This window comes from Patiria miniata, unplaced genomic scaffold (assembly GCF_015706575.1).
Source record: "Patiria miniata isolate m_02_andy unplaced genomic scaffold, ASM1570657v1 HiC_scaffold_28, whole genome shotgun sequence".
In the NCBI taxonomy this organism is placed as follows: Eukaryota; Metazoa; Echinodermata; class Asteroidea; order Valvatida; family Asterinidae; genus Patiria; species Patiria miniata.
Window position 1 is genome coordinate 7917850 of NW_024037067.1, and position 144179 is coordinate 8062028.

Sequence of the window (144179 nt, forward strand, 5' to 3'; positions counted from 1 at the left end):
AAATTGAATGATCACTTAAAACGAATGACATAACTTCAATTTAGGATGTGTTAAACATGAAAATGTCAGGTCTTAAAACGAATTTGAACGCCTGGAATCTAATACGAACCACGGGAATGACAGCAGTGCAGGGAAAACCTATATTAAATTAGTTTTCTAATTAAACTTCATCAAGATTGGTCTTTTCTACATAAGGGGAGAGCTCATCGAGACGTGTTGGCTCGTCTATTGATATATTTTTACAGTTTTTACTTTTTCTCCGTAGAGATGACGTCAAAAATGGCCGTTGGAGAACCTAAACAACAGCTGGCTTGCATTGAGAAAGATGCTCCGGAGTGCAGATATTTCTCTTTCAGTCCCCCGTGTCTTCAACGCTTCGCACGGCCGGGCTTCTTCGTTTTCATTGGCAGCATGTTTTTCTTCATGGATGGTTTTGTGGTCGGGATGTTCCAGGGGGTGTTGACAACCATTGAGCATCGCTACCAGTTAAACGTCACTCAGCTGAGCCTGTTACTTGGAGCCTACTGTATAGGCGGCGTCATTGGAATCACTTGTCTGATCTTATTCCTCAGTAGGCCAGATACCAATCGAGCACGTGTGATGGGAATCTGCTGCTTGTTGAACGGTCTTGCGATTTGTTCACAAACATTCCACAGTTTATCCAAAGTCCTTACGTTCCTGGAGGTTTTGAGACCAGCAACAACTCAGCAAACGCGTATCAGGAGGTAGAGATGGTGTGCAGAGGAGAGCAGATGGATGAGAAGCTCTGCACTGAGGATCAGGTGGCTGAGAACGTGTCTCCCAATCAAGTTGCTTTCTATATACTCCTTTTTGGCTCAATGCTTGAAGGTGTATTTTTTACGATCGTGTTTACCTTAGTGGAAACATACATCGCAGATTCTACAACTCCAGGAAAAACCGCATTTTATATGGGTATGTTTTGAATTTCATGAATATACATCTATCATTGAATTTTACGAAAAATAAGTTCTTATTTATCCCACGAGCTAGAGTGGAATCGACAGATAGTGACCGTGCTATTTGGTGTAATATCACACTGTTGTTGCCATGGATCGACCAATCAGGATTTAGGATTAAATTTGGCTTAAAGATAAAAATATAGCGTGAGATCTATGACGCTATGCAGCACGACATCTTGATAATGAATTGGATTAAAATCACTGGCTTTTTGTTTCACAAGATTATCTCGGTGATTTTGTTCTTTTCACCAGGTATCTTGGGTGCTGTTAGTGGCTTATCCCCTGTGGCAGGCATCTTTGTGACTGCAGCATTCCTTGGTCTGTGGGTAGACTTCTACAGAGTCCCCTCCTCAGCTGTCCCCGTGTCACCCAATGACCATGAGTGGGTGGGAGCTTGGTGGCTAGGGTTCGCCATGTCTGCGTTATTGAGTCTGTTACCAGTGGTGCCTTTCTTTGGATTTCCCAGCGTGATGAGAAACTCACAAGGCACAGAAGCTGTCAATGGAGATGGTTACCAGCAAATCCAGAAAGTGGTACAAGCTTCCAAACGGGAGACTTTCAAAGGTAATGATGATAATGTGATACATTGGTTTCTTTACCAAAACTAGATTGTGGAGAAACGCATTTCACCTACGGTGTTTCTATTCAGATTGTTGAGATAATTTTCCTTATTTACACGTTTCTTTTCAACTACTCCCTTTTTGAATTTTTGCACCGTTAGAAATAATAGAATTTGCCATGAAAGTGCTTCCTTTTGTTTGAATTCGTATGTCTTCATGTTTCATGCAATAGATAGTTTGGTGACGTTTTGGAGGGTGTTGAAAAACCGTGACTGTATGCTGACGTGCCTCTCTCAAGCGGGCGCTATCCTTATTCTGTATGGATATGGGATCTTCGTTCCTAAGTACCTGGAAGTTCAGTTTGAGATGACAACCCAACTAGCCGACATTCTAACGGGTAAATAGGCAATATTTCATCTTTTCTTTGAGACGCTTGCCTTTAGACGATTTATTTTCTTAAGGCTATGAACGATCCGAAAGCCATTATTTGATACGCGCATGGCATTTTGTTAAAAGCATTTTTATAAAGTAAAGAAAAGTACCATCTGAGTACCATTAAAGTATTAAAAATAAGGACTTATTACTGTTGGCATATTCTGATCCAACGGCGTTTTCTACTCAGGCTAACAGGAGTAGAGGAGAAAAGCTCACTCCTAGCATTGAATGGACTTTGGAGGGATAATCTTATACCGTGTAGCTTTCAACCAACAGGTTGTCTACTAGCCCCTGCATACGCCATCGGCTACATTCTGGCTGGATCCCTCGTCAAACGATTCAACATTCAATACCAAGGCCTAGTCTCCCTCTCGTGCGTCGCACTGGCCCTCGGCGTCATTGGCTTCACAGTGATTTTGTTCAGTGGTTGCCAAAATGAAAACCTTGCCGGTGTCTTCACGCCCTACGTAGGACAAAGGTACGTTAGAGGTTAAAGCGTAAAAAGAGTAGGCCTATAGTGGGAAAAAATATAAATAAAACTCAAAATCAGTCTCTTTGAGCGTAAAACTGCATGTCGAATGTGGTCAAGTTTTTGCAACGTAAACCAGTTTTAAAAGAAATGCAATTACAAATTACTGGTTATTAAATGGTTTCAATAATATCTAACTATAACGCTACTAATCAGCTTTACATTAAACCTCAATACTTACACCGTGGATGACTGAGCATGCATGACTGAACACAAAAATATCGAGTTGGTTTAATTTAGTGGTGAGTTCAGCGACTTCAGCGTTCCTAAAAATGCGCTTTAGTGTTGCTAGTGATTTTGCGCCAGGTTTTTAAACACCTCTTGGCATGTGGTATACCGTAGCTATACCGTGAGAGATGGATACGCATGCAAAAAAAACCCCACAAAAGTACCTGCTACCCCCTCCCCTTTTTTGGAAACTAAATTTCCCTCTTGGTCCAAACCAAAATAACCACTTTGGAGGTATGCTGGCATGCTGTCATTTTGAAGAAAACAATAACAGAAGGTAGTTTCCAAAGATTTGTCTAAATAAGCATTTTTTTTTTGAAATTTCCGTTTGTAATTCGTTTTTAATTCGGCAAAGCTGTGAATGGGTGCGCGCAAACGTTGACACGACGCACACGCGCGCGCGATTCCATAGATACCTGTGTATAATTCCTTGGTACCGAGCGTGACACCGCGTATTTACGTGTCCCAGACGCTGACTCGGGCGCAGTTCATAGGCAACGTAGGCAACTCATAAGAATTCGAGATCTATAGAACCTTGTTTTCTCGGAGTAGGCCTACAACATTCACTGAGCTAAAACTTCAACAGGTTAGTTGTTAAACACCATGGTTTGAGCACTTTCGTTGCTTCAAAAAATAAATAAAAAATGCACAATTCACGATGTATTATTCTACAGATAGAACCACTCGTTGGCAATGTTAAAGTTTATGAAGTTATCATACCTCATTCGTGTAATTGTATGAATGTGTGTGGTGCCAACAAATTATTGTTTGAATGTAAAATCTTATTCAACGAGTAACACAATCCTGTTTGTTGTCAGTCATCTTGATTTAAAGGCGTCCTGCAACTCAGACTGCGCATGCTCCTTGTCAGTGTACTCACCTGTATGTGACGGTCAAGGAATCACCTATTTCTCAGCGTGCCATGGAGGATGTCGAGTCGTCACAGAACAGGTATACATAAAACGAGTCTTAGAAAACATCTTTCAATACTGTTCTAAGTCTTAGAAAACATCTTTCAATACTGTTCTTATATGTAGATTATAAACAAGGGCGGATCCAGAACACAATTATTTTTTGGGGGGGCCAAAAAAATTTTTGGTCTCCCAAAAAAGTGGGTCCAAAAAAATACGGCGTGGGGTTCGGGGCCCGCTTAAGGGCCCCGAAAAATTTTTGGATTCTAGATGCTCTGTGGTGCGATCTGAGGCAATTTCTGACCACTTTAACCAATGTTTTTTTGAGGAAAAGATGTTGGTGTACTCATTGCCAGCCTTTATTGCGATGTCACATAAAAAAAAAAAAATTGGTTTCGTTTTCGGGGGGGCCATGGCCCCCTTTGGCCCCCCCCCCTGGATCCGCCCTTGATTATAAACATCAATTACCACATTTTTTGGGCACATTTTGTAAAAGTTTTATACACACGCCTGTAAAACTATTGACGATTAGAAGTAAAAATTTTCCCCATGCTGAATTTTGAGAAACAATATTTGTATATTATGAGGCCAGCCAAAAGTGGATAAGTTCTCTAGAAAATAACTTCACGGCCTTTTTGGTAATAGCTGGCATCCATCCTAGATCAATTCTTTGAACCATAACAGACAAGATGTTGGTGGATGGCATCGCTAATTTTGACCCTAAATATACCCAATTTGCATAAATCATTAATACCTGCCGTGTAATATATATATTTCCCCCATATTTGGGTGTATTATGTATTTTTTATCTTTTGAAAATTATATTTTGGTGATTCTACTTACACATCCTTACTTCAATAACATTTCCTAAAAGCAAATAAGTGACTGAATAATTATGAGGACATAGTAACGATCCAAAATGGCTACTATTATACCCAAATGTTGCGCGCATTTACCTTGTCTCCGGATATCTTCAAGTAGGCTTGCCAAATCTCAGTATTTTGATAAACTTCAATTCACCAAGTTGCAGCTTACCCCATTAGGATCTTATTATGAAGCCCGGGAAGGGACAGGGTGGAATTTTGTTTTTGGAATTTTCTAATTCGTTCGCACGAATTGCTAAGTCGTTCGCACGAATTGCTAATTCGTTCGCACGAATTGCTATTTCGTTCCCACGAATTGCTAATTCGTTCCCACGAATTGCTAATTCGTTCCCACGAATTGCTAATTCGTTCCCACGAATTGCTAATTCGGCCCACGAATTGCTAATTCGTTCCCACGAATTGCTATTTCGTTCGCACGAATTGCTAATTCGTTCCCACGAATTGCTAATCCGTTCCCACGAATTGCTAATTCGTTCCCACGAATTGCTAATTCGTTCGCACGAATTGCTAATTCGTTCGCACGAATTGCTAATTCGTTCCCACGAATTGCTAATTCGTTCCCACGAATTGCTAATTCGTTCCCACGAATTGCTAATTCTTTCCCACGAATTGCTAATTCGTTCCCACGAATAGCTATTTCGTTCGCACGAATTACTAATTGGTTCCCACGAATTACCAACTCGTTCCCACGAATTACTAACGCGTTCCCGGATCCACGAGTTCGATGTATGGGGGACCTCCGGCCCCGTGCACCCCCCAGAACTAACTTTCACCAATGTTTTTGGGTGCCTTTTAGGGTCTTAATTTTTTGGGGTGCCTTTTAGGTCATATTTGCGTCCGCCATCTTGAATTAATTAACAATCTTATTGATGCTTTTATCACACTATTTGGCTAATATAGGTTTTTCCGGCCAACTTCACCAATTTTTCATTCAATTTAACGCCTGGCTCATTCAATTTAGATTGAAATTGAAAAATCACGCAGATCGTCATTCGACAATCAAAAAGAATCATTCAATTTCACTATCCGAGCAATCCATCACATTTTAGCTTCACTTGTCCCTGTAAAAGGTGCATTCATATTAAAAGTATCGCGTTGTTCAATCAATTTCGTCTGAACCAGTATGGGGTTGGTTGGGCATTCCTTTTCATTAATGGGCAAACATAATTATTTCACATTTTGTAAAGCATGTTTTAAGACTTCCTGCATGTAAAATTCTGAATTATCTCGGCGTAATCATAATTTTATCTGATGTCTTCAATCCGTAAATGGACACCTCTCTTTCTTAATTAAAGGGTCCGTGCAATGATTTTTTTTCCCATGAATACATTTTGTGCAACTTTCTACTACTCCAAAATGTATGAAAGATATTTTGACATCCTTGTTTGGTTAGTCTTATTGTAACGTGCACGTCTTTAAACATTTAAAAGTTCCATGCTTTTCCGGACTAATGAGCGCGCTGTTGCTGTGATGTGATTTCAGGAAGACACTGTTCAGTGAGGGGGTTTCTTTCAAATTATTCACCCAAAATTTGCCAGAAAACACTTTTGAGAAGGATTGCTCATTGCCTTACTGCCAAGTACTGACACAACAAAGAATCACCAAAGAAAAGAAATGTATGACAGCAAAATATCCAAAATTCTAGCAGCCTTTTGTGCTGAAATAGCCCAGTAACGTTGATCTGCACGGAATGACATCAAAATCTTGTTCATGCGTGAATATGGAACCAAAAACACCCTTCAAAATGGAAAAAAAACCCTTGAAAATAAGGTTAAAATGTGACACAAAGATGTGTTTTCCAGGTTTGCATTGAACAATTACTTTGCATGGGCCCTTTAAATAAGTGTTCGGTCAGACATTCGCAAGAAAACATTGAAGAAAATTACCCAAGAGAAGGGTTCCCCATGGTACAACCATTGCCAAACATACACGACCTGATGTCTTGCACGTCAAGAAATCGTCAATGTAAAGAAGCCCCTTGCTCAAACGTTTAAACAAGTACAAAAGATCAACAGTGAAAAATATATTATCTTAGCCTTTTAGCATTTCAGTACATCTTGTATCCCTCTTATCAGTTAATTTGTTACAACATTTTACAGTCACCAAGATGTTTTGGGGAAACTCAATCGACCTCGTTGGAAAATAGGAAAGCATATCACTTAAAAAATCTTATTAATTTGAATGATCACATAATGAAAGTGATGCCCATAATTATACGAATAAGAAACGAAATACATGGTAATACGTTATAAGCGCACCGACGTTCGCTAATTTGAATGGGTCAACCGTCAAAAGGTTGACATTCAGTCAAAAATCTTGGCTGCCTAAAAATGAAATTGAATGCCCCCAAAATGAAAAAGAAACCCCAATTTGATCACATGTGCAAAACTCATGCGAAATTGAATGGCTGATAATGAAACTGATTAGAAAAATTCGGAAATTGGCCGGGAAAACCTACTTTATATATATGTTTTTTTCCATTTTGGCGGCCATATTGGCCGCGATCATGCATTTGAAGCATGATAGCAAAAACACGATACCAGAAATGAATTTTGGAGGGTACAAAACATATATTTCACTTGTGATTTTATCATATTATGAGGCTGATATGTGACTTTTTCCATTTTTACGGATATGGCAGCATTATTAGGTACAAAAAATGGGCCGCCATCTTTACCAGAAATGAATTTTTGAGGGTCTAACACATATAACTAACCATTTTATTTATGCTTTTATCACATTATTGGGCTGATATATGTCTTTTTTCCCCAGTTTTTACCAACATCTTGAATATCTCCTTCGCACGGATTTGTTTTACTGTTAACATCCAACGTGTGTTTAAGGACCCTAAAAGGCACCAAAAAAACTGGTGAAAGTTAGTTCTTGGGGGTGCACGGGGGTCCCCCATACATCGAACTTGTGGATCCGGGAACGCGTTAGTAATTCGTGGGAGCGAGTTGGTAATTCGTGGGAACGAATTAGTAATTCGTGGGAACGAAATAGCAATTCGTAGGAACGAATTAGCAATTCGTGCGAACGAAATAGCAATTCGTGCGAACGAATTAGTAATTCGTGCGAACGAATTAGTAATTCGTGCGAACGAAATAGCATTTCGTGCGAACGAATTAGCAATTCATGCGAACGAAATAGCAATTCGTGGGAACGAAATAGCAATTCGTGGGAACGAAATAGCAATTCGTGCGAACGAATTAGCAATTCGTGCGAACGAATTAGCAATTCGTGCGAACGAATTAGAAAATTCCAAAAAAACATTCCACCATGTCCCTTCCCGGGCTTCATACCTTATGGAAAATCATGTGAACAATGATAACGTTGATATTTAGCCCAGCATATTCGGGTCAAAATTAAGCGTGGCATCCACCTACATTTTTCTTCTCCATCTTTTGACTGATTGATCTGACATGGTTGCCTGCTTTTACACAAAAAAAATGCCATCCAAAGTGTAATTGGCTGGTCCACAATCAGGGTTTGTGTGAAATGTCATTTTCCTTCCAGGAATACGGCGACTGCTCATGCTTAACCACTGGGCCAACACATACAGCTATGGATCTCAACGCAAATGGGACAATTGTGACTGTTGAGGAGGCCTGTGACAATCACTGCACACTCGGTGCCCTGTTCCTTGTGGTGCTGACCGTTGTGTTGATGCTGGCCCAATTCGCACAGCTCATGCGTTTGAATGTCGTCATTCGGTAACTATCTTCAAGTTTTCACTCGCTGTTTCTTTTAACAAGCGTAGGCCTACCATTCGGCGGAGTTGATCAGACAAAGCTCTCTGATTCAGCCATCTTGTTTTCTCGTGCTTTATCTTGATTGCTGTCTCTTGATGGTTTTTGTTTTCTTCGCTGACGTTTCAGGTGTGTGGGGGTTAATGTAAAGCAACTTATAGTGCTTGTACTTTTCCAACTCTACCTGATTCGTTTTGTTCAGTAATAATAATAATACTAATTACATGGTGGGTAAAAAAAAGAAAGAAACGAAACCCAAATGGCAGGACCAATTTTTGAATGACGTTTTGCCTGTAGCACTTTCAAATCTAGGATATGAAAGCCCAGTCATTAAGTTTTCTTTAGCACAAGAATCATTCAAATCACTCATAATACTTTCAACTTACAGAATGTTGTCCATGGATCACAAAACAGTAAGTGTCCTTTCAGCAAAACGAAAACAATTCTCTTTTTTCCAACTTCACTTTTTTTTTTCTCTCGCACGGAGACAATAATGTAACAAGCGGTTTAATGATATAATTTCCTTTTTTTTTCTGTAGAGGGCGCGCCACATACACAGTGGTCACTACTGCCTACACAGCGTCAACATGGATGCCTCGCTAGTATTGAGTAAAATGAAGACACTTATGGTTCGGGAAATATCTCAAGAAATACTAAATGTATTAACCCAATATTTCCTCCGGGAATTGTAGATGATGTGTCACGATCGCCAGTACAATTTCACGAGAATTTGTCACTCAACAAAAATAATATGACAGAAACAACTTATTGCTTAACCGCGAACAACAATCCGAATGAGTCAACGATCATGGCAACAAATCACTCGACGTTAGAGCAATAACTTGTGAAATACCAAATGTATTATACAGAAACTTCGTCCATTAATATTGAATGATGTGGCATTCAGAAAGTTAAATTGATCAGATGAGAATGTACAAAGTAGTAGGCGTATCCTAGATCTTCATTCAAACATTGGTCCTGCCATTTGGGTTACTTTTTTTTAATCACCCTGTATAACATTAAAATAAAGAGAGCTACGAACGATAAATGGAACCTGCAATTATCTAGTCAGCTTTCCGTGATGTAGTTTTTTTTTTAGATTGATCTGGTAATTCACGGTAATTAATATTTCCGTTTGTATAACAAAGTCCATTACGTACGTAAACCATGCAATTTTATTACAGGTTTTCTTAATTTGTTAAAGGTGCGTTTCTCCAGAAGACAGGCCGGTTGCTCTGGGAGTCTACAATGCGACAGCCCTGTTGGGTAAGCTAGTCTTTATATTTTCATTTTGTGAAACAGTGCCTTTGTCAATTAGATTTGCTTGTACACGGTTTTTATTGTGATAAAGATTTAAGAAATTCAGACTATATGTCCCATGTGTTTGCTCAGAGGAGCGTTCGACCTCAATGCGACTTTTGGGCTAAAACACAAAACCGTGTTTCTGACATAGGGCTGAACATGTATGTGGATTGTTTTCGTTTTGCTGAAAGAACAATATTACATGTATTACTTTTTTGTGTGATCCGTGGGCTGAACTTTAAAACGCTGTTTGTGTTCAAAATTAAGTAAATTGAAAGGTACACGACTAATTGGGCTTTCACATCCTAGATTTTGAAAGTGTCACATGTAAAACTTCATTAACCAATATTCCTGCCATTTTATTTTCCTTTTTTTTGACTCACCCTGAATAATTTAATACAACTACATGTATATCTTTATATCTTAATTATCGCATGAAGGCTTCGGGGTACAGAAATGTTGTTCTCGAGAATCGAGCCGTTAGAGCGCTATTATATAGTTGTCAACAGTATTATGCTGCAGGTTTGGTTAAAAACTGGATAACTTCATTCGCTGCTTGAAATACGTTTGAACGAGGCGAAAAAAATCGAACAGTTTTATTTTACGTTTTAATATATATAAGACGCAATGTATAGGCAGATTTTCAGTTGCCCAGACCACGTACATGTGGCTTGTTAACAGTATGAAGCAAACATATTTCGTACAACATTTCACACTTAAAGGGCAAAGGGGATCATTTGCTTTTCATGCATTTTGTTCTTTTCCAATAACAACTCCATTCGAAATCCAAAAGAAGAGTGCTCAAAACCTAACCAGTTGAAGTTTCAGCTCCGACATTGAAAATGACACTTTTCGTGCATACAGTGAAAACACAACCTTTTGATCACGAAACACGATTTCGTCCATATAACACTCTGTATTTCTTTAAAACAAAGAATCAGGAGCGTCCCGCCCTTTAATTAAAGTTGAAATTAATTGATTACTTTTCATAGGCCGATTTTTCGTGCGATGTCTCATTGGAAAACTCACAACTATAAATGCAATGCTAGAAAATTATCAGTTCAATTTAAAATTCCAGTTTTGAAGGTGCCACACCCAAAAAGCACTTTAAGAAGATGTTAGGGTAATATAGTCAAACACAATATTATAGCCATAACTTTTGCAAAATATCGCGTATAATTTGCTTTTTCTGAGACTGGACAACGTAGAGCTTTTTATGAAACGGCCCATCAGCTGAATAATTTTCTCTGTTTTTCTGTTTAGCTAGTGCCCCGGCTAGTTATGTGTTTGGCGCCATCATCGACTCCGCCTGCATGGTATGGCAACAAACGTGTTATGGTCAAGGGGCATGCCTTCTGTACGACAAGGTCTGGTACCGCTTCTCCTATAATGGAGTTGCCTTGGGAGTTGGGATCCTGTGTCTCGGTTCCATGCTTATTGTGTGGAAGTTTCCTTCGTACACAGATAAAAAGGTCAATAATAATGTGAAGGATGAGGAATATGCATCGGAAGAAAAGTCTCTGACCGGTCCGATATAACACAATTAAGCATTTGGGCTATTTTGGAAAAAAAAAACCTTTTAAATTGCTCTCGTATCAGCTTGATCAAACGCGATATAAATATGATATTTTCAACTGACTGAGTATTCAAGTTATAAAGTCAAAAAGGATGTACAAATTGAGTGAAGAAAACACAGTGTATAGGGTATGAATACAACATACAACATGTAATCCTTTTTATTGTTTTTTTTTTCGGGGGGGGGTGGGGGGTGGGGTAAGTCTAATAGTGCTTCAGTTGAACAATGTCAATGTGATTACAAAGGGATTCGGTTTCCATTAATACCTTGTTTCTTTACCTGCAGTACGACTGTGACCGTTAAATTTGTAAACCTTTATTAATTTTTCTTCATGAATTGTTTTAATTAAGTCTTACATAATAAGTAACCTATGTTTTAAACAAACATTTGCAAATTTATTTCATGTTGGTTAAAGGTATATACATTTACAATATTAAATAATAATATTAATTAAGTTTTACATAATAAGTAACCTATGTTTTAAACAAACATTTGCAAATTTATTTCATGTTGGTAAAAGGTATATACATTTACAATTTTAAATAATAGTATTAATTAAGTTTTACATAATAAGTAACCTATGTTTTAAACAAACATTTGCAAATTTAATTCATGTTGGTAAAAGGTATATACATTTACAATATTAAATAATAATATTACTTAAGTCTTACATAATAAGTAACCTATGTTTTAAACAAACATTTGCAAATTTATTTCATGTTGGTAAAAGGTATAAAACATTTACAATATTAAATAATAATATTAGTATGTACATGTACATACATTACAATTTCTTTTTAACATAAGTAATCAAGTAATCGCATAATTATCAACATGTAGGAATAATTAAATCATATCCCTAAACATACTTACGTTTCGCACGTAAACGAATCGGGGTACCGTATACAGTGCACGACCAGTGGCTGCATGGAGGAGAATGTTGTTCGTATTTGGCTCCATGCAGTCCCTCATATAAATATTTCTGAGAAAATAATAGGTCCTGTGCGAAAGACACTTCACGGAAAAGGCCACGGATGAAAAAATAGTGATTGAGAATTAAAGTCTGACATTGACGAAGGTGTTGCAGCTTCCTAGTACTAATGACGGTGACGGTACGGAGATTCAGTTTGGTTACAATATTAGGGCTTTATGAAAAAGATCCTTCTTTAAAAAGCAATGAGACATGACCTGCCTTGAATACAGATTGGTGTTAGGGGTTTTGAACTATGCATCAATTGGTAAGATTGTCAATCTGCTATAACTTTGCGACAGTCACTCGTTCACCGTGGCACATTATTTTAGCCGCCATGCTTGCGTTGTTTGCGTCGCTTCGGATTTTCAAGATAGCGTACCCTAAGAAAGGCTTGTGATACTGTTGTAATACTTTCGGTTGATTCTGGAATTTTCGTGTGTTTTGATTTATTCTTACAATCATTTTGAATTTTTGACCCCTTTGGGTATTTCAATGTTTTTTTTGATACGATTTGTGCAGTTTTTTTGGTTTGTGACTTTTTCGTTCATTCGTTTGATTCAGTTCTGCAAATCCTGTTTGGCCTGTTTTACAATGTATTTGGTCACGTCGTTGTAGTTTTTGTTTGTATTGTTATTTGGTTGATGGTTCGTCTGATATTTTGTTGTAGATCAATTGAGGATTTTTTTTTCGGCTTTTATGTATGGTGTATATTAGGCTGTATGTTATTTTATTTTGATATTAACACCGCACAAATAGATAGTCCAAACTCATTGGAGGGGTCATAATTTTTGAATCTGATCGTCTTATTGTAACATAATTTAACATTTTAGGAAATGTTGTTGCTACATTTTGATACTCCGTTTGCTACCAAGGATTGTAAATCGTCCAACATTGAAAATGGTTAATGAAAAATTATGCGTTTGAAAAGTTGAAAATGTAGAGAGTAGGTCCTACGCGAGTAAAAATTGCGTACGGTGCTTGTATTCATGGAAGCATGAAATTGAATTACCCGCATTTTGTTCGGGCACTGTACCCCAGCATTACATTCACTGTGCAGACTTCCGAAGAAAAAAAAGAGGTCCACATGACCAGGTATAGCAGCGACGTTGTGTGGACTTGCCCACGTCCACACTGTGCTCCCCCCCCCCCTCTGGAAAACAGGTGTAGACTGCATTTTTGGGTGAGGTGTATCCGTGGCAAAAGTGAAGGAAGAAACACTATGCGTTCAAAGAGTTTTCACAGTGTGAGTAAAATGATTTTTCACAGGTTTTGTTTAACTACACGAAAACAAAGGAATGTCCACACTACGTATGCAACGTAAACATGGTTGCAGTCGTGTGTGTTTCCGCTTAGCAATGTCTCCTCACGTAATCTTTGATTTTCAACTTTTCAAACTGCATCATGTTTCATAAACCGTTGTCAATCTTGCACGATTTACAGTTTAGGTATATATAGGCAAACGGGGCATCTCCGGTTCACAATGGATCAGGAACAAGAAGACCGCATCTCATTCCTGGACGTTGAGGTCTCCAGATAACCAGAAGGCACCCTTAGTTGCTGTGCATACCGCAAACCCACACACACCGACTGCTTACCTCTACAAATTACGATTTCTGCCTTAAGGTCAAGTCGTCCGTCAACCGCACCATGTCAAGAAGGCACCGCATAATTATGCAACACAACTGACGGCCAACCGCATCCAGACCCAATATTCAAGACCATCTCCCTTCCAAAGGGTCTCCTATATATACCCAATTCCCCCCAGGTATACACACTCCCATACATAGATAGGTTACTAACATCTCATCCAGCGCATCATTGTACCTATATATAGGGCTGACCTTGGGTAAAGGTGACCCTTTGGTCGGGAGATGGTCTTGGATCTTGGGTTTGGATTCGGTCTGCCGTGTATCCGTTGTGTTGCATATATCGTCACCGTCACCACGAAGTGACCTTAACCCCCGCAAAATAGAAAATGTGTTTCGAGAGGCCTCATAATGCTCCGTATCATACAATCGTAATTAGCGGTAAATTAAGCCGTTCTTAAGTAGATTTTGCACGAGATTTTTTATTCTTAAGTTGAAATTCTGCAAACGCTGACTTATACTCTTTTGTTTGGCGTCGGAATGATCGTTGTGCTCAACATTATAATTATTAAACACATAAAAAAATAATTCCTTAGCGGGCGGCTAATTGCTGAACTTTAACTCGTTCAAGCACAAACTGCACGCGAATATCCATTCTTAAGTTGTGGATCTTGTGTTACAGTCATGTTAATTACCTAATAGTGATGGTTTCGCTCTTGTGCTCAAAATTCTTATTAACGGTCAATAATTAGCGCTAATTAGGCCATTCTTAAGCATGGAATGCACGGGATTTCTCATTCTGAAGTTATTGGTCATTGATAAGTTAATCAAATACTATCATTTCGCGTTGGAACCGTGCTTGTGCGCGATATTCTAAATAAAAGTCCATTTTTGGGGGTCTTTAGGCGGAGTCCCCTCCCAAACGCACGGGGTGTGACACTTAAGAATGACGGTCGGACATCCCCACCTAGCTACTCGCTGCCACCATCAAACCGTTTGTGCGCGATATTCTAATTAAACCTCTCTCGGCTCTCTTAAACCATTGCTATGACGTCACACTAAGTTGTTAAAAGTGTGGATTCGGATCTACAAATCTCTTACACTGGTCACAAAGTGTGGATTCGGAACGACGAATCTTTAGTAAAGTGTGGATTCGGAATTACGAATCCACACTTTGAACACGTCGGACTATTATTCTCCATCATAACGAGCATGAATAGGACCGTCTGCGTGAAAATTTGCTTTCCGAAAATTACCAATACATCTTCACTGTCAGATTCTCCGCCGTCACTGCAAAATCTACTTTAGTCAGAAAGAAATCGTCGTCTGAACTATCCATTTTGACGTAAGGAACCTATACACACAAAATGACTTGGTTGTACGGGTGTGGCGATACACTTGCAACCTGACGCCACTTCCGCGCTTGTGTACAAAGTCTATGGAGAGTCGTGTCAAGTATTTCCTAACGAAATTGGAAACACTTCTCAGTCCCAGATTAAGGCCTATGTCTTATCGTCATTTTTGCAACGAATGATATTCATTGAGATGATATATGAAGAAAAAAGTGGCGTCAGGTTGCAACATTCTTTCCAATACTTCTGTTGACGCAATCATGGTTTAGGCCTAAGTCAAGAATAGACGAGAAAGTGTGGATTCATTTACGAATTCACTCGGCGCTTCTTAAATTACGAATCCACACTTTCTCGTGTATTCTCCTTAACAGACTATTAATTGGGCTGCTGGTGATGGTTGTGGGTTGGTTTGTTGGTGGACACTTTAATCGGCCATAAATTGAATTCATACAACTCAAGTATTACAGCTTTGCATTGGTAGACCACTTTTGCAAAGAGTGCTGCGCATGCATCTAATTTGCACTTTTTGCATATTACATCACGCCCCATTACTTTTCGTTTTCTGTACTCTCGACACTATGAACATTTTCATCCCTTAAAAATTCGTTGAAGAGACATTTTTTCCTTGAAATTACAGTTAACTTAATTTTCACGGATTTTTCAACATATTAAGCCAGATCAGGAGTCCGTGAAAACACCCTTAAGACAGTCCTTAATTAATTGTTACCCATGGAGATAGACCCAGTGTACCGTTATGTATAACCAATGATAATCCTCATTGGCCAGGGTCATTAAAAAACCGTGAAAATACCCTTACAGGATTAGTCCTATATATAAGCCCCATGTAAATGTCCGTGAAACATCTCTTAAAGGTTCTTTTCACGGAGAAATGGACTTTTAATGAAATTTTTAAGGGATCACAGATGTTCATCGCGAGGTACCGGTGCGGCCCGGGTGCACGGACGGTGCCGTATAGTCGTCTTCACACGTTACCCAGCCTCTCTGCTACTCAGCCACCCTGGGTTGTACCACTTGGTACTTGTTTTTTAAAACCACATCAGAATGCAATGAAGGTGAAACAGACAACATGTTTTTAAAACTCATGTATTATGACCTGCCAATCAGAATCAAGATTTGAAGCTCATGCCTCCAACATTACAATCGTTCCTCTGGGCCTGATGACTGGTGTATCTTAAATTTCTGAAGTTTCAATCTGACTTTTATTTCGAAAGTATAATGGGTATCATTCTATGCATTAGCGAAGTGAGGACCAATTAAGCTTTGGAAAGGAATAATGTTCGTCTTTTTTGACTGGTTAACTGCCCTAGTGCATAAACTGCATTGCTTGTTTGTCGTCCGAACCCATGATGCAATGTGCACATCGAAAGGTTTATCCATTTATCATTACTGATCAATATTATATTTATATTAGTGATATTACACCAAATTTGTGAATATTCAAAAGTACCAAATCATGTCTGAATCATTTTCCATTAGCAATAATGTATTTTAGGTTTGTTTGATAAAATCAACTACATACAGTGGAACACCGCTATACCGAACACCGCTATACCGAACATTCGGCTATACCAAACATCATCCTTGGCTCCCGATTTTAATGTGCAAAATGTACCAAACATTGTTAAAAATCTACCTTTTGAATTAAACACTATTTGGACCACTTTTAATTCCGAACATCAAAACCACCCGTGACGACGACTCCTGCGGCCGAGGGATGTGAGAATGCCCTTCACTATTGGTCAAAAAAGGGTACCGGCGCTTCAAAACTGCTATAGGCCTACCGAACGATCGTTATTACGATCCCGCGATGTTCGTTGTTTAGGCGTTACATTGTATTGGTTTCAAAGTCACGGTGTTCTGGGGCTATGTTGTTCCAAAAATACCTTAGTTTACATTATACGGTCCAAGCCCAAATATTATGCTAATTGCCACTAACAAGCGTTTTTGCTAGTTAGGCTGTGTCCGAAAAGGGCTTCCAGAGCTACGGCTATTGTCAGCGCGTCCCCGCGCATTTTCAACGGGCACAGACCTAGACCTAGCTCTAGACAGCCAATTCGGATGCAGCCTTATCAGCCCGTTTATCAAGCCCTAACCTTGTTGCATTCATATTAACAATAGTTGATCTTGATGGCAACTTTGACGGAACCTTTTCCACAAATTCTAAACACTCCTGGATGACTAGCCCAATATGGTTATAGCCAACATGGTGCTCTAATAGTTTGTGCACAAGACATGTGAATTCTGTGGTAAAGTGGGCTCCGGTATAAGTGACGACAGTCTTGCTTTTTCGTCTTTTTATGTGGTCTTCAAGAGTCTTGATTGTGTCTGATGCCTCACGTTGTTCCTGTTTCATGTTTTTTATGGTGTCAAAAGCCATTTGTAATTCCGTATCATGAACGTCACAACTCGTGGCAGCAGCCTCCAGTTTTGTCTCCACTTTATCTACCTTCTGCTTGTAGTAATCTCTGTTACCTCTTGTTCGTTTCAGCTCTTTATTTTTCACAGTAATCAGAGACGTGAGATGAGCAATTTTCCTCTGGGCAACATCCAGTTCATAGTCCTTTTCTACCAATGACTTTTGTGCGGCCCCAAGTTCACGGTCTTTTTCTTCTAATGATGTATGGAGAACAGAGGCAACTGTTTCAGCAGCTTCAGCATGCAAGATATCATCAAACCGTTTACGCTTTTTTGATGGCATGCTTTTCCTAGGAAATCGATAGGGAGAAGATCTTAGGTTTTCAAGTTCATCAGGATTGCGACGCTTACTCATATTTGCCTTCTGATAGTCACTATGCACTTTCCTGACAGTTCCCTTGTATGCTTCCAGGCTTGCACACGATTCAGACCCATATTTGTCAATATAAGTTGATCGTAACCACAGTTCACATGCATGTTTGTCGTGTTCCTTTATGTAATCTAGCACTTGGCCTTTAGATATCTGTAGCTCAAGGGATTCAACTGCAGAAGAGCTTGTGTTTTGCGCAAGCAGTTGTGCAAGTGGTTGTGCAAGAGCTGATTGGGCAGGCAGTGGTTGAGCAAGGGGCAGTTGGGTAAGTGGCTGAGCAAGAGGTGCTTCAGCAGAAGATGAAGGCTCAATGTTGGCAGAACTAGCAGACTCCATATTTCTTTAAAGTTCCTAATAAAAAACAAAAAACAAAAACAATTGTAATGCTTGAATTTAAAAAACATCAAATATGTTTCAATTTTTCCTTTTCCCCCCCAGTCCCATGAATGTTCCGTCAATCCAGGCGTCAAGCCAAGGGAACGATAAAATGCTACTTTTCTAGAATAGTCCGAGTAACTTGGACCCTACTTATCGCTTATTTAACACTAGGACATGATCTGGTGATGTCCCAATACTGAAAAGGCAATTACCGGTAGTAGGGTCCAAGTTACTCGAACTACATGTACTTCCAGAACTAGTTTGTTTTGCAAATGCTTTACCATCATTTCCATTTATACCCAATTTCCATTTCGCCTGATGCCAGTACACCCCGAACCACTTCGCCCCATTACCACTTTGCTGAATTCCCATTTTGCTTTAATTTCTGCTCAAGAAAAACAATGTTGGACTGTTCAAATCTTGTTTAAAAACCAAATGCTTTCTGAAGGTGCTGTGCAATAACGTCTTAAATATTTGTTAATTATAAAGTTGGAAACCCCTGCTCTTGAAAAAATTGGAATTTTTATTTTGTTTTAACGAAACTTTGTTCCGATAATTGGCGTCTGCAATTGCAATCATTTGAAAAATGGCTTTAATTTTGCGAGAGCTGATTTTATATCTGGAAGCTAATAATTTGACTTTTGTGTAAATGAATTCAATCTGTCTATATTTCGTTCACAAGTGAACACGCAAATTACACTATGCCATTTTAATTTGCGTGCGCACGTTACAACTTGCGCAAAGGCGATCGCAATTTGAGAACCTTGCGGCCGGGATTTTCATTGATGAAGAAAAGCAATGTTCAAAACACAAGAACATGCAGAAATAAATTAACAATAATTGCATAAATCAATGAACAAAGAAATACATAAAAAGGGGAATTCAATTAGCGTCAATGAAAAGAAACATTGAGATTTAGCAGTGCTTATCAGAGAAGTTTTTAGGGGCGGGGGCGGGGAGGGGACCGGGCAAGCAATCAATAAGCACACTAGCGGCGATTGCTTAGAAAGTGTACTGAAGTTGTTCAATAATGGAGAGCAGCTTCAAGTTTTTTGCCTTGTTAAACTAATTAGCATTTTATTTATGTTCTTAAATATAAATAAATCATAATTTCCTGGGGGTATCCCGTTGTTAACGTCAAAAGAATGATTATGTCCCCTTCAATTGTTCAAGTTTTGACGTTATAGTAATCAGTTACATTATTTTTTAAATGCTTTAAATTTTATTACATGTACTGTACAATTAAAAAAGTACTTATTGTTAAAAAAATACTCATTTAATTAATCTAAAAATTAATTAATTGGAGACGGTACAATAATTCATTTTGTTTTTAAAAATACTGGTCGGCCGACCAGTGTTGGAAAAAACTGGCTTTTTTTCAAATACTGGCCCAAATTGACCATCGCACTTGTTTGCAATCGATTACACACCTATGAACGGGTACAAGCCAGCTAGACTGGTTCCCTGACCTTACAATTCCCCAATGTATGTAAACTGCTCTGTTTCCTCTTATATGGAATCAAGGAACCAGACTACAGGAAAATGATTGTTTTTCTTGGTTTTTATAGCATTTTCGAACCCAAAACCTCAAAAAAGTCAGTGCAACTATATGTGCTATATATTTCCAACCCCCCAATTCCATCCATTTCTGAAAATTACAGCAAAAGCAAATGATGTATATTCCCTTTAACTAATTTAATTTATTAATTTAATTAATTAATTCAACATGTTGTTTATTAGACAAAATCCTAATGAGCCATAAACAATAATACACATGATGATGCAAAGTGCATGAATTGTTCGCATTTACCACCCCTTATCTCTGAACCTCTACACAGTCTGGGTTCTTGGTTCTTGGTTGGTTCTTCTCCTGAATACTCCACGTGGGAGTTTATACAGGAGGCCAGAAACACCGGGGCAAACCCCTTCTCTTAGCGATAAGTGTTTACTGGGTTCTTTTACGTGCATTTATACAACACACGGGACCTACGGCTTAACGTCCCAAGTTTAAACTTGCGCGGTGCACTCAAATTGCGCTCGACAGGGCTAACAAGTACCTGCATCAGCTCAGAAAACTAGAGATAGGCTGCATCCGAATCAGCTGTCTAGAGCTAGGTCTAGGTCTGCGCCCATTGAAAATACGCGGGGACGCGCTGACAATAGACGTAGCCGTAGCTCTGGAAGCCCGTTTCGGACACGGCCATAGATCAAAAATCCTATAGCGCCCTCAGTCGACAGCCAACGATGAGACAGCCGGGCCGACGGAGTGGAGATTTCTTGGTAAGCAATATTCTCGTAAAATTCAACATTCGGTATGACTTTCCAGGGATTTGAACCCACCCTATAGGTACCTAGCCATGTCAAGATAATACATGTGAAATACTGGGGCAAAAAATTTCGTAACAGGAGAGTTAAAAGTTATAAAAAAATTGACAATTGCATAATTTGCAGGCAGTCATCTGGCCCTACTCTATTAATTGACAACCCAATGATAAAACTCGGGGCTGGGTAACACCCAATGATAAAACTCAGGGCTGGGTAACTCCAGCAGCATGATACGCTGTGTGTACGCGTTCCCAATTGGGTAATGGTGTCTGACCTCGACCTCATGCAAAGGTCGTGACGGCGCGCTTGCGCACAATGCACTGAATGCACGGCAGATTCCCCTGCGCCGCGCCGATGACTGTTTCCTGATGAAGAGTGCTGTGTAAGTTCGCGGTACGCCTAGGAGTCGCGCTAGGCGACCCATACATTATGTCTCAGCTCTTCACTTCTGGGATGCTTAGGTGTAATAATATCAAATTTTCCGAGAAATTTTTGAATCTTTCTGGAGCCCACATGCACACGAAATTCGTCTGTTGATGGCAGCCATTTTGAATGTACGAAGCGATGACCCCAAAGCTGTGACGTCGTGCTTATGCAAATCGATCTTGTCGCTCAACAGGGGCGCGAGTTGCGATGCGACGGCTGTTTCTTGTAGTTGTACAATCTCTCAACCGATAGTATTATAGCGCGCAGCCATACAGTATGGGCGAATCAATTGTACAAGAAACAGCCGTCGCATCGCAACTTGCGTGCCTGGCCTGAGCGACAAGATCAATTCGCATAAGCGCGACGTCACAGCTTTGGGGTCATTGCTTCATACATTCAAAATGGCTGCCATCAACAGATGATTTTCGCGTGCATATGGGCGATTTCGCGTGCATATAAGATTCAAAAATTTCTCGAAAAATTGGATATTATTACACCTAAGCATCCCAGAAGTGAAGAGCTGAGACATCATAGAATACAACCATGATATGTAACTTAAGAAAATTTGCGTAATTTTTTGAGAACCTCCTCAGTAGTGTGCGATAACCTGGTGTGTGGCCAGAGGTTCAGCGCAGCACACCGCGGCCACATTAGTGGGGCTACTCAGCCCTAAATTGGGTTGTCATTTAGGGCTGGAGGAAGTTATTAATTTGGACTAGCAGGCATTTGGCAGGTACAAAAATGAATTCGAAAATGTGACAAAATGCAATGCGCTGTCGATTACCATGCATACCCCTAGAAGTATCGGTATGCACACACAACGAACCACCAGTCACACTAGTCCGAGTAACTTGGACCCAACTTATTGCCTTTTTTAACATACCAGACCATGTTCGACTGTTAAAAAAGGCGATAAGTTGGGTCCAAGTTACTCGGACTACAGTCACACTTGCCAACTGCACGGCGTGGCACGGTATGGCATAGATTTCAACCCCCCCCCAAGATCTCGGCCATCGACTGACGAAATTTTTTGAAACTCAGTACATGCATTGAGCTACTCATCATGAACGTACCCAAGAAATTTCATGACTGTAGGTCAAAAAGGGTTTTGGAATTATGACTAATTAATTATTCATATGGTAATTGTGCTCTGTGTACACGACGTATATGGGAAAGTTCAGTTTTCACGGCGCGTAGCGCCGAAAAATTTTTAAAATTTAAAATTGTTTTGTTTAAGGCTATCGCGGAAAAAGTTGGGGGGGGGGGAGGGTTAATAACAAATTCAGAACTTGCTGCTGATGTCATACAGTTGTCCAGCTTTTGCGTAATTTCCAGCCAAATGTGGATGATTCTTGGCATCAGTTTGTGTGTAACTCAATTGCAAGCTCGGTCCAATTGAACAATGTAAAAATGACCTCGCGCTAATCCTTTCTGTATAGTGCGCCCTCATAATCATGTGTGTACCGTCAGCCAGCTAGCCGTACAATATACGTGCGCACATGATATACTGCAGCGGCGGCAAAACATTGCATAAGGGATCATATAAACAGCCAGCCAATCACAGGGCTGCGCGTCTTGATTCAGCATAAATAATCAAGATGCACGCACTGTGATTGGCTGGCTGTTCTGATCCCGCATGCGATGTTTTTTTTTCCGGATATGATACGGCCATAACCAGGCGCAGTGCCCTTTAGGTGTGTATCTAACCGTGCTGAATCCAACAGGATCCAACTATATCATATAGCATATACCCGATGGATCCAGTTGGATTGAGCAGTAAACCCCTTGTGTACATTCCTGATGCAAAATGTTGGATTCAGCAGGCAACTGAACCGCATTATAACCCCATGTTGGACTCCGTTGGATTCAGCAGACAACTCCAAATAAGGCACAGTGGATTGAGCAGGAAACTCCGGTTGGAGTTAAACTCTTTTAGATTTAGCAGGATAGTCCTGAGGAACTACATGTACTAGGGTGTTAGGGTAGAAAGGAAAATGTTGTGGTCGGAGCAGAACCAGACTACTTATACTCGGCTAGCTACCTGTCATGAACTTCCTCTTTGGTTGATAAAGTAATTTTTTATAAGAAACAAATTTCACCAAAAGGAAGCACGGGGAAGTCTTAATTTTGGGGGAATATTGAGGGGTATGGGTAAGTGAACCCACATTCTGAGTATAATTTTTTATATTTTTTTATGTTCAAATCCTCAACTTTGGGAAGCAATGTACGTACATGTATGGCCCTGCGTGCAGAGTCTATTCCAGTGCGGGCCATAGACTAGGGCTATATATCTAGTGAAGTCACTACTAGATATATATACATGTATATCTAGTGACATCCCTAGATTTAGTGCTGGTATATTGTATAGCCCCATACATGTGGCTGACATACTGGACTTCCTACGTACATGTATATCAGCCACTAATGGCCATATGCCCTGTGCGTGGAAGGTCCTGTCGCTAGGGGAGCAGAAAACCACATTAAGTTCAAATGGAATTACTTTGTCTCTTTATAATCACACAATCACGTCTACAAACAAGTACAACTGCTTAATAGCAAAAAAACCCGTGGAATTCATTATTTTCAGAGGTCTAGTTATCTTTTAATTTTGGGTTTATTTATCAGTAGCATTTTAAAAAGCGAAAGTGGTGAAATTATTTTACAAAATTTGAAGTTTCTTAGTCCCAAATGAAATGCAATAAAACCTGTTTTGTGAATAAATTCATTTGTAGAGATATTTTAGGATTATTGAATCATTGGCTTATGTCACTAATGCAAATGTAGGCAAATGTTTTTCGGACGTTTTCATCAACTCTTCTCGTTAGAAATGTTATTGATCAGTATAATATCAATTTCCAAATCTACAGGTTTTACAAATGAGGAGCAATATTGTCTTCAGTTCTGATGCATGAGAAACCAGCTGTTTACTGAGCTACGCCAAATTCCTCCACCAGAAGGCCTTGTAAAATGTCAGCTTCCAAGAGATTTTCTGTGGTGTGCGTCCTCCTTAGCCTGTGTTTTAGTTATCTGCTTGTGAACTGTGCTGCAGAGCAGGCAGACAATGTGACAGAAGGGGTGACAGAAGGAGTGGTAGAAGCAATGACGAAAGGGGTGACAGAAAGGGTGGGGGATAAGTTCCCAAACCCCTGGCAGTACCCAGAGCAATGCCGACGACCGGGCACAGAGAAATCTTGGTTTTGTGATGTGGATGGTGTGCTTCCAAAGGAACAGGGTAAGGGAAACCCCCCCCCCTCCCTCCCTACCAAAAAGAACAAAGTGTTGCACAGTAGTAATGTAGGTTTGGGTCATACACGGCAGGTCAGGGTAAGTCAGGCGTAGTCATGGAGAACTTAATTGGAAACAAGCTTGATTCGTGTGCCCTTCTGCATTTTCACAATCCATTTTATCTTGACTCCCAAGTTTAAAGAGCGGTGTACTTCGACGACCAGGACGTTTTCTGGCGAATTTTGTGATGAACTTTAAGTTACTGAAATTGTCCTTCATGTCCTTTGTTTCCTTATCATTTGCACAGCTGACAGCATTGATTCTCTCCTGGTTAGCATCAATGCCAATGCCTCATGTGTTTGCAACTGCAGCGGTAACACAACACTTGAGCTTGCTGATGATGAGGGATATGTAATGGGTGTGGCTGTGGTGACAAGTCTGGAAGAAGATTTATCTGTGTGAGTAGAATATTACAAACTGAAGTAGTTAGGCTTTGTAAAGTGGGTTTATTTGGGTTGGCAAGGATACATGTACATGTAGCTGGGATTTGGTTTGGGAAAGCTGAATGGGAATGGGTTGGGTTGAACTGGGGCGTGTTTTCGCAACCCTAACCAGAAACCTCTTTGGGCTTTGGTCGTTGGTTGAGCATTTTCAAGACTGGTTGAGTCTGAATGATGTTATTATTATTATTACTGTTATTTCTGGTAATGAAACCAAGGATTCCGCAAAAGCGCCCTAGGCACTGTAGCTCACAAGCCTGAAGAAACCTGTAGAGAGTAGACAATGAGAAGAAATTACAGTTTTAGAGGTTGAAGGAAAATCTAAGAAGAATATTGTGGGGAAAATTCATGGAATCAGGTAGGGACTGAATACCCAATCCACATGTTGGCCCTGGCGCGATTCGAACTCGGGTCACAGTGGTGGAAGGCGGGGAAAGAACCGCTACGCCAACTTGACTCCCCATTGTTCAAACCTAAAGAGAACCAAAGTTTGGGGCTGGTTTGTTATGAATTTAAGATGGCTGAATGGCTGAGGTAAAGCAGACAATATTTGTTGTCGTCTTGACAAATACTGAATGATATTTTTGTAAATTTTGTATACGGCAATAAAAGATAATTGGTTAGTGCCATGGTCTTTTTAAGAACATGAAAAGTGGGATGAGTAATGTGCTAGAATGTTCTTGTGTTGGCAGAAGGGGTTAGTGTTTGGTGAAAATCAGAGAAGAAGTCTAGTTCATCACAAGTCCTTCCGTGTCCATCACAATTCCTCCAGTCCCAATTCAACTCACAAGCTTTTCAAATGAGCTTTGACAAAGGCATTCCTTTCTTATTGTTTATCCACCGTATTTGTGACTGGACTTGTGACGGACTCGACTACATCCCTGGGGAAAACAAAGTTTGACAGGATGGAACAGAGTGTCATCTACATGTACACAAAGTACCTTAGAATTGACCCTAGTTTCTTACTATCGCAAAAAGTTTATCTCAAATGGACAGATTTTACTATCATACCGCACCATGGATGGTCAGTGAAACGGCAGTCTTCTTTCTGCTGCACATGCCTCATTTGAAACACAGCAGTGTGAGCATTTTCTCGCTTTCAAGTCATTACCTGTTCCTGGTTTATGGTTGGAAAACGAGCATGGGCTAAAATAATGGGCTGGGATGAGTTGGGATGCGTTGGGATGGACTGGGTTCGTTTAGGGTGGGCTTGGTTAATGGGTTGGGTAAGGCAGCATTATAATACATGTAGGATTAGGCATATGGTTGGTTGTTTGGGTTTAGATTGGTGTGCGGGTTGAGATGGGTTACATTGGTTCAATTGGGTGAGATACGATGGCTTAGATAGGGATGGATGGGTTGAAGTTGTCCAGGTTGCATGTGGTGACAACATGAGACAATGAGCTGATGATACATGTATGTCAGCCCATGTGTCGTGGCATGTAGTTTTAATTCCATCTGTATGTACACATATAAACCCGCCTGCTGTTTGAAGAGTCACAAACAGTAAAAAAATAATAAATCCTAGAGCCATGCCTTTTACACAGGCTAGACACCAACAGTCAGATCATATTTCATGCAAGCATTGTGGCAAGTCAAATTCAGTCAACAGACAAAAGCATGCAGGAAGTAGACACAGCTGGCTTCTCAATCACCTACAGTCAAAGCATAGCTGCATCAAGTTAAACAGTCACAGCCAGTTAATCCTGCTTTATGTAGGCTGGGAGCTCTTAACTGTTAAAAACAGTCACTTGTTTGCTTTTGACAGCAACTTGGACAACTTGGCGCAGAATGTACGGTATGTTTGCATAGGAGGGTCAAAGCAATTTATTCCTTAGGCCAAAAGTCGGTCTCTGGTCAGCGCGCGCGTCGATTTTAATCATGCGCGTCAATTTTTTTTTTTTCCAAAATGTTCCGCGATAGCTCCAACAGCGATGGGAAATTGCACCAAGGCAAATGATCGAGAGCACCAAGGCAAATTATGGAGGACACCAATGTTCATGAGGACACCAAAAAAGCAAAATAGTACCCCACCTTGTCTGTACAATCCAAGCTTGAAGAAAAAAAAAAAGAAGCCGCGTCCCCACGTCAATTCCGGAACTTTGGTCTGACCAGAGACCGAATATTTTTTTTTGGCCTTACTCAAAGATTTAACTTGTGTGGTCAGTGTGGGTTTAGATTTAGAATATGGAGTGTGTTTTGTTTGCTTGCCTTTCAGAGCTAATCGGACCTATCATCTGGAGCGATTTGGTGATGCAGTCAGGCAAGACTGGTTCAGCGACCGTACCTGTGACGACAGCGCCCTCATCTTCACGCATTACATGTACAACTGCTCAAAGGTAACATGCTGCAAAAAATGCAGTTTATAATATTGTAGGTGCACTGCATTTTAATGGGAAGGGTCAAACGGGGTACTGGGTGTGGATAGTTGAGATGACGAGACCATGTGTATCCATCACAACAAATGATGGCCTCTGACTAGCACCCTTGACCCTAAGAGGGTCGAGGTTTTTGGGACCACTTCACAGCTGGGGGGGGGGGGGGGGGGGGGGGGGGGGGGGGGAGAAACCCTCGTACCTCGGGCGTGAAGCGACAAAATGGAATGAAATTTGGCACATATGAGCAATTTAATCTGAACATTGATTTTCATAAGACAAAATGTTTAATTATGGAATTTGCAAGTTAGCACACTGTTACTACAGCAAGCTGTACTATTAATGCATTGTGCCTACTTTAAAATTGATGGCATGGGTAATTAATGGTGCACATTTATACATGCTATTCCCGTACAAAAACCAGTAATGTGTCCTATGCACTCATTAACATGCTGTTGGTGCATTGGTGCACGTGTGCACCTGCACAGATTAGTAGTATGCAAATGGTTCACTGGCTCTCCCTCACAGTGTGCTCTACAGGACATGCATGGGGTCCTATTAAACTGCTAGGTACGGTACACATACATGTACCACCACATGTGGTCATGTACATTATGGCCTAATTGTTTTTCCCTTCTTTCCATCGCTAAAATGGCTGGAGCCAAAGTGAGGGCTATTATCCGCAACCAGGCCCTAACCAGTTTTAAGAGTTGACAAACATCCAAAGATTTGTTTAACCATTTTTGCTATCCATGTTGGGCCATATCCATGGTAAGGAGGCATTCAGTTTACTCGAGCACTAGTTACTCTACCAGCATTTCTCAGTTGTAGTAGCATTTTCTCAGCCTGTGGCGTGGAGCGTGGGGTTGCGATACCAGCTTTAAACATTTGTTCAATTGTAATATGCACCCAAGTGACTGGATTTTTAGGAACGGATAAGCTGTTGCAGATATTCATTTTATGAATAATTCATTTTTTTTTCTGCAAATGTAGATCTACATCTCCCTTGGTGATGCTTTCGACAGCCTTCTCCCCAGTCAGTCCCTGTCATCTATCTATGCTGCTGCCCAGCCAAGCCTGGACACAGGAAACGTTGGCCAAGCGATCACCGTAACCATCCAGAAACTGAATGCTGCTATTAATCAGGCAATGAGACCCACCGAGCCCCCACCCCCGAATAACTTGGTGTGGGGGATACTGGGTGTGATTACCATTTCATCGATTCTGCTGTTCCATTACTGGATCAAGTATTAATAGTACTGGGATGAGATTCTTCTGATTTTTGGTAGAATTCCGACCTTATTTTGTGTGGCAAAACATGTATTCAGGTTTGAAACCAATGCCAATGTACCTCGAATGCTACATTAGCAGCTTGCTTTATTTTTGACCACGTATCACCACACCACACCACACCACATGCCCTTGCATCAACATTGACCAATTTCCGACCTTTTTGTTATCTCAGTCACAATATCATCCCCGGAGAGAATTAACTTGTGATGAAACTCCAAAGTGATGAATAAAATCATATTTTTTTTGGGACAACAAATTTTGGTTGGTGCTTGAGTTGTGGGTTATTGCCACAGAAGTGTCAGGCTAGGGGAATTCCCTGGAAAAGTCGAGACCATTAGCCTGTACAGGACTTAACCTTTTCATGCCCATTTCATCATTGCCAGTACTGTAAAACGGTCCAGGGAACCTAAATTTGAAGGGATTCACAATACACGAATCCGATTTTGAAGTCACAGTGACAGTTCTGGTAGCCATTACTGGGACGCCTCCATACCTGAGCACCCATCACACATGCGCTCTGTATCTCTGAACACGTCACTAAAGGGGAGTGCATTGGGAGAACTACAAAGCGGGCTTTAATTTGGAGCGTCCAGTAATTGTGGAAAGCCAGTCCAGTAATCACAAAAAGTGGGCAACTGGGATTGGTGTATGCAGTGCACCACTAAGCAAATTGCCTTGCCGAGACCCCTTTTTTATTTCGCAGTTGACTTCTGCATAATTGTTCAGCAGTTTTACCCACAGTATCACACAGACAGGAAGCATTGCAAATACTGACCCTGATTCATAGGTGAAATTCTTACCTAAATCACACTTGTCCAACAAAAGTTGAAAAGAAATGGAGCTTTGTTGAACGTAGTTTCACGAAGACTACAAATGGTCAAATACAATGGATATTGACTTTCTCCATGATGCACTAACCTCATAGTTGGGCACTAAAAAATCACAGATTTTTTCAAGTATAAAACTCCCTAACCAAACTGAAATTAGCCTTTTTGATATATTTGAATCTGTTCGACTATTTACTTTCAAAGAATTAGCAGTAGCAGCTCACTTATTTCTGGCTTTGGTCATTTATGCGATATTGATCTTTGAGGTGCATGTACAAACAATAATTTTCCCGGTTTTTAAATTATAATGAAAATAAAATTGTGTGCAATAGTTTGCAAACATAAACTTAAATTCTGTTAAATCAATTCTAAAGATATTTTTTTGTATAATGTGTAAATGCCAGATCATATTTGATGCGAATGTTAATACGACGCAAATTTGACCGCATACAACATTTACAGCAAAATTTGCCCGAGTTAAAATGCGTTCAACTCTTGAGAATTCACATCTCAAAATCTTGACATGACGTCACAAATTTGCCTTTCGCATTCACTCCAAGTATGAGGTGTGTAGTGATAAACCAATATTAACCTTGCTTTAAATTAACTTGTATGGTACATGTATTAGAAATAGCAACCATTTATTTCATACAAACTTTGTAGCAGCCTTCTACATTTTTTTCCAGTAAGTTCGAGGTTTGTAGGTTTACAATTTTTGTGATCTTTCTTTTTTGTGTGATTTGCCAGGAAAAGTTGTTCATTGGTGACAGTAATGAAATAGTGTGTTTAAACAGGCATGCAACTTTTCCTTGGATCCGCTAATTTGGCCTCGTTTTTTAGTTGTCATGAATGCCATTAGAAATTGAAAAATACTGTACAGTCTTTGAGTTTCCTCATTTTTCACCTCTTAATTCCCAGTTGCATGCCTGTTTAAAGTGCAAACCATTAGATTGCACGTATGTAAACATACAGTATATGTCATTACAACTCAGGGCTATTATTTAAATGCAAATGCATTATAATTAGTAGCTCAATCTGCTCAAAAACATACATGTACATCTAGCATTCATATGCAAAATAATAGTTTAGTGATCATTGGCACTTTGTACTAGTAGAATTCAGATTTGTTTTAAAACCCAGTGTGCCTAGTGAATAGTTCCATATGCCAGTCTATAGTCTTCCATTGTGACAGTTGATATGCAAAAATATTCATTTTGTGTCATTTTGAAATCCAAAAAGTGATGATAATTGGTGATTTTGGTGGTAGTCGTGAGTATATGTGGGTAGCAATGATGCTGGTGATAAAGCTGATGAAATTATTTCATTTGTTTTTTAAGAATTGAGATATTATTTCTGCATTCTGCAGAACAAAGGCTTTCTAAATGATATAACATTCGGGGTTACTAATAGAAATATAGACTGCCAACTAAATTGAATGTGTAAAAGTAATTGAGAAAATCACGTTTTCTGTTACTGAAAAATTAATGTAAATGCTTCTCACATTCCATGAATAATATTAATGAAAAATCACTGAATTCAAGTACAGATGTAATTAAGATTATTTAAACTGTATTTTGTGCTTATGTCAAATGATGTACATACTTGAATATCTATTTTTGAACAATGTTTGAGTCAGTGTGTTTTTTACCATGTGTGTTTAAAAATTTGATGCACATGACTTTCCAAAACACATTTTACGGCAGTTGCGCGTTTAGACTTGAAATATATACTTAGCACTATCTCATGTTTATTTTCTGTTTTACAAAAGATGTTTGAATAAATACGAGATTATGAATCATAACCAGGCTTTGTAAAGTATGATGGTAGTCTTTACTCAAGTCACCGTCTTCTCGCTCCAAATTTACCAATCGCCATCAGTTGGAATGGAATCATTTAAAAATTGGAACCTTCCTTTGGAGATTTTCACGATTGGACTTTCATTTGTAGCATGGGAGTGTGTTATAAATAAAACTTATTAAGAGGAAAGCACCATAACTATTGCAAAGCACCATAACTATTGCAGTGACTTGACATTACCCTTTTACATGTAGTTATCAAATAAAGCAGGAGCTATCTGGTTTTATGGGACATCACTTTACCAATTTAGGCTATACCCCCCCCCCCCCCCCCCCCAAGAAAAACAAATTTAAAATGTGGTTCTTCTGGGCTCCAGTTATCTTGCAGTAAATTAAGTCTTACTTGAAATACTGCAATAGACTTTATTTACGAGTCGGCCATATTGAATTGAAGGCGAGGCAAACTCTTCATTTTTGGAACGTTGCAGACTGTATGACTTCACTATCTCCCCAATTCAGGTTCACTTCCTGGCCAAGTCCTGAGCATTCCCTGCAACCCACGCCATAAACGATTAACATTCATGCTCACTGACAGCAATTTGACAACCTAAAGTCAAAGTTTTTATAAGTACCTGAAAACGCAATATCCGCGAAGCTGTGGAAATCCGCAGGCACCGCCCCCATATGAACAGAGATAGAGGGTACGACTGGTGTCGCAAGCTCCTGATACGAGCTCTGTAACTCAGTCCCAAAATAGTATCTTTTATTTACTTGATATAATAATGGGAAAGGAAACAAACTTTCATGCTCGATACCTGAAAATGATTTAGTGCTTTGCAGCAGATGACCACTTTGGGTGAGATTGACAATTGTAGTGACATGTACATGTATTTTTTTGCTTCCCAGACTCGAGTCAAACCAATTACGAAACTTGCATTCATAACTACCTAAGACAGTTTACCTATTCCTATTGGTCGAGAGCCCGTCACGTGGCCGGTCTTAAACGGATGATAAAGACACGGCTAGCTGGTCTTAAACACTTTCCCAGTGTCACATGAATTTTGGACTCCTAAAAATCCAGTGCCTCTTACCATTTTATTGGTTGAACATTCACAATCCTCGCATAGGCATGCGCAATACTGCCAGTGAGTCAGAATTTTATAGCCCTAAATTCACAACGCAATGCCCCAGGTACACTCTGCGCCACATCGCGCAGTACGCGCGACGCGCTCGCCAATCTCCATAAAAGGAGTTGTTTACATCTTACCCGCCAGCTGGACACTCCCATTATTTAGCTAGCGGGGTGTTTAAAAAAACATGAAGTGAACTTGTTGAACAAAATTGGTTTTATTTGACCAAAAAGTTTGGATATTTTTTTACCGAAAAGGTATTTATTAATGGGAATAAATATGTGCTTGGTCGGTATTAAGCACTCTGTTTAAGACTGCTTGGAGTCTGGGTGCTGATAAATACCTTCGCCTTCGGCTGGGGTAATTGTTTGTTTGTTTTATTTCCATTCATACATGTAGCCCAAGGAACAGCCCGACATGTTGTTTCACCTATAGAACAAAAATGCTATGTCCTTAGGGTCGGTAATCAAGCTGTTATTCAAAATAATACTACTCTAATTCCCAGAAGAGTGTTTAGGACTAAGTTTAATCATTGAGTTAAGAATTCGCCAAGTTTCTCTAGCATTGCCTTTTAAATCATTAAGCTTATTTTGATAATACAAAGTTTTGGCCATACGCTTGAGTTTATTGAAAACATTATTGTATTTTTTATAAAAAGCAAGCTTGGTCGAGCTCTTACTCCTATTTCCATAATGCTTTTGTTTATTGTAACACGATTTCAATAAACCCGAAGTCATCCATTATCAGCACCCAGACTCCAAGCGGTCTTAAACAGAGTGATTAAAACCTCCCCAGCACACATTTAATCCCTTATTATAATGCCCTTCATAGTTAAAAATCTTTGACATTTTTGGGCCACGCTGGTCAGCATGTGTTGAGTTGACCATGAGTGAAGTCACATTTTTAGCAGCCAACATGTAGTAAGGACAAGTTTGTAGTTTGAATCAATTCATTCATTTCTGGGTGTTAATAAATACAAAAATGTAGCCACAAACATTAGGGTAAAAAAATTAATGCAAAGCTGCTCCCCAATGACCTATTAATATGTTTAACCATTTTTCATAAACAATTTGAAAATGCATTATTGATAACATCAACAATCAAGATAGCTGCTTTCAGATGAATGTTTAGTTTTATTAATTTATATCAAACATGGTCATAAAAACTTTGTTAAAAATATAACATTTTTATTGTTTGAATTTCAATATGAATGATTTGGTTTGCAAACAATGATTCTCCAATTAACAATACAATGTTTTAATATGAAAAAGTCAAATATTTACACAAAAAACCTCACTACAAAACAGATCGGTATTCCCAAAAAAGCAGATTCCCCAAAGTATTGATTTTGAAAAACCCAATATATTGTTTGATTCAAGTGTTCTCTAATACAAATTGCCTAAAACATGCACTTGCGACAGCACTGTTGATTTAGGATGCGTTTTCTCGCATCTCTTCACAAAACTCTACTTGGATTTTTGTGTCCTTCATGATGAATTGGTACCAAAGGTTTACAGACAACAAGATTTCACCTAGCATACATGTATAATTCTCAGGGGAATTTAAGAAAGTTGTCACAACCGTTGTTCACATTAAAGCAGTTTCACATTCGGCGTAAAAGTGAACATGGGTGCGAATTTCTGATGCCATGGTACATTGTAAGTATTCACGTTGCAAACTCTTAAGAATTTTAAGAAGGCTGCTTTGATATTGCGATCATACTTTCTACAGTCCGTCCACGTTTTCCTTTGGCTTATCATCTTGTGTTGGCTGGCTGCTTCGCCTCCATGATTGAGCACATGGTGATCTGGTCAGTCTTCTTGAGATTCAGAGAGATGGAGTCGAGGTAGTGTAGAAATCTAACAGTGAGAAGACAAACATGAGAGAGGAATTATTCCATGATAATAAGGGTGATTAAAAATATTTTCAAAGATTTTGAAAACTCACCCTAGCAGTGCTGTGTAAAGCCCGGTTCATACTTCATGCGAATACGTAGCGAATTAGACGTCATGAAAGGGAAAATACAACATTTGCAAACATCAACAAATAAAACTACCAAATCATTTTGAAATACCTTGCTGAATGACAGTGTAAAGCATCCTGTAAAATCATGGCACCTGGTATACTGTCATTTTCAAGAAAAGTGGTATTTTTGTTTCAATTTAACTGGCTTATTTTCAAATACTGGCCCCAGTTGACCATCGCACTTGTTTGCAATCGATTACACACCTATGAACGGGTACAAGCCAGCTAGACTGGTTCCCTGACCTTACAATTCCCCAATATATGTAAACTGCTCTGTTTCTTCTTAAATGGAGTCAGGGAACCAGACTACAGGAAAATGATTGTTTTTCTTGGTTTTTATAGCATTTTCGAACCCAAAACCTCAAAAAAGTCAGTGTAACTATATTTGCTATATATTTCCTACCCCCTAATTCCATCCATTTCTGAAAATTACAGCAAAAGCAAATGATGTATATTCCCTTGAAACATTCGCTGCGAAATTTGCCAGAGTTGAAATGTGTTCAACTTTTATGAATTCGCAGCGCGAATACTCCCCACGACGTCACAAATTCGCGTTCGCTTTCGCGCCGAGTATGAACCGGGCTTAAGAAATATAAACAATTAATGATACAATTCTGGGTGTAGGCACTTCTTTACATTTCTAGTTAAATACTGAAATCTTCAAAAAAGCAAATAATATTTTCCTTGTGGTTACCCAAAGGCACATGAGACTGATCTATCCTGCCCTGGCACTAGAACATGGACGATTAGGGCCAATTTTATCAACGTGATGGCAAGACATGTGATTATGTTTCTTTCTTTTTCACTTTGAATAAAGTTTGTGTTATCATTAAAAGCTGTGTGAGGCTCTAAACAACATTTCTGATTTTTTTTTAAAGCACAAACAGTACGTGCATAGCCTAGGTCTTGATATTAAAGGTGTGCTTTTTCAAGCTCTTAATGGTGAATTAACTCCAGCAGCCGATTTCACGAAACAGTTTGCCACTTTTGTGCGGCAACTCTAAAAACCCTTTCGCGAGTGAAATAGCATTTTTTTCCCTTCAAACACAAAGCTGTGAGAGTCTTACATCAGCCTTGCTAAGTTGTGCAATGGAGTACCAAAGTGTGACGTCATTTAGAACCAGAAAGTGTAGTGCAAAATGGAGTACGCGCACGTGTTGGTTCTCGGGCTGAATCACGCGCTAATGTCTTTCACACACATTTTGTGCGCGTGATGTATTCACTTCGGTACTCCATAACAGGCTCCACAACGATCACAATTTGCTGGTGAAATAGGTAATTTTCAGTGGCTACTCCACAACTTACGCCACCTTTTAGGTCATTTTATGATTGAACAAGCTACGCGCAATTGTGGCGCAAGCGGAGTTGCGCCATTGCGTCATAGTTCGTGAAATCGGCTGCATAACCGTAATACGTAGCACACCTCCATGCTGCATCATGGGTGCCAACACTAGATCCATGGCATCTCTATGTATGTTACATGCATTTTTGCATGTTACAGGCATTTTTGCATGTTACAGGCATTTTTGCATGTTACAGGTATTTTTGCATGTTACATGCATAGACTCACCAAACACATGTATCGAATAGACTTTACATGCGCTGATATTGTGAACTAGTGAAATTATAAATTTCAAAGTGTATGCCAACTTGATATTACGTCTACAGTTGGACGGTAGAAAGTAGGCCTAGTGGTTATCATTTTACATACTGTAATATTCTTGTTCTTCACACTTGTCACTTGTTGAATTTATACCTACCTTCGTTTGATCTTCAATTCTTCGCGTATCTGCTCTGATCGACACATGCATCTTAATGTCGGCAGATACTCCATGGATAACACTTGGTGATTACAGTGCACGGACAGTGGTAGTTTGTTCACTATGGTCGAGTAGATATCTGGGCTGTTAGAAGGAATGATCAAATAGGGTTGAGATTGTCAATTTAACAAAATCAAAATTATAAATTGGATGAAAGGTCTGAAAGATGCATTTCTTGCAATACTGATTTCTTTCTCTCAACTGCAAAAAGTCTGATTTCAGACTTCAGCCTGAAAAATCTCATGCCTGAAATGTAGTATTTTGGATTCTAATATTCTTTGAAAGCTGGTAGAATATCATGAGGCAACACCGGCATCTCACAAGGAACATTTTTGTTTTGTTTTAATAATGATCGAAGCAATTTTCAAAATCCGACTTGGTTTAACTTTTCAACTACAATCATGACAATGGAGTCCCCTAACTTGGCCAAATCTTGTTTTCATTCAATTTAAACTACCGAAAGTTATAATCAAAATGCTCGGGAGGGCAGGATGAATTTACCATTTTGTGCAATCATCTTGATCCAGCTTCAGGACACTCTCTCTGTCTTGGTCACATCTTGACTGAATCTCAGCTGGTTTTGTAATCATTTGTGGTGTTTCCTCTTGCATGTTGTTATGACAATTGTCTCTTGGCAACCGATGTAAGTGCTTGAATTGGTTGACAGCCTTCTCATAGTTTCTATGGCAACGGTTAAAACTAGCAGCTTCCAGGAAACCCCTGATGGACGAACCAGTGTCTAGCATCACACAACTGGGACCGTCAGATTCAGCAGGATCCAGTAAAAGTGAAGATTTGAGCTCTGCCCCCCACCAGCCATTTTCACTAAGACCCTTCCCATCATGCCGAGGGAAAAGTGTATGAGAATCCAAGAACGAGATGTCGTCTGCAAAAGTGGCCAGCGAAGACACCAATTTGTGGGTTAACAATGTAGCAGTTCTGCCATTGGACGCCGGAGGTTTGGAGTCCATTTGTGATTGGTCAGTTGAATTTTCCTGTTTTGCACAGAAAGAATCCATTGAACTGAATGGAGGTAGCAATGTGTGAATGTTTCTGAAGAACACAGATGCATTGTTTTCTTTCTGGAACCTTTCAGTGATTGCAGAACTTGTGTGAAGGTAGGATCCATCACTTCTGTGTATCTGATAAATACAAAAAAAAATACAAAGTTATTTACCTAAACGATGGCGAACTGAGGCATTTTAACTTTCAGGAATTTAATAGCTTAATGCTTGTACATGAATGCCAAAAGACTTTCCTTAACTAGTTTTCACGGAATATATATGCCATTTGTTAAGCACACGTGCAGATGACAGATTTTTAATCACTTCAAAACATCAGTGTTTATAAAATATGTCGGTGAAGGGAACAACCCAATATTGAATTTACATCACCCTGACGCAAATTCCATCTTATGAATAGTTTTATTGCAGTACCCGCTGCTACATCAGATTCGAACCAGCCAACCGATCCTGCAAGCTCGGAGGTCGATTGATAAGACGTCTGCACTAGTAAGCATGAGGTCGTGGGTTCGAGTCCCACCTGAGTGATTTTTTTCTCACAATCACTCTTGGGCAACGCCGAGTATAGTGTTTATAAAATACGTTGGTGAAGGGCAAAACCCAATATTGAATTTACATCACCCCGACGTAAATTCCATCTTATGAACACATAATGTTATGTTCCTTTACTACATTTCTCAACAATATCCAGTGTATGTGTAACAAAATGAAATTTGACCACCATTTCGGTGATCCAAGCCACCAAAAATTATGTGAAAATGAAAATTCCACCAAATAATCGGCAGAGTGGTTTGAGGGTTGCCGGAATGCCCCAATGCATCATAGGGTCTTTGTGTTTGTATTCGCCTAAAGGTACCCCTAAAAATAAATATTTCTTTACTTCTATAAAACTTTTATAAATGTAGGTAAAAACAACTTTCCAGTTTTCAAAAGGAATTCTTTAAAAATCCTGAAATCGGGAAAAATCCTTACAATTCTCACTACTGCTGGAGCACTGACTCTAGTCTCTACAACTCTGCTTAATCACACTAGCCAAAAAAAACTTACTAGGTGCATTAAAATTCTTTTAAAGTTGATCAAAGAAATTGACTGGCTTGAACCTGCAACTTCCAGAGGTCGCAGGTTCAAGCCCCTAAATCAAATCAAACATATTAACTAGAAAAAAAATCAAATACTAATAAGAGAACAAGTATCTGTTATTCAACAGAACACTGGGCTGTTTCGGCTGGTTACAAGTATGTGAATTAAATGGGAGAAAAAAAACAACAACCAAGTAACAAAAAGTTTGAATCTTACTTTTAACATTGAGGAGACTCCACTCCCACCACCAGACAGATTGCACAATCCCATGGTGCTTTCAAAACAATTGCCATGCATCCTGGTCACCGCATTATCATAACCATCGCCTTTGTTAGTCTCCGTGTCTTCCTCGCCAAGAACCTTTGAGCTTTTGTCCACTGTTTGAGCTTTACCAGAGTCCGAGTCCTCTGCCTTTGATCTCTGATCTGCTCCCGAGTTGACCCAGAGCTGTGCAGCCAGCCAGCAGCGTCTGACGTCACGGTCAAGCAGTGAGACGAGATGGTGGAGGTCCGCGTGGGATGCGTTGACGTTCTCAGCCAGGCATAGCAGCTGAAGGTGGGTGGCTAGTTGTGACTGAGAAGAATTAAGAAGCAAAGGTAAGCATTAAAGATGTGGCTTAAGGAGGCATTTTCAATATTCATCTGGAAAAAATACATACAAAAATAACAACATTGTAATGCTTATAATAGCGCTTTCCATCGTATCAACGATCTCAAAGTGCTTTACAATTATTCCTCCATTCATCAGGCCATGAGACCACGCAGCAGCCGATATCAGCGCACAGTCGGTCCTCTACCCTCACAGGTATCCATTCATACTCCTGGGTAAAGCCATGTTTGCACTGGACTGGTAAAACTTATCAAGACTGGTGTCCACTTAACAAATTAAGTCAAGTGAAGACAGCCAGTACACTTTCCAAATTGCCAAGTGTGGACTGTCGATTGTAAGTTTTAAGCTCCACAGTGGTACATTTTACAGGGTGCGGAAAAATTTCTTCGATTGAGTCCAATGCAAACCTGGCTTTGGCATCATCGTTAACAAACTTACAGAAGGTGGTTTCCGGAATGTCACCATTTCATATCTCTCCTCAAACATCTCAGGAAATCGACCATCTGTAATTATTAAAATAAAAACGTGGTTTATATTATTAGTTATCCCGCGAGCACGAGTGGAACACGGAGGCACTACATTTTTCGTGTTACACGAGCGCGATAACAAATATATCTTCAAGCAAACTTGATACACAGTAAAGTTGGAACTAGAAACTAGCACGCTTTACTTGAACCTTTTAGCAGTTTAGCGCATGAAGCAGAAATGACGCTCGCATCTTGGAATAGCGAAATACGCGGAGTGCGCAACGGACCGTGCGATTATAATATCACCATGGATTGACCAATCAGGATCGAGGATTCAAGTTTGCTTGAAGATAATGGTTAATAGTCAAAATGAGTAAGAATTTTAAAGCTATAGTCCATCATTTGCAGCTATCCAAAAAGTAACTGACGTAATTATTGTTGAAAAACGTGCTTGGTTGAAAGATAGTAAGGGAACTAAACTCCCTGTGAAATTATTCCTTCTGGCAAGCTGTCGTTTTGAAGAAATCAACGAAAGAAGGCCTTTCCAACGGTGCGTCTTAAGACGCACCATAGGAAATTTCCGTTAGTAGTTCGGTTTTTTTTATTCTGCGAAGCGCGTGCAAGCGTTGGCACTACGCATACGCGCGCGCGGTTGCTATAATTTGTCCATCAGTGCGCGACATCGCGTAGCTGCATTCGGCTAAGCGGAGAACGTGTCTCGGACGCTGAATTCAGGCCCATTTCAAAACATGATTCAGCAACTTTTGATATGAAATCGGATCCTAGAATGCTATTTTTCTCGGAATATACAGCTGAAGCTGAGCTGAAACTTCGTCAGGTTAGTTGTTCAGCACCCTTCTTCAGATTTTTAGTACGTTTGTTGCTTCAAACAAACAAAATGCACAAATTACAAATGATGGACTATATCTTTAAGTAAGACTCTAATCCAAATTTTCACCTCAAAATTGCTCTGAAAGTATATCATCGCGTCATCTGGATTAATTCCAATTTAAAACTTTTGCAGCACCATGTAAACTTTTCATTGATATGAAACATGCAGAACACATTATATTATGCATGTTTCATATCAATGAAAAATTTACATGGTGCCATAAAAGTTAGGAGTCATTCGAGACGAGAGAAATCTGAACCGAGTTACGACCTTGTTACTCGAAGCACGCGAAGAAATATCCATCAACTCACACTAAAAATCAGAATGAACCTGAGCAGAGTACATATAAATATCTGAAGTTGCTGGCTAGGGTTAGGAAACCATACCTAATACAGTCAATTCTAATATAAATCAATTAATTACAATCTGATAACAAATTTAATATCCGACCTGAGGTGGTGAGTATGATTGGTCTCTTAGTGGTCTTCAGGAATGTGGCAATGGCCGACAAGAAACCTTTGTCTTCCTCAAAAACAACATCAACCTGAATAAAGACAACAATAAACACAAACAGCAAAGTAAACAAGGTTTGAAACAAAATGTCCAGTGGAAAGGCACTCTCCACACATAAAACTTGTATGTTCTTCACTGTTTTGACTTTCTTGGGGTAAGTTTAGCTAATAGCCAACTCTAGCTCCATGGTCAAAAAAAATGAAAGACTTGCTCGGCTTACATCCTCAAAGAGAATGAGTGACGTGCTCGTTAGCCTCTGTCCTGGTGCACCTTCCTGACATCCACCAGAGATGACGGCAGCGGCTTGCAGTGGCTGGGCCTCCTTGGGGGTCTGGGCTGCAGACTTGGACTGTTTGACTTGAGATTTTTTGGGGCTCTTTTTGGTTGGAGCTGAATAGAAAAATTGTGGAAATCACAATCACAGAAAATGAACCAATCTAGAATGCAACATTTTTATGAGGGATCATTTCTTTACTAGAAAATGTGTAAAGTTTGAATACACAGTCCAAAAAAAAGTTTGGATTCTTTGGTGCATATGCATTTTTTAAATTTTTTATAATTCTCATTCCTTGCAACATGTACTTCACACCAATTCAAGATTGTACAGGCATGTAACAGTCTATTTGGAAGCTTTTCGTCAGCAGTTCGGAAACCTTTTTATGTGTTAAATGATGTTCAGAGTAACCACTCTCATTGAGCTGTCAATGAACAGCAATGTTTTGCCTACCTTAAAAGTAGAGTAGATCATTTGTGTTAGTTTGAAGCAACGAAAGTGCTCAAATCTAAAGATGGGTTCTTAACAACTAACCTGATGAGCTCTGTGAATGCTGTATATCCCAAGGAAACAATATTCTAGAATCTTGATTTCAATTCAAAAGTTATTATAAGATGGAATGTTGCGTCGGGGTGATATAAATCTAATTAGGTTTTGCCCTTCACCGACGTATAAACACTGTATACTCAGTATGTTACCTCCCGAGTGAAAGTTGGAAAAATCACTCGGGTGGGACTCCAACCAACAACCTCCTGCTTTCTAGTGCAGATGGCTTACCACTTGACCACCGAGCTAACGGGATCGGTTGGCCGGTTCAAATCTGATGTACATAGCAGCGGGTACCACATAAACTATTAAAAGATGGAATTTTGCGTCGGGGTGATATAAATCAAATTAGGTTTTGCAATTCAAAAGTTGCCGAGTCACATTTTGAATTGCGCCGGAAATCATCATCTGGAACATGTTATCATTCAACCAATTGCAGCTATGCGATGTCATGTGCTCAACTGATCAATAATAGCAACCGTGCACGTGCGCCGTGTTAACGCTTGTGCGCACCTATTCACTGAGTCGCCCAATTACAAACCAACTACTAACAGAAGTTTTAAAAATGTGTCACTTGGCTCATATTTGGAAATGACCTTCTGTTATTGTTTCCTTTAAAATGACATCATGCCAGAAGGAATAATTTCACAGGGAGTATAGTGCCATTACTATCAATAAACCAAGTTTAGCATTTTAACAATAATTTGGTCAGTTGCTTTTTGGATGGCTGCATTATGATCTACTCTACCTTTAAAGTGCTCACCAGCCATTATGTCACATGATACGCATTACTAATACATGTATCTGGAATCCAACATGTTTTATGCTTGGCAAACTTGCAGGCCAGTATTTCATGCTTAGAAAATCAGGCCACGCTCATGCATAAGCAAAGAAATAGCACTTAACTAGAGCAGAACAATTTGTGCTTTTCTTACATCAACTGAGTAATCAAGGACTTTGATATGCATACATACAAAGTTGAGTTACCGAGGATTATTACGCTTTTGTCTCAACCCTAGCCCCCTGGGGTATTTTTTCTAGAAACCCTGCTAAACGAAGTAGTGGCGCATCAGATTGGGGGGGGGGGGGGGGGGCTTGGGGGGCTTGAGCACCCCCCCCCCCCCAGAGGTTGTCAGTTTTTTTTTTTTAGTCCCACGCTTTTTTTTTAGTCCCACGATTTGGCCTTGGTGATATGAATGTGGCCTGTTTTCAAGTTGTATAACAGGGGTGTAAAAAGCACCACCAACGTCAAAATAGGCCGCTCCTCCAAAAAAACCCCAATTTTTTTTCTGCGGCCAAAAAAAGTTTGAAAAAAATGCAACTTTTTACAAATTTGTAAAAAAAAATTTTTTGAGCCCCCCCAAAACCAAATCATGGGTGCGCCACTAAAATGAAGCAGCGTGCAGTAATTGTCAAAATGACAAGCCTGCTTAGTGTAGCATGGGACACTTAATGTCTCAAAATTGGCTGTTTTGTTTTGCACTGATGTTGATGGCTCAATGCAGCCAGGTCCCACAGACTTTTACACTTGATCCGCTATGTTGTCTGGCTGCGTTAGGGTTAATAAAGAAATTTTGACAAAATTGTTGAGTGTGGACTATTACAAAACCTATCTCACCTTTGGTCTTTTTGCCACCCAGTTTGACTGCTGCAGCATCTGCCCCTGCTTTGTAAAACGCAGCAAAGGCTTTTGGGATAGGCGTCTTCTTGGTCTCCGGCTTGCCAACGGACTTGGGAGGAGACTTGAGTGGGAAGAAACTCTTGAGGGCGCCGCTGCTGTTGCCATGGTGATGTGCCGTCAGGTGGTGTGATTGGGTGGCCTCTCCCAAATCAGCCAGTATTTGCTTGCCGGTACGCTTTGACGATGCATTCACCTCAAATACCTGAAAATGCAAGAACATTTTTTTAAATGAACATATTATTATCATGAAGCAAAAACAAACCCCACCAAAATAAACAAATTCACTGAAATCTCAAGAAGTTGTCCAATACGAATAACATTTTCAGAAAATCAAACAGATGTTCACAAATCAGGGACATAAATTGTGTTTCCTCCAAATATGCAACAAGATACCCCAAAATGTGCAATCTATAACAAGAATATAATACATGTGCTATGGCCAATATACAAGACTAGGCAAACCTAATATAGCTGGGCCCAGACCAATTTGGACCATCTTAGGGGTCAAGGGAGTCAAATATTGGGCTAAGGTGATGCTTAACAAGCAGGTCTAATTCAAAAGTGACAGTCAGTCAGTGAGTCGGTCAATGAGATAGACGCAAAGAGCACTGTCAGCTGGCCCTCTGGAACCAGAAAAAGAAACCTTCCATGAATTATTTCATATACTCCATCAAACTGAGAACTTCATTGAGACATGGACACTTGTATGTGTGTAATGTGAGTAGAGTAAAGACAGCGTAAGTTGTTTACTTTGAATGTTTTGTTAAAACTTCTCTTATCAAAAGGAAAGCATTATTAACCAAATCTTACCTTGAAACCAAGTTCCTTGGCACAAGCATAGACAGCGGCTGTCTTGCCACAACCGCAAGGACCCACAATCAACATGGCGTTACTCAGCGAATCGTCGTCATCGTCACTATCGCTGTTGTCGCTGTCGCTTCCTAAATCAAAGTCACTGTCACTGTCTTCCATTGGCAAAGCTGCAAAAAATGTATCAAGAATAAAGGACTATCAAATTTGACTTATTGAAAATTTCAATTTTGTGTTGAGTTGCAATAAAATGACGTCACTGTCACATTATTTGTTTCTATAATACACATGGGCTTCAAATGATAAAAGTTGAAAAAGTCTTACATCTGGTTTACAGAAGATTTCACAGTTGTGCTCCACTAAAACGTATAAGAAGCATTTTTATATTTAGTCGGCCAAAACAGACTTTGATTTCAAGCAGGCCAACTTTATACATTCATTTTCCATTTATTACAGTGAGGTCTGAAATCAATTTGCCCTGTAATCAATCAAAACTCATCCAATAAAAACTCATCCCATGGTGGACCTTTTGCCATAAATGTAGTTGCTCCTATGTTTCAAACGTTGAACTTTTTATTTGCTTACTTCAAATCTTCAACATATGTTGGCTTTGTGTGAGTTTGGAACATCAATGTGAAAGGGGTGTAACACCGTCAAAGAGTGGAGTGTCATTTACCAATTTTACCAATTATTTGGTACTAATTAAATGTATACGTTTATTGTGTCTACATTTTATAAACTGTGTATTAAGATCATCACCATTTCAAAAAGGGGTAGGCATGTCACATTAGGCAAAACAATGTATTGTATTTCTATAATGCGGCTCATCCATTCCTGCAGGAAATTCTGGCAAATACAACAACAAACATATTTCCGTAATAACAGCCATCAAAAGCATAACTCTTGTACAAGTTGCAATTCATGGACATAGTGTATAATGAACTTTCAAGTGATGGACAAAAACGAATATGGCCAGCTCTTCATAACAGAAATTGTTCAAGTATGCTGCCATTTTTGTGGTCACATGGTTATCTCGGTGTCATTTCAAATCAAATACAGGGCGAGTAAAAAAAACCGAAACCCAAATGTCGGGACTATTGTTTTATTGAAGTTCTGCATGTAGCACTTTCAAAATCTAGGACATGAAAGCCCAATTCATTTCTTTTAGTACAAGAATCATTCAAATCATTCATGTACTTTTCAAGTTACGGAATTTTAAACACAACCACCATTTTAAAGTTCTGTTCACGGATCACAAAAAAGCTGTGCGTTCTTTCAGCAAAACGAAAACAATTCACACACATCCCTATATGTGATTTGTTTTCGTTTTGCTGAAAGAACACTGAACTTTTTTGTGATCCGTGGATAGGACCTTAAAACGGTGGTTGTGTTTAAAATTCCGTAACTTGAAAAGTACATGAGTGATTTGAATGATTCTTGTACTAAAAGAAACCTCATGAATTGGGCTTTCATATCCTAGATTTTGAAAGTGCTACATACAGAACTTCACTAAAACAATGGTCCAGACATTTGGGTTTCGTTTCTTTTGACTCACCCTGTATGTCCAGTCATGCCACTGTATCCTGCCCCCTGTGGTTGTCACATGACCACAAGGATGATCGTATCCTCAAATCAACTTGTTCGAAATTAAAGGATGGGCATGACCTTGCACCGCGCATTGCAAACAGGCCTGAAACATGATGACATCATGCTTTTACTTGTGCATATTCGTATGGGAGCCAGGTGCGGACCGGAGCCACCGAGCTCCTGTAAGAAAGCACGCTTGTAAATAAAGCGTGATGTCATTATGACTCAGGTCTTTTGTCTTCTCTACCTGGGAGGGTCTTGCTCCGTTGTTTGCCTTGTTGCCTCTTCATTTTCTTCTTGATCCTCGCAGTTTTCTTCTTCCATTCTGTCAGCCATCCAGTCAGTCGTTTCATGGCCTGTCCATTGCCGATGATCTCGGCACCTGTGATTGGTTGGTATTTCTCTGTCCATGGTAGACTGGCAAGTTTGTCTGAGACCCAACCAAAGAATAAAGTCGTTTTAATTTATGGCTGGGAAATATGCTTGAATATATGTCAAGAATACTAATGTATTTGATGGAAATCCCTTTTATTTTCCATCTGAACAGGTATCTTATCCTTTTTAGTTCTATTTCAAACCTTTTCAGCATCATAAATATGTCCAATTATTAAAGAAATTGCACAAGTAAAAGAATTATTAAAATGAATGTTTCTGTGTTCAAATCACTTCTTTTTTTTTTTTTTTTTTACATAAATGGCATTTTCTCAGCAACCCAATGTGCTGTTTTTATGACTTTTCAGTATTTGAAAGAAAAAACTCTCAGGTTTAATCTGATATCCAAAACATACAAATTCACAGATCACATTTTTGAAAAATGGCACATGTCTCAGGGTTGCGTTTTGTATGGGTCACCCTGTATTAAGTCTATTACCATAATGGTAAGATTTTCAAGTGAAACGAATATTTTTTTTTCCTTTGTATTTAGGTTGCATTCATATTAGGATTCAGCAGTTTTAATTATTTTCAAATTTTAGAAACTTTTCTTTTGATTCTCTTTATATGTAGATTCAGGTTTTCAGTAATTCCAAATACACTTGCAATTCAGTGATGTACCATAAAATGTAGAATTGTAATCAATTTGTTATCATTTAATTATACCTAACTGCTGCTTACTAACGGCTTACATTTTTGATAGAACTGAAAAGTTTTAACAACGATCATAATGTACAATTTTATAGCTGCTTTTGTTATTGCTTTGTTACCCCTTATGCCAACTCTACACACCAGGTCTCTATCAGGCTAGATCTCAATTGAACTGAGCTCAGATATAGCTTGTCTTTAGCACAGCAGTTGCTCTAAACATTGAGCATAAATGAGTCAAAAAAACTGCACCAACTCTTTACTGACCTAAATGGTTCTCGTTACAGCTGTATCAGATAAATATATCAAATTGTTTGGGTTTAGTATGGCAGTAGCACAGTGCTTAGAGCAGGCCTAGAATCCTTTAAATATTGCTTCATTGACTGGTATTTGAAAATTCAATAAATTGGAGAAGTGAAATATTCCAATATAAAACTTTTAAGTGTATTTTTTTTAGGGGCTGGCTACTACACTACTCACCAGCCTTGGACTCCACAGTCTTGGCTTCCACTGCCTCTTTGCATCCTTCTTTCTCTGCCTCTACCTTGCCTGGCGTCTTGCCTCGTCTTGTCCTCAGTGTCCGCCGTTCTTTAAGCTCCGTGGCACCGCCCTCCTTCTTGACCGCTTGCTCCGATTGTCTGGAGCTCCTTCTTGGCTTTGGTTGTTCCTTGCAATCTTTTGTTTCTTCTTCATCATCATCTGCAATTAAACAAAAAGAAACTGATTAAATTAGCCATAAACGTTCCCAGGTTTCACAGCAATTTGATTGAAATTGACTGAAATCGGATGTGAACCTTCAACTTCTTGATTACTGTTCAGGCGCTCTACTGAGCTAGCCAGCCTTATTGTGGTGGCTCCTCATTTAGTTGCTAGAGCGCAGGAATGGTTCCCAGGTTCAAACCTCGCTCCAGTCAATTTCTTTGTTCAATTGACATGTTAGACAGGTTATTATGATTCCTAATTTCTGATTTAAAGACAAGCACTTTAAAGGTAAAGGTTAACGATTTAGTACTTGTACTTGAGTACTTGTTCTCGCCAGGAAAACATTCTGCATACTTGTTATCATGGTCTCGGCAATGTGTTCATACTTGTACTCATGAAGATAATCTCCCATTGAAATTCTTAAATTTTTAGGAGGTACAAACAGGTAAAGGGCAACCCATTTCCCACCATTTTTTCACCTCAATTCACAATAAGCTTTTAGGAACTTGTTTTTCCACTACAATGTACTTGTACTTCTACTTGTGGAGACATACTTGAACCCATCCTTGCACACAAGGCAATGTACTTATACTCATACAGTACTCATGGCAAAGTACTCCTACTCACACTTGTACTCACGGCAATGACAATGACTATAACTTGCCTCTTATGACCCATCTACTACTACGTCTTCTGAGGCGAATCTTCCCAATGAACTCTGTTTCCGACTTCTCGGCAGACTCTTCTGGGGCAACCTTCCTTCTCTTGGAGGTAGCTTGCTGCTCCAAGACCTCTGACTTACGCTTGGCAGAGGGTTTCGCAGTTTTCAGCTTTGTGAAGTTGGTGTCTGGTTTTGGGCTGCCTTTGGCCTCTGATGTTCCTTCGCCTACAAGCAAAACCAAAAAACTCCAATAATGAGTCTTACCCCTAACGTCCTAGCCATTTCTTTGGGATAAAGACCTGGGTGCTACAGAACACTATGAGTGTTGTGCACACTTATATGCTGAAGTATTTCATACTACAATTTACTAGTAGTAATATTTTGTAGCTTTGGGTGAGGTTAGAGTTGTAAAAGATTTTGGGGAAACTCTGATTTCTGTATACATGTAAACTTTTTCCTTTTAATAATTTGCACAATCTTTCTGTGCAATGATTCTTTATAACTTCCAGTTCCATAATACTATTTTGTAATAGAAATGTTTGAAAAATGTCAATTTTCAGAAGTTTCAGTGAGATTTGAATCTGATTACCGGTTTTAATAATCCCACATACATGCAACTGTTCAGGCACGCTACTCAAAGTCAAGCAAGACGAGGCAATCCTATTAAAGCAGGACCCAGAGCATACAACATTGTATTCAATTGATTCAGAACGGCAAAAAATGTTAGTAGAATAATCTGAAGTGGTAACCATTCGCATGGAGCCTTGACTTATGGCCCACACATGTCGTGAAAGAACAACAGCGCCAGACTAAAGCACATGTGGTGTAGATACACAACACACATGAACATGCAAGCCTCATAAAGCACACGTGGTAAGTCCCACGTGGCAGTCAGTAAGTGAGATAGTTAACAAGGTAACCAGTCTAATTCACAAGTGAAAATCAGTTATTGAGATAGGTAATCAGTATAATTCACCAGTGACAGTCAGTCAGTAAGATTTGTAACCAGCGTAAGTCACAAATTAATGGTAGTCATTCAGTGAGGTAGGTTAATACCAGTCTAATTGACAAGCTACAGTTTCTACAGAAGTCTGGATGCTGATGACCCTTGCCTTCGGCTCAGATCATTATCAGGGTCCAGACTCCAATACTGGTCTTAAACATCTTGTTTAAACCAGCCAAACACATATTTATTCCCTTATTAATGGCATAGAGGGGAAGCACAATAACAGGAAAATCAGCAAATTTGAAGAATAGTGGAAATTATAGAGATTCTAAACAAACCTTGCGTGACTAATTATTCACTTAATGCAGGATATCCTGGGCGCGTGATCTGCGTGCATCAAATTTTACGAACAATGTCCCAGTTATGGAACTGACACGGATTAAGAATGAACTTGTGAATTGTCAACTTCTTAATTACCTTGCAGTGGTTTGGGTATCAATGGTTCCCCTTTCCGCTTGGCGAGGTACCGCTTGAAGACCCTGTTGACTGGGAATCGGGGATTAGCCGCTTTAATCTGATCCAGGATTAGTCGTTGGGTATCATGGCTTAACTCTGGGTGACCACTGAAGCTCTACAGGACAAAAGAAACAGATCTAGTCAGAAGTGAAAACACAATCAAAATCAAAATACATACACCAGGACATCGTTATTATTTCTGATTCTCAAACCAAAAACTTCTCCCGCTATATTCTGAACACACCTCGATATGAAACAGTGACACTTCTGGAAAAATATTCACGCAAACAATGAACATATTAGCCCTCCAGCTTTGCCCCGACGATCGATGTAAAGAATCTTGCTTATGAACACACAAAAAAAAAACATTAAGAAAATTGAGTTCAGCAAGATACGTGAACAAACAGTCTATATCACAACACTAATTAATGAGATTACATTGTAGTTAATGATAATTAACGCCAATATCAAAATCTGTCGTAAGTTTTTCCTTTTAGTGAGAATAAAGTTCCATAAATGTAACTGACTTTCATAATTTGCCATTTTCTGATTCACTTCAAGAAGACATCAAAATGTGGCATCAGTTTTTACCTTGAAAAATGGAGTTTTCTCTCCTACTGCAGAGCATCTGGTAAATTCTCCAAGTCTCATATGATGACCGACCATTTTTGATTTCTTGTTGATCATCTTTAATGTGCAGTTCCTGTCTGCTATAAGGAATTTTCCCAGACTGCCAGGAGCAGGTAGGTTCCACCAATCTCTGTTTCCATCAATCTCTGGAGCTGGAATCAGTGTAAATAAACCACTTTGGATGAATATCCTATCAAGTATTAATGAGGGGACTAGGGATGAGAAGGTCCCAAAAAAGGTAGGACAAAACCCCTATGGTAGGGTTGCGCTGAATATACTGAATATTTGAATATTTATTCACACACCGAATATCTGAATAGCACTTCTGTGATTTGAATTTTCAAAAAATGGGAGTGGTCTTGAGTAGATGAAGAAAAACGTTGTGGTATTATTTTGATCTTATAAATATGATCTTCAAAATAGTTTAAACATCTGCACTAGAAAGCAGGAGGTCGTGGGTTCGAGTCCCACCCGAGTGATTTTTTCCATCTTTCACTCGGGAGGTAACACACTGAGTATACAGTGTTTAAACGTCGGTGAAGGGCAAAACCTAATTTAATTTATATCACCCCGACGCAAAATTCCATCTTATAATAGTTTAAACATCCGCTAGTCAGCTACCCGGAAAAAAATATATCAATACATACGAACATGATGTTTGTACTATTGCATTTTGTTTTTGATGGGCACACACAAATCCTGGTCGGCTGATGCAATTGACCAATCGCGGTAGAATCGCATCAACGCAGCTTGTGACAAATTGTCTAATTACATGATATACAAATGGACGCAGAACGCACACAATCTGAGACAAACAACACTTAGTGTACAAAAACTCCATAGGGTTGTCTAAGGGGCATGGCCAACTCCCAAACGGCGATAGGTCAATTCCAGTGTTAGGCCCAAAATTGCTCACACTGACCAAATCACCATTTTATACGCCCTAAATGTTCTTTATTGAGAGCTGTGTAGCCCTGGCACTTGAGGGTTTGAGGCAATGTAGTTTAGTCGGAAAAGGGGGGTATCGTGCACCCTCGGAAATCAATTTCTAATCAACGTTTCTAGGTCAGAAAAAATGCGTAGAAAACGATTTGCTATGTTAAAAAATTCAAAAAATGTCCCACGTATTGTTTTTATGCAAATTAGTGCCGCCATTACCGAAAAATCTATTTTTAATTATATCTCAGCCAATATTGCAGATAACTGAACGAACTAGGTGTCTAAACCCATGTTTTCAAGGTCAGAGATCACAATAAAACTATTCTGGAAGTGACCACATGTGTCTGTGGCATAGGAATATGCAAATTAGTGCCGCTATTACCGGAAAATCATGTTTTTGGCATATCTCGGCCAATATAGCACATAACTACACCAGTAAGGTGTCTAAACCCATGTTTTGAGGGTCAAGTATCATTAGAAGACCATTCACGAAGTAACTATGTGTGTCTTTGGCATGAAAATATGTAAATAGTAAAGTGTCGGTTTATCCGCTCTTTGATTTTTAGCCAATATCTCGGCCAATATTGCACTTAACTACACAAGTAAGATGTCTAAACCCATGTTTTGAGGGTCAGGTATCATTGGAAGACCATTCACGAAGTAACTATGTGTGTCTTTGGCATGAAAATATGTAAATTCTAAATTGCCGGTTTATCAAAAAAGTGATTTTCAGCCAAATTATATTCAATTTCAGCCAATATTACAGTTTATTTTGAATATGATGGCTTAAAATAAACGTTGATCATTATTGCTTATCAAAAACCCTTATGTTAACATTAGCTGCAATATTGGCCGAGATATTGGCTAAAAATCAAATTTCTGATAAATCAACACTTTAGAATTTACATATTTACTTGCCAAAGACACACATAGTTACTTCGTGAATGGTTTTCTAATGATACCTGACCCTCAAAACATGGGTTTAGACACCTTACTTGTGTAGTTAAGTGCAATATTGGCCGAGATATTGGCTAAAAATCAAAAAGCGGATAAACCGACACTTTATAATTTACATATTTTCATGCCAAAGACACACATAGTTACTTCGTGAATGGTCGTCTAATGATACTTGACCCTCAAAACATGGGTTTAGACACCTTACTGGTGTAGTTATGTGCTATATTGGCCGAGATATGCCAAAAACATAACGTTCCGGTATTTGCGGCACTAATTGCATATTCCTATGCCACAGACACATGTGGTCACTTCCAGAATAGTTTTATTGTGATCTCTGACCTTGAAAACATGGGTTTAGACACCTAGTTCGTTCAGTTATCTGCAATATTGGCTGAGATATAATTAAAAATAGATTTTTCGGTAATGGCGGCACTAATTTGCATAAAAACAATACGTGGGACATTTTTGAATTTTTTAACATAGCAAATCGTTTTCTACGCATTTTTTCTGACCTAGAAACGTTGATTAGAAATTGATTTCCGAGGGTGCACGATACCCCCCTTTTCCGACTGAACTAATGGAGGTCCAAGTTCTTATACAGACTTGGGATTTCAATTTAAGAAAATTTGGATGAAATTGGAGCGGACACTTACTCTATTTTCAAAATTGCGATGAGCTTCAATTGGGCGATGATGTGCGCACTGTGTATGACTGTGCATGGATAGCTGCATTTACTTCTAAAACATTTATTGGACCAATGAAAGTTGCACGCTTGTCTGATACATGTCAATATGTATGAGGTGTAATAAAAGCCAAACCTCACCCATCTGAAGAACATGGCTAATTGTTGGGAAAGGCGGATAAGATCGCTCTGCCTCTGCATCCCTGCTTCTCACTAGCGCATCACTAAACAGCTTAGCCCCTCCGGCTGCTCCGCCCACATCACTACGCACACTGTCCCTGCTGGTTTCATCGTCATCATCAGGGATGATCATCACGCTAGGGCTGCTGATCTGTCGGTCCAGGGTCTGCTGCTTTTTGCCGAGGGCTTGTCGGCCTTCTTTGGTGAACATGGGTGCGAGTTTCGTTGCTGAGAAAGCAAAAGCAGAAAGAAATATACAGGGCGAGTCAAAAAACACGAAACGCGAATGTTGCGACTATTGTTTTAGTGAAGTTCTGCATGTAGCACTTTCAAAATCTAGGATATAAAAGCCCAATTTATAAGCCTTCTTTTTAAGTACAAGAATCATTCAAATCAATCAAGTACTTTTCAAGTTATGGCATTTTAAACACAACCACCGTTTTAAAGTTTTGTCCACGGATCACACAAAAGGTGTGCGTTCTTTCAGTAAAACGAAAACATTTCACACACATCCCTATGTGATTTGTTTTTGTTTTGCTGAAAGAACACTTACCGTTTTGTGATTCGTGGACAGAACTTTAAAACGGTGGTTGTGTTTAAAAGTCCGTAACTTGAAAAGTACATGAGTGATTTGAATTATTCTTGTACTAAAAGAAAGCTTATGAATTGAGCTTTCATATCCTAGATTTTGAAAGTGCTACATTTTTTTTCTCACCCTGTACAACACCCTGTTCAATACATGATAATGCTGCCCAGATCCCCTCTTAGAAACTACAAATCTCAGATGAACATAAAATCTTTTAAACTGCAAGACATTAACCGATTACAATTTTATGTACTTTTTATATTTCCAATGGACATCACTTTTAACATTCTTTATTATTTATCACCACTTCATTTTGACAAACCTCCACACATCCCATATGATGATTTTCATGAAACAAGTCAAAGTTAGCTTCAAAGCAGTGAAACAGGAGAGCATCGAGCCCAACTATTTCCTCTGTAAAATTGTTTTAATGCAGTTAGCCCTTTTCAAACCTGAATAAACCTTACACGTATGTGTTGCTGGTGTCTTATAGTTCAACAATGAGTGCACAAAAGGTTTACTCATGCCTATTCCAGCTACATGTAAATAAAAACCATTGCCCTCCAACACCATCTTAACGCACAAGGTCTATCAATCTTACCCAATACTCTATTTACAGACATGAAATCTGATAAACCTTACGTTTTCTCTCTTGAGCCTCTGCGATGACTGCTTTCTTTTTCTCAGCACCCTTTTTTGTTGTCTTCCCTTCTTGTTTGCCCTTAACAACTCCCTCTTTTGGAGCGCATCGCCTTCCTAAAACATTTGTAAGATCTCTTTGCTTCCTGGTTTGATTCCCAGATTCAGGTCTTGTCTGTTTTTGAGCTACGTGTGTTGCACACTTTGTTCCCAAAGTGTTCAATTTGTGTTCAGCTTGGGATGGAATTGCAGATGCTTTGTTCATCTGCTGTGACTTGGCTCTCCTCAGTAACTGCCTGGCCTTTGTATTCTGTTCAATAAAAATAAATCAATTGTTTAAAAGTATTCGAAGAGAATTCACTGTTTCTGTGTCCCTTTTCTTCGTTAAAGAACCACTTTTATATCCACGAGAAGACACCCAATCCATGTCTCACTTCGTCTTTGATCTTTGGATCACACTAACCTTGTTCGTCTTTGCTTTTGGAGTGGATGTCAGAACAACAATCTCTGCTCGCTGAGAAGTCTTTTTGGCATCTGATCCTCCTGTCTCCTGTCCATCCTCATCACTTCTACGTCTAGACTTCTTTGGTCTTCCTCTCCTTCTATTTGTACCCTCTTCATTCCTTTTACTTATCTCTTCTTGAAATTCTTCCTCTGTATTTTCCTCTTCTGACATGCCGTCAAAGATACTCTTTAATGTCTTCTTTGCTTGTCGACCATTTTGGGTTTTCGGACGGGCTTTCCTCAAGGTATCATTGGTATTCGTTGAAGTCCTAGATTTGTTTTCTGGACTGAAATCTGCACATTTATGCCGTTTTCTTGACCGGCCCTGTTTAGGTTTCACATCCGATATTTCTTTAGCGTCTTTTGAGGTCTCAGTAGGTTCTGGTTTCTTCAACGCTTTAGATTCAGTTTGCTCCATTGTTCCTTTCTTCTGGAAGATGCTGTACACTGTCTTAGATTTCCTGCTGTCAGCTGATGCAGATGCATCGTCTGTACTGACAATCATCAGATCTAGATCAGACACACTTACGACAACGTTTGAGGTCCTCTTCTTTGAGGCTGGTGTCTGAACGTGCTCTGGAGAATGGCACAAATCAATGGTGACAGGGGAATTCCCAGGATGCATTGCTTCATCGCATGGGGGACTGTGAACCTCAGCTTCAATGGTGACCAGCTTTTGCTTTGGATACATCAGTGACAACGAGGAGGATTCTCTGGACTTACTGCCAGTTTTATCATCTGTGAACTCCGAGTACGAAATGGTCAGCACACTGTCATCATCTGGAAGACAAGTAGCTGAATTGGGTTCTGCGCCCCTCTCCTTTTGAGCACATTCTTTTTCTTGGCCAACATCAGAACCTATTTTGATGCATGTCTCTTCACTTTTTGTAGATGTACTGAACTTGCTTGGCTTGACTGAAGTTTTGGGGTCTTTCTTACTTTTTGTTTTGGTTATTTTCTTTCGAATATGCTTCTCTCTTGTCAACACTTTTGCTTCAGTCTGAGGTTTCTCCACAACATGATGATCCTCCATCATACCTTTGTCATTGATTTCCTTTATTTCATTATCAGAGCGGTAGTTAATTTCATCTCTATCAACTTGATTCTCCCCCATGGATTCGTTAAGAAAGTCCAAGTATGAAATCACTTTTGGGTTGCCTGTAGGCTCCTTGACTTCAAAGATGTCTGCATCAGAACAGGACGAGGCTGCATCATTGTCCAGCAAACCTCCATCGGGAATCTTATCTTCAGGAACTTCACCATCAAGTAGATTTTTCTCCTCCTTGAGTTCCAAGACCTCCCTTTTTTGCGTTTTGGTCCTTTTATCAACTTCAAAGTCATCAGAGCTGGAGTTCAGCTCCACTTTTTTCTTGCGCTTCTGGGAAGATTTGTCACCATTACCGGGAGCCGGGGAACATCTCGGTGGAACCTTTATGCCGGTATTTCTGCTCTCCTTTGGCAAACAGCCAACACTTTCTATCCTTGCGGCTTTTCGGGGGTTACTTTTAACGTGCGTGAATTGACTTGTCGAATCTTTGACTTTATCAGGTTTGCATTTTCTCTGGGCGGCATCAAGACAGCTTGTCTGATTAGCCACACCCTTTTCTGGATCAAGGGGCCCATCCAAACCATCATGTTTCTGACCCTTGGAAATGACATCTGACCCTTGACCTTTACTGGCAGCCTTCACTTTGAAGCTGTCCTCAGTATGGCTACTTGAGACCTTTACACCACTAGCTATGGGACTCCTGTCCGTGTTTCCTTGGTTGAGGTTGTTCTGGCTGGTTTCGGGGGACTGCTTGAGTGTCTTTGGTTTGAAAAAGGATGTTATCATTGACTTCTTCACAGTAGCACTGGATGGTGACTTGATATTAGGGTTATCATCATCCATATTCTGGAGTCAAAATAAAAGGAAATATACCTAGATTGCATTTCATTGCTTCATTAATTAAAAAAATTATAAGTTTGACAAGCACATTTTACAAGTACACTATATTTTTGGTACTATCCATTTCTAGCTTTTAATTAAAAAAAATTCCTTAAAAGCCTATCGGATCATTTGCATTTATCCCAAAATTTAAAATGTCAATATTTTTTTCTTTGTTTTGAATTGATTCATAGATATGATTATATGAAAGAATGGAATATTCAGACATCAGTTTGTTGGCCCTGTACAGTCTTGCCGGGAGTCTTGAAAATTAATTACAAATGAAAATGTTTCTCGTTCATAAGTTCATATGTGCAATAACTGATAAGGGCAAACAAAAAAATACCTTTGGTTCGGGTCACACGGTAAGAAAGAAATTGGGTCGGTCAGTCGGCATAACATGTTATTTTAACGATTTTTTTTCCTGGAGCCAATACGTGTGAGGAATGATACATGTTTAAGTGGTCCCCAATCAAAGTGTTGTGGGATGATTTTTGAGACATGTTTTATAACAAGGAGTTCGTAAGTTCAACCATTGAGCAAGGAACATGGTTCAACCACTGTCGTGTCGACGTTCTCTACGCGTCTCCGTGGTTCGTCAGGTTGGGTTCTTGCGGCGATATCCTGGTTTTTCACAAAGAATTCCCTGAATGTCATTTTGAGATTTCACTGGAAGAAATTTCCTGTTAGTTTTTTGGAAAATGTTCACATTCTCCGATGTCTAGAGCAAATTGCAGTCTTAGGTGCACGTGCATGAGAGCCGAACGAAAGCCACGAAAGACGTGCGGCCATCCGATCCAATGTGAAGTCTACAACGCAACTTTTCTTTCGGATAATACCAAAAAGAAACAAGTCAGGTGTGTTTACAAACACAAATGCCCCGCAACCGTGACTGTTCCCATGACATAACACCACTCTTTCAACATCAACTTACATGTACCTTGGTCACATGGAACGTTCATTAATTGACAGCATTAGTGTCTTCTGTAGGTTTTATATGAATTAATCCCTAATCCCTATGATCTCAGAATAAATACAAGATTTCTATTGTTTTAGCCACTGTGACCTTGACCCTTGACCTTTTGGCCCCAAATGCAAAAGGCTTCTTAGGATTACCAAGGACAATCCACAAACCAAATTTGAAGTTCATATGTAAAGTATTTCTCAAGTTATCGCGCTGACAAAATTTCTATTGTTTCAGCCACTGTGACCTTGACCCTTGACCTTTCGGCCCCAAATGCAATAGGCTTCTTAGGATTACCAAGAACAATACACAAACCAAATTTGAAATTCATATGTAAAGTATTTCTCAAGTTATCGCGCTGACAAAATTTCTTTTGTTTTAGCCACTGTGACCTTGACCCTTGACCTTTCGGCCCCAAATGCAATAGGCTTCTTAGGATTGCCAAGGACAATCCACAAACCAAATTTGAAGTTCATATGTAAAGTATATCTCAAGTTATCACGCTGACAAAATTTCTTTTGTTTTAGCCACTGTGACCTTGACCCTTGACCTTTCGGCCCCAAATGCAAAAGGCTTCTCAGGATTGCCAAGGACAATCCACAAACCAAATTTGAAGTTCATATGTAAAGTATTTCTCAAGTTATCGCGCTGACAAAATTTCTATTGTTTCAGCCACTGTGACCTTGACCCTTGACCTTTCGGCCCCAAATGCAATAGGCCTCTTAGGATTGCCAAGGACAATCCACAAACCAAATTTGAAGTTCATATGTAAAGTATATCTCAAGTTATCACGCTGACAAAATTTCTTTTGTTTTAGCCACTGTGACCTTGACCCTTGACCTTTCGGCCCCAAATGCAAAAGGCTTCTCAGGATTGCCAAGGACAATCCACAAACCAAATTTGAAGTTCATATGTAAAGTATTTCTCAAGTTATCGCGCTGACAAAATTTCTATTGTTTCAGCCACTGTGACCTTGACCCTTGACCTTTCGGCCCCAAATGCAATAGGCCTCTTAGGATTACCAAGAACAATACACAGACCAAATTTGAAGTTCATATGTTAAGTATTTCTCAAGTTATCGTGCTGACAAGATTTGTCCGGACACACACACCCACCCACCCATACTTGTTTCACATGACTAGTGTGGACTTTCCATTGCTTTCGTGTAGTTAAGAAAAACCAGTGAAAAAACTAATTTTTCTCAAACTGTGAAAACTCTTTCAACCCAATTTTTTTTCTATGATTCCCTTTAGTGTTTCTCTTCATTCTGCTACAGATAAACCTAACCCAAAAATGCCTCTAAACCTGTTTTCCAGAAATGGGGAAACACTGTGTGGACGTGGGCAAGTCCACACAACGTCGGTGCTACCTACATTATGTGGACGTCTTTTGTTCGGAAGTCCACACTGCGTATGTAAGACAAGCTCACCCACACACACACCCACACACCCACCCACCCACCCACCCACCCACCCACCCACGGAAGGACAAGGCGGAAACAGTATGCCCCTTCGGCTTCGCCGCGGGGCATAAAAAAATCATTTGCTGATAAATGCCTATAAATTGTTCTGGCGGTCAGCGATTTTGAACAATTTTGATTGGAAGTCAGTATCGTACCTTTTTTTCCACATAACCGCTAACATTGTGTGGGGTCGCATTTTATCGCTTTCAAAAACAGGGTCGGTCAGGTGACCGAAACCAAAGGTATTTTTTTGTTTGGCCTATCTGACCATAGTTAGGTTACATGTACATATGATGAAAACCAGTGGCGTCAGGATATTGAAATCTTTCCTAAATGGTACTGCATAACAATTTTTCCGTCATGAAACAGCAGTCACTAGTCAGCAATGCAATAAACAGTCAGAAATACTACCTGGCCAGATGCGGCCTTGGGTGCTTTGGTGCTCATAATTCCAATCATTGGTCAATGATGCTGTCTGAAAGAAAAAAAAGGATAAAAACCTCATTTATGTTCAAATTTGCACTAAATGGTATTGGTAGCTGGGATGGGAATAAAAAAAGGCAGTGGATATTTTGCCGGAGACCGAAAACCTTTAGTAAACGTTAGCTTGCCGGATATGCACTGAACATGTGCAGTTTTTTTCCGGTGACAAATTTTAGTCTGGCTCCATGCCAACATTATCGTTGTAACTTCGTATTCACAAGATGGGAATCATGTTGTACAATTTCGGACTTTATTTCCCTTTATAAAAAAATCCTCCAGAGCCACAAATCTGAAAAAGAAAATGTCATACTCTGCAATAAAATGTTTGAGACATGTTAAAATAATAAAAGAAGAATATTCTTATTTTTGGGGGATGGGGAAAAAACCTAGTACAGCGCCCTCTGTTGATATGGATTGCCGCCGGCAAACCTTTAGAAAATGCATAGGGTTCACTGAACTAATTCAAGTGAGAATTTCTAGCAAGTCATTAGCATAAAAAGTGCCCCCCCCCCCACAATTTCTTTTGAAAATTCAGTTTTGGTCAAAGTGCGCCCGCATTACATGCACTTTTGACCAAAACTTGTCAAAATTTCATGCAAGCTAGTGAGGGCGCGATTTATCACAACCCATGACGTCATGCAACACGACGCTTTCGTGAACAATGGCTGTAAAAGTCGTCCGAATTCAACTCGAAATTACAAGATAACTAGACCTCTGAAGGTGCCGAATTTAACGTTTTGTTGATATTTAGCAGTTGTAGGAGGCATTGTGTGAGTATTTAAGTGACAAAATAATAGCGATTTCGAATGGTTTTTCGGCTCCCTTAGCAACGGACTCTCCGTCCAAATAACACAAGTGGATTTGTGACGTTTAATACGGAGGTAGTCCAGTATTACCATCACATTTATGGGACTAGCTAATAATGTACTAGCCTGACTGCATCTGGCCGTACAGTACTATCGCAAGCTCTGTAGTACGGCCAGACCGCCAATGCTCCCCTAAGCCCTGAACTCTGATGTAGCGATTTTGCTACAGATTTTGATCGAGATTATCTTCTCATCCAGGAACGAAATTTCCAAAGTTGAGGTTCCTAGTAATAAGTCGTAGAGTAACTTATACCTTTTCGAAAAAAACGTTCTTTTATCTAAAAATCTTAATCCATCTGGCTGAAAGACGACTTTCAGTCATCATCTCCCACGAATATCTTCCCGAAAATGTTCCTCCATGCGATTTCAAAATGGCGGCCGCGTTGTAATGTATGCATTATGCAAGCGCGCTTGGGCAAGATTATGAATATTTAGTTCATGACGTTTGTCAGGCGCGCGGGGCGGCTGGCCATACAAACACGAGGTCATGAACTGAATAATACATATTCATAATCTTGCTCAAGCGTGCCCACATAATGCATACATTACAACGCGGCACTATTTTGAAATCGCATGGAGGAACATTTTCTGGACGATATTCGTGGGAGATGATGACTGAAAGTCGTCTTTTGGCCAGATGAATGAAGAGTTTTGGATAAAAGAACGTTTTTACAAAAAGGTATGAGTTACTCTACGACTACAAACCTCAACTTTGGAAATTTCGTTCCAGGATGAAAAGATAATCTCGATTAAAATCGGTAGCAAAATCGCTACATATTCAGAGTTCAGGGTTGAGGGGCGCATTGGCGGTCTGGCCGTACTACATAGCTTGCGATATTACTGTACGGCCAGATGCAGTCGGGCTAATAATGTACATGATGTACCTAGTAAAATTGAAAAGAAATGAAAAGATGAAAATTGAAAGAATATTAATTTTTGAGGAACCCCACTTGATCATTGATGTTGGCTTGCATGTTATTCATGTTATTTGGCCCTGAACTTTGTTGATTTTACACTGTTTTCAATGGGGCTTGAATTAGTACAGTGGACCCGCATGGTTAGCTTGCCGGCATTACCTCCGGCAATATATCCACTAGGCCTACTAGCATGACTGGTACTAGTAGGATGGAACGCCGTATTATCGTGGTACTTATCACGTTTCTCGTTCGGAATAGAGACTGCCCACTAACCTTCCAGAATTGTCCTGTCTTATGTGTAGTATAACTCTTACCTTTTTAAATTAATATAAAAAAATCGGACGGGTGGTGTGGTTTATTCCGTGTACGATGCCTGTGAAAATCGACATGCGCGGCGTGTGCGAACGGAGGTGGACTCCCTATTATCGCGGTATGCGGGAAGTGGTTTTTCTAATGATCCCAACTTTTTTGTTCATAGTTTATGTTTGACCAAAACACCCCCTGAATAAAGTCTGATATTTTCCCTGTAACTTTCAAGTTGATTAAAGACAAAATGTCTGCAGGATGATTTCTTAAGACCCTGCCCTTCCCCCGAAAGGAGAACACAAATCCCTGAGGCAAGTCTACTGATCGGCGATTGAGGGCGCCATTCACTTTACACGGTGTGCCGTTTTATTTTCGCTAACGCGCGGTGCTTATTTTGATCCCGTAAAAGTTGTTACGATTTCGCGCTGCAAATATCGTCGTTCGACTTCATTTTACATTTGCAGCTGAAGAATAGGAACCAGACAATGGAACTTTCATGGACAGAGCGCAATTAAAGATTTATGTTAAAATATAAACGGTACCTTTTAGCAGACACGGTGAGGGAAAATTTTGCAAGTTTTGGAAAACGTTAATATTTATTAAAATCGTTAAAAGTCCCGAAAGGCACAACATTTTTTAATCGTCCTTTTTATACAACTCGGTAGAAAATCCTTGATGACTGGTGAACTGGATAAAAATCGCCACTTGAAGAGTTTTGACACTGTAAAAAGAGAAATTTCCCATGCCGCGATAATAGGGATGCGGCGATAATAGGGAGTCCGACTATACTAGGCTAGGCCTATATTAGCTGGAGTTACCCAGCCCTGAGTTTTATCATTGGGTTGTCTATTAGGGCTGGAGGGCATTTTTCTCGTAACTTGTAGTATTTGCAAAAAAAATTTGGAAAATGTTCAATTTTGTCCCCGTTACACACTAATTGCAACTGCAACTCACCCCAAACTTGCCTGGAATAACCATTACACAGGTCCTTGAAGTAAAAAACGATCCACGATGAAGATTCAGCCTACAATTGCAGTGAAAACAGGAGGAATAACCGCTAACTTGACAACCTTGCTGGATTGGCCAGGACCGCTATCCGGTTCGTTAGTGTGACGTCACCTCCAGCACTTTCAGCACCGTTTGGAACCGGAAGTTAACGCAGTTCGAGCGTTTGCAGCCAATGGGCGCTAGTAATCAGTGGTGCGTGCGCGTGTATGACGTTTTTACTAACGAGCCGGATTGGTTTGTGCACAAAAAAAATTGTGTACAATGAATGGCGGTCGATTAACAGTTTTTTAACAGTTAACAGATTTTTTGCAAATACTACAAGTTACGAGAAAAATGCGCTCCAGCCCTAATAGACAACCCAATGATAAAACTCAGGGCTGGGTAACTCCAGCTAGGCCTATATAAAATAAGGGTAATCCTTACTTTTAGGACCCCGTTCCTATATAGGAAGGGAAAGACTCACCAAAACAGTTGACTAAATGACACTCAAAATTGACATTCTGATACTTCTTGGCACATCTGAACAATTGGCAATGACACCTTCTTGACTTCTAAGTTCTAACATGTCTAAAGACTGCTTTAGCCTGCAAAAGTCACTTTGGTACTGGACAGACATCTGCAAAAGTCAGTTTTGAACAGAACTCGTAAAAAATAGCGCAGTGGCTATTGTTACGGCAGCCGTAACGCATTTCCCATTTTCTATCGTTACGGTAGACTGCAACCTGGCAACTTTTATAAAAAAACATGACAAGAAAATATAAAATTAGAAGGAAAAAAGTGAATTTGAACTTTATGAAATTCGGACTTTATTTCCCTTTTAAAAAAAATCCTCCAAAGCCTCAGGTTAGAAAAGGAAAAAAATTCGAGTGCAAAACTAAGATTCGAACCCGCAACCTCGCGGTGCAAAATCCTACCCTCTATCGTCTGAGCTGACGCACTGCTCGATAAAACGTGTGGAAACAAATAATTATATACCTGCGTGCGTATCAAAAAAATATCGTAGAGGGCGCTAAACAACGAGTGCCGTAACGATAGCCACTTCGAAAAAATAGAGGTGTCCTAAAAGTAAGGATTACCAAAATAAGAGTTTTGTGCATTAAGCAGCAGCGCGCGGCATACGCGGCAGTCAAGGCAGTTTTTATCTGTTCTTCCCTTCAATTTAAACAAATCATTCACATGACCAAGACATACTCACTGCGATGATGCCAACAAACCAGCTGATTTAGAGATGGATTTATGTTTAAAAGTTAACTTAAAACCATAATAATAACGAAATTGAAGCAACTCATCGCTGAATTTTTTACGGGAAAAGACGTCCGTGGCGCGCCAAATAGCAGTGCACTTTGACCTTTCGCTTGACCAATCATCTTGCATCGTACAAGTTGAACTTATGAATAATTGTTTATCGTACTAAATAGTCAGATACCCTAGAAGAATCTCCCATAAACTGAGTGCACTTTTTGAGAAACAAGACAACACCTGGCTCAAAGTAGCCGCGGATTTGGCCAAATGTCTGGCTGCGTCCCGCTGATTCAGCCGCGCATTCACCAAAATTTAAAAAGTGTAATACATGCGGCAAAAGGTGATCCATTTATTCAACGATTTTCCCATAATAAACGACAAATAACAATATTTTGTTCAGGCCATATTAAAAACCCGACATAGCAACCGTTTAACCACTATTTTCAAAATTTTTGATTCAATAATTACTATTAAATTAGCTGCATATTGGGATCATAACATTTCGCGTTATTTTTCAACGCTTTGGAGACGTTTGAAAGTAGAGGCATCATTTAAGTGTACCCACACGTTATAATAAAAACTCACAATTTTATTTCATCATCTACGATATCATGTTACTGGGCACACTAAATGTTGGTATTGGCTCCAGCCGATTAGTAATAAGTGTCTAATTAGCCCGTTAAACTGACTGCATTTTCCATGCACTATTATAATTGGTTCTATTAGGCTGCGTGTATTACTGCCTGGTTAAAACAAAGTGTACCGCACATGTTGTCACAAACTCACAATTTTATATCATCATCTACGAGATCGTGTTACTGGGCACACTTAATTTTGGTATTGGCTTCAGCCGAACACTAATTAGTGTCTAATTAGCCAGTAAAAGAGACCCTAGTTTTACTGCGCAATTACAAATAGAATGCGTTCTATTTAACTGCGTAATTCACTCCCCTTTACAAAGTGTATGTACTGCACATGTTGTCAAAAACAAGTCCGTTAAAGTGACCCCATTTTCACTGCACAAATAGATCAAGTGTTCCCGGAACACTTGATTATCGGAACAATTGTTATTGGACAAAATTTCAATTGAGTGCATGTGTTTTTCTTGAGCCTCGTCTCCACAGAGTGCTTTATTTTTGTTCACTTGAATTCGGATTGAGTTTTAATGAACGGTAGGTTCTTTAAATCATATCATACCTAAGACAGTTTACGCATTCCTATTGATCGAAAGCCCGTCACGTGGCCGGTCTTAAACGGATGATAAAGACATGGCTAGCTGGTCTTAAACACTTTTCCACTGAGTGTCACAATAAAATGTGGACTCCTAAAAATCCAGTGCCTCTTATCGTTTCATTGGTTGAACCGTTCACAATCCTCACGTAGGCATGCGCAACACTACCACTACTGGGTGCTGATAATTACCCTCGCCTCCGGCTCGGGTAATTATCACCACCCAGACTCTAAGTGGTCTTAAACAGAGTGATAAAAAACCTCCGGAGCACACATTTATTCCCTTAATAAATTTTATTCTTCAAGGGTTCCCGTTGATTTTCAAACGATTTGTGTCCTATACCGAACAATTATATTGAAACGAATTTCAATTCAGTGCACTGTATTGTTCTTGAGTAATCGTCTCCACAATGTGTGTTTTATTTTTATTAATGCCAACTTCGTTTGGGCAGATCGTGATCCACGTTGACAGAAGTCTTTACGGTGGTGACCAGTATTTGTGTAGCGCGCCCTCTTTTGGAAGAAAGAGATGTTGGTACAATAAAACGGGCGTGCCCTTACACACTGTAGTTTTTGTTTTTGTTGTATTATTTTTTTTCTTGAACAGTTTCTGTCGAATTTGAAATCTATTGTGTCGTATATCTCAGTCAATTATATGACGCAATTTCAAATCAGTACAATGTGTTTTTTCTTGAGTTATCGTCTCCACAAAGAGTCCTTTATTTTTGTTCCATTAAAAGTGACTCAAATTCGAATTGAATTATTCGCGGTTAATGAACTGTATTTTCGTTAAGTCATATTAAATTTATTCTTCAAGTGTTCCCGCCGAGTCCTATATCCTGAACAATTATTGGACGAAATTTCAATTCAGTGCAATGCGTTTTTCTTGAGTTACCGTCTAGGTGCTTTATTTTTGTTCACTTGAATTCGGATTGAATTTTAATAAAAAATGTGTTCTTTAATTCATATTAAATATATTCTTCAAGGGTTCCCATTGTTTTTCAAAACATTTGTGTCCTATATCTTGAACAATTATTGAACTAAATTTCAATTCAGTGCACTGAGTTGTTCTTGAGTTATCATCTCCACAAAGTGTGTGTTATTTTTGTTCACTTAATGCCGACTTCGTTTAGGCAGATCGTAATCCACGTTGACAGAAGTGCTTTTTTTTGTTCACTTGATTTTCAAAACATTTGTGGCCTATATCCAGAAAAATTATTGAAACGAATTTCAATTCAGTGCACTGTGTTGTTCTTGAGTTATCGTCTCCACAAAGTATATTTTTGTTCAGATAATGCCAACTTCGTTTGGGCAGATCGTGATCCACGTTGACAAAAGTCTTTGAGGTGGTGACAAGTATTTGTGTAGCGCGCCCTCTTTTGGAAGAAATTGGTGTTGGTAAAATGTACGGGAGTGCCCTTACACTGTAGCTTTTGTTTTGGTTGCAATACAAATTTTTCTTCAATTTATAATCAGTACAATGTGTTTTTCTTGAATTATTGTCTCCACAAAGTCAAAGAGGCATTTATTTTGTTCCATTAATAGTGACTCAAATTCGAATTGAATATTTCGCAATTAATAAACTGTATTTTCTTTAAATCATATTAAATTTATCCTTCAAGTGTTCCCGTCGATTTTCAAAGTCCTTGAGTCCTATATCCAGATCAATTATTGGACGAAATTTCAGTTGAGTGCAATGTGTTTTGCTTGAGTAATCGTCTCTACAGAGTGCTTTATTTTTGTCCACTTGAACTGTGTGTTCTTTAAGACAAGGTGTACCTCACATGTTGGCAAAATCTCACAATTTTATTTCATAATCTTTGAGATCATGTTACTTGGCACACCTAATTTTGGTATTGGCTTCAGCCGAACACTAATTTGTGTCTAATTAGCCCGGTAAAGTGACCCTATTTTACTGCACAATTAGAATGCGTTCTTTTCAATTGCGCATATCACTGCCCCTAAACAAGGTGTACCACACGTAATATTAAAAACTCACAATTTTATTTCATAATCTTCGAGATCATGTTACTGGGCACACTGATATTGTGGTATTGGCTCCAGCTGAACAATAATTAGTGCCTAATTAGCCCAATAAAGAGACCCCATTTACACTGAACTTCTATACATTCTATTCAACTGCGTAGGCCTATACGCAAATGTTCACAAAAACTTGCAATTTTATTTCATAATCTTCAAGATCATGTTACTGGGCACATTTCATTTCAGTATTGGCTTCAGCCGAAAACTGTTTTGCCTAATTAGCCCGTTAAAGTGACCATATTTTAATGTATAAATAGAATGCGTTCTTTTCAACTGCGCATATCACTGCTCCTTTGAAACAAAGTGTACCTTACATGTTGTCAAAAAGTCACAATTGTATTTCATAATCTGGTATAAGCTTCAGCCGAACACTAATTAGTGCCCATGGGCGTCGCGAGGGGGGGGGGGGGGGGCAAGGGGGGCACTTGCCCCCCCCCCCCCCCCTGGAAAAGCAGAAAAAAAAAAAAAAAAAAAAGGAAGAAAAAAAAGAAAGAAAAAAAAAGAAAAGAGGCGCGAAGACAAAGTGGTGTAAATTTAATGAGTTGGGGTGGGGGGGCAAAATGTCCCTGCCCCCCTCTAAAACTGATAAATCGAGAATGTGTTGAGAAATACAAGCACTTTTTGGCAAAAAAAAATTTTGCCCCCCTCTAGAAAAAATCCTGGCGACGCCCATGTTAATAGTGCCTGATTAGCCCGTTAAATATACCCCATTTTCCCTGCACTGTTTGGCTTCGTATATAATAATGATTACCTCTTTAAAGCTAAATGGGGTCGCAGTGAAAATGGGGTCACATTAACCGTTAAACGGGCCAATTTTAGGCACCAATTAGTGTTCGGCTGGAGCAAATACCAAAATTAAGTGTGCCCAGAAACATGATCTCGTAGTTATGAAATAAAACTGCTAGTTTTTGACAGCATGTGCGGTTCACTTTGTTTTAAAGAGGAAGGCCTAGTGATATTATACGCAGATGAAATGAACGCATTCTATAAATATAGTGCAGTAAAACGGGGTCACTTTAACGGGCTAATTAGACACTAATTAGTGTTCGGCTGGAGCCAATACCAAAATGAAATGTACCCTGTATGATTATCTCGTAGATTATGAAACAAAATTGTGAGACTTTGACAACATGTGAGCATGGAGGAAGAAAATGATGTGTGGTACACTTTGTTTTAAAGGGGCAGTGATATGCGCAGTTGAAAAGAACGCATTCTAATGTGCAGTAAAATAGGGTCACTTTAACGGGCTAATTAGGCACTATGATTAATATTCGGCTGAAGTTTATACAAAAATAAAGTGTGCCCGGCAGTATAATGATCTCGTAGGTTAAGAAATAAAATTGCGAGTTTTTGAAAACACGTCAGGGACACTTTGCTTTAAGGGGCAATGATATTCGCAACCGAATTGAATAATTCTAATACATGTAGTGCAGGCAAAATGGGATCTTTTTAACGGGCTAATTAGACACTAATTAGTGTTCGGCTGAAAGCCTTTACCAAAATTAAGTGTGCCCAGCAGTGTTGTAGTCGAGACCGGATAGTCCGAGACCGAGACCAAGACCGAGACCTGAAGCTGCGAGACCGAGACCGAGACCGAGACCAGCCCCTTCAAGGCGGACCGAGACCGAGACCGAAATGGTCCGAGACTGAGACCGAGACCGAGACCGCGGATTATAAATAACAATAATCTAAATAAACAACAAGACACTAATTACAGCTGAACAGTCTGTCCTTGAGATGTTGATGTTCATGGGGATGTGAAGGAAGTGATTGAAAGTTAGGAATCACTTGTACCTGTTTAATTGTGTCATGCGAGTGCTCTTGGTGTTTGCTTCATGCCATAAATTACAACATGGCAACAGAGTTTGTTATTGTCACAATCAATTAAAAAAATATTGTTTAACTACTATAAAATGTAAATCTGATGAAGAAACTCTAACTTAGGAGTACGACAAGTTGTACTAGTTTTTGCAAAACTTGAACATGTTGAAACTTGACAAAAGTAAAAAGTTAAAGGTGGATGTTTCATCTGTTATAGGAACTCGGACCCTAAACTCCAGAGCCAGCCCTTGGTTTCAGCAATGACCACTAACGGATATTTAAGTGCAACTTTAATTTTACATTGGACCTCCTTGTAAACCTGATTCGAAAAAAATTTGGAGCAAGAAAATTTTGATTTATTTAAAAAAAAATTCAGTCATGGAATATAGATTTGTACATGTAGACCAATTTTTTTTTTTTAGAGATGGTAGCCAGATATGGATTGGTCTGCCCCCCCTCCCTCTTTGTGAGTCTCCTTCCAACCCTGCATGTTTGTGTGTCCCCTACATGTTTGTTTCTTGTTCCTCTGTAATTTACCTCTGAAGAAGGCCTGGCTAAGGCTGAAACGTAATGCCACTTTATTTTTGTTAAATGTCAATAACGTTACATATACTATAGAAGATCGATGAACCATATTTGCCTGATCTATCTTCTGTTCATCTGCCCGCCGTCATCATCGTCATAAGCCTGGCCGACACAATAGAAGGGCGCTGTAACAAACTGAATGTGGTGGGCGAGATGCACTTTTAGGATGCAAGGCTCAGTGCGCACGCCTCTCTGTGTTTTGTACCGTGCCAGCGTATCGCTCGCATCGGCTACTTCGTCGGGCAATTTACTTGAGTATTTTAGTGACAAGTACGACATTGCCAATATTCTAATCGCTTATTGTGGTGGCCGTAAACATCATTAATGAAACAAAAGTCTTCTCGACTCATGCAAACGCAATTGACATTTAGGAAGGAGACGAGGCAGGCAATTAGACTCTAGAGAGGCGTGCGCACTGAGCCATGTATCATAAAAGTTCATCTCGCCCACCACATTCAGTTTGTTACAGCGCCCTTCTATTGTGTCGGCCAGGCTTATGACGATGATGACGGCGGGCAGATGAACAGAAAATACACAATCTGACGGTGAAAATAATGTTTCAGTCTTGATTCATAAGATTTAAATCTCAGTTGTATTTGGAATCAATGAGGATGGCTATAAAGTGCTTGTTTCAACATATCATCCCACAATAAAAACGAGAAATTAGAAGAGGAGCAATGGTTATTGGACTATGCCTCACTCACTAGAAAGTGAAGAGAGACATGTCCATTAGCATCACACTGCAGTCACGTTTGCCCTAAACGGATTCTTTACTTATCCCTAAAAGGGCCGGGGGCGGAATCCGCCCGCCCCCCCCCTCACTTTTTGGCTGGTCTCGACTCGAGACCAGCCAAAATATCGAGACCAAAGGGGACCGAGACCGAGACCAAGACCGAGACCACAGCTCCCGGGACCGAGACCGAGACCGACAAAAAGTGGTCTCGAGACCGAGACCGAGACCGGTCTCGAGACCTACAACACTGGTGCCCAGTAACATTATCTCGTAGATTATGAAATAAAATTGTGAGTTTTGAGAGGTACACTTCGTTTCAAATGATGCACTTTTCTTTCAAACGTCTCCAAGAGCGTTGAAAAATAACGCGAAATGTCATGATTCCATTATGCAGCTAATTTAATCGTAATTTTGGCATCAAAATTTGAAAAATAGTGGATGAAACGGTTGCTTATGTCGATTTTTTTACATGGCGTGACAAAAAAATATTGCTGTTTGTCGTTTATTATGGAAAATTCGTTGAATAAATGAAGTTATATCTTTCTTGAAAATAGATCACCTTTTGCCGCATGTATTATAGATTTTTTTGCCTTTTGGTGAATGCGCCGTTGAATCTGTGGCTGAAGACGCTCGCGGCCAGAAATCCGGCCAGACCCTCGGCTACCTTGAGCCTGGTGATAGTAACCTGACACGCGGATCCGAAGACGAACGCCCGACCTGTTTACTAACAAACATGACTAAACATGCTATAACTAAACAGCTACATAACTGTTTCACTTGATCATTTTCCAGGTAAGGTAAATGGGTACAACTGTAGAATACAGGGCCACTCCATTCCATATCCGCGCATCCATGGCTGCGTGGATGCGCTGTCGGTTTTCATCCAAATTGAACGGAAAGTACAGTCAATTGACCGGTTCCGCAATTTGACCAGTTCCGCAATTTCGGAAAACTAGCTCTCGTTTTCAGGAAGACGAAAACGCCAAGGACTTAAACTTTGGTACTGATGGAAAGGTTATTCAATCTACTTTTCAAAAATGGTTTTAGTTTTAGGATACTCACTTACATTTAAAAATAAATCCCCTACGACCGTCACTTGCCGTTAACGAACTGCCGAAATGGAACGTGCACGGAAGCGTGATTTCATGTTTGTCGGCCTGCTACACGATTGTTCAGGGGAATTAAATCATGGCGATTGATGCAACTTGTTCGGAAATTATTCATTATTCCACCATACAAATATAAGATTTGAAGTCTTTGAATTTTTTTTTCTATACCCACCAGAGTAACTGCTGGTCGTTTGGCCGGTTCCGCAAACGCATTCATACTGCCTATACAATACACTGGCCATGGTGTGACTGTATTAACCAGTGCTGCTATTGACAAGTATTGTTGATGACGGCCCCCTAGCGCGGTGCACTTTATTTATTTTCGCATGAATCTTTCTTTTTTTTACAACTTAACAAAGAATTGAGAATTTCTATTTATTTTTAATCCTTGTTTTAAAAATGTCGAATTTGATGATCATTTCTGGGTGTTCAGTGCAAAAAATTGAAAACTAAATTGAAACAAAATGATTTTGTTTCTGTCCAGCTTCCGGACAGCACTGTATGTTTTGGATAAAAAAAATTTGGACTTCAAAATTTAAAATACAAAAATCTTTCTCAATACTTCCCACTAAACACTTTTCCTTTGCTCTAAAAAAATTCACCCCATACTTGATGTTGAAGCAGTTGTGCCTCAGGGGTTTGAATTCATTTTAGAGTTACAACTCTCCACATCCAGGGTGCATGAGTCAGCCCAGGCTAGGAGGTGAGGTTTGTGGGGACCAATTAAGAATAGTGCATAATAATATGTTTCTAACCCAAAGGACATTTCCAGTAATTTAGTAAATTTAAAATTATCCTTTTTCGGTGGGTTCTAACCTTACTCTTTACCCTTTTAAACATAAAGAAAAATAGGTCCACTCATATTTCATAATGAAGACCAGTCTCTCGTCAGTACAGAGACACAAATTTTGATTGTTTTCTTGGAGCACAAAATTTGTCAAATACTATAAACCATTTCTCATTTTTGTCTCAATCGGTCATAAACTAAACGTTTTATATAAAATTTCTTTTTCATACAGACAATGCCAAAGACAAAGAAGAAGATTACGCCAGCCTCCTGATAGGCCATAAGAGGCCATCAGCACATCTTTTTCAGTTTTACCTGTGAAGGTCAAGAAGAAGTTGAATATTATAGTGAAAGTACATGTAGCTGTGTGTCTTTATCACCATTTCTTTGAATTTTATGTGACAAGTTTTTTTGTATAGTGCTAGCTTCTGGAGTGCTTAAATTATTTGTGTATAACAATTAAACAGACATGCAGGTGTCATAAAGGCAATAAATTTAAAGGCGTTACATACATTTTTATTTACCAGTACATGTGAAAGAGAAGTGAGGTGTTTGAAAAACTATGCTACTTTGCATGAAAAACTCACAGGACATGTCTATTTCTGTGATTCATCACCATTTATTTATATGACACGTATATTTTTGGATTTAAAAGGGGTAGCTTCTTGAGTGCTTTAGTTTTGTATTACATTTACACATGCAGGTATCACATGTCAATATATTGAAAGGGTTATCGGGATATACGTGATGAATGTGTTGACATTTTCTTTTAAGAGCATCATCGAACAGTAGATGAGGTTTGCTAATACAGTTGCCCAAGCATGATACATGTACATAGTTAATATGTGCAACAACGTATGAGGAGTAACTGAACATTACAATTAGAAATTGCCATTGCTATGAAACAGCCATAGGATTTATGACATTTTTAACAATTTGTTTTAATTTGTTTGTGAAATTTAATTTGAATGTAAAACAATATGTGCATGTATGTGGCCTGTATGTATCTGGCCTGCTGAGGCCTGTTCCCCCTTCCCTCCCGGCCCCCAGGTTCCCCCTACTGGATGTTGGTGCACACAAAATTAAGCATATTGTGTTGTTACCCTGAACAAATTGAAACACTCCCCCCCCCCCACAAAAAAAAAAGTAACATGAAAAAAAGGAGGAGGGAATAAACAAAAGTAAATAAATAATAATAATTAAATACAAAAATAATATTAATAAACAGTGCTCCCCTGCAGACAATGATTAAGTTCCAATTCATCCAGCCATGCAGTAACTTCCTTAAGTGTCATAGGAATTAAAAATGATCCTGGAGAAAATATTAATTCAAATTCATAAATTATCTGGTCTGTGCTTATGTGAGAAAAAAACAACCAACTGGAGCAATTCGGTACAAGGTTTGTGTCTGGTTCTATTCAACGTCAGAGTGTGTCTAAATAAAAATAAGACAACAAAAAAGCAAAATATTAGTGATTGCAAGATGATAGACAGAATGCACAAAAAGCAAGAAAGTCATTTAATTGGATTGAAGCAAGTCAAATAATTATAACGTAAAAAAAATCCAACGAACCATAACATTTTCATGGAGTTACACTTTGTAAATTTGGACGCATTATAATGTGCAGACCTTGGCTCATGCACAGGGAAATATAATCCACATCTTTTCTTGGCTGGTTTGGGGGCAAAAACGATCTAGATTTGGCCAGTGAACAAGGAATATTTTCAGTCCAGTATCGCAGAGGGCGCCGTTTGCGAAACCGGAAAACATTTGCGGAACCGGTCAAAGCACCGACCTCTACAAAACGTCCTGGCAAATTTCTCTTTCAAACGATCACAGAAAACTATTCATATCATGAAGTAGGTGAGTAATTTGCGCATATTTATAGATAGGTAGCTTCCTGTGAAAGCGCGTTTTTTCACCACAAGACGCTTCAGACGATTTGCGATTGCGGAACCGGTCAAACGACTGTACAACCATGGAGGAATTATAAGAATTCCTCCATGGTACAACAAGCATGACAAGCTCACGGTCATTGATCTCCTGATCTCCACATTGCCCCACGGCCACTTCGCCCCGTCCCCACTTTAATTTGTTAAATCCAATCATACTTTTAGTAGTTTTCGTCGTTTCTTTTTGATTCATGGCTCAAGTTTCATATTGGATATTAAAGCTCATCCCTTCGTAAAGAAACAACTGACAAATTGTTCATCGTTTTGAAGCAGGGTTTTCACAGTTCTGCGCCTGAAATGTGCTCAGGGATGCTTTAACATTGAGAAACATCAGGCTGTTGAAATTATCAATTGACTTCAGTTCAGGATGTGTTGATTTTTCACATGGCACGTTTTGTAACGGTGAAGTGACACCTGCTTTGTCATGTTTGTGCACTTGTTTTCATTCCTAGCATTGGTTTTGGCACTTGTTACACATGTCTAAGTTTGAAGTGGATGACTTTGTGACCCCGCCCGACCCAGACCTCATCTGCTGCATCTGCCGCAATGTACTCTGCAACCCCTTGGAGAGCCCATGCCAGCATGTCTTCTGCCGAGACTGCATCACCACCTGGCTCAACGTGCATCGCAGCTGTCCTAGCTGTCGCAAGCATGTCAGTGAATCCAGGCTGAAGCCAGTCCTGCCCATCGTCCGCAACATGATCAACCGCCTGCTCATCAAGTGCCAGAACGTGTCCCTGGGTTGCAATAAAGGCATCAAGCTGGAGATGTTTGAGCGCCACGTCAAGGAGTGTGAGTTTGCCCTGGTGGGCTGTCTCAACAACGGCTGCGTCAGGAACGTCCTACGCAAAGACATGCTGAAGCATGAGAGAGAATGCTTGTACCGACTGGTGAAGTGTAACAAGGGATGCGGATTACCAGTAACCGTTGCTAAAATACATTTGCACAGTTGCATCAAGAGTTTAAAAAACTCTATGAAAGGTAAGCAGTTATAAACTTGTATCAATGAAAGTGTGACACAATCCCAGGTTCAATTGTCTCCAAGACATTGAGTCATTTAAAAAAAAACAGCGGTGTACATGTACATGTATATCAGAAAGCTCTGTCAGTGAGTCTGTAATACTCGGTAAGTTGATCATAGTGGCCAATGTCATTTAGAAAATATGACATAGCAAAATGAAAAATGCTGATATTAGAAAAATGATATCAAAGAGCATCCTTTGCCCATTTTAGGGTGTGATCAGATTATGGCTTGAATCACTGGACTTGGTTGAGTGGCTCTCAGAAACTACCAGTGGTCTAGTTGCTTTTTGGATTTGCACACTACTGATCATTGTTTATGCTTTACAATGTATGTCAAATTTTCCAACTGAATTCTTATTTCCCTGGGGGGAAATCATTAACATTACAAATGTTCCTGGTAAAAACTGAAAGAGTTAGTTGAAAAGTTGAAAACTGCTTATGTTTTTAAATGTAATTATAGTGTTCAACATTTTTTGTTTTTGCTCTGTTCCTCTAGTCATGGAACAAACCTTCAACAAACGCCTGAAGGATCTAGAAAACAGGATGCTAAAATCTGAGGAGGAACTGGTAAATCGTGTCAGAAGTGTAGAGAAAGGTCTATTCGATGAAAGTTACAATACGGATGTACAACTAAATAGATTGCGAGAGGAGTTGCACAGAGACGGCTACATAAGACCAAGCAGAAGCCGTAGTCATAGCAGAAGCCACAGCAGGAGCCGGAGCAGCAGTTACAGCAGTAATCACAGTTACATGAGTAGCCATCACAGTTACAGGAGTAGCCGTAGTCACAGCCGTAGTCGCAGCCACAGTCGAAGCCACAGCCCTAGTTATGACAGTGAAAGCCCCAATAGTAGTGGTAGTTCATCAGACCGTGGCCATAGGGGCAGCCCTCTGTATGACAGCCCTCATGATGACTGGTTCAGGGATGAGTGGGAGTATACTAGTGATGAGCAGTCGAGGGATCAGTCGCCTGATGAAGATGATGAATCATCTTGGCATGACGGCTATTCTCCAGAATCGGATGATAGAGACAGTCCTAATGCGGAGTTTAGCCCCACGGAGGAGGAAGACTTGCCAGTTGCAATCTCTGTTCCTTCAAGTAGTAGAGTCGGCCTGTCCACTTCAAATAATGGCCAGTCAGCACAAGCCACTTCTGGATCCAGCCATGCGACAAACCAACAACAAGGAAGAAATGACTCTGATACCTCAGGATCATCCACACCACAGCCCCCAATTGACAATGAGGAATCCGAACCAGAGGCATCAGAATCTAGACATTATCATTTGCGTGGTAAGAGACACCAAGTGCCCTTAGTCACCAATGCCGGACAAACATCTAGCAATGATGCCCCTGAAACATCTTCAGCAGGACCCTCACAAGTCAACCCCACGGATGCTGCTGGTTCCCTGTATGGGATCCAAGTTGGCAATACCGACACCGAGGATGACGATTGGCAGCCTGAGGCTGACACTTCCTCATCGGGCATCTCTTCAGAGACATCTGCCACAGATGTTGAAGATGATGATGACGGCCGTGATCTGTCAGGCAATGAGCAACAAGTTGAAGAGCCCACTGGCGATGGGAGGAACACCAGAACTTCAACCAGGAGAAGAATGCAAGCAGGAGATTCAGAGAGTCAGTCTACAGACAGACCCAGTACATCCAGACAGTCTGGAAACCAAGAAGAAACAGCAGGTGACAGAGATACACAGAGGCATGAATCTCAGAATACTGGCCTAACAACCAGGTATGGTTATATTGTTGTTTGATCAAAGTCCCTCCCTTCCCCCCCCCAAAAAAAAACACAACACATACATAAAAATAGGACTTTTCTTGAAGGGTTTGATGTTCCGTATGCCATGCCAAAAAATTTGTCGGAATCTGATGTTCATGCACAGAGTCCCTAGAGTATGTTACATGGCTGTTGCCAATTGAACAAACAATCGACACCCAGGATTCAAGTTTGCTTAAATGTTTTTTGTTCACTTTAAATTTACAGACTTAGACATGTTGGAAGGTACGCAGTAGTGTACAAATTTTGGCATTAAGAAAAAAAATGTATGTCATCCTTTGCACATTTTGTAGCAAATTACATTACCTGATGTAATCAGAATATTGCCTATTGATTCACAGGGGTCACCGTCGCCATAGAAACAGTGATTCGGAGGATGAAGATGCAGGAGGGAGACGTTGCAAGAAGAAGGCCAAACGAAAATGATGTGGGTGATGCCTTTTGTTGCATGTTCTGTAACTGAGAACATTTTCTCCTTTTTGGAGAAAGACAAAAGCGTTTTAAAAAGCCAAGATTAAAAACTGTGTGCTCCAGGCAGGAGTAAGTATGCAGATATCAGACAGTTGACGATTGCTGTGATGTGGGATGTGGCCCTTTTAACACCCAAGGGGCCCAGAGCACCTGAGGTGAAGCCTCGGTGTCATATTCCGCATCACAGCAGTCAACAATTGAGGTATCGCCGTTTGCGGGTTAGCCATGCCCCTTAGACAACCGTATGAAATTATGTACTGTACACTACGGTTTGTTTGTGTCAGATTTTCACGTTCCTCATCCATTTGTAATGTAATTGTAATGTAATTGTAATGGAATTTGACAATATTTCTCACCCTGCATTGACACGATTCTGCCGCGATAGGTTTATTGTTTTGTTGCATCGCGCCAATAAATAAAAACATAATGGGTTGCAACTTACTATGCAAGAAATAAATAAAATCACTGTGGTGTAGCCTTTGATAACTTTGAGCTTTCCTGTTGGACATGAGACAGAGCGGTTGCAGTTCTCCGTTGCAGGGTGCATGTGCAACGCAGAGGTCATTTACATGTACATGTACATATATATGCAGCGTACTGCATATGAGGTTATTTATGCAACACAGTGTACACAGAAGGGTGCAGTGATTGGAACACAATAATGTTGTGCGTCTGTGTCCGCCTCGTGGTATGTGGGACACAGACGCAGTTACATTTTCCATGTTCCTCGAGCGCAAGCATGATAATGAATTTCTCTTCAAGGGAACTTGAAGTTGGAACTAGGCTTTAGATGAACCTTTCAGTGGTTTAGCACATGCAGCTGGAATGACGCTCGCATCTTGGAAAAGCGTCTTGGAATAGGGTGCCATATGGACCGTGCAATATGGTATAATATTACACTGTTGTTGCCATGGAATATCCATCAGGATCGAGGAATCAAGTTTGCTTGAAGATAATAAAGCTTGTTTTGGCTGTGTCTGGATCATGCTGTTTTTGGTTGTGCTAAATATCATTAGCCTTTGGGGTTTTTTGCTTGGCCGTATTAATGCCATTAGCCTGTTTTGGTTGTTTAACTACATGCATGTCCGACACAATAGGAGTGCGCTCTTTGGAGTTGACCCAAAGGAAATTCACTCTCAGATTGTGTCTGACAAATGACATGCTACTAGTGTGAAAGTCCATCCATAGCCACAGAAAAACATCCCGTTTAACAGGGTCCTTCACATTAGAAGTGATTGTGTTGTAAGCCCTAATTGAAGAAAGTGCAAAGCATTGTCAGCATTGGGCTTTTCCTGTAAACAGGGGCAAAACACAAAATGATTCAGAGAATCAGGTGCCATCATATCCAGATTCGTTCTCATTCCAAATCTACAAGAAAACTGGGACTTGACCTACATATCTTATTTCTCTGTCATCGTTTGTCCGAACCCTTTCTTCCCGGGTACACTTTGAGTCCCCAAATTATCTTTATTCAAACCCAAGCTACGGAGCTCCCTCTTTAGTTTGTAGCTTGTGCAGGGAACTTCATAATTATATTGTGTTTGTACAAAGTTATTACTAAAACTTCGGAATATGTATAAAAGGAGTTTGGTCACCACTGTGGTTTCTTCTTTTGCTTCCACTCAAAAAGTGACCTTTGACATCTTCGACCTCAAAGTACCGAGCGGGCGGCACAAGGGTGGGGCGTGTTATATGGGGATACACGTAGGGCCTAGTATGTGCCACCCTCCCCTCTGCTGCACGCTCAGTATTTGAGGGTAAGGATAAATGAGATCCCCCTAAAAGGAAGTGGCCTCCTATAAATTGGACCCAAGTTATGTCACTAAGCCATGAGTTTCATTGGGAGGAGTGAGACTTTCATGAACACTGTATATGTACACATACAACCTTCTTGCAAAGCTATATGAATATTGAAAATGTGATACTTCTGTTCAAATCATGCATGTTTCTGATATCTTTCCAGCAATGATCATAATTGCCAAAGTTTAAGATTAATAATTTTCACAATTTGTGAAATAATGTTTGAACTTGGGAAGAAATTTATTTAAAGGTTGATTTTTCTATAATTTGAAACTTCATCGCTTTGGCTGCATGCCTTTCAACTTCATACCGAGCTTGCTAATGTAACCTTTGATTATTATGACCATGATCTTCTAAACGTTTTTCTCGTTACATTTTAAGCCTTGTGAAACTCTTGTGCATTTAACAAATCTTGAGCTTTTTCATTCAGTTAAAAAAATATAGTTACAATACTGTTGAAACAGTTAATACACACAATTGTACATTGCCCAGTGATTTTTCCAAGCACGTTTTCAGTTTGAATAAAAACAAACATAAAGAGCAAAGCTTTGGTGAACTGTTTTTTATTTAAATTTCTTAGATGTGCTGATAAAAATAAACATTTCTTTACATTTTTTTCAAAATGTCATAATTATGAATAAATTGTTTATTACAGTACATTTGATGGATACGATTCTGAGAATTGCACTGTTTCAGCAATAAGAGTATGAGTATCGTTTCGGTTTGTTGTAACACCATGTGGTAATACAAATGTAACTACATGCACTGCTTAGAAGATATTTAGTTCGGAAAAAGAACTTGTCCTGCTTATTATCAACTTCGCTTAGTAGTTTTTTGTTCTGATAAGAACAGTCCTGCTTTAAGTACTAAAAGAACTTGTCTTTGGTTTCCAAGGGCGGATCCAGAACCCATTTTTTTGGGGGGGGGGGGCAAAAAAAAAAATTTGGTCCCCCCAAAAGGTGGGTCCAAAAATTACGGTGTGGGGTTCGGGGCCGGCTTATTAAAGGGCCCCGAAATTTTTTTGGATTCTAGATCCTCTGTGGTGCGATCTGAGGCAATTTTTGACCACTTTAACAAATGTTTTTTGAGGAAAAGATAGTGGTGTACTAATTGCCTGCCTTTATTGCGACGTCACATAAAAAAAAAAAATTGGTTTCGTGTTTTTTTTTGGGGGGGGGGGGCATGGCCCCCTAGAGCTTTGGCCCCCACCCCTGGATCCGCCCTTGTTGGTTGCAACGTAGCCTGCTCTAGTCATCGTCAGGAGACTGAAGAGAGTTGGAGATGCTACTCCTTAAGTAGGCTGTTTGGGAGTATTACTTGCATTGGTGGATTCTGATTGTTTGATTGTCAGTGACCTTCGCTGAGACAACTCCATCCACATCCTCTCAGCGGACAAGGGCAACGCCATCGTCGTCATGGACAGGGAGGACTACAGCAACAAGGTAAAAGACATACTTTCTTCTGGTTCATACCAGATACCATGCAGTGGGTTTCCTGCTTTTTGCAGCACCCTGTAAAAACGATACGACGCATAATCTTCTGCAAAGCATGGGACCCCTCTGCAGCCGTAATTAATAATTCCCTTATGGTGTTGATGAACCCTGCTAAATTGGGTACATGGTGAGGTGTGTTTCCCATGAGTGGGTGTAGGGCCAATCAGAATCCACCAATGCAAGCAATACTCCCAATCCTAACACAGCCGGAGTAGCATCTCCAACTCTCTTCAGTCTCCTGACGATGACTAGAGCAGGTTAGTCGAAACGTTGAGACCAAAGACAAGTTCACGGACTGCACGCCGGCGACATCTCGTGGCCATCCCGATTGTATCCCGTCTTGACTTTGGCGCCAGCTCGAGACTACTACGTGGTGTCAGTGGTGACTACGGCGCAAGCTCGAGAGTACTACTTGTAGTTCGTGATCACTTCGTGGCCAACTTGTGGACACTTAGTGAGCTCCGAAGATAATGTTCTTTCCTCAGCAGCAAGATGCAAAATGAGAGATATTGGCGAAGATCGGGCTTTTTATAGCGAAAACGGACACCACGGATGGACCCGAGAGCCCCAAAACCGAGATAACAACGAGAACAGCACATAATTGAAACGGCGACGAGGGGGGACAACGTTATGACCACGACATTAAAACGTAATAAAAACGTACAGGTCGATGTGACAACGTTTCCCACGTGATGAAAAACGGTGAGCACGCAATGAAATCGTAGTTGTTCAGAAGGCGACACGAGATAAAAACGTAATAGACGTACTGAGGTCGAAGTTGGACAGTCCATGGTAGCTTTTTCCCGAGGTGGAAAGGACATGTTGATGTAGTTGCCACGAGATAATCCCGTAGTACCATCGAGTACCGCGTAATGAAAACGGCCGTAAAACAGGCCAACAATCAATCCGGAGCCATCCCGTAAAATCCGATGTAACCATCAGCCCAACCTTGAGAACACTACGAGAGTACTTCGAATAAGCCGTATTGAACACGTTTTCAATTCGGCAATAAATTTCCGAAGTGCACACGTTTCAGTTTTACAACATATCCAAAAACGTTTTGGGTGATCCGTGGAGCATCCGTGAGAATCAGCCCACGGAAGTATCGACACGCCCTTAATTCGTGGTTAGTTCGTGGCAACCCGTGAGATCCGATTCCATTTCGTGGTTACTTCGATTTTTAAACTTTTGCGCCCACGGACACCTCGAAGTGGCCACGAAATGGCTTCACGTATTGGTATGAGAGGGGTCTAACTGAGTTTTTATCGGTTGTTCTGAAGACCACACAAATTCACAATGGCGATTTGCTTATATGAGGTGTCACTACTACACTTATTCAGTGAATGCTTTGTACAATTTACAACATGGTGATATTCCTATCAGTTATGAAATGATACAGTTTACATGTACAGATTTGTTTTTTTTATAAGTATGCTGGGCTGGATTTATTTCTGCATGGATAACAGTCCACTGCCGTACACTCCTGGTTTCTCAAACGATCTTCTCCCAAGGTTACTTGGATCAGCAGGGCACTGAGAAACGCAAGAAACACCATTGATCACATCTTAATTAACACACAAGCAAGGGACCAGCTGACTGACTGCCGTTCCTACAGCACTTGCTTTGATACTGACCATCGGTTAGTAATCTGCACCCTGAAGTGGAAATTCCGTCGTTGTGCTACTGTACGTGAACTACGACCCCAACGTCTAAACGTTGAAGCCCTGAAGTCGGAACAATAGTCTGAAGTCTTTCGGCAGCTGGTTCGATCCCGTGTTACTCAAGGTGACTCTCTTGAAGCTGTGGCATGTGCCATAAAGCATCTCTCGAGACGTGTGGTACACAAACATCCCAGAAGAAACAGCCGTACCTGTCTGAATTAACTCTTCATCTAATTCTGCTAAAGAGGAAGGCTGTATACGCACTCCAGAATTCACAGCTCTGAGGAATGAGGTCAAACATGCATGCCAGAAAGATCTCGACGAATGGCTGGTAAATAATATCAACACATTAAACCAAGCATACCAGAATCCTAATTGCAGAACTATGTGCAAAACTCGGTGCTCGGAGGCTTCCTTCGTCACCACCACTCTATGATCTGATCCCAGTGTAGAGAAGGTACTGTGGGTGCAAGAGTTAATAAGGCTGTTATGCCACTTCCACCAGGTCCGGATGAAGTCGATCTGGGCTTTCAACCCTGCTGGTGACAGCCACGTCCACGGCCTTCCTTTTCGCTTCTCAAACAGCGTGTTGTTGACTAGAAGGGAGTATTCCTCAATTAGATCCAGCAGATGCACCCCATTGTCATTTGTTACCTGATGAAAGGTGAAAGGAACGTCTCCCTGCCCAGGCGGGCATCGAAGTCCCCAATGATGGCAAGGATGTGATGCCGGGGAACAGCCTCTACCGCTCGTCTTAGACCATCATAGAACTTTCTCTTCTCCTCATCACGTGCTAGGAGAGGTTGCGCGTTGGCCACTATGGTGGTGAGGACTGGATTGCTTTGGAAAGAGGCAGTGATAACTCCATCAGAAGACCGGTTAACACTGATTAACGACCTCTGTGCCTCTCTGCTCAGCATGAGCCCGACCCCACCAGTTGCCGCATGAGCTTCGTTTCTCCAAGCCGATGCGATGACAAGGTAGTAATCCTCAATCATGTTGATAACCACGATCTCACACACATTCCCACGAGGTGAGCGCGCACGAATTCCCTCCGCTGTTTTCCTGCGGACTCCGGCCGTATACGATTCTTCGTTGGATTTAAGATCATGATTAGGCTTCTTTTTTTTGCGAAAGTAGTGCTTGGGTAGTCGCAACTCCTCTCCCGAGATGGGTTGTTTGAGGTTAGAGATTTCCTTCTCTTAAGAGAGCTGCCTTCCCAGGGTTACGAGCCCCTCCTGACTAATTAATCCATAGCCGGGGCACTGGTTGACATGGCGCCAGGGCGTGTCCACACGCTGGTGGGCCTGCGCACCATGTCTCTGGGGCCCACTGCTGCACCGAGACCTCCTATTCAGCCTGGGGTCGCAAGATGCCCAGTTACCGTGTGCTGCCACGAGATGTAATAAACATTAGAATACTGGCTAACTGAAGTGTTTCCAGTACATTAGGTGCTGTAGATGTTTAGGGGCAGTGTTTTAGCCACATTGTACTAAATCTTATTTTGGATTTTGAGAATTCTGTTTCTGGCGATAGCCTGAATTTCAGCGGAAGTTGCTGACAGAGTAGTCCGGCATTTTAGCCCGATTTTCGCCTGCTTCTGAAGAGCTGCACTACTAGCCAGCGACTTTACACATGTAATGCTCTCCCGGGTTCCCTGGCCCTGCCCATCTTTTTTACACTAATTTTGGTCTAGCACCCTCTCGTGCCTTTCCGGGCCTTCGCAACTGAACGCTAGTCGATTTCTGAAGTTTCATTCACATCGAACTGCTACTTGAAGTATTGAACGTGCCATTTTCCACCTTCGAAAACAGTTAAGATGAATAAACATCAGAGGAATACTGGTGAGTCATGATTTTAGTTAGAAGTAATTTGTTTTCCAGTTGCCGGCAAAATTCTACACTGATTGTTTTGTTCTTAGTATACGAAAACTGTCTTTTATTTGTGCGTTAGGATCTCTTTAAATATCGATGTCTGAAGTCATGGCCATAATGTTCAGTAACGTTTACCATTTAAGAAAAGGTGTGTAATTGGCCATTTTATATTTTTATAAGTTTGTGATATTGTTAGCTAAAAACTGAGTTTTTGTGTGTAGCCGAGGCTTGCCTGAAGACGTCCACTTGCCGCTGAATTGACTTTTCTAGACAGAAAAAGCAGTGTTACTGGGTTGAGGAAATCTTGGGCTATAGAGAGAACAGTTCTTTTTACCACACGCACACACAGACTCAAACTATAAAGAAGAAAATTTACGAGTTTAGGTCATTCTCAATGGTTAACCGGCTGGAAAGAGGGCGCCCTGGCACCCCAACTCCTTCACAACACCCCTTGACGGTGTTCTACGTCTTAGAAGCCAGTATATACTGTAGCGATTATGTGGTGCTGTCCGCCTGGAGAGTAGGGCCTGTCGCGCAGGCGCAGACTAGCAGTGCAGTATAATCATTGATACTCATCGATCTCCATTTACTAATGATGGAGATCGATGAGTAGGCCTATAATGTGTAAGTTGATTACGCGCGCACGAAAGGTTTTGTTGTGATAGCTTGGAGCGGAACGGTTGTTCGCTGCGGAACTTCCAAAAAGGACTCGAGCCCGAATCTCCCTTGACGGACAGCACACCCTGCTTGAATTAAAGTGAATCATTGTGGAAATTACCAGCAAGTATTGTTATAAAGTGATTGACATATTAGTGATTTGTTGAGGATCAAAATTAAAAAAAAACTGAGGCACCCGTCTCCTGGTCAGATTTCTTTCGTCCATGTCAAGGTCTTGTCTTGTCCATCAATGTGTTACAGTACTCTGTTGGCAAACTCCTGGGAAAATCACATCCGTCATCTAGAACCCATTGACCAAACACTCATTTGGTGACAGCGGTTTGTTTTATCTCTTAATTTACCCCCCCCTCCCTCGGTTTCACACGCTACAGCCAGTTTCGCCAACCCTTGTCGGGGAGTCATTTCACTGCGTAGTCGATGTACCTGGTGAGTTGGGGGAGGAGACTTCGCCGACGTCGACACTTCCAGCCCAACAAATACCGTATACATTGGTACACTTCACCCACGGGTTGCCGTCCGAGACACCGACCGGGGTACCGATGGCAGTGCAGGGTACTGGTGCGGGAAACGGGGAGCGTCTTCAACCGTCGGCACCGGGCACCGGGCACCGAGAGATTGATCCACAGTGGTCAGTTGAATTAATACAGCAACAGACGCAGGGTGCGGGAAACGCGGAGCGGCTTCAAACGTTGTTTATATCGGGACGCAAGGAGACTTCGCCAAAGTGGTTTACGACAGCACAGCAACCGATGCCGTATATCAGTGCACGCACCAGGGCACCGGTGGCTTCGCAGGGTGTGGAAAAAACGGAGTGGATCAAGTAGTCGGCACCGGGGCACCGGGAGACTGATCCAAACAGCAACAGACGCCGTATATCTTTGCACTGATGGCCACGATAGGTTCGGGTAAAACAGTCCATATGCAATCGTCGGAACCGGTGTCACGGTCTCACTTCTCCGGCGTGCTAGCTTCTCCAAGTTGGAAATTTCGCTTCAACACGCATGCACAAAATTGCGCAGTAGTGTTCACTTTCGCCAACTTTATGTGTGTGCTGAGTTCTTTGGGGTTGTACTGGTGCACGTAAGAAGTTAGGATGTTTGTATGTATACGTCACAAGGTACCATCGAATCCAGACCTAGGCATGGTGGGGCGGGCACTAATTCTACCTCCATGGCGCAATTAACTCTCAACATCCTGCTCAACATCATGCACATCATGGATCCGGACGCATCCCTTGGTGCACCAGTGCTTGGTGCACGAATCCTACAAAATGCATTCGGGCAGTCAGGAAGAAGCGGTAACCGCTGCTATTGAGTTTCAGGCCATTTTGACCGCGGAAAAGGAAAACAGCATCAGAAGGGTCAGAGTTGTTGAAGGCGATGTGGAAAGCGCCATGGCGGCAAAGATGAACCCAGTTGTTGATAACCAAATCGCAAAATTAGAAAACCAGCTAGAACTAATAGCGCAACAGATCCAGGCCCTAACACAACAGAGTCGTTCTCTCAAAGACAGAAGAGGATGTTTCAAGTGCAGAGACTTGGGCCACTTCAAGAAGGATTGTCCAAAAAACTGACAGCCGAGTCAAGGAGCACGGACTAGGAAAACATGTAAAGGCTGGTTTCAAGGACCGGGGGTCAGTCCATCAGAAGGAAGGGTCCACACAAAAGTTGTGTTCCAGCGGAACGGCATTTCAAAATGGCGCTGGGCTTCACATACTTGGACAAGTAAATATAGTGGATGCTCAAATGATGCTCATTACAGGGGAAACGGTGTCCATCGTGTCTGAAAAAGTAATTCATAGAATGAACCACTGTTCCAGACCTGCAGTAAGTCTACCGTACATGCGTACCTGGCAGACGACACCCTGTTGAAAGTACATGGAGAGACGACGGTTGAGCTCCTAACGGGCGGAAAAAAATTCGCCATGACCTCGTAATAGCAGACATTCATAATGATGTTCTTCTGGGTTAGATTTGATGCAGCAACAAGGTTGTGTGGTTGATGTCGGTTGCAAAAGGCTGCTAGTGGGCCATATCTTTACAGACAAAGGTTTCTTCGGAGAACAGATCATGGGTCTCTCCGTTGGCTCTTTAATTTTAAGGAGCCAGAAGAACAAGTTGTCAGGTGGCTTCAAGTACTCGCAGAGAACGAATGGACCGATCCAGTAAGCACCGCCCCATGGTGTTCTGACCAATCACAGCCGTGATTTATGTCCGACGTGCGTGCACAAAAGTCCGACGTGCGTGCACGCGCGTATGATGCGCACGGCAGGAAAATGCAGTGTGGCATTGGAGAGGAGCACGTGTTATTTTGTCCAGTGCGCAGTGGGCGGGGCTTACTGGATCGGTCCATTGGACACCGAGCATTGACCAGGCCCGAAACATGGTAAGGCCGACGCGATGTCCAGAATGCGGCATAATATCCAGTGTCACGCATTCGGCAAGAAGTCAAGGAGGGCTCAGAGTCAAGGAAGTTAGATAAAAAGGAAAAGGAAACCAAAATACAACCACAACAAAGCCGGGAAACGTTGAGTAAGGAATCTCCCAACGCAGAGGGGTATCCAGACAAGACAGAACAGGGTGAACCTGATAGCGCACCCTGTAGCGCACCACCAAATGACAATCGACCACATTATACGAGAAATATCTTCGCATTGCAGGATACATGGGTGCACATTTTGAGGATATGAGGGAATAGCAAATGGAGGATCCTACCCTGCGCAAAATTAGTAATGTGCTGGCTAGAAAATGGGACCCCTAAACCTTCATGGGCAGACGTGTTTTGCTGAAAGAGCGTGGTTGAAATCACTGTGGTGTTTGTGACAACAACTGCGACTTCGTGACGGTATACTGTACAGGCGATGGAATGAGGACACAACACATTCACGCTAGCTTCTGGTGGTACCACGGGCCTTCAGGAAAGATGTGATGAAGCAACTCAATGACTGCCAAACGGCTGGACACTTGGGAATTAACAAGATGTATGCGAAAGTTAAATCAATGTTCAACTGGGAAAACATGGAGGAATCGGTCACGAGATGGTGCATGCAATGTCTCAATTGCGCCCGACGCAAGCCGCCTCCCAAGAGAACCAGGACGCCACTACCATTCCCACTTACAGAACATAGAGGGAACAAGTGGATTCTTGTTATTTCTGTAGGGATCATGAGTATTGATAAGCGTCTTCTGACGCTCCGCCCACTTTTCTCTCTCTCTCTCTCTCTCGTCTTAATGCGTTCTTGTGAGCTGCCCTTTTGAATTTATGCCGAAAACACCTCATTTTACAAGCACCAGGAATCGAGCCAGACAACCCACACATACCAGGGTAACACTAATCAACTACTGGGTATGTTCATATTCATTTTTATGTTGTGTCATTCTTATTATTGACACAAATGGGAATTATCTGAAAACTTTCTCCACGTGATACGTTTCTCTGTGCACTGTACACGTAGCGCCACAGGGCATGTAAGTTGCATACATACTGCATTGTTTCGATTTGCATGACCCTTGACCCCAGCTTATCACTGTGGCGCGCGTACATATGATTCTCACGTTACATGTATATCTTAGGGCTCACAAAACAATAACAATAATCAAATTACATCTTTTTCAGATGTAATATGTGGGTTATTTAATATCATATCATCCCCTTATATGCCATTTATATTGTATAATTTTAACATATAAGCTCTGTAGCCTCCCGCACCTGAGGTTTGCATTAATAACTGCACATAGACGAGGTGCTGAGTAAGTTTTATAGCTCCGTGGCTTATCGCAGAGTAAGACTACATGTAACTGTATACACATTCATGTTGCTTTAATAACTTTATTGTCAAGTGAATTCGAAACATTGTGTTTATTGTAATCACAATGTATTTACAATTGTAAGCACTATCATTTTCATTTAGGTTTTAATTTGCTGGAACTAATTCGCCAGGATTATCTTGCTGGGATTATTTGCTGGAGATTTGGGAATAAAAGCTCAGTGAACATCAACATTTTGTAAAGTCTTCCTTACCGAGGCATCAAACCTCAAACCACGTGGGCTGACTGCTCGCGTAAAACCCGAACCGACGCACACGCGTCGCTTCACTTCAACTCGGACTACTTTTCCAAATGGACAGAAGCTTTCCCTTGCAGAACGTGACAGCTTTCCCTTGCAGAACGTGACAGCTAAATCAGTTACTGGAGTGTCAGAGAATTTGTTTGCCGATTCAGCGTTCCTAGACAGGTACACAGTGACCACGGCCGACAATTTGAAAGCAAGTTGTTCCAAAAAATGTGCGCAATCATCGGCATAGAACAAGGACGAGTCCCTACCACCCCAGAGCAACGGTCAAGAAGAGCGGTTTAACCGCACTCTAAAAGACATGCTTAGTCCTTACGTTGCCAAGAATCAAGGAGATTGGGACTTCCACAGTACATACCTCTGGTAATGATGGCTTATCGTGCTTCGAAACACGGCAGCACTGGCGAAACTCCAAATCTCCTCACACTAGGCAGAGAAGTTGAACTACCTGTTGACCTCATTTTGGGATCTCCGGAACAACCCCATGAGGTTACGCCCTATGTAGTAGAGTTAAGGGAAAGGTTCCAATACCATGGGAGGGCGAGGGTGCATCTGCACAAAGCTGCCAAGCATAAAAGAAAATGAGATTATGACCTACCATACCAACAGAAGCAGCTTACTCCTGGGACCACCGTGATGCTGGCTGTAGAGGCCAGAACTGTTGGTCTGTCCCCTAAACTCCAATCGAGATTGGACGGGCCCTACATTGTTACTGAATGCATCAACGATGTAAATGTACGTATCCAGAAAGGACCACGGCACAAACAAAAGATTGTACACATAGACCGCCTGAAGAAATTTGGAGGAGAGTATGGCAAGTCGTGGTGGGAAGGTAGGCTTACCGGAAACAGCGGTCCCAGAGGGTGCAGAGCCCAGTCAATGTGTCTGCTACTGAAGAGCATCTGCAGTCAGGGAGCTCAGATGAATCCAGTACAGGGCCCTTAAAACAGCCACGCTGTACAGGAAAGAGCAGCAGCAAAGAGAGCCCAGTCAACGCGTCTGCTACTGGAGAAAATCTGCAGCCAGGGAGCTCAGATGGATCCGGTACAGGGACACCAAAACAACCAAGCTGTACAGGAAAGAGAGGCAGCAAAGACACCACCAATGACGAGGCTAAACAGTCGCAGGCCAAGAAATTAGTTGGGAATGAGCAGGAGCAGCGCGAAGTCGAACAGTCTGGTAAATGCCCACTACCTACTTCGCAGCCGGAATGCCCGAGCCGCAGGAAGCGGAGGCCACCAAAAACGTTATGGAGAGTGGGTCAACCATAATATTCTACGAGTCCATCAACCATAAACAAATAACTGATTTTCCCATTCTTTTTGGTCTTATCGTCCTGCAGATGCCAAAAAGACACCACTCGCGCCACAGGTCCCCCAGAGACTGGTCAAAGAGGTGGTCCCCAAGTCCAACATCATCCCTCCAGTGCACAGAATGCCGTCAGACCTTCAGATCATATTCAGCCCTCAACCGTCACGTTTCGGAGCAACATGGCATAAAAACCAGATACGAGTGTCCGTTCTGCCATGGGAGTAGCTATTACCGACGGAGTGACTTAGGAAGTCACTTGAAGACGCACCATGCGACACAAATACAGGAAGAAACGACCCACAACAAACAATTAGACCTCCGAACCCCAGAACGAGCTGATGTGACCAACGAAGTGCCCAAAACCCGAGAGATCCAGAAAACGCCTCCGACGGTGGACCTGCATCCGACAGCCGACGAGATGCACTTCGGAGTTGCGTCACCAAGTAAGTCAAGCCACGTGACACGGGTATCACCATTACGCCAGGTCACAACGGAGACCGTCTTAAGGGCCGGCTGATTCCCGAAAAGTCCATCGGCGCAAGATAGAGATCTTCAACGAAGGCAGCCTTGTCATTGAATACCACCACTGAATATGTCCTGGGAGAGTGATGCCTGTGGAGACCTAAAGCTTGTTTACTCGTTGTTTTGTTTCTTTCAACTAAATGCAGGACGAATTCTTTCTGAAATAGAAGGGTGTGATGTAGCTATTATGTGGCGCTGTCCGCCCGGAGAGTAGGGCCTGACGCGCATGCGCAGACTGGCAGCGCAGTATAATGTATAAAGTTTATTACGCGGGCACGCGCGCGCGACGCGTGCTCGAGGTCGCTCGTACATGAGAGTCTTATCTAGTCGAGAGTCGAGACAGAGACAGAAAAACTCTTCAGGAAATTTGGATATCCTGTGATCTCGGTGAGCAAAAGTTTTCATAAATGTCACCAATTTGTTTGACATTTCAGGAATGTTGAGGTAATACCAGAGCTGAAATGTTCGTGACAGGACGAGAGCTAGTTAGGAATTACGAACGAAATTGAAACTTTTCTTTTTTTGTAATGTTGTTAGCCCTGGCGAGCGCAATTTGAGTCCCCCCGCGCAAGTTTAAACTTGCGCTTGCATTCATTTCCTGGCTACGATTTGCGCACGCAAGTTTAAACTTGCGCGCTACATAGAGTTTCCCCATGCATGCAATGCCGCTGAACTATTTTTTTCCCTGGTAAACTCATGCAGATGCATTTTTGAAGTGTACACAGCGCTCGAAATGTTATGCAAAGTATTTTTAAATACAAAATGAATTATTGTACCGTCCAATTAATTAATTTTTAGATTAATTAAAAGACCTTTTTTTCTTAAAATAAGTACTTTTTTAATTGTACAGTACATGTAATAAAATTTAAAGCATTTAAAATATAATTTAAATGATTACTATAACGTCAAAAATGGAACAATTGAAGGGATCATAATCATTCTTTTGACGTTAACAACGGGATACCCCCAGGAAATTATGATTTATTTACATCTAAGAATATAAATAAAATGCTAATTAGTTTAACAAGGCAAAAAACTTGAATCTGGTCTCCATTATTGAACAACTTCAGTACACTTTCCAAGCAATCGCCGCTAGTGTGCTTATTGATTGCTTGCCCAGTCCCCTCCCTGCCCCCGCCACTAAAAAACTTCTCTGATAAGCACTGCTAAATCTCAATGTTTCTTTTCATTGACGCTAATTGAATCCCCCTTTTTATGTATTTGTTTGTTCATTGATTTATGCCATTATTGTTAATTTATTTCTGCATGTTCTTGTGTTTTGAACATTGCTTTTCTTCATCAATGAAAATCCCGGCCGCAAGGTTCTCAAATTGCGATCGCCTTTGCGCAAGTTGTAACGTACGTACGCGAATTAAAATGGCTTAGTGTAATTTGCGTGTTCACTTGTGAACGAAATATAGACAGAAAAAAATCTACCTATATTTATTGATTGAATTCATTTACACAAAAGTCAAAATATTAGCTTCCAGATATAAAATCAGCTCTCGCAAAATTAATGCCCTTTTCCAAAAGATTGCAATTGCAGACGCCCATTATCGGAACAAAGTTTCGTTAAAACAAAATAAAAAATTCCAATTTTTTAAGAGCAGGGGTTTCCAACTTTATAATTAACAAATATTTAAGACGTGTTTGCACAGCACCTTCAGAAAACATTTGTATTTAAACAAGATTTGAACAGTCCAACATTGTTTTTCTTGAGCAGAAATTAAAGCAAAATGAGAATTCAGCAAAGTGGCAACGGGGCGAAGTGGTTCGGGGTGTACTGGCATCAGGCGAAATGGAAATTGGGTATAAATGGAAATGATGGTAAAGCATTTGCAAAACAAACTAGTTCTGGAAGTACATGTAGTTCGACTAACTTGGACCCTACTACCGGTAATTGCCTTTTCAGCATTGGGACATCACCAGATCATGTCCTAGTATGTGTTAAATAAGCGATAAGTAGGGTCCAAGTTACTCGGACTATTCTGGAAGTACATGTAGCATTTGATCGTTCCCTTGGCTTGACGCCTGGATTGACGGAACATTCATGGGACTGGGGGAAAAAGGAAAAAATTGAAACATATTTGATGTTTTTAAATTCAAGCATTACAATTGTTTTTGTTTTTTTTGTTTTTTTATTAGGAACTTTAAAGAAATATGGAGTCTGCTAGTTCTGCCAACATTGAGCCTTCATCTTCTGCTGAAGCACCTCTTGCTCAGCCACTTACCCAACTGCCCCTTGCTCAACCACTGCCTGCCCAATCAGCGCTTGCACAACCACTTGCACAACCGCTTGCGCAAAACACAAGCACTTCTGCAGTTGACTCCCTTGAGCTACAGATATCTAAAGGCCAAGTGCTAGATTACATAAAGGAACACGACAAAGATGCATGTGAACTGTGGTTACGATCAACTTATATTGACAAATATGGGTCTGAATCGTGTGCAAGCCTGGGAGCATACAAGGGAACTGTCAGGAAAGTGCATAGTGACTATCAGAAGGCAAATAAGAATAAGCGTCGCAATCCTGATGAACTTGAAAACCTAAGATCTTCTCCCTATTGATTTCCTAGGAAAAGCATGCAATCAAAAAAGCGTAAATGTGTTGATGATATCATGCATGCTGAAGCTGCTGAAACAGTTGCCTCTGTTCTCCATACATCATTGGAAGAAAAAGACCGTGAACTTGGGGCCGCACAAAAGTCATTGGTAGAAAAGGACTATGAACTGGATGTTGCCCAGAGGAAAATTGCTCATCTCACGTCTCTGATTACTGTGAAAATTAAAGAACTGAAATGAACAAGAGGTAACAGAGATTACTACAAGAAGAAGGTAGATAAAGTAGAGACAAAACTTGAGGCTGCTGCTGACAGTTGTGACGTTCATGATACGGAATTACAAATGGCTTTTGACACCATAAAAAACATGAAACAGGAACAACGTGAGGCATCAGACACAATCAAGACTCTTGAAGACCACATAAAAAGACGAAAAAGCAAGACTGTCATCACTTATATCGGAGCCCACTTTACCACAGAATTCACATGTCTTGTGCACAAACTATTAGAGCACCATGTTGGCTATAACCATACTGGGCCAGTCATCAAGGAGTGTTTAGAATTTGTGGAAAAGGTTCCGTCAAAGTTGCCATCAAGATCAACTATTGTTAATATGAATGCAAAAAGGTTAGGGCTTGATAAACGGGCTGATAAGGCTGCATCCGAATTGGCTTTCTAGAGTTAGGTCTAGGTCTGTGCCCGTTGAAAATGCGCGGGGACGCGCTGACAATAGCCGTAGCTCTGGAAGCCCGTTTCGGACACGGCCTAACTGGCAAAAACGCTTGTTAGTGGCAATTAGCATAATATTTGGGCTTGGACCGTATAATGTAAACTAAGGTATGTTTGAAACCAATACAGTGTAACGCCTTAACAACGAACATCGCGGGATCGAAATAACGATCGTTCGGTAGGCCTATAGCAGTTTTGAAGCGCCGGTACCCCGCAGTCGTCGTCGTCACGAAACTTTAGCAACGGGTGGTTTAAATGTTCGGAATTAAAAGTGGTCCACATAGTGTTTAATACAACAAGTAGATTTTTTGTTGATCTGCTGACTTTTTTCAACAACAATGTTTGGTACATTTTGTGCATTAAAACCGGGAGCCAAGGATGATGTTTGGTATGGCCGAACGTTCGGTATAGCGGTGTTCGGTATAGTGGTGCTCCACTGTATGTAGTTGATTTTATAAAAAAAAAACACCTAAAATACATTATTGCTAATGGAAATGTATCAGACATTTTTTGGTACTTTTGAATATTCATAAATTTGGTGTAATATCACTAATATAAATATAATATTGATTAGTAATGATAAATGGATAAACCTTTCGATGTGCACATTGCATCATGGGTTCGGATGACAAACAAGCAATGCAATTTATTCACTAGGGCAGTTAACCAGTCAAAAAAAGACGAAAATTATTCCTTTTTTAAAGTATTTTTGCAAAAGGAATTGGTCCACACTTCACTAATGCATAGAATGATACCATTATACTTTCGAAATAAAAATCAGATTGAAACTTTAGAAATTTAAGATACACCAGTCATCAGGCCCAGAGGAACGATTGTAATGTTGGAGGCATGAGCTTCAAATCTTGATTCTGATTGGCAGGTCATAATACATGAGTTTTAAAAACATGTTGTCTGTGTCACCTTCATTGCATTCTGATGTGGTTTTAAAAAACAAGTACCAAGTGGTACAACCTCAACGTCCAGGACTGAGATGCGGTCTTCTTGTTCCTGATCCATTGTGAACCGGAGATGCCCCGTTTGCCTATATATACCGTTGGTGTTTTCACGAAGTGGCGAATCCATCGAAAATCAGATTTTTTTTGCAATTTCGGTCTTTGCGCTATTTTGACTTAACTTCGTGTCCTAAACATTTCTGCAAAGTTTTAAGACCGGACAGTGTTTAATTAATTAGTTACGCTAATTACATAAGTGGCGAATCCGTTGCCCTCTGGAATTTGCGTTTTCACGAAGCGGCGAATCCCTGATTCGCCACTTTGTGAAAACGCGACGCGCACACATTGCGTTTCCACGAAGTGGCGAATAACCTTTATCTCAGGGCTGCGTTGTTGTTGTCACGTCGTCACGTATACAAAACTATTTCGTTCTCACGGCTCATCATCATGCGACGGGCTGTCCTGGTAAGTCGGTAAGTTTTGACCGTTTAGACGAGCTATATTGTTTGAGATAAATTATATTTATGGTTTTATTGGACTTTTTAAACACATTGTGATACGTGGTTATTATCATTCTGTGCAAAATTTGGTCATTTCACCGTTCTTTCCCAGACCAGATGAACGAAAAATACGCATGTCGGAAATACACAAATTCCGCATATGAATAGTGATTAATTGCATGCTGACATGATAGAATGGGTCATGTTTACACAACATTCCGTTGTCCATGGTTAAGCCTACTTTACTTATGTGGGGAAAATAGTCCACCCCTTGATCATCTTGCGCCAGAAATACCGTAGTTATGGTTATAAAGTGCTTTTGAAGAAGTAAAAATGCTAGTGTAAAGTACTGATGCTGACAGGCCTAGCCTGGGCCAGGGCAAGATTAGAACTCAGCTTAGTTAGGGGGAAACAAGTACAACGTGGCCTAGGCCCTTCATAAACATGCTCAAGACATAAATGGATTTGGTAGTAAAGTTAACCTTTTTAATTGTTTAAACTATTAGTGTAACTTACAGAATCGTCGAGTGAAAAAAAAAAACATTTCTTGAAATAATCAGGCAGAAACGAGTTGAACAATTATGTCAACCATTATTTCGGATTTTTAGCTTAGAGCTGAAATAGGATGCAACAACCTGCAAAAGGAAATGTCCACAATTAATGCATTAGCCCTATTGGATAACGGCATGATAAGTTCATGTCAATATAAAAATATTTCCACATCTTTTTATCCAACACTATATAGATATGTAAGCTTGACATCTGCAGTTTCAGAAGTGTCAACATCAGACTGTTTGGCGTGCCTTGATGTGAAACGTAAGTCCTTGAGAAAAAAAACAGGTTGTGTCATTTCAGCACCCTGGTTGAAATCCAGACTAATTAAATAGCAAATAAAAATATACAAAAATGAAGTTTCACAATATTAAAAATTGTACTTCACAGATCCATAGAACATGATGTTATTAGATATAATGTCCCCATCACTGCTTCTAAATTTTAATTATTGAGTGAATGAATACTATATGATAGTTGTTTAAGTAACTGTGGAACTTTTTTATTGTCAGTGTGTTTTGTTTGTTTCATTTACAGAGCTGTTCTGGTTCAGCATGAGTGAAAAATGCTGCATCTCTTCAGGAACAGAACTGTAAAACTGGGTACAGGTGTTTCTGAGGTAGGCACATTTTTAGAAACCAGGGAAAAGTGTTGATTCAGATTGCGACTGATAAAAGTACACTGTCCAGAAAAAAACAACAGGTTTATTATATTTGAATGTCCCTTCATCCTTTGTTATAAATGTAATTTAACATGCTGCACTATTGCCAAAGTTGTTATTTTTCACCAACATAAAATCATGCACTTAACAAGGGTTTGCCTTGTTCATTGTGCCTTAGACATTTGGATTTTTGCTAAGTTTGTCTTCACAATAACACAAAATCCTTTAGTTTTGAAATTCAGAAGGAACTTACATGTATATTGAAAATGATAAGCGGTGACTAAAGCTCTTCGGCACATGTTAGCAACCATAGTTTGTAGCAAGTGTTTTGTGAATAATAACAAACAATTGAATTACAATTCTGTTTCCCATTCTCATTCTCTCTCTGTCTTTGCAGGCGATGCTGTGCACGATGGACACGATTCCAACAGAACCTTCTTCGTGTCCTTATTTAGGCTCATTGCTTGCACAAAAAACCCTTAACAGTTGGAATGCATGAGTCCCTTATTAGTTTAGTCGGAAAAGGGGGGTATCGTGCACCCTCGGAAATCAATTTCTAATCAACGTGTCTAGGTCAGAAAAAAAGCGTATAAAACGATTTGCTATGTTAAAAAATTCAAAAAATGTCCCACGTATTGTTTTTATGCAAATTAGTGCCGCCATTACCGAAAATCTATTTTTAATTATATCTCAGCCAATATTGCAGATAACTGAACGAACTAGGTGTCTAAACCCATGTTTTCAAGGTCAGAGATCACAATAAAACTATTTTGGAAGTCACCACATGTGTCTGTAGCATAGGAATATGCAAATTAGTGCCGCTAATACCGGAACATCATGTTTTTGGTTACTTGGCCAATATAGCACATTACTACACCAGTAAGGTGTCTAAACCCATGTTTTGATGGTCAAGTATCATTAGAAGACCATTCACGAAGTAACTGTGTGTCTTTGGCATGAAAATATGTAAAATATTAAGTGTCGGTTATTTAGATATTTGATTTTTAGCCAATATCTCGGCCAATATTGCACATAACTACACAAGTAAGGTGTCTAAACCCATGTTTTGAGGGTCAGGTATCATTAGAAGACCATTTACGAAGTAACTATGTGTGTCTTTGGCATGAAAATATGTAAATTCTAATTTGCCGGTTTATCAAACAATTGATTTTTAGCCAATATTTAATTCAATTTCAGCCAATAGTACAGTTTATTTTGAATATGATGGCTTAAAATAAACTTTGATCATTATTGCTTATCAAAAACCCTTATGTCAACATTAGCTGCAATATTGGCCGAGATATTGGCTAAAAATCAAATTTCCGATAAATCGACACTTTTGAATTTACATATTTACCTGCCAAGGACACGCATAGTTACTTCGTCAATGATCCTCTTATGATACTGGACCCTCAAAACATGGGTTTAGACACCTTACTGGTGTAGTTATGTGCTATATTGGCCGAGATATGCCAAAAACAAGACTTTCCGGTATTTGCGGCACTAATTTGCATATTCCTATGCCACAGACACATGTGGTGACTTCCAGAATAGTTTTATTGTGATCTCTGACCTTGAAAACATGGGTTTAGACACCTAGTTCGTTCAGTTATCAGCAATATTGGCTGAGATATAATTAAAAATAGATTTTTCGGCAATGGCGGCACTAATTTGCATAAAAACAATACGTGGGACATTTTTTGAATTTTTTAACATAGCAAATCGTTTTCTACGCATTTTTTCTGACCTAGACACGTTGATTAGAAATTGATTTCTGAGGGTGCACGATACCCCCCTTTTCCGACTGAACTATATGTGTGAAATTAATCTCTTCTGTGATTTCTTAATGATGCCCATTGCAAATTTATTTAAAAGCAACTATCTTCAGACTGCTGTCTCCTCTTAGTACAGTTCACCAGCTCAAAGATTGCTCAATAACTTTTCAGGGTAAAATTTTCTTTAAATCCTTCCAATAAAACTGAAGATTTTGAAGCGTGCAATTATTGACACATAATTTATTTGTGGATGTCTAACTAACAAGCTGATAACTAAATACCAGAAACCAATCGTGACTGAAAATTGTATGGAAGTAACATGGCAATACAGATAATTTGTATTTAGTGAGTGACCTATGAACGAAGAGTTTTCTTCAAGTAACGATGGAGTTCAGCCTCTTAAAGTCTCTAAAGCATTAAAAGTCTCAGATGTAATCGATTCATTGTGATTAATTTTGTAGCGTTAATAGTGCAGATAGTGTGAGGGCGGCCCATCTCATGAATAACAATTATCAGAACGTAAAAAAAAAATCTACATAACCCCAAGCAGTAACTGCTTTTACTTAAATCTCTCTAAAATGTTCCTTAATTGTAAACTTGAATTATACCCGAATTTATCAATAAAGAAGTTCTGCTAAATTATAGAGTCGCTTGTCTGTATGATTTTTTTTATTTGGGGTTAAATACATGCAGTTACATCCACTGATTTGTGAAAAGTTACAAAACTTGGATCCATCCACCCCTTTACAATCACTATATAAACTTTCCTTAAAATGACAATGATATAAGAAATAAGCTATTATTCAGGATCACATTGCAGGTAAATTCAATACCAGTATCTTAACTGTAATCTCGCCATTTAAACTTGTACATGTAATACTACAATCCTCAAACGTGTTTAATTTGTACAAAATAAGTACAAATGTACATGTAATAGTAAGTTCCACCATAAGTCGATCGAAACCGAGGCGGCCACGCCGATTGAACGTTTTCACTGTGCGCGTATGAGCGTAGAATCGCGCGAAGAGCTTTTGGCCTCGTTTTCAAGTTTGGCGAATCCACTGACCTCTGCGTTTTGCGTTTTCACGAAGTGGCGAATCCGCGCGCTGTGTGTGGCGAATCGGTTGAGGTCTGCATTTTGCGTTTTCACGAAGCGGCGAATCCGTTTCGTAATTTACAGCTCTTAAACTACAAATCCAATTGCAGAAATATGTATCTGGTCATGTCATTTAACTAAAGAGCTATCGTACCAGTAAAAAGTCTTTTGAAATTTGGATTAAAAGTGGGAAGAAATGACCGTTTCAAAAAGTGACCAACTTCAAAACCGATTTTCTCAAAACGCAGTGTTCGCGCTGTGTGGGCGGATTCGCCACTTCGTGAAAACGCTGACGATACATAAACTGTAAATCGTGCAAGATTGACAACGGCTCATGAAACATGATGCAGTTTGAAAAGTCCACACAACGTCGCTGCTATACCTGGTCATGTGAACCTCTTTTTTTCGGAAGTCTGCACAGTGAATGTAATGCTGGGGTACAGTGCCCGAACAAAATGCGGGTAATTCAATTTCATGCTTCCATGAATACCAGCACCGTGCGCAATTTTCAATCGCGTAGGACCTACTCTTTACATTTTCACCTTTTCAAACTGCATCCTTTTTCATTAACCATTTTCAATGTTGGATGATTTACAATCTTTGGTAGCAAACGGAGTATCAAAATGTAGCAACAACATTCCCTAAAAGGTTACATTATGCTACAATACGACGATCAGATTCAAAATTATGACCCTTCCAATGAGTTTGGACTATCTATTTGTGCTTTGTTTATATCAAAATAAAATAATATCTAGCCTAATATACACCATACATAAAAGCCGAAAATTGGTCTACAACAAAATATCAGACGAACCATCAACCAAATAACAATACAAACAAAAACTACGACATGACCAAATACATTGTAAAACAGGCCAAACATGATTTGCAGAACCGAACCAAACGAATGAACGAAAAAGTCACAAACCAAAAAACTGCACAAATCGTATCAAAAAACATTAAAATATCCAAAGGGGTCAAAAATTCAAAATGATTGTAAGGCCAAAAAAAAATAAGTCGGTCTCTGGTCAGTGCGCGCGTCGATTTTAATCATGCGCGTCGATCTTCTTTTTTTCAAAAAAAAAGGCAAAATAGTACCCCACCTTGTCTGTACAATCCAAGCTTGAAGAAAAAAAAAGCAAAAAAAAAAAAAAAAAAAAAGCCGCGTGGCCGCGTCAATCCCGGAACTTTGGTCTGACCAGAGACCGAATATTTTTGGGGGGGGGGGGGGGGGGGCCTAAGAATAAATCAAAACACACGAAAATTCCAGAATCAACCGAAAGTGTTACAACAGTGTCACAACCCTTTCTTAGGGTAGGCTACCTTGAAAATCCGAAGCGACGCAAATAACGCAAGCAAGGCGGCTAAAATAATGTGCCACGGTGAACGAGTGACTGTCGCATAGTTATAGCAGATTGACAATCTTACCAATTGATGCATAGTTCAAAACCCCTAACACCAATCTGCATTCAAGGCAGGTCATGTCTCGTTCATTACTTTTTAAAGAAGGATCTTTTTCATAAAGCCCTAAACTTGTAACCGAACTGAATCTCCGTACCATCACCGTCATTAGTACTACGAAGCTGCAACACCTTCGTCAATGTCAGACTTTAATTCTCAATCACTTTTTTTTCATCCATGGCCTTTTCCGTGAAGTGTCTTGCGCACAGGAACTATTATTTTCTCAGAAATATTTATATGAGGAACTGCATGGAGCCCAATACGAACAACAGTCTCCTCCATGCAGCTACTGGTCGTGCACTGTATACGGTACCCCGATTAGTTTACGTGCGAATCGTAAGTATGTTTGGGGATATGATTTTAGTATTCCTACATGTTGATAATTATGCGATTACTTGATTACTTATGTTAAAAAATTGTTATATATGAACATGTACATACTACTAGTATTATTAATATTATTATTTAATATTTTAAATGTATATACCTTTTACCAACATGAAATAAATTTGCAAATGTTTGTTTAAAACATAGGTTACTTATAAGTAAGACTTAATTAATATATATTATTATTTAATATTGTAAATGTATATACCTTTTACCAACATGAAATTAATTTGCAAATGTTTGTTTAAAACATATGTTACTTATTATGTATGACTTAATTAAAACAATTCATGAAGAAAAATTAATAAAGGTTTACAAAATTAACGGTCACAGTCGTACTGCAGGTAAAGAAACAAGGTATTAATGGAAAGCCGAATCCCTTTGTGATCACATTGATATTGTTCAACTGAAGCACTTTCAGACTTACCCCACCACCACCCCCCCCAAAAAAAAACCAATAAAAAGGATTACATGTATGTTTTATTCATACCCTATACGCTGTGTTTTCTTCACTCAATTTGTATATCCTTTTTGACTTTATAACTTGAATACTCAGTCAGTTGAAAATATCATATTTGTAGCCTTGCAAACAACATTTGCTATACACAAGCATTTTTATTTGAAGTACATTGTACATGTATTCGGTCCCTTTCTGAACGCACCCTGAGGCAGAGGTACTTTATTGCTGCTGTATTTGGTTCTTATGGTGGTGGTGGTTCACTGTAATTACACAAATTACAATACTTAACTTTAGTATTAACAATTACAGAAAAACATAATAAACCATTAGATTAATTAGTCAAATATATGCGATTGAGCTTGAGCCTTCACTTGACATAGTGCGTACATTATCACTGTACGTGTAAGTAAACACCCCCAAAACATATAAATCTTCACTTTGAAAAGCTGCAAATAATCTTACTAAATCACTCAGAATACGATAAATTATAACCATGAATAAATCAACAAGGCTTACCGATTGTGTTGGATCCGAAACTACAACATTTGGGACTTAAAAAACCTGATAAATTTACATTTATTTGGGAGATAAATTTGGTACATGTTCATTGTTTACGAATCATCGGAATCATGAAGAATTTACACTTTGACCTTACAAAATGCACCATATCACAAGAGGGCGCTATTACGAAAGTAAGGGGAAAAATTAATGAACAGTTTTTACCGCAACAAACTTATTTCCAATCAAAGGTATGCGTGATCATAAATTAAAGTTTAGAAAACACTTTGAAATTTACAACTATGATTAAACCCAAATTAAATTTCACAACTTGCCGCTACAATATTTATATCGCGTTTGATATTACTTATCAAGCAAAACTATCAAGCTGATACGAGAGCAAATTAAAAGGTATTTTTTTTCCAAAATAGCACAAATGCTTGATTGTGTTATATCGGACCGGTCAGAGACTTTTCTTCCGATGCATATTCCTCTTCCTTCACATTATTATTGACCTTTTTATCTGTGTACGAAGGAAACTTCCACACAATAAGCATGGAACCGAGACACAGTATCCCAACTCCCAAGGCAAGTCCATTATAGGAGAAGCGGTACCAGACCTTGTCGTACAGAAGGCATGCCCCTTGACCGTAACACGTTTGTTGCCATACCATGCAGGCGGAGTCGATGATGGCGCCAAACACATAACTAGCCGGGGCACTAGCTAAACAGAAAAACAGAGACAATTATTCAGCTGATGGGCCGTTTCATAAAAAGCTCTACGTTGTCTAGTCTCAGAAAAAGCAAATTATACGCGATATTTTGCAAAAGTTATGGCTATAATATTGTGTTTGACTATATTACCCTAACATCTTCTTAAAGTGCTTTTTGGGTGTGGCACCTTCAAAACTGGAATTTTAAGTTGAACTGATAATTTTCTAGCATTGCATTATAGTTGTGAGTTTCCAATGAGACATCGCACGAAAAATCGGCCTATAAAAAGTAATCAATTAATTTCAACTTTAGAGTAAAGAGCGGGACGCTCCTAATTCGTTCTGCTGTAGTGTGCCCAATTTCTTAACTGGAGCGCGCCATTAAAACTGCAAAAAGGCCTGCAAAACAAGCAAATTTATGTGTTACAGGACAATTATACTCCTTTAGATTTCGTTCGGTAAAGAAATCGAAATTTTAGAAATATACCCCAAAAGTAACCTATGAATTATTATCAGAAAGATTGCTTGGATTTAAATTCGAACTGTTATTAACACACCGTGAAAATATTCTGTATGGTTTGCTGTCATTTAGAAGAAATCAAGAAATGTATATAGGTGATTTTCAAGGTCAAGATCACCGTGGTCAGCTAAAGAATGATGATTTCCGGATGGTAACTTGAGTTAGAAATGAGATTTTGGTGTCTAACTTCGGTAGGGGGTTGCCCTTGAGTACAGGCAAATTTGGATCGGTTTGCGGGTCAAAAGGTCAAATTTCAAGGTGACCGTGGTGAGTGAAAGGTTGATGGTTTCCGGATGATAACTTGAGTTAGAAATGAGATTTGGGTATCTTACTTCGGTAGGTGGTTGCCCTTTGGAACAGGCAAGTTGGGATTGGTTCTTGGGTCAAAGGGTCAAAGGTCAAGGTCACCGTGGTGAGTTAAAGGTCATTGCATTCCGGATGATAAGAGTTAGAAATGAGATTTAGGTGTCTTACGTCGGTAGGGGGTTGCCCTTGGGAACAGCCAAATTTGATTTGTTTTGGGGTCAAAAGGTCAAAGGTCAAGGTCACCGTCGTGAGTTAAATGTAAATAGTTTCCCAATGATAACTTGTTTTAGAATCGGAGATTTGGGGTGTCTTACTTCGGTAGGGGGTTGTCTTTGGGAACAGGCAAGTATGAGTGGTTCTTGGGTCAAAGGTCAAAGGTCATGGTCACCGTGTAGAGTTAAATTTGGTTTCCGTATGATAACTTCAGTTAGAAATGAGATTTGGGTGTCTTACTGCGGTAGGGGGTTGCACTTTGGAACAGGCAAGTTGGGATTGGTTCTGGGGTTAAAAGGTCAAAGGACAAGGTCACCATGGTGAGTTAAAGGTTAATGGATTCTGGGTGATAATACTTGAATTAGAAATGAGATTTGGGTGTCCTACTTCGGTAGGGGGTTGCACTTGGGTACAGGCAAGTAGGGATTGGTTGTTGGGTCAAAAGGTTAAAGGTCGAGATCACCGTGGTTAGTTAAATTGATAGTTTCCGGATGATAACTTGAGTTAGAAATGAGATTTGGGTGTCTAACATCGTCAATCGATTTTTTTTTGGAAATACAGAGTGCTATATGGACGAAATCGTGTTTTGTGATCAAAAGGTTGTGTTTTCACTGTATGCACGAAAAGTGTCATTTTCAATGTCGGAGCTGAAACTTCAACCGGTTATAGGGTTTGAGCACTCTTCTTTTGGATTTCGAATGGAGTTATTATTGGAAAAGAAAGATCCCCTTTGCCCTTTAAGTGTGAAATGTTGTTCGGAATATGTTTGCTTCATACTTCTTCATACTTCATAATTCCATCTTATAATGTTTGCTTCATACTGTTAACAAGCCACATGTACATGGTCTGGGCAACTGAAAATCTGCCTATACATTGCGTCTTATATACATGAAAACGTAAAATAAAACTATTCGATTTTTTCGCCTCGTTCAAACGTATTTCAGGCAGCGAATGAAGTTGTCCAGTTTTTGACCAAACCTGCAACATAATACTGTTGACAACTATAGCGCTCTAACGGCTCGATTCTCGAGGACAACATTTTTGTACCCCGAAGCCTTCATGCGATAATTAAGATATAAAGATATACATGTAGTTGTATTAAATTATTCAGGGTGAGTCAAAAAAAGAGGAAAATCAAATGGCAGGAATATTGGTTAATGAAGTTCTACATGTGACACTTTCAAAATCTAGGATGTGAAAGCCCAATTAGTTGTGTACGTTTCAATTTACTTAATTTTGAATACAAACAGCGTTTTAAAGTTCAGCCCACGGATCACAAAAAAAGGTAATACATGTAATATTGTTCTTTCAGCAAAACGAAAACAATCCACCGACATGTTCATCCCTATGTCAAAAACACGGTTTTGTGTTTTAGCCCAAAGGTTGCGTTAGGGTCGAACGCTCCTCTGAGCAAACACATGGGACATATAGTCTGAATTTCTTAAATCTTTATCACAATAAAAACCGTGTACAAGCAAATCTAATTGACAAAGGCACTGTTTACCAAAATGAAAATATAAAGACTAGCTTACCCAACAGGGCTGTCGCATTGTAGACGCCCAGAGCAACCGGCCTGTCTTCTGGAGAAACGCACCTTTAACAAATTAAGAAAACCTGTAATAAACCTGCATGGTTTACGTACGTAATGGACTTTGTTATACAAACGGAAATATTAATTACCGTTAATTACCAGATCACTCTAAAAAAAACTACATCACGGATCTTTCACGGAAAGCTGACTACACAGAAAACACAAAGCGAGTAAAAATAATTAGACTCAATATCGTACAAAAGGAGTCATTTTGTCCGTATAGTAAAATGACTCAATTATTATGATATTGAGTCAAATTACTCACTTTATGTTTTCTGTGTAGATTATGGCAGGTTTCATTTATCGTTCATAGCTTTCTTTATTTTAATGTTATACAGGGTGATTAAAAAAAAGTAACCCAAATGGCAGGACCAATTTTTGAATGAAGATTTGGATACGCCTACTACTCTGTACATTCTCATCTGATCAAATTAACTTTCTGAATGCCACATCATTAAATATTAATGGACAAAGTTTCTGTATAATACATTTGGTATTTCTTGAGATATTGCCTGAACCATAAGTGTCTTCATTTTACTCAATACTAGCGAGGCATCCATATTGACGCTGTGTAGGCAGTAGTGACCACTGTGTATGTGGCGCGCCCTCTACAGAAAAAAGGAAATTATATCATTAACCGCTTGTTACATTATTGTCTCCGTGCGAGAAAAAAAAGACAGAAAAGTGAAATTGGAAAAAGAGTTTGCGTAACAATTAATGCCCATGAAAAAAATGAAACGATGGAACGTCTATCGAATTTCTTGGGTTATTGCCCCAAAAGGCGTGTGACTTTTTTTGCCATGAACGTTGCTTTCGTTCAAAATTTATTTTTCACGTGTATAACACTTAATTGTTTTGATCTCATTTTCTTTCTTGTTGGACGAATTCCCATGAAAAGTGATGTGATGCATCATGAAGAAATATTGGACGGAATTTCAATTCAATACATTCAGTAAATCGTGACTTATCACCCGAACCCCCATCATTTGGTATTTCACAAGTTATTGCTCTAAACAACGAGTGATTTGTTGCCACGATCGTTGACTCATTTGGATTGTTGTGCACGGTTAAACACTAAGTTATTTCTGTCATATTATTTTTGTTGTTTGACGAATGCTCGCATAACCATCCTGGCGATCGTGACACATCATCAACATTTCCCGGAGGAAATATTGGGTTAATACATTTAGTATTTCTAGAGGTATTGTCCGAACCATGAGTGTCTTCATTTGACTCAATACTAGCGAGGCATCCGTGTTGACGCTGTGTAGGCAGTAGTGACCACTGAGCATGTGGCGCGCCCCCTATTGAAAAAAAAAGAAATTATAGCATTAAACCGCTTGTTACATTATTGTCCCGGCCCGTGCGAGGAAAAAAACCCAGAAAAGTGAAGGTGGAAAAAGAGAATTGTTTTCGTTTTGCTGAAAGGACACTTACTTGTTTTGTGATCCGTTGACAAAATTCTGTAAGTTGAAAACTACATGAGTGATTTGAATGATTCTTGTTCTAAAGAAAACTTAATGACTGGGCTTTCATATCCTAGATTTGAAAGTGCTACAGGCAAAACGTCATTCAAAAATTGGTCCTGCCATTTGGGTTTCGTTTCTTCTTTTTTACCCACCATGTAATTAGTATTATTATTATTACTGAACAAAACGAATCAGGTAGAGTTGGAAAAGTGCAAGCACTATAAGTTGCTTTACAGTAACCCCCACACACCTGAAACGTCGGCGAAGAAAACAAAAAACATCAAGAGACAGCAATCAAGATAAAGCACGAGAAAACAAGATGGCTGAAGCAGAGAGGTTTGTCTGATCAACTCCGCCGAATGGTAGGTCTACGCTCGTTACAAGAAACAGCGAGTGAAAATAGTTACCGAATGACGACATTCAAACGCATGAGCTGTGCGAATTGGGCCAGCATCAACACAACGGTCAGCACCACAAGGTACAAGGCACCGAGTGTGCAGTGATTGTCACAGGCCTCCTCAACAGTCACACTTGTTCCATTTGCGTTAAGGTCCATAGCTGTATTTGTTGGCCCAGTGGTTAAGCATGAGCAGTCGCCGTATTCCTGTAAGGATAATGACATTTCACACAAACCCTGATTGTGGACCAGCCAATTACACTTTGGATGGCATTTTTTTTGTAAAAGCAGGCAACCATGTCAGATCAATCAGTCAAAAGATGGAGAAGAAAACTGTAGGTGGATGCCACGCTAAATTTTGACCCGAATATGCTGGGCTAAATATCAACGTTATCATTGTTCACATGATTTTCCATAAGGTATGAAGCCCGGGAAGGGACACGGTGGAATGTTTTTTTGGAATTTTTAAATTCGTTCCCACGAATTGCTAATTCGTTCGCACGAATTGCTAATTCGTTCGCACGAATTGCTATTTCGTTCCCACGAATTGCTATTTCGTTCCCACGAATTGCTATTTCCTTCACACGAATTTCTAATTTGTTCGCACGAATTGCTAATTCGTTCCCACGAATTGCTAATTCGTTCCCACGAATTGCTAACTCATTCGCACGAATTGCTATTTCGTTCGCACGAATTACTAATCCGTTCGCACGAATTACTAATTCGTTCCCACGAATGGCTAACTCATTCGCACGAATTGCTATTTCGTTCGCACGAATTACTAATTCGTTCGCACGAATTGCTATTTCGTTCGCACGAATTGCTAATTTGTTCCCACGAATTGCTATTTCGTTCCCACGAATTTCTAATTCGTTCCCACGAATTACCAACTCGTTCCCACGAATTACTAACGCGTTACCTGATCCACAAGTTCGATGTATGGGGGACCCCCGTGCACCCCCCAACTTTCACCATTTTTGGGGGTGCCTTTTAGGGTCCTTAAACACACTTTGGATGTTAACAGTAAAACAAATCCGTGCGAAGGAGATATTCAAGATGGCGGCCAATATGGTCGCCAAAGTTGAAAAAACGGGGGGAAAAGACATATATCAGCCAAATAATGCGATAAAAGCATAAATAAAATGGTTAGTTATATGTTTTAGACCCTCAAAAACTCATTTCTTTTATCTTTTTTTCCTATTATGCTTCAAATTAAAGATGGAAGCCAATTCGGTAGCTAATAAGGCCGCCATATTGGTAAAAATGGGGAAAAAAGTCACACATCTGCCTAATAATATGATAAAATCACAAGTGAAATTGTTAGTTATTATGTTTTGTACCCGCCCAAATTCATTTCTGGTATTGTGTTTTTGACATCGTGCTTCAAGTGCACGATGGCGGCCTGATCTGGCCGCCAAAACTTTACCGCTCTGTAAAACAAATCCGGTGCGAAGGAGATATCCAAGATGGCGGCCAATATGGCCGCTAAAGTTGGTAACAACTGGAAAAAAAGACATATATCAGCCCAATAACGTGATAAAAGCATAAATAAAATGGTTAGTTATATGTTTTAGACCCTCAAAAATTCATTTCTGGTATCTTGTTTTTCCTATCATGCTTCAAATTAAAGATGGCGGCCAATTTGGTAGCTAATAAGGCCGCCATATCCGTAAATATTGAAAAAGTCACTTATCAGCCTCATAATATGATAAAATCACAAGTGAAATATATGTTTTGTACCCTCCCAAATTCATTTCTGGTATCGTGTTTTTGCTATCATGCTTCAAATGCACGATGGCGGCCAATATGGCCGCCAAAATGGAAAAAAATTATATATAAAGTAGGTTTTCCCGGCCAATTTCCGAATTTTTCTAATCAGTTTCATTATCAGCCATTCAATTTCGCATGAGTTTTGCACATTGTGATTAAATTGGGGTTTCTTTTTCATTTTGGGCCATTCAATTTCTTTTTTAGGCAGCCAAGATTTTAGACTGAATGTCAACCTTTTGACGGTTGACCCATTCAAATTAGCGACCGTCGGTGCGCTTATACCATTTTTTGTGTGTCTTATTCGTATAATTTATTATGGGCAATCACTTTCATTATGTGATCATTCAAATTAACAAGATTTTTTAAGTGATATGTTTTCCTATTTTCCAACGAGGTTGATTGAGTTTCCCCAAAACATCTTGGTGACTGTAAAATTTTGTAACAAATTAACTGATAAGAGGGATACAAGATGTACCGAAATGCTGAAGGGCTAAGATAATTTATTTTTCACTGTTGATCTTTTGTACTTGTTAAAACGTTTGAGCAAGAGGCTTCTTTACGTTGACGATTTCTTGACGTGCAAGACATCGGGTCGTGTATGTTTGGGAATGGTTGTACCATGGGGAACCCTTCTCTTGGGTAATTTTCTTCAATGTTTTCTTACGAATGTCTGACCGAACACTTATTTAAAGGGCCCATGCAAAGTAATTGTTCAATGCAAACCTGGAAAACAAATCTTTGTGTCACATTTTAACCTTATTTTCAAGGTTTTTTTCCATTTTGAAGGGTATTTTTGGTTCCATATTCACGCATGAACAAGATTTTGATGTCATTCCGTGCAGATTAATGTTACTGGGCTATTTCAGCACAAAAAGTTGCTAGAATTTTGGATATTTTGCTGTCATACATTTCTTTTCTTTGGTGATTCTTTGTTGTGTCAGTACTTGGCAGTAAGGCAATGAGCAATCCTTTCTCAAAAGTGTTTTCTTAGCAAATTTTGGGTGAATAATTTGAAAGAAACCCCCTTAACTGAACAGTGTCTTCCTGAAATCACATCACAGCAACAGCGCGCTCATTAGTCCGGAAAAGCATGGAACTTTTAAATGTTTAAAGACGTGCACGTTACAATAAGACTAACCAAAAAAGGATGTCAAAATATCTTTCATACATTTTGGAGTAGTAGAAAGTTGCACAAAATGTAATCATGAGAAAAAAATCACTGCACGGACCCTTTAATTAAGAAAGAGAGGTGTCCATTTACGGATTGAAGACATCAGATATGATTTACGCCGAGATAATTCAGAATTTTACATGCAGGAAGTCTTAAAACATGCTTTACAAAATGTGAAATATGTTTGCCCATTAATGAAAAGGAATGCCCGACCAACCCCATACTGGTTTAGACGAAATTGATTAATGTGGATGCACCCAACCTCGTCCCCAGTGCTTACTTTATTTCCAACCGCGTTTCCAATAGTAAACCCTGGATAGGAAACTTTCTTCCTGTATCCTGATTGGATACCGCAATTGGCTAGTAATGGATTTTTATCGTGTACTTGGTGCTATATATTCACAACGTTCAGTACGTGTTTTCGCGATCATTCGTCCACGCCTTCTCGAAAATACTAATTTCCTTTCCAATTTGCTCATATTAATATGAATTATGATACTGCATGTTGTCTCGATAAGATCGTAACAGTTTGATTTCAAAAATCGTGTTTTCGTAACTCACGCCGTGTTCGCGCTGCTACGAATTGACTCTGTTTTTACCCCAGACACCGCATACAAAAACAAACGCTAATGTGTAACGCATATCCAGGCACTGTTCCTCATTTGCACACGTGTGCAAAAATCTTGCACATGCAAATGATCCAATTAACCCAATGCACATGACGTCATCATTTTACACAAAATCTTGATGGCGCCATTTTGGGAGTCAAATTATCGTCTGCTAGCATATCGCGCACGCACGATACACATCACGTCCGATGCTTGTTCGTACTCGTAGAAGAATCGTACCGTACGACGTGCCAATTTGTGTCGCGAATCAATCATATTGACCACTTGCACTTGCAGCATGGCGGCCGTGGTCGATGGTCAGTTATCCAGGGGCAGTGCCAGTTCAAGTTCTGGGCCACCTAGTTCTTTGTCGGAAAAGGTGGAACAACTTCCTTTGCCTGACAAGGAGAGATACGTGAACAAGCTGGGGAACATTGGAACATGCGACCATACCTCATCCCCGCATCATGCTGCACACCGTTGTTGAAATCCAACTTGCTACCAAAGCTAGAATTTCCAGATATTTATATGTACCTCATAAACTTCCCTTCGTCTTACACGGGGGAAGCCATGAAGGCTTACAAAAGTCTAGACGGATACAAGTATTTCATTGCTGGTAAAGTAAATCACTTACTTGTGTGGCACCAGCCAATGAAACGTGATCCAACTACCTCTGTTTTTGTGATTTTGTCAAAGGTGAGTCGTGATTTTTAATTTTATCTTCACTAATCTGGGTCAATCTTTAACAATTGACTGTTGTTTTATCGTTGTAGACCTATATAAAATTAGCTTGAGTAACTCAAGCTGACATGCTCATATTCATTCACATGTAGCTACATGTGAATGAATATGAGCATGTCAGCTGGAGTTAGCTACATGTGAATGAATATGAGCATGTCACTCAGCTGGAGTTACTCAAGCTATATTATAAGTAATATAAAATATGTATCCGAGTGCCAGTGAGTGGACTAGGCCTACTTTTATTTCTACAATGTCACTGAATGTGAATGTAGGCCCTACGCTACAGTGTCTATAGTAAATGACAGCTGTAAACACAATTTTCAAACTATGGCATTGACTGTAAAAACACAATGCGAGTGTATATTAGAATAGATTTATACATGTAACTGCGCAATGAATCAGAATGTTTTAAAAGCTTGATTAGTTGGTTTCACGTTAGATTAATGAGTCGGGAATCCAGGTTAAAAACCCATGCCGTGCTTCTGTTTACTATTCTTTTTATAAATTGATTTGGTTTTATAACTTTTTAGGTTTTTAATCAAACTCTTCCTTTATTTAAGTAGACCTCATTTTTTCTTAGAAGTGAGTGGTGTTGGGAAATGAAGTTGGAGAACCATTTGTTTGATCAGTTTGGTTTCAACAGCCAAAGATACATAGTTCTGTTACAATAGCGTTGAAAGTCGCGTTACGGCTAACCTACATTTGTAACAATACATGTAGCCACTTCATTTTTACAAACTTATGATGACATCAACAGTCGGATACTATGGGGACCCGGTTCCACATGCCCCAGTAGCGTTTGGCTACACATGTACAATGTAAGTCTGCATCTACCCCTGGCTCTATATTCTTCCAAGGAGCTGAGATGATCAAAATTCAAAATAAGGCATAGGTTTTTTTTTCTAATTCTAGTAGTCAAAAGGAAAACCTAATACATGTATGTCCTAATTTGAATGTTTCTTTTTTTCTGCCTAGGTACACCATTCACAGAGACTCAATGACCCCCCTGTCAAGGTATGGGTGGCTATCCAAGAGGATGGAGTTGTGATCACTGCGCATTGCACATGCATGGCAGGAGTAACAGAGGTATGCTCTCATGTAGCGGCAACTCTGTTTGCTGTGTCAAAAGGTGTGGAAATGAGCACAACTACTTGCACATCCAAACCATGTACGTGGATTAAGCCAGCAAAGAGTAGATCTAGCGGTGACGACATGTATGCGGAAGCAAGCAACATCAACTTCAGCAAACCCAAAAGGAGAATGACTGAAGCCCCAACCACTTTGCCAAAGAGCTCCTGCAAATCTAGATCTGTACCCCCGCCATCTAAAGACGAAACAGACAACTTTTTCCAACAGCTTAAAGGGACAGGTGTACCATCTGCAATACTGTCACTTGTGCCTGCATATGCTGCAGATTTCATCCCAAAAGCTCTGCAATTGAAACTTCCTGAGCCACTGACAAAACTCTACTGTGCAGAAAACCTCAAGGTGTCGTATCCCCAACTACTCACCAAATGTGAAGCTGTTTTCAACAACATGACAATGGATGTGGACATGGTAAGTACATGTACATGCACATGTACACTGCTGTATTGGCTTGTGCAAAGTTTAGTAAACACAACACTGAGCCTTTTGTGGTAGTGGCAGAGACACAATTAAAGCATTAACCCTCATAGTCAAAATTTTCAGACACTTCCGCTGCTATGCCTTTTACACAGGCAAGTCACAGTCAGATCATAATTTTTTAGTAAGCACTTTGACTAATCAAATTCAGTCAACAGACGACAACAGGAAACTGGTGGCACAGCTGTCTTATCAATCACCTTCAGTCTAGTCAAATCACAGCTGTATCATGCTACATAAACAGTCGCAGCTAGTCAGTGGGAGCTCTTAATTGTTGAAAACAGTCACTTTATTGATTTTGACTGCAAGAACAACTTGGCACAGAATGTATGTTTGCATAGGATGGTTCAATCAATTGACATGATAAACTAATAATGATGACCTTTGGCACATCAAGAGATTTTGGGGGCGACCCCTTATAACAAGAGAAAAAGATCCTTATTTATATATTTCATCATTTTCAGTGTAATGCAATTGAGGAGCTAACCCGTCAGCAGGCAAAGACCAAGATGTGGCATATCTACCGAGCTGGTCGAATAACTGCATCCAAGTTCAAATCAGTAGTGTGTACAGACCCTGCCATGCCATCAGCGTATTTGATCAAATCAATCTGCTATCCAGCTGCATACAGCTTCAGTACTGCTGCAACTCGGTAAGTTTACAACTTTTAAAGTTTGTATGTTATAGTAAGTGTGAGTGGTCATTCTGTGCTCACTATTAAATGATGACTTAACCCTAAAGGGGCCAGGGGGGGGGGCAGAATCTGCCCCCCCCCCCCCTCAACTGTTTCCGCGCTAGCCTCGAGAAAAAAAATTTCGGGACCGGAGCTTTTGTGACTTTTTAGCCTCAAGCCTTGCGCATCTTTTGACACCAAAAATACATTACTGTACAAGTAGCTGATAATTGTGAAAGTGATTGGGGGCAAATTCAGGTTGGAGGCAAAGAAGGGGGGGGTGTGATCATTGATCATGTCCCAAACGACTTCATCAGATCAGTCAGTAAATATTAAACTTTTACAGTTAATTGATGTCAACATAGATTCAAACTCTTTTTTTTTCAGTTGGGGCTGTCAGCACGAGAAAGATGCAGTTGAAAGCTACACCAAGTGTCAGTCATCAAACCATGACAATCTCCATGTCAGAGATGTTGGCTTGTACATTTGCCCTGACCTCCCCTTTCTAGGGGCATCCCCCGATGCACACATCACCTGCACCTGCTGTGGAGATGGACTGCTGGAGGTAAAGTGCCCTTTTTGTGTAAAGGACTGTAACATCAGTGAAGGCCTGACAAGGAAGGACTTCCCTCTTGAGAGTAGCTCAGATGGAAAGCTGTACCTCAAGCATAGTCATCCTTATTATTTTCAGGTTCAAGCCCAGTTGTTTGTTTCCAACAAACCCTATTGCGATTTTGTTCTTTGGTCTCGAACAAAACCTGATGCTCCACATATTGAGAGAATATTCCCCAATGATGTGTTTCTTAAGGAAAATGTTGAAAAAGCAAAACTGTTTTTCAAAGTGGGTATTTTGCCTGAGCTGCTTGGTAAGTGGTACACAACATCTAATGTAGGAGAAGGGTACACCATTGCTGAGTGCAGTTCACAGACACAAGTAAATGTTTGTTGTTTTTGTCGTGAGGCAAACACTGGTCATGGTATGATTGAATGTCAATCTACTGAATGCAGAGTAAAAGTATTTCATTTAAGATGTCTTGGATTAACGGTGCTGCCAAAGACAAAGCGGTATTTATGCCCAAATTGTAAAAAGATTGAGGTTGCACAAAAACGTACAGCAAAGGTGAAGGAACAGTAAGTATATTCATAATGGGCAACCAATAAAATGAAGGGGAGAATTTATATCAAGGGGATGGTGTGGGAATGAGCCTGCATTAAGTTATTTTCCGAAGTAATTTCTGTGGGCATAATTTAGAGCTTCAAATCTGTTAAGATCAGTTTTAAAACTACATAGAGTAGCTTTTGCAGTGCAAACATTAAATACATGTACACACCCATAGTTGAGCAGTTATGGTAGCGTTTGTTTATGGTGTCAATCGAGGACACACATGTGCAACATCATCTATGAATCAAGGACTCCTCGGTTGGAAAATGTGTACAGAACCAATGAAAGCTGTTGCAAATAAGTTTAGAGTACAAACAAAGGAAAAGGGACGAGGAACAAAAACAATCCTTGATTTGCACCATAAACAAGGGGGTATGTACATGTCTGCATTAAATGGAGAAAGCTTTGTTTAGAAAAGGACATGGTGTTTAACAGGGGTGCAGCTGACCTAAAATGACACTTAACAAAGCATAATGACTCTTAAACAGGTCTGTACATCGTGGTACTTGCTAATACCAAAGAGGAAAATTCTACGTTGGTGTAGGGCAAAACTTAATTTGATTTATATCACCCCGGCGCAAAAAAATCCATCTTATAGGAAAATTCTAAATATAATGGTGAATTTGGAAGTTTTTTCTCATGAAATGCTGACCAATTTAGAAAAGTCTCAGCATTTCTAAATTTTGTTTTTGCAACCTGTTTAGGTGCCTTAGGTTATATATAAGTTATTAAACAATCATTAAAGAGGGGCAATTGTAGGCAATTTCAAGTGTTTAACAGTATTTTATTATTGGCGACTGTCCAGTATTTTATGTACAAGTGCATAAGATATATTTCAGGAGATGTGAAATAGAAATCATACATTTTTAACTACAGTAATAACATATGAATATATTAACAGTGTTTTGACTGTCAGTGTTCCAATTTTATATTTATGGTACTGGGATATGACTAATCAAAGTGCCAAATTCCATTTTCTTAGATGTTAAATTCATATTGATGACCCTAATATATAAGAACAAAAATAGAAATCACTCTTTATATATTAATTTTACTTTTACTTATTTTTTACGTGACAAAAAACTTTTCAAATTCTTTGATCCTCTATGTACCTGCTTATGCTTTACATGTATTTAAGTTTAACTAAACCTGGGGAAATGGAAAGATAAATTTACAAATATGATACATGTATACTAATAAATAGCCTTGTTCATCCAGGTACACGCAATAAATTATTCTTTGAAAATATATGTAAAATATTTGTTTTCCATCTCAAATAAGATTGTAAGTGTAATATACAGGAAAACAGTTTGCAGTATTTTAATTTTAGACTTCATGTTTATGTACATATAATAGAGCACCATAAAAGATTTAAAACCCTCAGATCTCTGGTCTCAATGTATATGATTGTGTGAATTAAAAATATATTTTTTTTATACAAGTATGCTTACTTCTAAAAGTATTTTAAAAAAATTGGTTCTCACATGAGGATGAGCTTAATACAAACAACATATAGACCAGCACATTTGGATAAGGCCACAAAAGAAAATAGTTCTGCTTCCCGTTTCTATATCAACCTATTCTGGCAGCCCTACCTAAATTTTGTATGGTAAAAATGAGGCAAAAACACCCAAACCATCAATTTCTACCTTTTACCCTTGACTACACGTAGACACGTCCATATGATCATACAAAAAAAATTTCCTACATGTTTAGTGACTGTGTCCTGCCTTTTTGAAAACAAGGAAGAGGGAGGCCCTTTTTTTTCTCCCTCCAAAATGGCTGCCCGACCGGGCTATTTTTCAAGATGGCTGCCAGTTTTTTTTTGTTTTTTTTTTACTCAGGAAATGACAAAACAGCTTTATATGGGCTACATGCAACGGATAAAGAGGCCAAAATAATGTCACTGTTGAAAATAAAACATTTTTTTCCGTTTAAAAAAAAAGGAGGCGGCCTTTTATTTCGTCTAATTATGCTTGTAATTTCCCCTAAAAATTATGCACGTACAAGTTCCAATTGTGAACATGCACTTTGAATGATTATGAAGCACACAAGTTGTGTTTCCAATCTTGGACAGCATTTTTTTAGTTGTGAACAAATTATTTCTGTTATGAACGTTGACGATTTTCTTCAACATCCAGCCTGTGCAGAAGTGTGATCAACAATTTGGCAACATCCTCATTTAATCAAATGGCACAATGGAAGTACATAGGTTAGTCAAGGCACAGGCTACATGCACAACCTTATCAAATGTTGTCATGTTTTCATCTTTCCTCATTAGCTTACAGATCTCTACAGGACCATTCAATACTTCGTACTTCTGCCTGACCAAACCTATTACTCTCTCAACATGTATTCGTACTGAAGCAAGTTTTCTTGTGGTCTCGGCTTCTTCCTTACTTAGTTGGCTCTTGCCCTTAGTAAAGGCAGGTATTTTTAGGGTCGCACCATATACACCTACTGAATCATGAATGTTGAAACCTCGGTCTGCCAGCACTTCATCGCCTGGTTGCAATTTGTACAAGATACCACAATTTTCAGTTATGTGTTTGTCACTTGCTCGACCCCCCCATCCCTTTGAAATGAAAATGATTGCTCCTTGAGGTGCAACACCAATCAAATATTTCAAGGTATTCCTGGCCTTGTAACTGGAGTATGTTTGCGACTTAGCCCTTTGGTCACTTGATCGTTCCATTGTGACTTCAAAGCAGTCAATGATCACTGTACACTTTGGATATACAGATCTGAACACAATTGGAAGGGTTTTCCTTAATTCTTCTCTTTCAGGCCAAAACACAGCCATGGGAACCAACCTTGCATAAAGCACATCAATCACACTATTAACTGTTCTTGAAACAGTTGAGCAGTTCACATTAAATCTATAGGCTAAATCTTGATTACAGAGGTTAAGACGAAGGTACATAAGTGTCATTAGTAGCTGCTGGAACTTTGAAAGAACTGCTTTAGGATGAGTGTTCAGAAATGGTGAAATCTCCTGAAGAACAGTTTGAAGTAGTGTTAATGATGGAAGACCTGTGCAGAATTTGACCTTGTCATCATCTTTGAAGCTGTTTTCTGACAGTGACAAATGTTCTACAGTTTCTTTGAGATGATGATTTTCCTCCAACAGTCTCCTACACTCTAACTCAATGGAGGCTGCACTTACTGTATCTGAAGGGGAAGAAGTTGAAGTTGAAGCTTGCTGTGCAGATTGACATGACATAGATGGCTGATGCACTTGCAGACTCAGTAAAGTCTCTGCTGCTTCCTCTTGCAAATCTTGTTCCATTTGAACCTTTTCTAAGGCTTCAGTTTGCAAAGTCATTAGAGCCTGTGCAGCTGTTTCTTTAGCGGCATTCTCTCTCCTGCGAAGTTTTAGTGCCTCACGCTTTTCAAACCGTTCCAGAGCAGTCCTCTTCCGTTTCTTGTCAGGAGATGTCGTGTCTGGAAAAACTGAGGGAACATAATCCGGTGACAGAGGATTTCTGCTCTGTTTTCCTGTATAAGTAAGAGAAATTTTTTTTTAAAAAATGCACATATTTATTTCATGTAGTTAAAACTCTGTTTCTGACTTTGTTTTTTTTTTTTACAATAAACTCGGAATGTGCTATCCCTGATCCCTATTATATAGCCAACAATGGGGTTAGTGGGAGGGGACTTGGGTGCACTAGCTCAATTGCTCTGAAGGACACTGTTAGAAACAAATTAAGCTCATTTCCCAATTATTGTAATGGGACTTTGGACAAAGGCTCAACCTATGTACTAGTTGAGATTACAAGGCAAACAAATAAACCAGTAGAAACTGGTTAAATTGTTTTGCTTAGACCTATAATAACCGCAACTGCTTTGTTGGTTTCCTGCCACCTATTTTTTTTCTTTTTTCTTTTTTTCAGTTTTTTTCAAGCCATCTGTCCATGTTCAGGCTATGATGATTTGCATTGTATGCTTGTGGTGGAATAGATGTTGCTTGAATTGGATCAATTTGAATAAATTGCCTCTTTTTTTAAAATTTCTTTCCAATAAAACTGTAGGCCTACATGTATCTTTTTTTGTACCTATATCACTTTGGACACCATATGCATTAGCAAAAGAAGCAAGAAAACAGAAAAATCTACATGCCATCTTGGAAAGTCTGGCATCTTGGAAAACAAACGCTTGTCTTCTTTTAGGTTTATGAAAGAAAAACCTGCAAGAAACTAAATTATTTTTTACTTGGTCTTTTAGTCCCATATGGGGTGTTTTCCTCGTCATTTTCTAGCTTACATCATTGTTCAGAGTAAGAAAAGTTTACTGCATGCGTTTGAAATTTCTATTCGGTTTTTTTTGGCTCAAACTTTAGGACTGTAGGCCATATTACTATAAGTTAACTGCAATTTTAATTTAAGAAATATTCAACCAGATAAATATAAGAAATTGAAAAAGGGCAGTAAAGCCAAGCCCAAGCATGCCAAGGCATGTTGAAGCAGGCTCTGCTCAGATAGTCCTGAGTAACACTCAGCCTAAATAAGATGGCTTACTAAAGGCCTAGCATGCCTTGGCATATGCTAGGCAACGTCTCACCCATCACAATGGTAGTTATTTGAACAGGACGATTCATTGTTTAATGACGAATGCTAGAATTTATTGAACTGTTATCGGTAGTCCTTCTGCTGAAGATCCCACTTTAGCCGCCCTAGCTAAGTTAGATTAAAGCCAAGACGAACTTGCAAATGTCGAATTCACAAAATTTACCCACACAGGCTGCATTTATAGCCTAGGCCTACATGACTTACCAGAAATGAAATGTGCACTACAGAGACGGCTCCCGTCATTCGGCATCCAACCCGGTTCACGTTTTATTGCATTGATCCATTTTTGCCGACGCTCTTCGTCCGTAGGAAACCGATAGAAAGAAATGCCCGACCCGGCTGTTTTCCTGTGTTTACAACGCACCACAACACAAGTATGTATCGTGGGAGGACCTGTTTTCGCGGTGCCCTATTTCCGCGTCCTTACCTTCTGCGTTACGCGGCGCACTGTAAACAACTCCCCGTGACGAAATAAACTTTTCTAGTTGCTGACAATCTCCTCTCCTCTCCGCTGACCCAAAAATGTGGAAAGTAAAGGCTCTACCGGTAAGTTGTACTTGTAAATATCAAAATTTGGGTTATTTAGGCCTAATTCGCAAGGTACAAAACATGTTTATATTGCTAGAGCCATAAATAATTATTGCATAATCATTGAAAGTTTCAGCTTACAAAGTTTCGAAAAAAATTTCGTAATGATCAAAATCACGTGACTAGTTTGAGTGCCGAGCATGCTGGGAAAAAAGTACGGAGGCCTATAAAAGACATGTGGCTTATATCATTTTTCTCACTGTCTAGAAAAATCGGTATTTTCCTCAAAATGAAGGAATGAATTAACATACAGCAAAGGCTTATTTTGTATAAGACGGTTATTAATGTGCATGTGAGATATTAAAAATATACATTTGTTCATGAAAAGAGCGCGTGTTGTGCTTTCTTTAACCCTTACTCTCTGAGGGTAGTTTACTGCATGTCAGTTGGTTATGCCAATGCCCTCCAGCTGCAGTTTATTGGCAGATAGTTTGTCTTAACAGTGAAGGCTCCAATTGGCAGGAGTTGGAGGCCCTGGAGGGTGCCTGATACTGACCAGCTGGGGGCACTCACTTTGTTATCAGAGGACTCTCATTGTTCTCTGTGGCATGTATTGGAGTGCCTGTCCAGTTACCCTTGAAATGACATGGCAGATATTGGCATGCGTTGGAGGGTCATTTGAAATTTATAGCTTTAATACCATATGATATATTTTCGAAGTATAGAAGGTTGATTTTTGGAAAATATAAGATAGCTACCGACAATGGAGCCTGATGGAGACACGCCGAGTCATGACATACATTTATTCCACGTATGACTTTACCGGGACACCGTACCCCCCGCAACCCACGGAAATAGGTCACGCTCGACGCGTGGAGGCGCTTCGCGAGGACGTCGGAGATCGTTCCGTTGTGTGAAAACTACGAAGGTCGTCCAGTTTTTATTGTTGTTTGCATATTGCCCATGAACTAAGGAAGGTAAATAGGACATCCATTGGTATCTTGCACTTGTTAATTTTTTTCAAAACAAAGAAAAAGCCCTATACCCGCGAAAACTGGTCTCTCGAGGATACCATTTTGTACAAACCTTGACCCGAGCCTGGCGACGTACCGTACCCAGATCTCGATAAATTAACCAAAAAAGGAGGGCAAAGGTGACGGGTCAAAGGGAAATTGAGCGGAAGACGTCATGTGGCGGCGCCGTCACGTATATGCGTGTACAAAACTGTGTGTAATTTGACTCCCAAAATGGCGGACGACATCAAAACGTGGTAGCTATGTGACGTCATTGCAAGGGGTTAATACCAGGGTGAGAGAGCAGGTAGTGGTGGGCGCGTACTGCTCGACACCCTGGGGACGAGGTTGGGATGCACCTTTTACAAAGACAAGTGAAGCTAAAATGCGATAGATTGCTCGGATTGTGAAATTGAATGATTCTTTTTGATTGTCGAATGACGATCTGCATGATTTTTCAATTTCAATCTAAGTTGAATGAGCCAGGCGTTAAATTGAATGAAACATTCGTGAAGTTGGCCGGGAAAACCTTTATTAGCCAAATAGTGTGATAAAAGCATCAATAAGATTGTTAATTTAAGCATGTTTTTGACCCTCACAAATTCATTTCTGGTATCCCATTGTTTGCTATCATGCTTCAAATTCAAGATGGCGGCCGCAAATATGACCTAAAAGGCACCCCAAAAAATTAAGACCCTAAAAGGCACCAAAAACAAAATGGTGAAAGTTAGTTCTGGGGGTGCACGGGGCCAGAGGTCCCCCATACATCGAACTCGTTGATCCGGGAACGCGTTAGTAATTCGTGGGAACGAGTTGGTAATTCGTGGGAACCAATTAGCAATTCGTGCGAACGAAATAGCAATTCGTGGGAACGAAGTAGCAATTCGTGGGAACGAATTAGCCAATCGTGGGAACGAATTAGCAATTCGTGGGAACGAATTAGCAATTGTTTGAACGAATTAGCAATTCGTGGGAACGAAATAGCAATTCGTGCGAACGAATTAGCAATTCGTGGGAACGAATTAGCAATTCGTGGGAACGAATTAGCAATTCGTGGGAACGAATTAGCAACTCGTGGGAACGAATTAGCAACTCGTGGGAACGAATTAGCAACTCGTGGGAACGAATTAGCAACATGTGGGAACGAATTAGCAACTCGTGGGAACGAAATAGCAACTTGTGCGAACGAATTAGCAACTCGTGCGAACGAATTAGCAATTCGTGCGAACGAATTAGAAAATTCCAAAAACAAAATTCCCTTCCCGGGCTTCATAATAAGGTCTTAATGGGGTTAGCTGCAACTTGGTGAATTTGAAGCTTATCAAAATACTGAGATTTGGCAAGACTACTTGAAGATATCTGGAGACAAGGTAAATGCGCGCAACATTTAGGTATAATAGTAGCCATTTTGGATCGTCACTATGTCCTTATAATTATTCAGTCACTTATTTGCTTTTAGAAAATGTTATTGAAGTAAGGATGTGTAAGTGAAATCACCAAAATGAATTTTTCAAAATTAAAAAATATATAATACATCCAAATATGGGGGAAAAAATATATATTACACGGCAAGTATTTATGCAAATTAGGTATATTAAGGGTCAAAATTAACGATGAGATCCACCAACATCTTGTTTGTCATGGTTCACAGAATTGATCTAGCATGGATGCCAGCTATTACCAAAAAGGCCATGAATTTATTTTCTAGAGAACTTATCCACTTTTGGCTGGCCTCATAATATACAAGGATGTTGTTCATAAACCTGAGAATCTTGGCAAAAACCAATGGCAAGGCATAGTCTAGTGCGTTTACCGATCCTATCGAGATAGTCACCAAGAATTTCATATTTTTGCTCGAAAATATTGTTCCTCAAACTTCAGCAAAGGTAAAAATTCAACTGTTAATCTTCAATCATTTTTACAGGCGTACGTGTATACAACGTTTGCAAAATGTTCAAAGAAAATGGTAATTGATGTTTATAATTTACATATAAGAACAGTTTTGAAAGATGTTTTCTTAGACTCGTTTTATTATTAATTTTTTTTTTACATTACCTGCCCATCAATTTTGAGAACACAATCTACGTGTATACCTGTTCTGTGACGACTCGACATCCTGCATGGCACGCTGAGAAATAGGTGATTCCTTGACCGTCACATACAGGTGAGTACACTGACAAGGAGCATGCGCAGTCTGAGTTGCAGGACGCCTTTAAATCAAGATGACTGACAACAAACAGGATTGTGTTACTCGTTGAATAAGATTTTACATTCAAACAATAATTTGTTGGCACCACACGCATTCATACAATTACACGAATGAGGTATGATAACTTCATAAACTTTAACATTGCCAACGAGTGGTTCTATCTGTAGAATAATACATCGTGAATTGTGCATTTTTTTTTTGAAGCAACAAAAGTGCTCAAAACTTGGTGTTTAACAACTAACCTGTTGAAGTTTTAGCTCAGTGAATGTTGTAGGCCTACTCAGAAAAAAAAACAAGGCTCTATATTTTCTTATAGAATTCTTATGAGTTGCCTACGTTGCCTATGAACTGCGCCCAAGTCAGCGTCTGGGACACGTTAATACGCGGTGTCACGCTCGGTACCAAGGAATTATACATAGATATCGAATAAAAATGGTTATTCTATATCTATGGAATCGCCCGCGCGTGTGCGTCGTGTCAACGCTTGCGCGCACCCATTCACAGCTTCGCCGAATTAAAAACGAACTACAAATGGAAATTTCAAAAAAAAATGCTTATTTAGATAAATCTTTGGAAACTACCTTCCTTTATTGTTTTCTTCAAAATGACAGCATGCCATAAAAAATATTTTCACGGGGATTTGAGTGCCATTACTATTTTTAAACCAAGTCAGCTTTTCAACACTAATGAATAATGTTTGTTTATTTTTATAGCTGCAAATGATCTACTCTAAACATGTAAAGGCATTTACCCAAATGTTTTTAAAAAATGGAACTGTTTTAGAAACAAACATGTTGGAAACATAGTTTGTTTTTTCCTTATTTGAATTCGGTGAGGGTTGTATCTATTCATTGCATCTGATGAAGTAACTGTAGCTACGAAAAAGTATGCCAAAAGTGCAATTTTATAGTCCAAGTGCTACCACTATACCTGTATCTAGCAGACTAACACGGCTGTATGCTTCTTTGGACAAAAGTTTTCCAGAAACGCTTAAGCTGCATCTCTGAAATCACTAAAGACTCAGTGATGAAGACCATTCGTCTCAGAACAAAATTGGGAAGCCACCTTTGACCAGTTACTATAGGATGGTTTTTGTGGGCTGAGAGGCGACTTTCGCCACTGAATAATGGTATCGTTAAAGCTTAGTCCATCATTTGCAATTATCCAAAAAGTAAATGACGTAATTATTGTTGAAAAACATGCTTGGTTGAAATATAGTAAGGGAAATAAACTCCCTGTGAAATTATTCTCTCCCTCAAGCTGTCAATTTGAAGAAATTTCCGTTTGTAGTTCGTTTTTTTTATTCGGCGAAGCGCGCTCAAGCGTTGGCACGACGCACACACGCGCGCGGCTGCTATGATCATAGATATAGTATACAAATATTGAATGCTTCGAGTGGTGTAGTAAAACTAGCCTCCCGAGGTGATTCATGGACCATTCTATTTTCCCGAGGCGAAGCCGAGGGAAAATAGAATGGTCCATGGATCACCGAGGGAGGCTAGTTTTACTTCACCACGAGATAAAGCATTCAATATTTGTTTTATAACACTTCACCCACAGATTCTGCTTGATTTTAATATTTTACATTATTTAAATCTGAACACAGTTGAAGTAAACTTCAATTTCAATACAAAATTGGTGGAAAATGTATTTCTCTCTTAAAAACTAACCCTTCACGAAATGTTTGAACCCAAGTCTGCGGCGCGCTCTCTTTGGAATAATACGCGCCACTCACAACGCGCAACGCGCACACCAGCATGCATTTGCACACAAATACCGCGCCGTGGAAATAGTACTTTGGTTGCTAATGGTATAGTACTTTGGTTGCTATGCGCATAGTACTTTTGGCCGTGCACAGAAAGATAGCAAAATTAGAAAGTAACAGGTGACTCGCTCTCGGCCAATCAAGACACAGAATTTGTGGGTGAGGTGTTATAATATTTCCCATTCCCCATGGGCGGATAGTACTTTTTGAGCCGCGGCGTAAATGGGAGCAATAACGATGTGATGTGAGTTCCACCAATCAAATGACAAGAATCTGTATGTCGGTTATATAACTATGGCTATAATTCGTCGGATCGGTGCGCGACATCGCGTAGCTGCAATCGGCTCAGTGAGAACGTGTCTCGAACGCTGAATTCAGGCCCAAATCAATACATGATTCAGCAACTTTTAAATATCGAGATCCTATAATGCTGTTTATGTCAAAATATACAGCTGAAGCTGAGCTGATACTTCATCAGGTTAGCACCCTTCTTAAGATTTTTAACACTTGTTTGCTTCAAACGAACAAAATGCACAAATTATAAATGATGGACTATACCTTTAAATAGTAAAGAAATGATTCTATAAATTTTATCCATCTCTCATCACAGTATAGCTACGGCATACCAAATGCCAAGAGGTGTTTAAAACCTGGCGCAAAATCACTAGCAACAGCGCATTTTTAGGAACGCTGAACTCACCACTAAATTACACCAACTCGATATGTTTGTGCTCAGTCATGCGTGTTCAGTCATCCACAGTGTAAGTATTGAGGTTTAATGAAAAGCTGATTAGTAGCGTTATAGTTAGATATTATTGAAACCATTTAATAACCATTAATTTCTAATTGCATTTCTTTTACAACTGGTTTACGTTTCAAAAACATGACTGATTTTGAGTTTTATCTATATTTTTTCCCACTATAGGCCTACTCTGTTTACGCTTTAACCTCTAACGTACCTTTGTCCGACGTAGGGCGTGAAGACACCGGCAAGGTTTTCATTTTGGCAACCACTGAACAAAATCACTGTGAAGCCAATGACGCCGAGGGCCAGTGCGACGCACGAGAGGGAGACTAGGCCTTGGTATTGAATGTTGAATCGTTTGACGAGGGATCCAGCCAGAACGTAGCCGATGGCGTATGCAGGGGCTAGTAGACAACCTGTTGGTTGAAAGCTACACGGTATAAGATTATCCCTTCAAAGTCCTTTTAATGCTACGAGTGAGCTTTTCTTATATTATCTCCTCTACTCCTGTCAGCCTGAGTAGAAAACACCGTTGGATCAGAATATACCAACAGTAATAAGTCTACTTTCTATGCTTATTTTTAATACTTTAATGGTACTCAGATGGTACTTTTCTTTACTTTATAAAACTGCTTTCAACAAAATGCCATGCGCCTATCAGATAATGGCTTTTGGATCGTTCATAGCCTTAAGAAAATAAATCGTCTAAAGGCAAGCGTCTCAAAGAAAAGATGAAATCTTGCCCATTTACCCGTTAGAATGTCGGCTAGTTGGGTTGCCATCTCAAACTGAACTTCCAGGTACTTAGGAACGAAGGTTCCATATCCATACAGAATGAGGATAGCGCACGCTTGAGAGAGGCACGTCAGCATACAGTCACGGTTTTTCAACACCCTCCAAAACGTCACCAAACTATCTATTGAATGAAACATATAAAGACATACGAATACAAACAAAGTAAGCACTTTCATGGCAAATTCTATTATTTCTAACGGTGCAAAAATTCAAAAAGGGAGTAGTTGAAAAGAAACGTGTAAATAAGGACAATTATCTCAAAAATCTGAATAGAAACACCGTAGGTGAAATGCGTTTCTCCACAATCTAGTTTTGGTAAAGAAACCAATGTATCACATTATCATCATTACCTTTGAAAGTATCCCGTTTGGAAGCTTGTACCACTTTCTGGATTTGCTGGTAACCATCTCCATTGACAGCTTCTGTGCCTTGTGAGTTTCTCATCACGCTGGGAAATCCAAAGAAAGGCACCACTGGTAACAGACTCAATAACGCAGACATGGCGAACCCTAGCCACCAAGCTCCCACCCACTCATGGTCATTGGGTGACACGGGGACAGCTGAGGAGGGGACTCTGTAGAAATCAACCCACAGACCAAGGAATGCTGCAGTCACAAAGATGCCTGCCACAGGGGATAAGCCACCAACAGCACCCAAGATACCTGGTGAAAAAAAAGAATTACCGAGATAATCTTGTGAAACAAAAACCAGTGATTTTAATCCAATTCATTATCAAGATGTCGTGCTGCATAGCCTCATAGATCTCACGCTATATTTTTTTTTCATCTTTAAGCCAAATTTAATCCTAAACCTGATTGGTCGATCCATGGCAACAACAGTGTGATATTACACCAAATAGCACGGTCACTATCTGTCGATTCCACTCTAGCTCGTGGGATAAATAAGAACTTATTTTCGTGAAATTCAATGATAGATGTATATTCATGAAATTCAAAACATACCCATATAAAATGCGGTTTTTCCTGGAGTTGTAGAATCTGCGATGTATGTTTCCACTAAGGTAAACACGATCGTAAAAAATACACCTTCAAGCATTGAGCCAAAAAAGAGTACATAGAAAGCAACCTGATTGGGAGACACGTTCTCAGCCACCTGATCCTCAGTGCAGAGCTTCTCATCCACCTGCTCTCCTCTGCACACCATCTCTACCTCCTGATACGCGTTTGCCGAGTTGTTGCTGGTCTCAAAACCTCCAGGAACGTAAGGACTTTGGATAAACTGTGGAATAGTTTGTGAACAAATCGCAAGACCGTTCAACAAGCAGCAGATTCCCATCACACGTGCTCGATTGGTATCTGGCCTACTGAGGAATAAGATCAGACACGTGATTCCAATGACGCCGCCTATACAGTAGGCTCCAACTATCATGCTCAGCTGAGTGACGTTTAACTGGTAGCGATGCTCAATGGTTGTCAACACCCCCTGGAACATCCCGACCACAAAACCATCCATGAAGAAAAACATGCAGCCAATGAAAACGAAGAAGGCCGGCCGTGCGAAGCGTTGAAGACAAGGGGGACTGAAAGAGAAATATCTGCACTCCGGAGCATCTTCCTCAATGCAAGCCAGCTGTTGTTTAGGTTCTCCAACGGCCATTTTTGACGTCATCTCTACGGAGATAAAAGTAAAACTGTAGAAATATTTCAATAGACGAGCCAACACGTCTCGATGAGCTCTCCCCTTATGTTGAAAAGACCAATCTTGATGAAGTTTAGTTAGAAAACTAATTTAATATAGGTTTTCCCTGCACTGCTGTCATTCCCGTGGTTCGTATTAGATTCCAGGCGTTCAAATTCGTTTTAAGACCTGACATTTTCATGTTAAACACATCCTAAATTGAAGTTATGTCATTCGTTTTAAGTGATCATTCAATTTAGCAGTCGGTTTGGTTCAGGGTTATTTGCATGAGATTCTTGTTTTCGTTTTCATTTCCGTGCATTCTATTTAGCACTTTTTGCATTCACAATGAAAGTAGACGAAGGTATATATACGATGCGAGTCGTTTCATTTCTTTCACCTTTTGATTATTTCTGCTTCATGTCGTCGTCCATTTTTGTGTTTCTGACCCCTCCTCTTGGCAGGTTTTCCCGTCTGCCAGATACGCGGCTACAATTGACCTGCAGCAGTAGGCTACATATGTTTATGCCAAGATTGTCTGCAAGTTAAAGATTGTCTTGGGTATTGCCATCGAAAGCTTCAATCAAATGACCACGGCCTACATTTAAAATTTTCATGTAACGCCCATGAGCTGGCATATTGATGTTAGCGTCATTCTAACAGTTTGCATGGTGATCAGAGTAGTGGCAGAGTCTTGTGGGAGACAGGTTTTTATTTCTATATATATACTTCCAAATTGTAACAAAAACACTCCATCTTATTATAACAAACAACGGAACGACATGGACCTATTTCTTTACTTTGCTTACTTTTCACATAATGCTTGCTTAATGGCTAATTCGAACGCCAAAACTTACACAGCTTGAAGCTCCGGCTAATTTGGATGCTTGTTTATGCAATTTTAATTTGAATGCCCTATTTTTGTAATTGCATGATCAAAATGTGAAATCGCATGCTTCTAATGTGAAATTGATTGGTGTTTTTAGGTAATTGAATGTTGATCTCAACGTGCATTCAAATTCGTGCGCAAATGGGTGATTCGTCGCCAATTTGGCCGCCAAATCTGCTAACTTGGCCGGGAAAACCTATATTGAAGATGCACTCATTTGTTTTTTGAAATTGGCTTGATCCACTGTGGTTTTACAACAAGCCGTTAATTCCTAATGTACATTAATCCCGTGTTGGGAGGCTTAGCGAGGGCCTTACTTGGCAATAAGAAATGAGTAGGCGCGGCCTACGCATGGTAAGATTGAATGGATTTTTCCGTCTGACGATCTGAATTCGTTCGGTCGAAACTCTGGGCACAGAAAGTTGGGATACGAATCGAATGCAGCATTTCATTGACCCATCAATTAAATTTATCACCCCGACTTTTTGTGGGTTATCTAAAATGGGCCTGGTTCTTGCACTCGACTCCAGGGAATACACATCAAATACGTGCATTTCTTACGATTCCACGCTCTAATATATACAGTAAATAATAGCAGTAGGCCTAAAACGATGCTGCACTACCTACAAAAATGCGGTACACAATACCACTATAAGCCCATTGAATAAAACCTACACGTCGGTGAATGGCAAAACCTTTAAAATACAGTTTTTTTCAATCGCTTTCACATGGTAACTGCAACAAAGGTGACAATGAGCAGAAGTGAAACCGCACTTGTCCGGAACTTAAAATATTTTCTTAATGTTTTCGTACAAAATTAAACACACAAAGAACGTGTTGCATTCCATTAAACGTTAGTAATGCACGTTTAACTCGGATTTCATTTGAATGCATTTTTCTCATGTTCAACTTGAAAGATGTAACTTTCCACTGGAATTACTCAAATAACACACGTGTGAACGTAAACGACTCAAGAAGTCGTTCATTTATCACAAGCAATTTGTGGTATATAAAGGACTGCGAGTGAACCCACTCTTATGTCAAAAGATAAAGTGTTTGATATGGAGGAGCAGCAAGAACAACATGGCCGTGGTAGAGCAGCAAGAGGCCGGGTTAGAGGGCGGCAAGGAAGGGGGAGAGGAGGACGACATGCACCCAATCTGTCGAACGAGATGCGTCATGGGCTGACATTGAGAGAAGCCGGTGTGGCAGGTAATTCTGTCCCCCCTGGTAAATGTGTCCCCCCGGACAGATTTACCGGGTCGTGACCCGGTAAATCTGTCCGGGGGGACACTTTTACCTAGGTAAACCTGCCCCCCTCTAGGTAAATCTGTCCCCCTGCACGACGTTAAATGTGTCCCCCCTGGTAAATGTGTCCCCGTGCAACGTCACAAGTCTAGCACCCAGACTGTATATTAGTAAAGTTATTAACTGTTTTTGCGCGGCGCCTTGCTAAATTCGGGAATGGTGCTTACGTCAAAGCACAACTCCCGTTTTGATGACGACTTCGGGAGCGAGCGATTTGTATGGTGGGCAAAAAAGACTTGAAATACACATTTATTTTAAGCCGCATGGTTGCAAAAATAAAGACAAAATGGAACTCGAACGAGCAAGGAACACGGACCAAGGAGTTCGTTCTTAATTATTCCTCCATGAACACACACACACACATGCATGACGCTGGGAACACAAATCAGAATGCTTGCAAGACCATGCGGGAAGTGTTACATAACACATTCTTGGATGCCCCTCACTGCGTTATTAATAGGCTTGGCAATACAGCCCGAGGAAAGAGGACACATCACATCAGCATGTATCGTGCTCATGTAACGTGCACTGTAACGTGCTCAACTGTCCGCCGAATCCTACGGAGGGCGTGCGCGCTAGCCGTATAGGTTGAGTATTACTACGCGTGCCTTTTCTGCTTTCTTGCAGAAACATAGATCGGTTGATTAACATCTAAACGTTTATTTCATTTTGATAATCATTGATGAAGGGTGGAAAAATCTAAAAATGTATACCTGTGCGCTGAATTCATTATAATAACATCAATATAACAACTTATGCGTGCAAACCAGGGGGGGGGGCAGAATTAACTGGAGGGGACAGAATTACCTGGAGGGGGACAGAATTAACGGGACAGGGGGGACACTTTTACCTAGGTAATTCTGTCCCCCCGGACACTTTTACCGGGGGACAGAATTACCGTCCACACCGGACAGCGAGTGCAACCCAACACCCCCAAATCTACAGTTGCTTCGGTCATACGAATATTTAGAAATGAGAATCGGTAAGCAAGAGTGAGGCACTGATTGAACTGTGAAAATGTGATACGTAAATGAAAGTAAACGTACATCGCCATCAATGAAAATTACTCAAATGGCGAAAACCTTGTTGTTTATGTCGTTTACATGCAGTTGGATTCTCACGTTGTATGCTTCATTCATTTATTTACCGATCTGAGAGAAGACCACATTCTGGCGGCAGACGACGCCTCTTCTCCGAACAACAAGAGCATGCAATTGTGAATATGGTTTTGGAAAACAACGTAATCCGCCTGAAAGAAATCCAAACAAGGGTTGTTGAGGACAACGACACATTTGCAGACATTCCAAGTGTCAGTTTGACTACTTTCGGACGTATCTTGAAGAGACACCGAATACGAATGAAGCAAGTTACCAGAGTGCCATATGTGAGAAACAGCATCAGGGTGACAGAAATGCGCTACGAATACGTTCAAGTAAGTCGCTTATCGTAAATTAGACAACTGCAGTCGAACCTTACTAACCTTATCCAAGCTACATGTATTACGTTTGCATGTAATTAAAACTTCGTTGCATGTCATTTCTTTCGTTTCAGAGAATACTAGATCTGGATACCAGAGAGGGACGTCATGAATACATCTATGTAGATGAAGCCGGCTTCAACCTGGCCAAGAGAAGACAGCGAGGTCGAAATGTCATTGGACAACGAGCTACTGTCGACGTACCGGGTCGTCGTGGGGGGAAAATCACGACAATGTACCTTAGTCTTGTTCGACAATGTGCCTTAGTCATATGTTGATAATTCCTGTGTGATTTGACGTGAGTGTGAGCTTTTGTTACATGTTTCATGAGATTTGAAAGCAATTTTTCATTTTGGCATCGATATCTCAAGTTTAGTTATGCATACAAAGTGTTTCGGGACCCGTGTTATTTGTTTGGCGAATATGCATACTGTTGTAGTTACCGTGTGAAAGCGATTGAAAAAAACTGTAATATTGACTTTACATCACCCTGCAGAAAAGCTTGCTCAAAGTTCAGCCTAGTATTGGAATTGAGCACAAAGCAACTGTATGCTTGATTTCTTAAGATGCATTTTGATTCAAACTTTGATGAATTGACGATTAGGTGTCACCTGGGGTCAGATGGACTGGGCTGCACATAAAATAATAACCCCGGCCGTGCTATATACAACTGCTAGAGCGAAAACGTTTTCATTCTTTCGCGAGGAATCAACTTGTTTGCCCTTGGGCTTGGGCTTACTCAGAGAGCTGGTACAGTGAATTCATACTCGCGTTCGTTGATCTTTCTCTATGATTAAACTTATAATGACATGGTCACCAGACTAGATTGAACAATCCGTAGGGCCATAAGGCCAAAAAAAGTCTCCGGTTTCTGGTATGGAGCTTGCCCAAAAGTGGTGCGGCGACGCGGCTTTTTTTTTTTTTTTTACCTGATTTGTTTTGCTTCCAATGTCGGCTGATGACTGCAAATGGTGCCCGACTTAACTTAGTGCAAATATATGGGAGTCCAGAGAGGCCACATAAAGCTTATTCTCGACCATAACCCAATCTAAAAACACGTTAAAATTGTGCAGCAGCATGATTCCAGTCAAACCAGTGAGTTTGGCGGTTTTGAGACATCTTGGCTTGTAAACACAACGACTATCCTCTATCAATAGAATATCTGTAGAAATATGACTATGCAGTTTTTCTAGTATATATTTTCCTGCTCAGTCTTGCAATTGATTTTGTATTTCGTTAATCTTTCAGAAATTTGAGATAATTAACACACTGTTATAATGCAACTCAAAATAATTATAATATACACGACTACATGTAATTGTCGCACAGATTTTTCATATTATTCAGGGAATTATTGTAATTAAGGGAATTATTGTTGTTAATGTATTTTTACTCTGTTGGACGGTTTTTAATCAAATTTGGTATACTGCTTTTAATTGGATAGTTGTATTTTTGGGAGACAGGTGTTTTTACCAATTAATCTGAAAAAAAATAGAGTATTATTCCATCCTGTATGCTCATTGTCTCTGTCTCTTTGCCAGATTCATGCTATTGTGTCTCATTCAGTGCACATCATTGGAGTTCGTTTCATTCCCTTTAACGCGTTTCTATCATTCCGTTCGCGAGGAATCAACTTGTTTGCCCTTGGGCTTGGGCTTACTCAGAGAGCTGGTACAGTGAATTCATACTCGCGTTCGTTGATCTTTCTCTATGATTAAACTTATAATGACATGGTCACCAGACTAGATTGAACAATCCGTAGGGCCATAAGGCCAAAAAAAGTCTCCGGTTTCTGGTATGGAGCTTGCCCAAAAGTGGTGCGGCGACGCGGCTTTTTTTTTTTTTTTTACCTGATTTGTTTTGCTTCCAATGTCGGCTGATGACTGCAAATGGTTCCCGACTTAACTTAGTGCAAATATATGGGAGTCCAGAGAGGCCACATAAAGCTTATTCTCGACCATAACCCAATCTAAAAACACGTTAAAATTGTGCAGCAGCATGATTCCAGTCAAACCAGTGAGTTTGGCGGTTTTGAGACATCTTGGCTTGTAAACACAACGACTATCCTCTATCAATAGAATTTCTGTAGAAATATGACTATGCAGTTTTTCTAGTATATATTTTCCTGCTCAGTCTTGCAATTGATTTTGTATTTCGTTAATCTTTCAGAAATTTGAGATAATTAACACACTGTTATAATGCAACTCAAAATAATTATAATATACACGACTACATGTAATTGTCGCACAGATTTTTCATATTATTCAGGGAATTATTGTAATTAAGGGAATTATTGTTGTTAATGTATTTTTACTCTGTTGGACGGTTTTTAATCAAATTTGGTATACTGCTTTTAATTGGATAGTTGTATTTTTGGGAGACAGGTGTTTTTACCAATTAATCTGAAAAAAAATAGAGTATTATTCCATCCTGTATGCTCATTGTCTCTGTCTCTTTGCCAGATTCATGCTATTGTGTCTCATTCAGTGCACATCATTGGAGTTCGTTTCATTCCCTTTAACGCGTTTCTATCATTCCGTTCGCGAGGAATCAACTTGTTTGCCCTTGGGCTTGGGCTTACTCAGAGAGCTGGTACAGTGAATTCATACTCGCGTTCGTTGATCTTTCTCTATGATTAAACTTATAATGACATGGTCACCAGACTAGATTGAACAATCCGTAGGGCCATAAGGCCAAAAAAAGTCTCCGGTTTCTGGTATGGAGCTTGCCCAAAAGTGGTGCGGCGACGCGGCTTTTTTTTTTTTTTTTACCTGATTTGTTTTGCTTCCAATGTCGGCTGATGACTGCAAATGGTTCCCGACTTAACTTAGTGCAAATATATGGGAGTCCAGAGAGGCCACATAAAGCTTATTCTCGACCATAACCCAATCTAAAAACACGTTAAAATTGTGCAGCAGCATGATTCCAGTCAAACCAGTGAGTTTGGCGGTTTTGAGACATCTTGGCTTGTAAACACAACGACTATCCTCTATCAATAGAATTTCTGTAGAAATATGACTATGCAGTTTTTCTAGTATATATTTTCCTGCTCAGTCTTGCAATTGATTTTGTATTTCGTTAATCTTTCAGAAATTTGAGATAATTAACACACTGTTATAATGCAACTCAAAATAATTATAATATACACGACTACATGTAATTGTCGCACAGATTTTTCATATTATTCAGGGAATTATTGTAATTAAGGGAATTATTGTTGTTAATGTATTTTTACTCTGTTGGACGGTTTTTAATCAAATTTGGTATACTGCTTTTAATTGGATAGTTGTATTTTTGGGAGACAGGTGTTTTTACCAATTAATCTGAAAAAAAATAGAGTATTATTCCATCCTGTATGCTCATTGTCTCTGTCTCTTTGCCAGATTCATGCTATTGTGTCTCATTCAGTGCACATCATTGGAGTTCGTTTCATTCCCTTTAACGCGTTTCTATCATTCCGTTCGCGAGGAATCAACTTGTTTGCCCTTGGGCTTGGGCTTACTCAGAGAGCTGGTACAGTGAATTCATACTCGCGTTCGTTGATCTTTCTCTATGATTAAACTTATAATGACATGGTCACCAGACTAGATTGAACAATCCGTAGGGCCATAAGGCCAAAAAAAGTCTCCGGTTTCTGGTATGGAGCTTGCCCAAAAGTGGTGCGGCGACGCGGCTTTTTTTTTTTTTTTTACCTGATTTGTTTTGCTTCCAATGTCGGCTGATGACTGCAAATGGTGCCCGACTTAACTTAGTGCAAATATATGGGAGTCCAGAGAGGCCACATAAAGCTTATTCTCGACCATAACCCAATCTAAAAACACGTTAAAATTGTGCAGCAGCATGATTCCAGTCAAACCAGTGAGTTTGGCGGTTTTGAGACATCTTGGCTTGTAAACACAACGACTATCCTCTATCAATAGAATTTCTGTAGAAATATGACTATGCAGTTTTTCTAGTATATATTTTCCTGCTCAGTCTTGCAATTGATTTTGTATTTCGTTAATCTTTCAGAAATTTGAGATAATTAACACACTGTTATAATGCAACTCAAAATAATTATAATATACACGACTACATGTAATTGTCGCACAGATTTTTCATATTATTCAGGGAATTATTGTAATTAAGGGAATTATTGTTGTTAATGTATTTTTACTCTGTTGGACGGTTTTTAATCAAATTTGGTATACTGCTTTTAATTGGATAGTTGTATTTTTGGGAGACAGGTGTTTTTACCAATTAATCTGAAAAAAAATAGAGTATTATTCCATCCTGTATGCTCATTGTCTCTGTCTCTTTGCCAGATTCATGCTATTGTGTCTCATTCAGTGCACATCATTGGAGTTCGTTTCATTCCCTTTAACGCGTTTCTATCATTCCGTTCCCCTGTGAGCGTCCTTCGTTTGTCTTCTAAGGCCAAAAAAAAAAGTTTCCGGTTTCTGGTATGGAGCTTGCCCAAAAAGTGGTGCGGCGACGCGGCTTTTTTTTTTTTTTTTACCTTTTTTTTTTTGCTTTAAATGTCGGCTGATGACTGCAAATGGTGCCCGACTAAACTTAGTGCAAATATATGGGAGTCCAGAGAGGCCACATAAAGCTTATTCTCAACCATAACCCAATCTAAAAACACGTTAAAATTGTGCAGCAGCTTGATTCTAGTCAAACCAGTGAGTTTGGCGGTTTTGAGACATCATCTTTCATTGAAAAAAAAAACATTTTTTTTCCATTTTGCCGACGCGCATGGCTACGGCGACGCGCGCGCATACCAGACACTGGAGACTTTTTTTTTGGCCTAATGGTTTGATGATATGTTCTGAAACTCGTATTCGACTGGAGAATGCATTTGACCCAGCAAACAAATTCCATACTGCTTAAGCATCAGTCATATAAACTAAAACGGACTTTAAAAAAATTATACTTTAATACATGGACATGTATTAAGCTGATTTTTCATGTATGGAATATCAGCTTAATACATGCCCCCTAATGTGTACGCATTAATAACACTCACTCGCTTGCTTGTGAAACCAAGATTTTTGTAGATCGATTCACATTTCACCGCAGTTTTTGTTTGTTTAGTTTTACCATGCATCCTCCCGTCTAAATCGATCAATTTAATACTGACACCATTCTACTCAGAGGAATAACATTATCAGTCAGTCAAACACACCAAAATATAAGAAGGCTATGTAATAGGAATGCAGTTTTTTTCAGAAATGAAATGCAAAAACGCTGAATATGTAACTTGTATTACAGCTGACGCGGCCTATGCAAATTTCGACTCATCCTGTCTCAGTCTATTATTGAAAGTCACTGTATTCACATACAAAGAATAAACGAAAAGGTACAGTACCTCTTACTGGAAGGGAATTCTCGGTACTCTCGTGCAGGGAAGTCAAGTATAGTTCCTTTAAACAAATGCAGGAAACATGTAAAGGCTGCTCTCTAGGCTACTTTCAAACCAACTCAGCGAAGAAGTTTGCCCGAAAAACTTAGTGTTCAAAATGCAGGTTGGGAATGGTTGCCTAGTGTCGTCACTATATCACCGACGACAGCTGTCAACACTCGACAGTATTGGAACTTCAGTAGATTTTGTAAGATCGGATTGTGATCTTGATTTTCTCGCACGCACAATCCATAGGCGTTAAAACTTGGGCGTCGGATGGATGTCCAAAATCGGCATTGGATTTACGAGCGGCACACGGTATCACAAAGGTATACTTTGTTATTTAAATTCTGTTGAAATGAATACACACAGTTTTTGGTAATGCTGTTGATAATTCTCAGTGTGTCATAATGTCGCCCTCGGCGGTGCGAAATTTTACCGCTATTTTCCTGCAAACAGGACGATGGGACAGGCTGATGAATTTACGCTCTGATTGGATAGATTTTGCGTGACCTGTGACCTGCAAGTCATCACGGCCACGACCATGCAAGGGTTTAAACGGCGCCGTTACAACTGAGTCATCACTATTTTATTCCCATTCACAAGATTATGTGAAGCTCATCGGGTTGCAGACCAGTAAATAAGCTACCATAGACCTTAGTGGTAGTAACGCGCACTTCCCAAAAATATTACAAACACTCACAACTCTCTGAGGTGTTCAGAATATGCATCAATAATAATTTAAAGCTCATTTCATTATCTTTCATTTTCTGTTCAATTTTCTGGGGATTAACCAATGACGTTCGGGAGAAAATTCCAAAGATGTACCCTAAAAGCAGTCCCGCCCATCGCCATTGAAAATGGACGCCTACGCTCCATTGCAGAATAAGGTTGCAGGCCAGTAAATCGGTCCGAAATCGCCTAAGCCGGCCAAATCACGATTTGCATGCCCTCAAATTCGCTATTTGAGCATATTGTGGGCCGTAAACTTGAGGGTTTGTAATACGGTTGCAGGCCAGTAAATCGGTCCGAAATCGCCTAAGCCGGCCAAATCACGATTTGCATGCCCTCAAATTCGCTATTTGAGCATATTGTGGGCCGTAAACTTGAGGGTTTGTAAAAAAACAAATATGGGTGGAAGCCGTGCACAGGAATGTGAGCTTGTAGTTCTGTGCAATTTGGATGAAATTGGAGGCCTAAAAGCGCTCTATATTGCAATGGATCTTTTGAAGGCGTCGTTTTTCAAAATGACGATGGGCTTCAGGACCATTTTTTCGGATGGAAATTTCTCCTAAAAGTCATCAGTTAACCCCCCCCAAAAAAAATCGAAAAGAAAATGAAAGAAAGATGATGAAATTAGCTTTAATTTGATTTGTGTCTGGAATACCTCTGAGAGTTGTGAGTATTTTTCTTGAATTTTTGAAGTGGGGGCATTTATCATTGGGGTCTATGCCAGTTTATTTACTGGTCTGCAACCATAACGCCTTTTAAAGGGCCTATCCAAAAAGGTCCTCTGCACGGCTACCAACCTTCTTGTTTACAAATCATCAAGTTCCCGGCCCTCAATGCTCTTAATACCGGAGAATTTGAGGGCATGCAAATCGCGATTTAACCGGGCGTAGTTATAGGCAATTTCGGGCCGATTTACTGGCCTGCATGCAGTGCATGATCAGCGTGCCCCAGCGTCCTGTTTGCAGGTCGGGATACGAGCGAATTGTACCGCCATTGGCTCATAATGCGAGTCGAGTCGGGTAAACGCAGACGGGTTAGCCACGCTAGCCGGGCTAATCGAACGCACCAATCATGCTCGCCATCATGATCCTCACGTGACGTCCGTAGCCGTAGCCATTGACAAAAGGCCCTTTAATGAATACCACTTTGAAGCTTTCTGCTTTTCCGTCAATAAAGCCTGAAAGTTCACGCCAAGGTGGCGCGCTTCCGGAACCCTTGGATAGGGGCATGCGCAAATTCTAAAATTTACTCAGTCGAGTCACAAATGCACCTTAAAGTCAGCCCAACAAGGAAACAGTAGCAGCCATGCTGAGATGATGACGATACTGAGGCAACTACAAAAGGAGTCTCTTGTTGGTGAGATCTCTGTTCTTGAATCTTTGAAGAATGAAGATAAATCTGATAGACAAACCAGACGTCGCACTAAGAAGGCTAGCCCGTCCCCATCGTTTGGATCCATTTCTGGACAAAGATATAGAATGCTGAAGGAAGGAGGCCTCACCAGAAGATCTGACGTGAAACACCATATTGCGGAGTTAGTGATCGGACAGAGGCACAAACTTTATCGGAGCAGAAACCGAGGTTGAGAAAGCTTGGGCTGAGATTGATCACCAAGAGGTCAGAATTAGATGGATGTGACAATGTGCAGTTCAATTTCAACGTTCCTTCTGCGAGTCACATGGGTGGGGCATGGGGACGATTCACTCGCTCGGTCCATCCCCAGCATCCTACTAACCTTGATGAATCAGTCTGGATTTCTGCTCGCCTCCTGTGCAATAACTGTAAGCGTGAGAGGTTTCAATTGACTCTTTAGGTGATCGCATCGAAAAACATAGCTGGCCAGGGAGAGAAAGCTGGATGGGGAGGGGAAGGAAGGGGAGAGACGGGACTCGCTTGTTAGATGCCTCAAAATAAGTGTAGCAAGGCCGCCCTCTCGCTGCTGCTATGAGTTTCCCCATCTTTCTGATATATTCTAGCTCAGTGCAGTATCCGAAACGGCACCCCACCCCTATTAAAGTGAAATCCACAAAAACCTGTTATGAGCTACTACCTTAGCCTCCATCTTCTTCTTATTGATGGTAAGAGGGGCGTGGGTTCATGTGGGATGCATGGGAACCAGCAAGTAATAATCAAACAGTTTGACTGACCGACGCGAGGACCAACCTGAGAGCCATTCAGTTGGGGAATTGAATACGGCATTGAACCTCTGGCCCAAACTTGGGCATCCAATTCTGAGCATTTTGGACGCAATTGGGCTCAAAAGTTGCGCTATTTTTTCCATGTAGTGGATGAATCGTTTTTCAAGATGGCTACTTTTCCGCTTTGGGAAAATAGGGGTGGTCTTCTTTGGATGAGAACTTCTCCAAAAGTCAATGGTCAACCCACCAAAAAAATGAAAAGAAAATGAAAGATGACATGTTGATCATCATTTTTCTGTGCAGCTGAAATACCTTGAGAGTTCTGATTAAATTTGAAGTATGTTCATTTAGCAAGGGGTCTATGGGAATCTAATACAGGGGTGCATCCCTAGAGCAAGCTAGGACCCTTTGCTCGTACCCCCCCCCCCCCCGACCTGCAAACAGGACGCTTGGGAGGGCTGATGGAAAAATAAGCTCTGATTGGATAGATTTTGCGTGACCTGTGACATGCAAGTCATAATGACCACGACCCTGCATTGTTTTAACGGCCGTTAAGGCCAAAAAAAAAAAAAAAAAATCCGGTTTCTGGTATGCGCGAGCGTCGCCGTAGCCATGCGAAAGGTTGTTGTTGTTTTGATATCTTTGAGCTGAACGGTTGTTCGCTGCGGAACTTCCAAAAAGGACTCGATCCCGAATCTTCCCCGACGGACAGCACATCCTGCTTGAATTATTGTGAATTAATCAGTGTGCAAAGTACCGGCTATTATTGCTATAAAGTAATTGACATATAAGCGATTTGTTGAGGAGTAAAGGTTAAAAAAGTGAGGCACTGTCTCCTGGTCAGATATCTTTCGACCATGTCAAGGTCTTGTCTTTTCTGTCATTGTGTTACTATACAGTACTCTGTCGGCAAAGTCCTAGGAAAATCACATCCGTCATCTAAAACCAATTGGTCAAACGCTTGTGTTTAAATTTTCGTAATAGTGTAATAAAATATTAAATTTCAAACACCGGTGAGTGTATCAATTTTGCTGTAATGTAGCTCGTGCATATTTGAATGTGTTAGTATTGCAAATCTACTTTTTGGGACAGGCACCTTTGGGCTGGTCTAGTTTATTTTATACTTAAAGTTTAGCCTGAAAATGGTAGGATAGGCCTAGGTATTTATTATTGCATTTAATATTTTCTGGGCTCCTTATTGTGGAGTTAAATCCAAGCCCGGCAATAAACCGGATCCGTCCATTGGCTGAGGACCGTTTTGATTCACTTTGCACCGTGAGGCTTTCCTGCCCTAAGGTCGTGGACATCTGACCCTCCGAGTTGCCGGTATATTATTTTCATCCACCAGTAGCGTCAACCGCCAGTGCAAGGACCGGTTCATGGACCGCTGGACGGAGGCTCACCCCGGCAAAAGTGAAATTAACTAGCTTTGGCCCTCCGGCAACCCTTAGGTTGTAGTTTTATATTTTAAAAGAGTTGACAAATATTGGAGCAGAGATTATCTTGTCTGGCAAAATTGTGGAATTGTATCTTGTTAATTAATTACTGATAAGCTAAACAAGATCTCCCGATTCTTTGATTATTCGTGTATTTTGTAGATAGTGTAAATTAAGAATTAATTAGTGTATATTTTGCTTTCATCTATTATTATGTCTGAGCTTTCCAAATGAGAGGACCGGGGACACATCGCGTGTGGGAGGGTAGGGGGGATCCGGGTTTGTGACACGATGAAGCTTATGGGGAATGTGGAGATCACATAAATCTCTGGAGGGTAAGTGCCTTTCTTCGGGACAATGATTTATTTCCATCCTTATCGAGAAGTTTTCATCGTGATTGGCAGAGCAAGAAATCCTGAACAGTCAGACCTCCATTGTAGGGAGCCTAGTATTAAGGGTAAAAAGAGTTGCGAGGATGGCTTGGGAGTAAAAAGTTTTAACTGCGAGCTTGTATTTCTGTGAAATTTGTGTGAAATTGGGCCCTATAATGCTCTAAGTCTATGTTGCAATGGAGCGTAAATGCAGCACTTTAAAGAATAGCGATGGGCGTCAACATTACCTTTAAGGGTGATCATTTAGTATGGACATTTCTCCCAAGAGTAATCGGCGTACGGCGAAAAAAATTTAACAGAAAATGACAGATGACAAACGAGCTTTAATTTTATGTGTGTCTCACATCTTGGAGAGTTGTGACTTGTTTCCCTCATTTTCTTTTTTTAAGTGGGCGTAAATAACACGCGGGTCTAAGGCATTTTTAAAAAAAAGTTTGCAGCCATTCTTCACGTTCAAGAAGTTGGCGAAATCCGTGAGGCATTTCTTGGGCCCAACAATTTTTCATAGGCCCCGAAATTTTGGCCTCGGTACAGTGCCGACTGTGCCCATTGGATAACCCGAACCTGCCTATAGTAATAACACGTACATATATCAATTGACAATAAAGCATTGTTTTTCTTTTAGTCATATACAAATCGCCACTGTATATATCTTTTAACATCACCCTCTGATTTTTTGTCAGTGGAATCTCCCGGTTCGGTTTTACAACCTCATAATGTTATGAAAAAAACCATTATTGGGTCCAATCAATATGATTGTTTTCTTCTCAGGGTTAAAACATTGACTACACGTTTTATGCTAAACGCGGTATGTTACTTCGAGTGCGCTCATGATCACTTATCATTATAGCCATTATATTCGTCAGTGGAATCTCTCGGTTCGGTTTTACAACATCATAATGTTATAAAAAAAAAAACATTAGTGGATCCAATCAATATGATTGTTTTCTTCTCAGGGTTAAAAAATTGACTACACGTTTTATGTTAAACGCGGTATGTTGCTTCGAGTGCGCTCATGATCACAGCCAGAACTGCGTGAGCGCTCAACATGGCGCTTTGGGTAATGTTGGCGGTCGTGCTTACCGCGGATTTGGTCTATTCTGCTCAAGCAACTTGTTCGCCGTGCAATTTCCAATGGACGGAGAACAAAGGCAAATGCTACAGGTATTACTTTAATCCTCTGCCGTACACGGAAGCTAAGGCATTCTGTCAGCGTCTCAACTATCAAGGTCGAAGTGGCTCCCTCGCAACGGTAACAAGCCCTGATGACGTCTTATTCATTTCGAAGTTCGCTGACAAAATGTTCAAGAACGCGACTGCATTTGATGTACCGTCATTCATTTGGCTACTAGATACACATGACATGAACACAACGGGTAAGTCGGTACCAATCTTGTTATGACATTTCAAAATCAAATTGCACATACAAGTCACAAAAGAATATCACAAAAGTACGTTAAACTGGGTAAACATTACAAAATCTGGATACAAACGTTTCATATATATAAATGCACATCGATTGGATTTGTTTGATATTTTCACCCTCGAATCCTTTTGTGGCTTTTATTACTTAAATGAACCTGTGACCTTTTCTGATTTACAATCATGACTCCTGAAAACCCGTGCAAACTACATGAACACAACACGCCATTCTTCTTGATATTTCTTATAACATTTTTATTGAACTTTTTTTTATTGCAAAGAGCGCATGACATGATCTTAAATGGAAACATATTTTGTGCAACTTTCTACTCCTCTGAAATGTATGGAAAATCTTTTTGGTCATTTTGTTTATTGAAAATGCTCTTTTAAACACAGTTACAAATGTCAATGCTTTCCTGACGAATGAGGGCGCTCTTGCTGTGATGTCATGTCAGGAAGACACATTACTTTAGGGGTTTTCTGTTCAAACTGTGAACCCAAAATGTGCTAATTGAAAACATTTG

The 144179-nt window shown here is 40.0% G+C and overlaps 8 protein-coding genes, 1 long non-coding RNA gene and 1 pseudogene across 10 annotated transcripts; 5 read left to right on the forward strand and 5 right to left on the reverse strand.

Moving 5' to 3' along the window:
• The first annotated feature begins 272 nt into the window (after positions 1 to 272).
• Positions 273 to 11297, forward strand: LOC119734693 (annotated as a pseudogene).
• A 4858-nt stretch (positions 11298 to 16155) lies between these two features.
• LOC119734720 (dynactin subunit 1-like) lies at positions 16156 to 18221 on the reverse strand. The gene has a single exon (XM_038208260.1). The coding sequence runs from the start codon at positions 18205 to 18207 to the stop codon at positions 17128 to 17130; it is 1080 nt and encodes a 359-aa protein (XP_038064188.1). The 5' UTR covers positions 18208 to 18221; the 3' UTR covers positions 16156 to 17127.
• Positions 18222 to 20510: 2289 nt separating this feature from the next.
• Positions 20511 to 31021, forward strand: LOC119734877. The gene is made up of 5 exons (XM_038208485.1): positions 20511 to 20529; positions 23868 to 24232; positions 24533 to 24683; positions 26944 to 27064; positions 28094 to 31021. Exons 2-5 carry the CDS (start codon positions 23968 to 23970, stop codon positions 28352 to 28354), a joined length of 798 nt encoding a protein of 265 aa, XP_038064413.1. The 5' UTR covers positions 20511 to 20529; positions 23868 to 23967; the 3' UTR covers positions 28355 to 31021.
• Positions 31022 to 32658: 1637 nt separating this feature from the next.
• On the reverse strand, positions 32659 to 63783 carry LOC119734763 (ATPase family AAA domain-containing protein 5-like). Its single transcript, XM_038208314.1, is given in 20 exon segments — positions 32659 to 33910; positions 33912 to 34005; positions 35932 to 36075; positions 36493 to 37133; positions 38310 to 38666; positions 39141 to 39205; positions 40512 to 40605; positions 40795 to 40964; positions 43013 to 43277; positions 43886 to 44055; positions 45720 to 45902; positions 47033 to 47251; positions 47919 to 48140; positions 49339 to 49492; positions 49969 to 50159; positions 52727 to 52993; positions 53994 to 54300; positions 54454 to 56388; positions 59259 to 59322; positions 63623 to 63783. Coding segments are annotated over 19 exon segments (5565 nt in total). The 5' UTR covers positions 59307 to 59322; positions 63623 to 63783; the 3' UTR covers positions 32659 to 33871.
• Positions 63784 to 70731: 6948 nt separating this feature from the next.
• LOC119734835 (sarcoplasmic reticulum histidine-rich calcium-binding protein-like) lies at positions 70732 to 79562 on the forward strand. 2 transcript variants are annotated; one of them, XM_038208413.1, is made up of 4 exons: positions 70732 to 70873; positions 74383 to 74911; positions 75450 to 76701; positions 77088 to 79562. In XM_038208413.1, exons 2-4 carry the CDS (start codon positions 74407 to 74409, stop codon positions 77170 to 77172), a joined length of 1842 nt encoding a protein of 613 aa, XP_038064341.1. In that variant the 5' UTR covers positions 70732 to 70873; positions 74383 to 74406; the 3' UTR covers positions 77173 to 79562. The 2 variants fall into 2 exon arrangements, with proteins under 2 accessions (XP_038064341.1, XP_038064342.1); XM_038208414.1 differs by lacking the exon at positions 70732 to 70873 and adding an exon at positions 73205 to 73841.
• A 2371-nt stretch (positions 79563 to 81933) lies between these two features.
• On the reverse strand, positions 81934 to 83169 carry LOC119735095 (craniofacial development protein 2-like). Its single transcript, XM_038208797.1, has 2 exons — positions 82826 to 83169; positions 81934 to 82042 (listed from the first exon to the last, which is right to left on the reverse strand). Exons 1-2 carry the CDS (start codon positions 83167 to 83169, stop codon positions 81934 to 81936), a joined length of 453 nt encoding a protein of 150 aa, XP_038064725.1.
• An 11870-nt stretch (positions 83170 to 95039) lies between these two features.
• On the forward strand, positions 95040 to 97083 carry LOC119734683. Its single transcript, XR_005272093.1, has 4 exons — positions 95040 to 95343; positions 96116 to 96186; positions 96460 to 96541; positions 96981 to 97083. It is a non-coding gene; the product is annotated as an uncharacterized LOC119734683 (long non-coding RNA).
• A 5535-nt stretch (positions 97084 to 102618) lies between these two features.
• LOC119734941 (solute carrier organic anion transporter family member 4A1-like) lies at positions 102619 to 128464 on the reverse strand. Its single transcript, XM_038208582.1, has 8 exons — positions 127803 to 128464; positions 127191 to 127502; positions 126797 to 126961; positions 126260 to 126461; positions 123420 to 123552; positions 107480 to 107676; positions 105545 to 105606; positions 102619 to 102984 (listed from the first exon to the last, which is right to left on the reverse strand). Exons 1-8 carry the CDS (start codon positions 128455 to 128457, stop codon positions 102710 to 102712), a joined length of 2001 nt encoding a protein of 666 aa, XP_038064510.1. The 5' UTR covers positions 128458 to 128464; the 3' UTR covers positions 102619 to 102709.
• On the forward strand, positions 111472 to 116286 carry LOC119734942. Its single transcript, XM_038208584.1, has 4 exons — positions 111472 to 111714; positions 112735 to 113316; positions 113847 to 114034; positions 114443 to 116286. Exons 1-4 carry the CDS (start codon positions 111547 to 111549, stop codon positions 115188 to 115190), a joined length of 1686 nt encoding a protein of 561 aa, XP_038064512.1. The 5' UTR covers positions 111472 to 111546; the 3' UTR covers positions 115191 to 116286.
• On the reverse strand, positions 117173 to 120159 carry LOC119734943. Its single transcript, XM_038208585.1, has 2 exons — positions 119990 to 120159; positions 117173 to 118715 (listed from the first exon to the last, which is right to left on the reverse strand). Exons 1-2 carry the CDS (start codon positions 120033 to 120035, stop codon positions 117400 to 117402), a joined length of 1362 nt encoding a protein of 453 aa, XP_038064513.1. The 5' UTR covers positions 120036 to 120159; the 3' UTR covers positions 117173 to 117399.
• Positions 128465 to 144179: the final 15715 nt, after the last annotated feature.

Bases quoted from the DNA above. Each gene is read 5' to 3' on its own strand.
- LOC119734720 (XM_038208260.1), bottom strand. From the start codon at position 18,207: ATGGAGTCTGCTAGTTCTGCCAACATTGAGCCTTCATCTTCTGCTGAA.
- LOC119734877 (XM_038208485.1), top strand. From the start codon at position 23,968: ATGTCAGCTTCCAAGAGATTTTCTGTGGTGTGCGTCCTCCTTAGCCTG. The intron at 24,233-24,532 runs GTAAGGGAAACC...TCATTTGCACAG, and splicing joins TGTGCTTCCAAAGGAACAGG to CTGACAGCATTGATTCTCTC. The intron at 24,684-26,943 runs GTGAGTAGAATA...CTTGCCTTTCAG, and splicing joins CTGGAAGAAGATTTATCTGT to AGCTAATCGGACCTATCATC.
- LOC119734835 (XM_038208413.1), top strand. From the start codon at position 74,407: ATGTCTAAGTTTGAAGTGGATGACTTTGTGACCCCGCCCGACCCAGAC. The intron at 74,912-75,449 runs GTAAGCAGTTAT...CTGTTCCTCTAG, and splicing joins TTTAAAAAACTCTATGAAAG to TCATGGAACAAACCTTCAAC. The intron at 76,702-77,087 runs GTATGGTTATAT...ATTGATTCACAG, and splicing joins AATACTGGCCTAACAACCAG to GGGTCACCGTCGCCATAGAA.
- LOC119735095 (XM_038208797.1), bottom strand. From the start codon at position 83,169: ATGATTGAGGATTACTACCTTGTCATCGCATCGGCTTGGAGAAACGAA. The intron at 82,043-82,825 runs GTAACAAATGAC...TGCGTTTCTCAG, and splicing joins TTCCTTTCACCTTTCATCAG to TGCCCTGCTGATCCAAGTAA.
- LOC119734942 (XM_038208584.1), top strand. From the start codon at position 111,547: ATGTACCTCATAAACTTCCCTTCGTCTTACACGGGGGAAGCCATGAAG. The intron at 111,715-112,734 runs GTGAGTCGTGAT...TTTTCTGCCTAG, and splicing joins TTTTTGTGATTTTGTCAAAG to GTACACCATTCACAGAGACT. The intron at 113,317-113,846 runs GTAAGTACATGT...CATCATTTTCAG, and splicing joins TGACAATGGATGTGGACATG to TGTAATGCAATTGAGGAGCT.
- LOC119734943 (XM_038208585.1), bottom strand. From the start codon at position 120,035: ATGCCGAATGACGGGAGCCGTCTCTGTAGTGCACATTTCATTTCTG. The intron at 118,716-119,989 runs GTAAGTCATGTA...TTACTTATACAG, and splicing joins TAGTGCACATTTCATTTCTG to GAAAACAGAGCAGAAATCCT.
- LOC119734941 (XM_038208582.1), bottom strand. From the start codon at position 128,457: ATGGCCGTTGGAGAACCTAAACAACAGCTGGCTTGCATTGAGGAAGAT. The intron at 123,553-126,259 runs GTACGTTAGAGG...GTTTGTTGTCAG, and splicing joins ACGCCCTACGTCGGACAAAG to TCATCTTGATTTAAAGGCGT. The intron at 105,607-107,479 runs GTAACTATTTTC...AATTTGTTAAAG, and splicing joins CGTTTGAATGTCGTCATTCG to GTGCGTTTCTCCAGAAGACA.